At 45.6% G+C, this 144,179-nt stretch overlaps 1 protein-coding gene across 1 annotated transcript; it reads right to left on the bottom strand.

Moving 5' to 3' along the window:
* Positions 1-47,204: 47,204 nt before the first annotated feature.
* Positions 47,205-127,952, bottom strand: PPP1R14C (protein phosphatase 1 regulatory inhibitor subunit 14C). Its single transcript, XM_090041301.1, has 4 exons — positions 127,587-127,952; positions 65,240-65,323; positions 63,054-63,086; positions 47,205-48,868 (listed from the first exon to the last, which is right to left on the bottom strand). The coding sequence occupies exons 1-4, from the start codon at positions 127,845-127,847 to the stop codon at positions 48,794-48,796; spliced, it is 453 nt and encodes a 150-aa protein (XP_089897427.1). The 5' UTR covers positions 127,848-127,952; the 3' UTR covers positions 47,205-48,793.
* Positions 127,953-144,179: the final 16,227 nt, after the last annotated feature.

The raw sequence follows: 144,179 nt of genomic DNA, 5'->3' as shown, positions 1-144,179 counted from the left end.
AATTTAAATTAATGAATAATAAATGTGGAGGGGAAATGGCTAGATTTATATGGTAAATTTAAAATGGCATCAGTGAGAGAAAAGAAACAGAGGGAGGGAGATTGTTCAGAGGGAGATTGCATTATGTTTAATTGATGGTGTTTACAGGGCAAGATTTTTTTTCTATTTCTGAGATGTAAAGAAACTGCCAAATCATACAGGAAAAGTACTGTGCAGGTAATCCAAGAAAAATATATCAGACTATATATCAGCACCCCTGAGTTGTGACAATTTCAGCTTGCCACATCTGACTGCCACACTGTCCTTCCCACAAATGTGGACTGTCCGTAGAACAAACTCACTGGATAGCATGGGTCAGAAAAAATAGATTCTTTTTTTTAAATAAAAAAATGTTTAGTCATCATAGAATGAATACTTGCATGTGTTCAGTCTGGTGGAAATCAAAAACATCTTGAGGGGGCTTTTACCTTTTGTGACATTTTTTTCATTCAGTCAAGAACCCCAGTTTTCCACCCAAATTTTGTTCAGAAGTTTTTCAACCATTCCTTTTGCAGAATACTTGTTCAGACCTAATTCTATAATACTGAGTTTTTATACTACAAAATTATACTACAGATCACTGAAAACCTCACAGAAACAACTGTGGTATCTCCTTCCTTATACAAGCTTTTATATATGCCATCCAATAATTTTCCATTTCCATTCCATTTTTCCTGTACAGCCTAGAATTCCACAGTAATTACTATTTGCCAACAGTTATGATGCATCAGTATCTGAAATGCTTCAGGTTGCAGTTTTCTATATACTCAGAGATCGGGGTGTTGTAGAAACTTTTGAGTGGCCAGCTCTGACTAACTGCTAGACACAGCCTGATGCATCCATTTAGTCTATGGTGGTTTAGCTAAATTCTGTCCAGTTGTGTAAGGCAAAATCAATCCCCCACCCCCATCTATTAATTGTAGTGTTGTTATGTCCTAAAAAATAGACACCCATCCACATCATTTCTTTGTAGATGTACAGAGGAGGCTTTGCTCTGATGTGCAATCATAGTGTTCTCAGACACCTCCATGTTTTTAAGGTTGCTGCCTTCCATCTGTTGCCTTCAAAGTTCACATTTCACACCAGAGCAGAGCTGAATAGCCCAAATCACTGCTACTTGCCTGATTCATGTGCCTATTCCTTTCTTTTCTAAAGATTCTTCATTTTCATCAACAACAATTTGGAAATTGACAGCTTCTCCTGATCCCCACAGTATGCTGTGCACTGTAGGAATCAGGTGCTAAAGACAAGAGAACTTCATTTGTTCGGTTTCTTAATGCCCAATGTATTAGTTCCCTTTTAGATTTATAGAAGTAGGGTTGGAAGGAACCTTGTAGATCTTCAAGTCTGACCCCCTGCCCTGTAGGAGAGAAAACCGGGCTCAAATGACTCCAGCCAGGTAGACGTCAAGCCTCCTCTTCAAGACCCCCAGGGTAGGAGCCATCACCACTTCCCTTGGAAGTTGGTTCCAGATCCTAGCCACCCTGACTGTGAAGTAGTGCCTTCAGATGTCTGGTCTAAACCTACTCTCTAACAACTTGTGGCCATTGTTCCTTGTTACCCTGGGGGGCGCTCAGGGGAACAAGGTCTCTCCCAAACCCTGCTGGTCCCCCCCTAGTAAGTTTATAGACGGCCACCAGGTCCCCCCTCAGCCTTCTCTTGCAAAGGCTGAAGAGGTTCAGTTCCCATAGCCTCTCTTCATACGGTCTGCCTTGCTGTCCCCTGATCATGCGTGTGGCCCTCCTCTGGACCCTCTCAATGCTGTCCACATTCCTCCTGAAGTGCGGCGCCCAGAACTGGACACAGTACTCCAGCTGAGGCCTGACCTCATAGAGGGGGAGGATCACCTCCTTGGCCCTGCTTGTGATGCATCTGTGGATGCAGGACAAGGTACGGTTAGCCCTACTGACCATGACCTCACATTGTCGGCCCATGTTCATCTTGGAGTCAGGAATGACTTCAAAATCCCTTTCTGCCACCGTGCTCTCAAGAAGGGAGTTTCCCAGCTTATAAGTGTGCTGCTGGTTCCTACTGCCCAAGTGCAGCACCCTGCACTTGTCAGTATTGAAACCCATCCTATTTTCGTTAGCCCACCCCTGTAACCTGTCCAGGTCCTGCTGTAATCTGTCTTTCCCTACTAGCATGCTCACCTCACCCCAAATCTTGGTATCATCAGAAAATTAAACAGGCTGCTTTTCACTCCTTCCTCCAAGTCCCTAATAAAGAAATTGAACAGTGCAGGCCCAAGGACTGAGCCCTGGGGGACTCCACTGCCCACTTCCCTCCGGGTCAAAAAACACCCGCCCACCACTGCCGTCTGAGTACGACCCTTCAGCCAATATACAATCCATCTGACTGTGTAGGCATCAATCACCAGGGAGGATTATACTCACCAGAGAGGATTATACTGTGGTTGCTCAGGGATGCAGAGGGGCAGTCAGGAAGGCCAAGGCAGAGATGGAACTGGGACTAGCTACCCAGATTGAGGACAACAAGAAGTCCTTTTTTAAATACATAGTGGGCAAAAAGAAGGTACCGGATAACATGGGTCCCCTGCAAGACACACTAGGAAATGTGGTTGTCACACCAGACAACAAAGCTAACCTATTTAATGACTTCTTTGCCTCCGTTTTCCTGAGCAGGGACCAAATCAGCCCCCCCACCGGGGGAGGCAAATGGGTCAGGGAGGATCTAGTCAGGAAACTTCTGGAGGCACTGGATGTATTTAAATCAGCTGGTCCGGACAATCTCAACCTCAGAGTGCTGAGGTAATTAGCTGAGATCATTGCAGGACCCCTGGCACAGCTGTACAAGCACTCATGGTGCTCTGGTGTGGTGCCAGAGGACTGGAAGAGGGCCAATGTGGTTCCCATCTTCAAAAAAGGGAGGAAGGAGGACCCGGGGAACTATAGGGCAGTTAGTCTTACCTTGATCCTGGATAAGCTTTTTGAGAGAATTATTCTGGCACATGTCCACAAGGGACCAGCAGGGGAGATTATGCTTAGGGGCAACCAACATGGGTTCATTAGAGGCAGTTTCTGTCAGACCAACCTGGTGGCCTTCTATGACCAGGTCACTAAATCCTTAGATGCAGGGGTAGTAGTGGACGTAGTCTTTCTGGACTTTAGGAAGGCCTTCGACACTGTCTCTCACCCTGTTCTCATTAAATAACTGGGGGACTGTGGTGTCAACACCTACACAGTCAAATGGGTCACCAACTGGCTGGAGGGCTGCACCCAGAGAGTGGTAGTGGATGGGTCATTTTCGACCTGGAAGGACGTGGGCAGTGGGGTTCCACAGGGCTCGGTCCTTGGGCCCGCACTGTTCAACATCTTCATCAGTGACTTGGACAAGGGGGTAAAAAGCACCTTGTTCAATTTGCTGATGACACTAAGATGTGGGGGGATGTGGGCATGCTAGAAGGGAGGAATAGGCTGCACTCGGACCTAGGCAGGTTACAGGGGTGAGCGGACGAGAATAGGATGGGATTCAACACAGACAAGTGCAAGGTGCTGCACCTGGGGAGGAAGAACCAGCACCATACCTACAGGCTAGGTAGGTATAGGCTTCTCGTCAGTACAGAGGCAGAAAAGGATCTTGGAGTCATAACTGACTCTAAGATGAACATGGGCCAGCAGTGTGGGGATGCAGTCAGGAAGGCCAACCACACCTTGTCATGCATCCACAGATGCATCTCAAGCAGGTCCAAGGAGGTGATCCTCCCCCTCTATGCGGCACTGCTCAGGCCACAGCTGGAGTACTGCGTCCAGTTCTAGGCGCCGCACTTCAGGAGGGATGTGGACAGCATGGAGAGGGTCCAGAGGAGGGCCACTTGCATGATCGGGGGCAGCAGGGCAGGCCCTACAAGGAGAGGCTACAGGACCTGAACCTGTTCAGCCTCCACAAGAGAAGGCTGAGGGGGGATCTCATGGCCTGTTACAAACTAGTCAGAGGGGACCAGTAGGCTCTGGGGGAGTCCCTGTTCCCCCAAGCACTGCCAGGAGTGACTAGAAATAATGGTCACAAGCTCGCAGAGGGTAAATTCAGACTAGACATCAGGAGGTGCTACTTCACTGTCAGGGCGGCTAGGATCTGGAACCAACTTCCAAGTGAAGTTGTGCTGGCTCCTACCCTGGGGGTCTTTAAGAGGAGGCAAGATGAACACCTTGCTGGGGTCGTTTGACTCCAGTACTCTTTCTTGCCATGGCAGGGGGTCAGACTTGAAGATCTGCTCAGGTCCCTTCTGACCCTACCGACTATGAAACTATGAATGCCACAGTCACCTAGTTTTTTAATGAGGATGGGGTGGGAGACGGTGTCAAAGGCCTTGCTAAAGTCCAGAAAGACTACATCCATCACGCCACCTATGTCCAATGCTTTTGTGACCTGATCGTAGAAGGCAATCAGGTTGGTCTGACATGACCTGCCCGTAATGAAACCGTGCTGGTTGCCCTTGAGCATTATCCCTGCTGCCAACCCATTGCAGATTTGCTCCATGATAATCTTCTCAAAGAGTTTCCCTAGAATTGAAGTAAGACTAATGGGCCTACAGTTGCCTGGGTCCTCCATCTTCCCTTTTTTAAAGATGGGGACCACATTGGCTTTCTTCCAGTCATCTGGCACCTGGCCAGAGCACTATGAGTGCTTGCAAAGCTGTGCCAGAGGCCCTGCAATAACCCCTGCCAATAATATGGTACATTTAGATCTGCAATTGTTAAGGAAACCAAAGGCCGCATACCCTCAAGCTTTATCACCTCCACCTAAGACTGCAGCATCTGGTGTGCCAGTTTGAACTCCCTGCTGCAAAGGAATGCACATTGCACATTACCACTGCAGCATGAAGCCTGAACAGATGCAACAACATATCCATATCTGAGTCCTTCCTTGAGGCAAAGCCTTTTTTATAGCCTTTTTTTTATACACCTTTTTAAAGGAAGATGGTAGAAATGAAAGCACTCTTGATTAGATGCTTCAAAAGAAACAACTGACATGGGAAACTAAATGACAAAGTGTCTGCCACATCCATAAAATAGGATTTTGTTTGGTAACCAGATGATGCATAAGATTACTTACATGTCACCTCTGAATTATAGATTTCACGCCAATCCAGGTTGAGTGGCTGGGCAGGTATAAGTTTATCGGGTTTTGGTTGCCAGGCTAAAGATGGTGAGCTCAGATCAGCTTTTCCTGTAATTCTGTATCAGAATCATAACTCTTCTTGCAAGATAAAATGATGGACTAGATCCTGGCCTTTTCAGATCTCATGAACAGGGTGTGTTCAGATGTCCTGTTCAATTAAGCAGTTGGAAATTTTTCCTAGGAAGCACTTCCCCCCTGTTTACAGAAGAATGACAAGTCTTGAATTATCTGTTTTGCCTACACCTGATAGAAAAGCCAGTTACACATTCTGATTGGCTTCCGCACGGATAACCTTGCTGGGTTTGGAGAATGGAGACTTTCAACAGAAAGTACCTAGGGCTGCCCAGAAAAGAAAATGAAGTAGGATCATCATGAATGTATATAATGCTTTAGTTAAATTTAAAGCTCTTCAATAGGAACTGTTGTTCTCCTCCAAGTTTAATATATATCTTATTATACTGTTTCCTGGTCATTAGCAAAATCTATTATGATCCAAGCAATTTCCCAAGATTTGTATCCATAGGATCATAGAAAAGTAGGGCTAGAAGGGAACCTCACAAGGTCATTTAGTCCAGGCCCCTCCTCAAGGCAAGATCAGCCCTGACTGAACCATCCCAGTCTAGTGTGTCCAATTTGCTCTTGAAAACGTTCAAGGATGAAGATTTCACAGTTTCTCTAAGTAGATTGTTCCAATGTTTGGCCACCTTCACAGCCAGAAAGTTCCTCCTAATTCCCAACCTAAATTTCCCCTGCTGCAGCTTGAGGCCATTGCTCCTAGTCCTGTCCCCTATGACCACAGAAAAAACCCCATCTCCATCCTCTCTATAATTACCTTTCAGACTGTTATCAAATCCCCACTCAATCTTCTCTTGGCTGAAATGGCTGAAACTGCTTTAAGAGAAACCTGGTTGAATTTAGTATCAGATTTAACTGATTTGGGTCAATCCAGTTTATATAACTTCTGTCCCAGACCCTTTCCTGGTTTAAGTTAAATCAGAGTCCCCCAGCATCCCAGAATGCTTTTCAGCCCTGGGCTGTGCTCTCTGCTTCAGCAAAGCAGGGCTGCCCCACCCCCAGCTACCAGCAGGGGCTTTTTCATTCCCAGCAGCCAGGAACAGAGCAGATTCTCCTGCCTTACCTCCTCCTTTGGGAATTGGCCCAGCTGCCAACTGGGGCAGGAGAGTAAAGCTCCCACTGCTAGCTTTCCTCCTCAGCTGCTCCACAGGACTTGCTGGGCTGCAGGCTGCAATCTCCAGGGAGCCCCATGCTGCAGGACAGTCTGGGGAGGGGAGCTGCAGCCTGGCATGCCAGCCCCCTCCCTCCTCCAGTGTGATTCCCGCTGCAGCCCTGGTGGGCGGAGCAGGCTGGGAGCAGGCTGAGAGTTGCAGCCTTGCCAGGCAAGGCTGGTGGGCTGGCCCCAGCCATGCAGGGTGGGAAGACTCACCCAACACCCACAGGGAGCTCAGGGTGGGCCCAGCTCCCCAGCAGTGGTAGGGATGAGGCACTGTTTCAGCTCTGCCCAGGATGTACCAGGCAGCCCTGATGCCCTAAGCCCCCTAGGCCAGCTCCAGGGAAGCAGTGGCACCAGCAGTCATGCTTGCTCTGCCACCACTCCTGGGATGCAGCAGGGGTTTGCAATGGGGGTGCGAGAGGAAGGTGGAGAAGGCTGCCATTTTTACTCCCCGCTCCCTTCTCAGCCAGCCTGCTGGCCAGGGAGAACATGTCACAGGGTGATTCACGTAGCTCCCAGCTGCACAGAAGCCCACAGTCCCCGCCTGAGCCAGGTGAGATCACCCACCCATGCCCCTGCTTGGCCAGCAGTCCAGCTGAGAACAGAATGAGGCAGATAACTGCCCCCGCTGTGGGATTCTCACCCCCTGTGTTGGGCACAGCCTGGCTGGGGTCTAAAGCTGGGGGGGAGGCATTCCCCCCCCCCTCAACTGGCCCACCAGCCGGGGATGGGGTGTGTGGCCAGGTGATCGGCCTGGCTCCTGGCTCAGGCCAGGGAGTAAAACCCCCACTGCAGGCTTCCCTGAAGCTGGGAGCCAGGGTGACCACTCAGCCACACTCCCTGCTCAGCCGGCAGGTCAGCTGAGGGAGTGCGGGGAGGAAACAGTCCTCTACCTGGGTTTGGACCCCCAATCAGGCTACGCTTGGCAGGCAAAGGGGTAGGAAGCCCTCAGTGGGGGCTGTTTTCCCCCACACTCCCTCCTCAGCCAAGGGGGCTGCGCTGTGGGTGGGAGCAGGGCAGGGCAGTCAGAACTGCTGCAAACTGCAGGGCAAGCAGCAGCACCAGGGCTCAGAGGGGTGGCTGTGGCTCCCCAAGGCCTCCCAAGCATGCTGCCACTGCTCACCACACACAGTCTGCTCTGCCTACCCTTCTGCCACCCACAACACAGCCCCTACCAGGAAGAGGCTTTCTCTCCTTGGGAAACCATGAGTGGAGTTGTCAGGGTCCCTGCCCCCTTACTGCTGCAGCAGTAGGGGAGGGGATGCAGCTACAGGCCAGCCAGCATGGCCCCCTTAGGTGAGAGGGCAGGAAGCAGGGTTATTTCCCTTCTCCCTCTGGTGTCTGGTACAGAGGCCAGGAAAGGAGCTTATTCTGCTATTTGCCCCATGCAGGGGGTGATCAGGGGTAGCTGTGGTTAGGGCTGGCAGACCCTGGCTGCAGTCTCCTGGGGGCAGAATGAGGAACCTCTTCCCTGCCCCCTTTGCCTCAGGGGGCTATGCCAGCCAGCACCTGCCCCTGCTCCTGCCCCTGCTGCAGTGAGGGGGGAGCACCAGTCAGACCCTGGCTCAAGTATGTGTTGGTGGGACAGGGAGGGGGGAATTAAACCCCCTCCCTGTCCAGTTTGCTGGCTATGCCCCGCCTCCCCCCAGCACAGCTTCCCTGCAGCTGAGGGCTGCTCTAGAACCCCCCGGTTTCTGGCCTGAGCCACTGCAGGCATGTACCTGCATTTCCTGAATGTCTGTTCACCCGCAAATTGGTTCAACCTGGACAGGTTAGGCCAGGGGTAGGCAAAATGCAGCCTGCAGGCTGGATGTGGCCCACCAAGCCATTCTATACAGCCTGCAGGGCCCCTAAAAAATTTTAAAAATTAATATTAATCTGTCATGTGGCCCTCAATGGCTTGCCAAAACTCAGTAAGCGGCCCTCTGCCCAAAATAATTGCCTGCCCCTGGGTTAGACTAACCTGCAAAGATTGAATCAATTCAGGCTCCAGCTTTTTGAATGTCTGTCCCTAATCTAGAAGTGCGGGACCCAAAACTGGACACAGTACTCCAGCTGAGGTCTCACCAGTGCTGAATGAACAGAGTGGAAGAATCATTTCCTTTGGTTTGCAAGGGAATATTAATACAACCCAATATGTTGTTGGCTTTTTTTGCAACAAGAGCACACTGTTGGCTCATATTCAGCTTATGGTTTACTGTAAACCCTAAGTCTTTTACTGCAGTACTGCAGCCTAGCCAGTCATTCTCCAGCCTGTATTTATGCCTGCAATTATTTCATCCCAGGTGCAGGACTTTGCACTTGTCCTATTGAATCTCATCTGATTGACTGTGGATCATTTCTTTAGACTATACAGGTCATTCTGGATCCTAGCCCTACGCTCTGAAGTATCTGTAATTTCACTTAGCTTAGTATCATCCACAAATCTGCTAATCATGCACTGGATCGTGTCTTGCTCCAGGCAAAGAACAAAAAGAGAAAAAGAGAGAAAGAGAAGCATATTAATGATACTATACAAAAAGGATCAAACAGAAGAGATAATGTATAAAAGAAGCAAGCAAACAGGTTTTGACACTGAGAGGCAGGTCAAAAGAGACTACAAAGTTGAAAATTTCAAATGACAGTATTTGATAAAAATAGCATACTGGAAGCACCATTTTTGTTTCAGTAAGACAATATTAATTGTGATTAGTTCTGGCATGCAATAAATTTGAATCTTCTGTGAAAATAAAGGCTGACACAAATTATCTGAGGCCCTCATCAGAATAAGAATATCTGAATATATATCTACATCATGGGTGACTGGTGCCTCCAGAGTCTGGGGGGCACCAGTGGCCAATAGCCAGCTGGGGAGAAGGGGGAGGTCTCTCAGTGCCTCTGGTGCTTCTCAGTGCCGGCTGGCACCAATCTTGGGGGGGCACTGGCTGGCATTTCACTCAGCACCCCACTTCCCGGCTGGCAAGGGCCAATCTCGGGGGGGGAGGGGCATGTGCCCCCCCATACCTCCCCATGTGTCACCTATGTCTACATGGCCTTTAAATATACATTTCTCAAAACAGCAATGGAAAAAAAGCAGCCTCAGTCACTAGGTTTGAGCCACTGGCAATCCATAACTCCAGGGACAAGCTCCAGTTAGAAAATAAACAACAGGATGTGTTTCTGATTAGAGAAAACTAACCAACTGAGCACAGGCAAATCCTGAAATCTTCTGGCTTCTGACAGCAATGTTTTGGTGAAGTTTCTACTTAAATTCCAAATTAAAGGATATCACTCTCTATTTTGCTTTTTGCCTTGTTAACCCTGGACTTCTGTGCCTTTAGGCTAGGGGCAGACATTATACATAAACCGGTTTAAGTGATCAGAAACTGGTTTAACCTTGTAACAGAACAGACATTCAGTGCACATAAACCAGTTTCAAAATAGCCAGAACTTGTTTAAGACAAACCTGGTTTAATGTAGTATCAGACTTAACTGATTTGGCTCAAACCGGTTTATGGAATGTCTGTCCCAAACCCCTTGTTGGTTTAAGATAAACCAGACACCCCCAGCATCTCAGCATGCTCTCTGGGCTGGGCAGGGCTCTGTGCTCCAGCTCCTGGGCTGACCCATCTGTAGCCCGAGCAGGGACCAGCCCTAGCAAAGACACTGGTTGGCACGGCCCCGTTAAAGCAAAGTGGGCAGGGAGGGGTGTCACAGGCCAGCTGGGAACTGTGAATGTATCAATTCAGTTGCAGGCTGACTGGGTGCTGCAACTGTATCACCTAACTGAGCTGTTTAGTTCGGGATCAAGGAGGCAGAGTTGGGAGCAAAGCAAAGGCAAATTTATTATAGCTTACACACACAACAGTTGACAGGAAGATAAATGTGATAAGCAGATAATGCAGTATTAAAGAGCTAATAGTAAATAATAACAACAGATAGATGAATCAATTCTGTCACAGGCCAACTGGGCACTGCAAACGTATCAGCCACTGGGCTGTTCAAAACAACAGATAAACAGACATGGGTTGGCAACTTATTGATAGTCCCTCAATGCCAGGTGCACACCAAGTGATTCCAACGAAGTCAGGTGTCCCCAGTCGACGCTGTCGGAGGGATTACCAGGGAAGGTACCTTGATCAGGATCCAATCCTCACTCACACTGGGAGTCCGGAGTCCAGGCTTAGAATAGCAATGACCGTTCTGTTCCCTCCATCCTGCTGGTCACCTGACAAACATACTTTTTATACCTAGTCTTATGGTATTCTGTTGGCTTTAGAGCCACTCACAATTTTGCCCTATAGCTGTTACCCTATGGAATTAAAAGGGTAATTAAAAATTATCATAAAAGATTACCACCCAGGCTCAGGTTTATCCAATAAGCAAATTACAATGCAGCATTTTTAGGTTTGAAATTAACATTACTAAACCCAACCCTTTTACGTTTTTATTAATATGCTTTCTTGAGATGTGCTTTCCTGGAATGTGTTGGGTGTGCCAGGCGGTTGGATCCAGTTTTTATCATCAAGGATGAACCCTGAGCAAAAACCGTTAGGTCAGCTAGTCTTGCAGCTACAGCTTTGCCTTTGGGGCCCAGTCAGTTCCACAAACAGTTAAGTTTAACCAAAATGATAAATCTATGACAGACAAGTTACATTTACGGGATACAAACTTACAAGCTAATATTGCTTATTAGGCAAAATACTAAATGCCTCCAAGAAGTACATATTGATTGCTTATTAATTCCTCTGGTTCTGGCCATCAAAGAAGGGGTTAATTCTTCCCTTCTTCCCCTACTGCAGCCGGGGTCAGCCTGTCTGCCTAGGAGCAGAGGGGAGGGGGCTGCAGCAGTGGCCCCTGGAGCTGGCAGACCCCCACTGAAGGGAAGGGACAGAGGGAGGGATTAACCTTTCTTCCTGCCCCCTTCACCTTAACGGGGCCATGCTGGGTTGGTTGTTCCACAGGGTGGCTCTGTTCAGTGCTGGGGAGCACTCTTCCCCCTCCTCTTCCTCTCAGGGTGGGAAGGGGGACTCTGTGAGGCACTGGATAGGGACTGTTCCTCCTCCTCCCCTCCCCCCCGCCCTGAGGGGCTGGGAATGGGGGGTTCCATGCAATGCTGCCTGGCCCCAGAGCAGGGGCAGGGGGCAGGAAGAGGCTTTGTTCCATCCTGGGGGGAACTCTTCCCCCTCTTCTTCCTCCCCCTGGAGGGGCAGCAGGAGCGCAGAGCTCAGCTGGGCACGGTGTGGGTGTGTGGGGTGTGTGGGAGGGTGGGGGGTATAGGGACAGCTATACACTCCCCCAAGGCATGTAGCCCTCACTGCCTGGCGGCAGCCGGTAAAAAGCTCAGGGTGCTCATGCCCAGCACAGGCACAGCTTCGGCCAGTGTTGCGTGGGGCAAGGTCCCACCACTGTGCCAAGAGTGAAGAGAGCCCAGACCCCTGCTTCCCCACAGAGTCCAGCGCAGGGTTTCCCCTCTGCAAGTGCAGAGCTGCAAGGGTGGCATGGAGCTGCAGGGATAGAAGCAGCCAGGCAGGCTGTGTGGAGCTGCGCTTCTCGCCCCCAGCGCAGTGCTGGCTGCCTGTATTGCGGCTTCACCTGCACCAGCCACAGGCACCCTGACCTCCCCTCCTGCTGCTGGGCAGTGGGGGCTGAACGCTATGGGGAGGAGTCCCTAAACCCCGGCTTCCTCCCACACACTCACACCCTGCCCAGCTGAGCTCTGCATTCCTGCTACCCCTCTGGGAGGGAGGAAGAGAAGGGGAAAGAGCTCCCCCCAGCAAGGAACAGAGCCTCCCCTGCCCCGGTGGGGGGGGTGGGGGGAAGAGTCCCCCACTCGGGCTGGCCAGCATCCCATAGAGCCTCCCCCTCCCCGCCCCACAAAGATGGGGGAGAAACAGTGGGAAGAGTCCCCCTCTGGGGTCAGGCAGCCTCACAGAGCCTCCTTCCCCACCCCACTGCAGGGGCAAAGGAGGTGGGAGAAGAGCCCCCCCAGCACCAAAAAGGGTCCCCCTCCCAGCAGTTGGGGAGAGGGAGGAGGGGGAAGAGCTCCCCTCTGGGGCCGGGCAACTGTGTGCTGGGATTGCTCCTCCTCCTCAGCTCAGCTTCCCTCTTGGAAGGTCAGACTAACCTACAAAGGCTGAATCAGTTCAGGCTCAGGCTTTCTGAATGTCTGTCCCTAGCCTTAGTGTTACTGTCCTATTTATATTGTCTACGCGGGTGGATCTAAGGTTTTGAAATGGAGGGTGCAGATGGTGTGGTGTGCATCATCGCATATAACATGACACACATTTTTCTCTAGTTAAAAAGGAACTAGAACCTTCATTAATAAGTTAGGGCCCTAGAGCTATATTATTTAAGATTGAAACAAAAAAACCTTTACAGGAATGTACATTCATTTGCTATATTATATGTGAGCTGTATATCATTGTGTGTTATATATAAAACACAATAAGCTGGGCAAAAATAATCAAAAGATGTTGTTTCATTAGCCATAATAAAATGTACATCTCTTCAAATTCATTAAACAAAATCTAGCTTTCTAGAGCATCTTGACAGTGCATCCAATGCTTTATTGAAAGTTATTTCCACATATCTGAGCTAATGATCACCTGAGTTAATGTTTTTAACAGAGTTAGACAGAATAGTCTGCAGAGCTGTGAAATAGGAGCTACATTACCAGGAGCACCTAACACACAGCAAATTGCAGAAGTAAGGACAGCTTGAGAAACCATTAGAGACCATTTCAAAGGAAAGAGGGTCATTAACACCTGTAAAAATAAGAGTTTAGAAGGAATCAAACAAATTATAATGAGCCATGAAGTTACAGAATCATAGAAAATGAGGGTTGGAAGGGACTTCAGGAGATCATCTAGGGCAACCTCCTGCTCAAAGCAGTACCAGCCCCAACTAGATCATCACAGCCAAGGCTTTGTCTGGCCAGGTTTTGAAAACCCCCAGGGACAAAGAACAAAGCTTTCACCACATCTCTGGATAACCTGCTCCAGTGTTTGACTACCCTCCTCAAGAGAAAGTTCTTCCTAATATCTAACTTCAACTCTCCTTGCTGCAACTTGAAACCATTGCTCCTCACTCCGGCATCTGCAGCCACTGAAAACAGTCTAGCACCACCTTTTTTGGAACACCCTTCAGGTAGTTGAAAGTCAATTGTCCCCTTCACTGCTGCCTAAATAGAAGTACTGCTGCCACTGCCAGGCAGTTGGTTTTAAACTTTATATAGACCAGGAATCAAAGAGGAGTACAACTGCACCACTCCCCCTGGATCTGCCCCTGCCTGCCTATCATTTTAACTCTAGGAGCAAACACCTTTAACATAACATCAGAGTTAACTATTAGTTAGCTTCCTAACGTTATACTGAAGTGTCCTTTTAAGTCCTTGCTCACCATACACAAAGATTGAGGGCCTTCCAGAACAACTTTGTGCTCTCAGAAGCATTTCGATTCTACACAGTAGCTTCAAAGGACTTTAATTTTCCTAGAAAATACATAATCTAATCCCCTTAACTTTATCATACAGCTACAATATCAGCACATTACTACCAAATATAATTTCAATTGGAAAACATGTTGTTTTTCCATACAAAAACTCTTCCGCATAGCCAAGGACATTTTCTTATGCCAAAGCACATTGTGCCAAAATCTCCTATGCTTTGTTAATCTTCCATTAAGCTGGTGTGTGCACTTCCTTTTGAATGTCTTGCCCAACTACGGGGTGCAATGGGAACTGTAGAAAATTTTGCTGAGAGGCTTCACTTTCTTTTCATTTTTTTTTTTTAAGTTCATGAAATATTAATTTTTAATGCCAGTGTTTCATGAAATAGGTCACCTACAAGTCTACTTTGTGGGTGCCCCTAGAAAGAATATTGAACTGAAAAAGCATCACCACAGGCTAGAAATATTACAAAGTAGAGGGTATCTGAAATAAAAGTATTCATGAATACAATACAATATCATGAAGTTCCTAGGGATAGTTTCATAGTTTCATAGTAGCTAGAGTCGGAAGGGACCTAGGTAGATCATCTAGTCCGACCCCCTGCCTTGGCAGGAAAGAGCACCGGGGTCAGATGACCCCGGCAAGGTGCTCATCTAACTTCCTTTTAAAAATCCCCAGGCTAGGAGCCTGCACCACTTCCCCTGGAAGCCGGTTCCAGGCCCTAGCTGCCCTGACTGTGAAGTAGCGCCTCCTAATATCTAATCTAAACTTACCCTCCGCCAGCTTGTGACCGTTATTCCTGGTCACTCCTGGCAGCGCACGGGGGAACAGGGACTCCCCCAATACCTGCTGATCCCCCCTGACCAGTTTGTAGCAGGCCACAAGGTCCCCCCTTAACCTTCTCTTGTGGAGGCTAAACAGGCTCAGGTCCCGTAGCCTCTCCTCATAAGGCCTGCCCTGCTGACCCCTGATCATACGAGTGGCCCTCCTCTGAACTCTTTCCATATCGTCCACGTCCCTCTTGAAGTGTGGCGCCCAGAACTGGATGCAGTACTCCAGCTGCGGCCTGACCAGTGCCGCATAGAGGGGGAGGATCACCTCCCTGGACCTGCTCGACATGCATCTGTGGATGCATGACAGGGTACGGTTGGCCTTCTTGACTGCCTCCCCACACTGCCGGCCCATGTTCATCGTAGAGTCAATGACGACTCCAAGATCCTTTTCCGTCTCCGTGCTGGCAAGAGGGGAGTTCCCCAACCTGTAAGTGTGGTGCCGGTTCTTCCTCCCCATGTGCAACACCTTGCACTTATCAGTGTTAAACCCCATCCTATTCTCATCCGCCCACCGTTGAGATATGGGATTCAACCATCTTACTCTGCAAATAAAGGAGTGCTACCACAGGGCATCTATACACATGCTCCAGGAGTTGTGGGGGTCACTTTAATTAGAGCAGATCTTAGAGGCAGGCCCGGAGCCCAACAGCCACCTGCTGTAGGGGCTCACTGCAGGCACACGAGCCCCTGTGGAGCCTCCGAGCTGGCCCAGGTAGCCCACTGTCCAGCCAGCCACTGCCTGTGCACACCAGGCAGGCTGCTGTCAGTGGCAGGGCTCAGCTTCTGAGTCACTGAGCTGTAGCCGCTGGGGCCTGGACCACCCCCGCCATGCAGCTGACTTGGCTGGGGCTAAGGGGGGCTGGCCCTGGCTGTGGGGGTGGGGCCCTTTCCAGTGGATGCAGCTCAGTGACAGCCACTCCCTGCACCCAGGCTGGGCCAGGCCAGGAAGCACAACAGTGGCGGGGGGTGGGGGATAGAGGAGGGGAGAGAGTCCCCCTCTAGGACTGTATGCCAGGAGCAATCAGGGAGATGCTACAGTGGGCAGGGCTCTCCCCCTCCTCCTCATTGCTGCCATGGGGGTCTGACCATGACCCTGCCTGGCCATGCTCCCTCTTTCCCCACCCTCCAAACCCAGCAGGCCAAGGTCGGGGCTTAGACCCCTTCTCAGTCATATGAAGGCCTGCCAGGGCCTGGCCATGCCCCCTCCCTGCCCCCCACCACCAGCTCAGCTTCCCCATGGAAGGGAAGGGAGGGCTGCTTTAGCACCCCTGGGCTTCTGGCTTCTGGCCTGAGCCACTGCAGGCATGTGCCTGCATTTCGGGAATGAAAAGTGAATGTCTGTCCTCTTGTAAACCCGTTCAATCTCTGCAGGTTAGACTAACCTGCAAAGATTGAAACAATTCGGGCTCAGGATTTTTTAATGTCTGTCCCTCGCCATATCATGTTTTGAAGTTAAAACTAGGCCCTTTTTTGGAAGGGAAAAAAGTCCTGTTTCCAAGTTTAAAAAAAAGCACTTTCAAGCCAGATGGAATTTTCTACCAACAATGAAAATAAATGGATTTTTGCAAATCTATGCAAAAATTAGCTGCATTGTAGAAACCACAGTAATAGTGAGATTTAGGTACTGTAACATCCTGCAAAATGGTGAAAGTGTGCATGTAAGACTAAATTTCAGCCTGTGCTGATTGGGATGAAAGCAAAGGTTGTCATTTTAGACTTTTTAATGCTCTTACCATGGAAATAGTTGTCATGTCACCTACCAGGATTATAGCTGGACGAGCAAATAAGAGAAGCAGATGATACATGAAAGCAGTATAGATGGAAGCATTTTTCAGAATTAGACAGCAATGACAAGAGAAATGAAAATGGCATGCGAGGCCTAATTGGAATTCCGTTAGTCATTTGGAAGGAGTATTAAAAAGCCCCTTTCAAAAGCAGACTTATCAACAGTTTCTTCAGGAATTAGAGTATGGTATAATTTAGTCAAAGAATAGGCATATTAATTTTTCAATCTGATAGCAGGTGGCAGAAAGATGGAAAACATTAATGCCAGTGAGCACATTCTTGTTTGAGTCACAACAGAGAACAAAGACAGGGAGCAGAGATCTCCTCTGACTTAGAAAGCAGTGGCACATGTATCGCTGTGTGCTGCTTCATTGGAAGCACTTCCTTCCTGGGCATGATTGACCTGGAGACTTCTGTGATGATCACATCTGCGGAAGCACAGATTTGCCCACACTCACAATTGTGTCAAAAGTCCCATGATATTTGGAGTTTTAATTAGATCCCAGCTGCTGAAAACAGGTTATTAACTAAGAATCTCTAATTTCAAGTTTAAAAAAAAAATAGTTCCTGTCCCTCTGCATGTGGAAAAAAGCTTCAGGATATGACTTAAATTTTCAAGCTCTCTAATACAAGGTACCCCAAACTTCCTATTTTTTCAATTCCATTGTTTTTGATTTTGGATCCTTGGAGTTGGTAGCAGAGAGGATGGAGCAGACAGTAAACTCAGTCTGAAGCCTGAATAACAATAAGATAGACCTCATGAATGGAGACTAAAAGACAACTAGGAATCCAAACCGTGGATCCCAGGATCTGGTGGTGGAGACAGGTACAAGATGGTTGAGTCTTTGGCTTGAGCCTCCTCATCTGCTTCAGCAAGAAGGTTAAATCAGCCAAGAGAAAGCTGTAAGTTTAAAGTGATTACTTCCATTTTTTAATGTATCTCTGATCATTCACAGTGCTATCCCACTTTCAACGCATTCCAGCTGCTCCTTGGCAGACCTGCCCTCAGGGAATGTGACCATTTATACAGTCGTGCAGATTAACAAACTATGAGAAGCAAAACGCTTGCCTCTGAATGCAATTAAGAGATTTTGCCTCTTCCCATCCACCAACCTACTAACTTCTGGGGACCAGGTGGACTTGTAATGGACTAGAGAGACTTTGTTATGACATAATTAGTTTGAATCCAGTCACTGGATGAAGTCAGCTCCATCTAATTGTTATCCAGACCTCACAGTTGAAAAAGGCAGCTTAGTTTCTGAACCAAGCTCCTCAGGATCAGGCTTGTACAACTTTAATGTCCTACCACCAGGGGGAAATGCAAAACACTGCACACTCAAGCATCCACAACCTGCTGTTCATAATACACAGCTGTCCTTAGTTCTCATGCCTCAAGCGGATAATGCCATCAGTTCATTATTCCCATGTCTGGAGGACCTGAACAAACAAACAACAGTCAAAGGAGCCAGTAAGGAAAAGATGCAAGTCAGTAAGAAGAAACACATCAAAAAATTCATGACCTTCCACTTCTTCAGAGATGAGGATCCAGGAAGAGCAGTTTGCACCTTCATTATATTAAAGCCAAACAACTTGATCTGTACCTAAGGCTGGCAGCAGAAACCACGCAGAAGCACAGCACGTCCAGACAGCAGCAACCTGATTAGGACATGTGAATGAGGATATAGTCCACCATTCCTCTGTACATCCCACTAGCTATCCATTCAGTACATGCCTGTGGCCATTTCTCCATCCCACCAGAAGGTCACCTCTTCTGTGTTGACTTTACCCGAACAAAAAAGAATACTGGAGCTAATGATGTCCAGGATGAAATACACACCAGCGGGGGGCAAGAAATTATTACTGAAGGGCTTTCGGATTCTACTGCAGTATATAAGAGGGACTGTTTTCCAAGGTGTGATTTTAAGGGAGTTATCAGCATTTAGACCTGGTCACAATTTGCCAAAATATGGATTTAAAAAAAAAAGTACTATTTTTTGAACAATTCAAGTCAATAGCCAGCCCAGCTAGAAGACTACACAGAGGACCAATATCAAAAGGCACAGGCACTACATTGCCCTCCTTTCTCCCCTGAATGGGTTTCTGCAAGATGAGGCTGAGGACTAAGACAACGGCATGATGAACTTCTCCACTCTGTCACACCCAGACTATCCTCTGGATTTTTCTTTGGCCTATTGAACTGTCTTTATTTCAGATCCTGTACTGAAGTACATTTTCTCAAGTGGAGGTTAGAGTGCAGACTATGTCATACCTGCTGCCTGTTTGCCTATGGCCAGGCCTCAAGTATCAGCTGGTTTTTAACTAAAAGCAGAGTCATAAACACACAAGTTGTTATTCTACAGATGTAAGTCTAAAATAGACTGAGAGGATCCTGCAGCTGATCCAGAGAGAGGTCTTCTTTTCGACCCTGTTTTGGGAGCTGTCTGTGTCTACTACTATGTGCTGTAGCACGGTCACTGAAAAAACAGATACCACTATGCCCACTGGTTCTCATTATAATACACATTTTTTCCAAGTTATTTTTTTCCATGTGACCCCGGCATTGTTCAGTGCACAGGATGGACAGTTCCTACTGAATGAGCAGCCATTCGATCTTTTATTTTCACTTCATTGCTCAGTGGCCCCAAGCTATATTTACTGCACAGTACCCAAGCCTTCCTCTGAAGAAAAAATTATGGATTCCCTTATGAGGTTTTCTAAGCAGCCACTCTATTGCATCTGAGTGATTCAAAAATGTCCATGACTATTTTCTCTGTATCCTTATGAGATGAGTAGTATTGGCCTCAAAGATACAAAGAAAATCAATTGTGCCTGATTTGTGAGGACCTGATTTTTTTTTGTGGGGGGTGGTGTACAGAATAATTAGCCTAATATAGCACTTCTGGTATCCACACAAGGACTACCATGGATTTCAGTTGCAGCTGTGAGGTCTTGGTCCTTCTGCAAGTCAGACCCCCGGTAGCTCAAGTTAGGCCCCAAGCATGAGAATAGCACAATTTGTGATCATCTGTGAAAAGTGCCGTTTAAGTGACTTGCTCAGTGTCATTCAGGACCTCTATGGCAATCATGGATCCAATCCTCCAGGGAAGCATCAAGTGTCAGCATCATGATACTATCCTTCCTCCTCCCGCAATTCCCTCCATTGTTGGCTATATATCTTCCACCTTCCGTGACAAATGAGAAAGACATGTTACCAACCATAGTCTGGATCTGGCCCTGCATCACCTCAGCCCATCCACATGCCAGAATCCATCCCTCTGCCATCTCAGCCCCCACTCACCCGATCTAGCGCACAGGGCCACGCTATCCAGCCCACGAAGCTCCCCAGGGCCTGGAAATTTGGCAGCAGGGGAACAACAATTAATGCTGCCACCAGGGCAACCCAGCAAGTCAGAGGACACAGTTCTGCAGGCTGGATCTGGCATACAGACCAGGGGTTGAGCATCCCTCTCTATATACACCTACAGTATTAAATGGAGATGGGACATACTGTCAGAATGGCTCACAGATAGATACTGTCTGAAGGCAGATGAACAGTGAGACTCAGGAATCATAAGTACCATGCCAGACTCTGCTAGGGAATACGCTTTACTGGACAAAGACTCTTCTGCTCATTCCCCACAGCATGACTGCTCTTGTCACATCTCCTTCAATCTGTCCCTCAGTCCTGTCTCTTTCCCCCACTGTAGCTCCTTCATCCTTGTCATATTTCCCTTACCTAATCAGTCCTAATCTCCACTCATCAGGCTTCAGATCCAGCTGCTTTGCCCAGACAGTCTTAATCTCCACCCCTCCAGTCTTCATCCCAGTTTCATCCTCCACTGGCTTCAATTTCCAGTCCCCTTTCCTACCCCTTCCACATTTGATGTCTGCCCCAACCCCACTTCTATGTCCTCAAGCTTTATCCAACTCAGCCCAGTCTCCTCCCCTGAACCCAATCACAGTTTCCCACACTTTCCTTAACAACTGCCAGTCCCAGCACCCTCCCCACTTTTCCTTCTCCCCCAACAGGTCTGGCTCTTGCGCCCCCAAACACCAGGCCAAAGGTATACCCTCCATGGACAGAAAACACCACAGAGCTTAGCCGTGAGGCACTAGTAAGTCTCAGAGTATGTGCAAACTGACATTTTTTGAAAGCAAGTATGTTTGAACAAATTTAGACAATTTTCACAAGATAACAGAAGTCACGTGCTTGAAAGAAAGGGAACAGTCCTACCACATTTCAAATCCCAGCTCCTAAGTGTGGGAGCTCTACAGCTCTTCAAGACTCTCTTTAACACAGTCAAAACATTTATTTCTCTTCTGTCCTTGGAAGTGGCAGAACTGTTTTGCTGAGACTTTTCAAAACAATTTCAGCCTAAGGCAAGCACTTAGCATGGAACATTTCAGCCCAAATTGTTAAATTTTGTCAATTTAAGCAAGTGGAAGCAGGGACACATCACAGGCAACATCAGGATGCTCTATCAAGTAAACTCATGGTCAGGCATTAGGACAGTGAATCCCAAAAGGTGTGCTGGGGCACACAAGTGTGTCATGAGAGAGATGGATGAATGCTGCAACATCCCCCTGCTCTTTGCTCCCACCCAGGACCCAGCACCTGCCCCAGCCACCGCAGCAGCACCTTTGGCTACTCCTCTGGGGACTGCCATCACTGCTGCTGCCTTTCCCTGCCCCCAGGGAGCCCCTGTGCTGCCCCACCTACTCCAGTACACTCCCAGGAGTGTGCTCTGTTGTGAGTGTACAGGTGGACTCACATATGAAATGGTGATTTGCAGCCCAGCTTGTCCCTTCCACTCCTCCTATGCTCCCAAGGCCAACAAGAGCAATGGGTGGTCGTCCGTGAGCAAGACCCTGCAGGAGCAACCTGAGCAGCAGAAGCTGCCCTTGCTGCCCTGAGATAAAGACTAGGGGTGGGAGGGTCAGGCAGTGGAAAGAGCAGAGCAGAGCACAGCAGGATGAGGTACTGTCCCTGCCACCCATAGATCACCTGCTAGATCAGTGGTTCTCAATTTTTTCAGCACCCACCCCACCCTGTAGGGGAAGCTTTGAAGCTAAAAAGGTTGAGAACCACTGGTATAGAGACTAATCCTTTGCTTAAAGAAAAACATATCTGGTGTCATTTTTTAACAGTACATCTCAGCACAGGTATGATTTCTTCTGGCAGGGGAATGAAATATGTTATATATTTTGAAAAAAATATATACACACCTTTTCAGATGTAAGAGCTGCCAATTTTAATCTAGAAAGATTTTCCCAAGTATCAAAAGTTTGGGAAACTGCATTAGGTACAGTGTCCATTATCCTCTGACCAGGCCACATTCTGCAATACTTCTTAGCATACCACAAGACAAAGTGGTCTACATGAGAATGTCTCACCAACCAACATGGATATGTGTTTATTCCTTGCCCTTGTGTTACCTTCCATTGCTTATGCAGACACAACTGCTGTCATTTTATTTTTCTTTTTTAAATCTCCCTGACCTTATTTTCTGCTCTCTTTATATCTTGCTTCCACCTAGATTTTCCATTTGTATTGTTTTATCATATGTTTTAGATACAATTTGCTTCTGATCTCTGTTCTGCTTTTTCTCACTTTGATCTCGAGCTCTTCTTTGTCCCTGTCTCTCTTGCTCCCCCTCCTTCACAGCCCCCACCCAACTTGCCTCTCACATGTTCATTCATCCTCTTCATCTCTCTCTCTCTAACACAACACTCAGAGCCTGAGTCTGCTCTGCCAGGCATTTTCTACCAGCACCACCCAGTCAGAACTACATGGAAAATGCTCATTTCCACTGGTGTAAAAGAGCAGTCAGCTACATTTCTCATTCTTTTCAGCGACCCATTTTTTTACTTTCCCCATCAACCAGTATGTCATTGTCAGTCTGGCAACTGGCTGTCCAACCTTATACACAGCCACATAACCTTCTAGGTCCTCCAACAAGATCTGCGCCTGCTTCTGGGTTTCAGTTGAAGGACAGAGATCCCCTAGGCTTGGGATGATTTAATTGCCACATGTCCCCAGAAACCCAGAAGGCCATCCTGCAGAATGTATCCTATTGTCTCCTCCTGGTTGCTGGACATCAGAGGGAAACTCTGTAAGCCAGGGATACTCAGCCCCCAGGCCATGACCAGATCTGGCCTGCAGGCCAGTTCCAGCCCACAATATGGTGTCAGCCAGCCCGCGGGGCTCCCCATGGGTCTGGATATTTGGCGATGGGGGAGGAGTGGCATCACTCCCCTGCTGCCAAATTTCTAGACTCATGGAGATCTCCAGGCCCTGCATGCTAGATGGGGCACCCAATCCAAGCACATAGGCCCGGGTGGGGGTGGCTCTGGGCTCCAGGGCCCAATCCCAGTGTGTGGGTTAGGAGTGGGTGGTGCCAGGCCTCCAAGACCCAATCCAGCTCATGGACTGATGCCACATTACTCATCTGGCCCGTGGTCCCAAAAGATTGAGCACCAGTGCTGTAAGCAGGTACGGGGAAGAAAAGGGCATTCAAGGTGAGTTCGTGGGAAGGGACCAGAAAAAAAAGAAATCGGGCTTTTCCTCTCTGGGAAGCAGTCACCTGGGCTGAGGGAGACTTAAGGCCAATTCAATGCCCTCCCACAGGTTTCCTGCATGACCTTGGACAAGACACAGCTTCTTTGTGCCTCAATTTTCCCATCTATAAAATGGATATATTGCTACTTTCACAGCTTCACTCATTGATTTATTCTCACAGCTGGCTTGTGAGGGCTCTATAACTAATATGAAGGGCCATAAGCATCGATGATAGATAGGGTTCAGTGAGGGTGAGAGTGAGAGAGAGGGTTCAGAAAGGCTGCCAGTGGGTGTATTCTAGTTCTTTGCCTCAAGGGGAGTTCACAGTGTCTAGCAGAGGGGCAATTCCCACTCACACTGAAAGGAAAGTCAAGACAAGCAGATTGAAAGGGAGAGCCCTAACTCTCTTTGAAAGCATGTGTCACGGCAGAGCTTGCTCACAGCATTTGCACATCCAGAGGAGAAAAGCCAAATTCATGTTAGGCAGGTAACTAAGGAGACAAAATTTTCTAGCCCCACAACAGGTGACCCCACAGAACCTCCCCTAAAAAAGGCCCTCTTTAATAAACTGATTACTCAATCCAGTGCCACAATCCAGATCAACCAGATGGTCGGCTCCTATGGTGCACTTTGTTCTATTACCACCAAGTTGGCCTTTGTGCTCTCGGCTTTTGAAGTGTTCCCTAATTTGTTTTTAACTGTTTAAAGATTCACTATAGCCTCAAACCTTTTGTTTCCCTTGTTTGCTTGCTTGATTCTGTTTGTAAAGAGTAAATATTTAAAACCACCTTATTAAAGCATTGCCCGGGTGTTCTGTTCTTCATTATGCGGCACTTGAATCATTTACAGTGCCAAGGAATAAAAGCAAAATGTACTGCAGGTAATTGACATTAAACTTTGTTTACTTACCGGTAATAACAACACACAGTTAAGTAACACAATGCACCCGTAGTCTGCCCTTGCATAAACGTATATAGATCCTATTGATACCAGTCAGGCTCTGAACAGGTGACCCAGCTCAAGCAGGTACAGCTGCCTGCTATTCTCCATTTGGGCCACTGCTCTGGAAAGTCTGCTCATCACTCCATCTGGCATGACATTGAATTGGCCGTGGTTTTGCCCCACAGTAAATGATAGGTTTCTCATGAGGTCACAGTGTTAATGCCACTGAAGAAATGAAAACTAATGCAGATGTGCTGTATCTTCTGCTAGTGGCAGATGGTGAAAGCAGTCAAAACACAACTGCCTTAACCATGTCCACTGCCAGTCAATATGCCTTTGCAATTAAATGGAAGTTTTCATGAAAATTTTCAGATTTCAACACTTTTACCCCTCTTCAACACTTTTATCCCTTCCTCCCAAATTCAGAGATGAAACAGGTTTATTTTTGTTGAACTTGAATGGGAGGGGCATAGAAGGAAAAAACATTTCCCCCAACAGCTCACCTTTTCAATGCAATAGCTTTACTGAAGAGAAACAACATACATTTAGCAGCAAAAGCTGCTAAGTCAGGAGTCAGCAGTGTGTTTGGGCAGTGTCAAAATACCCACAACCTCGACTTGTAAGATGTCGGCGTGCCAGGGGCAAACAGTGGGGGAGCCACAAGGGGCATGATCCTTGTTGTAGCAATGCAACCCTGGCCCGCTGTCCATCCTGAGACACACATGCCAAGCAAAATGCCTTTGCACGCCATGCTGTGGCACACATGCTGGGGGTTGCCTACTCTTGTTCTACATACAAGTAACGCAAAACTTGTAAAACAAACACTACCTCAGAGCTTTATGCCTATGCTATTAACAACGCATGCTCACTGGCATTTGCAAACAGACTAGGAAGACATCAAGCTTTCAGGCTGGAATCCATTTTGTATGCACACAATTCTTGTGACCTATTCAGAGGCAAGGTCTTGGATCCTTTGAAAGTTCAACCCTTCATATTTGAGGCAGAATGGGCAAAAAGAGCTTAAAGCACATCCAAGATGCACTTCACAGATGAGAGTTTTAAAACAAGAACATGAAAGATTCTGGGAAGAGAAGGGTGTGATGTAGGTAAAAGGCAAGCAAGCTGATGTGAAAGCCAGAATGCTGCACTCAAAGCAAGTTAACCCAGAAAAACCCACAAAGTCAGCACCAGTTTGCTATAGATTACTTTTTTGGATTGTCATGACTGCATTATAATTACATCTGGGAAAAAACAGGTTTTCAAATGGAACCCCACTATGACCTCAGATATGCTGGCACTAGTAGGCACTATGGGAATAACATGCATGCGGCACCTTAAAAATAGTAATGTGGGAATTCGTTTTTTTTTCTGGTCCAGCTCAGTAACCTGATAGAGCTCTATAACTGGCAAGCATCATGCATGGCATGTAACTGTAGTTAGTATTAACCTTACAAGTACAGCACTTCCCCAGCTACTAAAAATAACCCTGATTAATTATTTATATAAGGGAGAAATTTGGTTTGTTTCTATTTTGCACTTGAAACAACCATTACAACCTATTTCTGATGTGATCAGGGGAAGAGAGCTTACTGAATGAAGCCATTCAACGGAAACTGGTTTTAAAAGCTGTGGGGTGTATATTCTGTTTGCTACTTGCAAGCTATTTAAGGCAGCTTTATGACTCCCATTGCTGTAGTAGCTTAGCATCTCACACTCTTTAATGTACTTATCCTCAAAAGCCCTTCACGAAGGAGGGAAATACTATTTCCCATATTTTACAGATGGGGAACTTATGTTAAGTAAGGTCACATGTGAAATTTATAGCAGGGCTGCATCCTAGGATAGTGCAGTAGAAGGGGGAAGAAGGATACACCAATAGCTATTAATTCATTCAGCTAAGCTAGCTGAGAGGCTTACTTCTAAATAAGGGGGAGCCTGAAAATAACATGAAAGCAATAGCAGTAGTGACAATGTGAAGGACCACAGGGTCTATAACTGCTATAACTTGGCTTTAAGCTGCCCAATAACATATACCAGAGACTAAATCATCTGTATAGACAACTGGGGGAGCTATGGATAATCCTTTACAAGGTTCAGAGTACGATATCAGTTTAAAGAGCATTTAAACACATGAGCTATTCCCAAATGGGGTACAAAAGCAGAAGCTACAGGGCAAATATATGAACTTTGAGAAACCCCAAAATATCCATTTTTGGCCTTTGGATGGAAACATGGGGTTCAAGGTTCTTATTTTATTCAAATTCATTATAGCCATTTCTGGGTCAATATATATTTGAACCAGAGATAACATGTCATAGTTCTCCTCTTCCATTTGTCAGTGACTACTGCTTGAAGCAGACTTTCAGTCAGGCCTTATCCCAAGAGAAATCAGGATACTGACTTGCCCAGAGCCCTGTTAAAAGTTGCTAAGAAACTATAAAACCTGCTTCAGTGGTAAAAAGCATTCTATGGTCCAGTTTTTTATTCTTGGTTAGTAGCTAATACATGGCTTTGCTGATTTCACTGATTCTCTTTTCCAGCCTGCAACCTTGTTCTTTCCACAGGCGAGCTTTATTAAGGAAGCCACCCTTTGTAGCAAGTCATCATGATGGACATTGAAATGAACATCAAAATACCTCTCCCCTGGTTAAAATAACAGTATTAGCCATGTATTTATTCAAGGACAATAGAAGGGAATGGCTTAAACAAACAACCTCAAGGAAAAATACTTCATTTTTAGCTTCTTCATTATATAAAAGCTTATATCATTCAGAAGCTGTTGGGGAGGGGATGCCTACTTGCAGGTTTCTCTTTGGGTAATTTAATATTTAATAAGCAAAAAGGATTGCCTTCTCTGCAGTCCCCAAATGGTATCATAGTCCTTTCAGAAAGCAGCAATTTATTTTTTGCTGAATAAGTGAATTGCACTTTCAGCTATGATGTTAAGCAGTCAGAACACTGCTTTATAGATTAACCACCATTGCTCCTGTGCAGATACATTCAAAAGCTTTTCAGCAATGACCAGCAAGTTTGGGAGCTTTGGTTTTCTCATGTTGGAGACTTAGCATCTTGAATGGACCTGTTTTTGAGAAAGTACCAAAGACTCCTTTTTTGGCAGGGGAAAGACAGGGTGGGAGTCAGACACCTTTAAGAAGTTTTAAGTCAGGCATCCAGAACTTGAGACACTCTGAAATCAGTAGTCACTTGTAAAAGATTTAGTTGTAAGCTATAATAAGTTTGCAGCAGAATTTGATGTGTATGCTGCAAGGGATATAAAAAAAGTATAGTCAGTACTAATCATAATTTTAGCTGTATGGCCTCCGAATTGCCCTGTTTGAACTGCAGCAATAACATTTACCCACAGAAAAATGTCTTGGTATTTTATTTTTAAATTAAGTTAGCCTTTCTGCTAAACAGCCTTAGAGAATTGGGTCTTTTTATTATTATGGAGGCAGGGAAGTTGCTCTTTTTTAATTAATAATGAATGCCTTGAGCCTTTGAAATATATTAAAGCAACATCAACTGCCCCCCAGCAGGCTTTCCAGATTTTACCTCTGGCACAGCTATTTTTCATAGGTGGCCCTAATAATACGTAGTCCCCATCAATTATTCTGGCACAAGTATGTTCTCAAATGCAAGTTAAACTATCTCATCACTTATGTCTACTGCTGGTGATCAACTGGGGTGTGATGGGTGGGTTCAGCCAGTGACAGTGCTTTATTTTTGTATAGGGATTGGACTTTTAAAACAGCCAGGAGGATTAATTCCAAGAATTTATCAAACATAACTGTGCTGCCTCTGATACTGATGAGTTTACCTTGGAAAAGCACTTTGTTCCCAGGAGAAAGGCCCCATCCAGCTTGGTAGAAGCAGACAGCTCTGGTAGGGAAAGACATTAAAAAGCAGCTAATCAGCCAAGAGACTCCCTGAGGTTTTGCTTCATTTTTCCAAGACCCTACTAACTCATTAGCCTCCTCCTGGATGCTTTTGACATGTCATCTGCTAAAATAAGCTATTTCCTCTCCTTCGGGTAAAGTAGACAATAAGGGATGGGTGATGAGAGGTGCTACTGCACCATTTAGCTACAAGAACTATTCTATTTAGGAAAACTGATGCGTCTGATGAGTTCTTTTTCAAAACGGAGAAGGGCACTGGGATACGAGATGAAGATTTTTTTTCCCCTTAAAAGAGGTTTGGCTCACGCAAAATTACCTTCTGCTCCTGCTACCACGCCTACTGTTAAACAGAGAATAATTTGGTTGAATGCTTTTCTAAGGGAACAGAGTATATGACACAAAGCCTCCCAAGGTATTTACCGGTAGAGACCAATAAACAGAAGATGCATTTGTTCTCTCACCCCTCCATTTTTGCCCTCAGTTCTGGTGTTGAGTAAAGCCCAGGACCAGTGGTGAGCTAGTAAGCCTTATACCGCTAAGCCTTATACATTTTTAACCCCTAGGGGCATGTCCACACATGTAGGCACGTGTGCCTGCAGCAGCTCAAATGGCAGCAGCACAAATTTGTGCCAGAGATTTGTGCCTCAGCACACATGCCTGAACATGTACTTTAGTGTGGGGCAAATTGTGCCACTTGGGGCAAACTGACCCTGCCCAGCTCCTACCAGATCTTCGGCCAGGGGGAGCTAGAGGCTGAGGGTGGCACCTGTGCTGGTCCCAGCAGTATAAAAAGGTGCCCTGGCAAGCAGCTCAGGGCTACTTGTCCTCAGGAGTTTCTGAGGCCTGGCTAACTGGTATCTGGAATGCTAGCCCCTCGCACCAGCTGGACTGCTGAAGCAGCCCAAACCTAGAGTTTCACCTGCATCCTCTACCCACTGCAGCAGTCTGGCAGTGGGGGCTGCTGCCTGGCTGTGACCTGCTGTTACCTGTGACAGCTCAGCCTTGGAGCTGCATGCACCTGCCAGACCCAGATGGGAACCTCACACCTGCCTGGGCTGTGGTATGGGCACTGTAGCAGAGCTGCCTGCTAGTGGGCTGTGGGTGCACAGTTGACCTTCAGGTAGCCTCTGCTTCTGATGTTTTTGGAAGCCTTCTGTCTTCTGGTGCTTCTGCTCTGCCATCTGGGCATCTATCACCCAGAAGATGTGCTCATTGCAGTGGCCCACTTTGAACTGCTTCTCCACTCTCATCTCTCTCTCTCATACACACACACACACCTGCTACCACCTCCTTCCCTCCCTTCCCCCAGCCCATCATACACCTAAGTGGGTCCTGGAACCAGGAGCCCCCACCCCCAAGCCTGGGGTTGCATGTCCCAGCACTGGTATGGACATGGGGAAGGGCTGTGGTTTCACAGTTGCCCATGCAGCCATGGCTTCTGCCAGCAAGTCCCATCTCATCTAGCAGCTGGATGCACAGGGTAAGAGATTGGTAGGTGTGGGGAAGGAGGTGGGAGGGGAGGTGTGGCCTTTGTGTGGGGTTTGTGGGCATTGTGGGTGGGTGCGGGGTTTGTGAGGGTGAGGTTTGTAGACGGTATGGGGTTTGTGCAGGGGTGTAGGGGAATATGGGGTTTGTGGCTGAGTATGTAATGCAGGGTTTGTAGGATGGTTTCGGGGTGTGGGGTGTGTGTGGGTGGATGGGGGGGTTGTAGGTGGGGGAGATTGTGAGTGTGGGTGGGACTGCTTAGGAGGGATGGGTGCCCTACCCACTCCCCAGCACAGCACACAGCCCCCTGCAGCAGTGGCCATCATGGCACTCCAGGCCCGCTACTGGCAGAGCCCCCACATGGTGCAGTGCAGGCCCAGCCACCTGGGACCCAGCACCACCTGTGACACATGGTGGAGGTCCAGCCCGCTCCAGCCTGGGGGCGTGTGGCTTTGGGCAGGACTGGGTCGCTCTTGTTGTCACCTGGGGTCCTGGCACTGCACACAGGATCTGCACACCCTCAGGCCAGGCTGGGTCCTGCCTCCATGGAGCTGGCCTGGCCTGACAGCGTGTGGGGCATGTGGAGGCAGGACCCAGCTTAGCCTGAGGGCACATGGCTCCTGCATAAGGTGCTGGGACCCTGAGTGACACCAAAAGTGGCCTGGTCCTGCCCAAAGACATACACCCCCGGGTTGGGCTGGGCCCGTACCATATGGCACTGGTAGCACCAGATCCCAAGTGGTCACGGCCATGCTGTGCCATGGGGGGCTCTACCATTACTAAGTGGCCTGACTGCTGCTGCTGGGAGGTGGTGGGGGAGAGGGGGGCTGTGCATCTTGTGAGGGGCCAGCAGTACCTCTGGTTCCTCCCCCTCCACAGCTCCCTGCCACCCACGCACACAATCCCCCCATCCCTACTTAGGGGAGACAGCCCCTGGGTCTGGGTCACTGCTGCAGGCTTGCCGGGCTCCTATTTGGGAAGGGAGCAGGCACAGATGCTCTGGCCAGGTGCAGCAGACTCTAAGGAGGACCCAGCCTCTGGTTGCTGCAGGGTATGCTCCAGGAGTGGCCCTGCACTGGTTTTTTTACTGCATTTTTTTTAATACCAGGATTTCCCAGTATCAAAATTAGAGTCCGCTGCATTTTTTCATTCCCAGAATGTCTCTTGCAGTGTCTCAAACTGCTTTCATGAGGGTTTCATTCAGGCGCTGTTATGTTCATGAAGAACACAAGTGAAAAGCGTGTAGAAAAACTAAATACTACAAGCAAGCAATTATTCTTTCAGCATTTATTACATTATATGACTGCTTGACAATCTTTAACACTAGTCACCCCAGGACCAAATCTATTTTCCATTACATCTGATTTGCTGATTCCCCATTACATCTGATTTACTACAGGTTTAAGACTGTATAAACTAAGTATAGTATAGTATGGACTAAGTTTACATGGTATGATGCCATCTGGATTCAAATAAGGATCCTTAAGAAAAGAAATACCAATGTTTTGTCCATCTGAAGTGACAGGGAATGGCAGTGACCAGAATGGTATATACAGAAGTTCAGTTCTTTCCCAGGGTCCTGATACTACCAGATTCTAAGGCAGTGGTCTCCAACCTTTTCCAGTAGGAGATCATTTTTGTAATTTAAAAACAAACCAAGATCTACCAAGATTGACCGGTTGGTGACCACTTTTCTAAGGTAACAGCTCTCTTGAATTAAGTTCCTGGTTTCTCCCCATGGATGAGTGAAAAAAATTCTTAACTCCTTACCCTGATTTCCGTAAAGACTGCTGTAGGACATACTTTCTGGGTGCCTAAAGGTTTGGTTGTGGGCGTCAGTGGGAAAGGATAGCCATCTATGGATTTTTAGGCACTTTCAAGACTAGGTAGGACTAGGTGTTCAGAGGATCTACTGGGTTGGGTATGAGTACCTAGAGGGGCAGTTCATTAGGTCCTAAGCACTTAAATCCTTTTGTAGCTCTAGTACAAATTAGCAGAGAGGTAGCTAGCCGTGTTAGTCTGAAGTCTAATTCCCTGCATAGTACAGAAAAAGATACCAAAACACTGAAGAATGATAGGGTTTAACAGGCCCCTTCCTCCCCCCACCCACTAGCATTTCTTATTAGATAACATTTCTTCCTCTTCCCAGTATGGTCCTCAATCTATGTGCATCAGTTCCTCCTATGAGGAACATCTCTACTTCATAGGGGAGTTGTGAGTGAGAAGCTACATTAGGGACTGTGAAGAGCTCAGATGTAGCATTAATAGACTGCAGAGAGAAAGAAAGCCACTGTTCAAGTGCTGTTTTTGACTGAATACCATCCCCCAGGCAGAAAAATGTATGGAAGGGGCTAGGTTAGCCTAGTTGAATAGAAAACCACGTGAAATGGTAACTCCAAAACTTCGGGCCCAAATACAGGGCACATTTACATAATTGTAATTGAAATTAGTTCTGTACACAGAAACAAGTGATGGCAGCTGGAGCAAACATACATGCAGCTGTTTTAGAGGAGCTACTTTGGGTAGGCGCTATGTTAAGATCTCATCACTAGATGGTGGGGGAGCAGGTAATTGCCCATCACAAGGGTGTCAAAGATATGGCCCCACAGGCCAGACAAGTGAATGGAACTTCTGGAGCAGTGGTTCCCAACCTTTTTTGTACTGCGAACCAGCATGGGTGCAGGACGGGGCACACAACCAGCTGCCTCGCTGCCCAGCTTTAACCCTGCATGTGACTGCCAATGGTGGAAGCTGCTTTCCCAGACAGACAGATGGGGGTCCAAGCAGAGGGCTTGTGCCATGATCCGGCAGCCAACCCTCTATGGCCTGGTACTGGGCCACGGCCCGGTGGTTAGGAACCTCTGTCTTGGGGAGACCAGGAATTTAGGAGCAAGGCAAGCAGGGGTGGAGCCCAGCACTGAATATCAGAGTATGGAGCTCCACTGGGGCACATTTCTACAGCAATAGGGCAAGCAATCGCTGTGTTAATCCCTGTGGCTCCTTGAGCTGACAGCAGCTCAGTTACCTGCAATACTTAATGCTAGTGCCATTCCCCCATTGCCAGAGATAGGTCTAGATCCAGTTCAGGGGGCTGGGTGAATTTGATACCCCAGCCTATAACAAACATTGACCATGGGGCAGCTGAGGACACATGGGACTTAAGGGTACTACGATCCCCTGCCTGTGTCTAATCCAACTACAGAGTCACTCCAACAAAAAGATACTACCCACAACAATTCTTGCCTTTCACATGTCTCCTGTATCATCACAGCAACACCACCTCGACACTACTTACCACTATTGTAGCTTATACCCACTTAGTTTTACTCTTGATTTTTCCCAAGCTAATTCTACACTGGATTCAAGTCAATTTCATTGCTGTAAGGCTTAACAACATCTCTCTGCTCCTTGCTTACACCACTTCATCAGGCTGCACATCCAACACTTTGAGCTCTGGAACAGTGGGGTCTCATCCTGAATACTATTGTATGTTTGTGAAACCAGATGCTTACACTTCAAGATTCAACTAATAGGAGTTCATTAGAACTGCTTACAACCAGTAAACAACCCTTTCAACAATGATCAGGATTCAAAGCTTTTCATAATCTCCAGATAGTCTGGCATTTGTTAATCTGCATCTCAGCTCCATAGCCCAAGGGGCAAAATTTGGAAGTGTAATTGGTTTTTGAATGTTAACAGACTCCACTGAAATATACTTTCAGCCTAAGCAATTTTTAACCCAGCTTATTTGCCTGTGACTACCATTATTTCTATGAAGGACTGAGAGCAATTTCCTCACAGCATGCAACCATATGTTTTATTCCAACTAGCCCAAGAAAACACAAAGGTATCAATTAAAATTGCATTAACCCCATCATAGTGTAAGCATAGTTCATTTAATAAGATACCCAGTCCCTGGCTTTAAGCAAATGGATGTAAAAATTGTGATGGGTTCAGATTCAGACTTCAGGTTTAAGTTTTAGGTCATTAACTGTAGTTGTATGCATAGCAGATATGTACCTAGAGAGAAAACTGAGGCTATTAGACAGAAATTAAATTTGTAGTACTACACTAGTTGAGCAGACAAATGTATGTGCTCCCAGTAGGGCTACAATAATGGTGGAGGCACTTACAGAAGTGTTGCTGGGTGAAATATTCATGGACTTCATAGACACTAGGGCTGGAAGGGACCTCAGGAGATCATCAAGTCCAGCCCCCTGCCCCAAGGGCAGGAAGCTAGGGTCAAAGGATCCCAGCAAGATACGCGTCCAAATGCTTATAAACTTCTTTGTAGCAGCGTTTTGTAGTGCCACAGATGAATGTCAGAACATGAGAAGTACCATATGGGTCAGACCAATAGTCCATCTAGCCCAGTATCCTATCTCCGATAATGCAGTAGTGAATTATAGCTAAAGTGCTCAGTTCCCTATTCATTACCTCCCCTGGGATCCATATATGCTTTGGTCTCTCAGCCCCTAGCATCCCACAGTGCTCTGTAGAGGCACATCCCCACATGCAGGAGCGTGTTTGCCACAGCACAAATAGCAGCAGCACAAATTTGTACCACTGCTTTTTGCTGCTGCATAATCCCCTATATGTGGGGTTTGCTGTGGGGCAAAATGACCTGCTTCAGAGAAACTGCTGTTTCCCCACTCCTCCTGGCTCCAAATGTGTTGGAGGAGCAGGGGGACACTTAAAGCAGTGGAGACACTTTAACCAGCAGCTAAAGTGTCTCCCTGTAGGACCCAGCCTACGGTTGCTCCAGCTCACACTTCTGGAACATGTGCTGCACTGCTTTATTTCTGCAAGTTTTTTGGTTTTTTTTAAATACCAGGAGTTCCTGGGATCACATTTGCATGTGGCAAATGGTTGTACATGCACCATGTGTGGTTTGTAGCACCTCAAAGAGTTTTGAGGTGCTGCAAGCCACATGTGCACTCTCATCCGAATATGTCCTTGGAGAGCAGGATGAACAGCCACCAAGCACTCCGGCCTCCTAGCTCCCATGGTGGGGCAGGGGTGCCAGCAGCATCCTCAGGGGACCCATGCTGCCACCTGATTACTGCCAGCCTTCCAGCCATGAAGGGCAGAGGAGCAGAGCCACAGGGATGAACAAACAACCCTTTATTGTGCCCTTTGGCTGGAGAGTATGCTGCTACATGCATTCACCATGGCTTTGTAGAATCCCAACTTGGGGACATCTCATCTGGTTTCACCTGAAGTGCTAGAAAAATGTAGTGCTACAAAGTGCAGAGGCCCTTGCAGCACTACATATATAGCTATAAATGCAAGTGTTGCAGCCATGGTGGCCCAAGGCATGTGAAATGCAAGCTTTTTGTGGCAGTACCTTTTATTGGACTGACTGTATAGTTGGGAAAGATGTTAGACAAGCTTTGGAGCACTATGCACCCTTCTCTAGGTCAGACCAGGAAGGGACTAGATAAGCCTGGCCATAATTGAATAGAAAACTACATGAAGTTGTCACTCCAGAACTTAGGGCCCAAATACAGGACACATTTACATGCATTTTGTATACTGGTGCAAGTTATTACTGCAACTAATAGACTGTTTTATGCCCACGAGAGCACTTAATGCCCAAGAGTTGTCAATTACAGGTCCCACATTTTTGTCTTAAAACTCCAGTACCTAGATTCACATGGCTACATGAGAATTTCAGCTTCCATTTAAAATTCTTTTTCAAGTCCCTGTCATTAGAGAACAGCTTGCAAGTGTCACCAGCAGAGGACTTCAAAAAGCAGATGGAAAAAAAACAACTCAAAATATATTTAATGTGCTCTCATTATTTTAGGATGGGATCATGCTTCCTGATCTTTGAATTTTTGGGGTTGCCTATCTGGTGTTTACAAAATTCAGAGATCCAGTCTTTAAACACCCTGAAGTTTAGGTGTTCTCTGATCCTTTTGATTTGAAACTGTCTCTAGTTCTGTTGCATGTCACTGGTGACAGCTACTAGATTTCCAGTTAATGGCAGTTGAAAGGTAGGGTATAAATAAAGCATCCCCAAGCTCAAATGTGTATTTGCATTAAAAAAAATGGAAGTTGGGCTGAAAATCTTATGAGATCAAGCTCATGTATAAGGCATCTGGTATTTCTTATTCCTTGTCAGAAGTATCAAGATTAATCTCCTCTCTTTCTCAGGGGAGCTTGGTTCTAGGAAAGAGAAGAGATATGAAAATGTAACTTTGTCCTTGTATCAAGGATAAAAATACCGGCCTCAAAGTGATTAAGGACTAAATGCAGATTCATAGGCGAAGTAAGAACCAATACAATACACCAACCCACAGTTCACACCCAAATGCTCCAGGGACTCATGAGGCAGGTAGGTTTAACATTCCACAGGTTTATCACAAAATACTCATGGCATACTGGGTGCATTTACACAAGATGCCCACTGTCCAGTTGTTACTGCGCAGTCATTTAGTACTTGCGTAATTAAGTACTAAGTAACTGTGCAGTAATCAGCATTACTGCGCAGTAGTGTCCCGGACGGGTAGCCTAGTGATGCTTACTGTGCAGTAGCTCATTACTACCGCGCAGTAGTGTCACAGATTGGCAACACGTAGGGGGTGCACGCAGGTGCATGTGCACCCCCTGAGGTTGGCAGTGCACCCCGAGAGAAGCACTGCTGACAGCATCTGCGGGTGGTCACCGCTTGCCACTCCCCCCTTGCCGCCGACACCGCCAGCAGCGTCTGTGGGCAGTCGCCGATCACCACTGCAGATGGTTGCCGACAACTGGCCAGCGCTCACCACCCCTGTCTGCCTACTGCCAACACCACCATAGCTGCCTGCGGAAGCTCCCCACTTGCTGCCACCATGCCCCCGCTGCTGTCCCCGCTGCCTGCAGGTGGTCGCCATGCTCCCCCAACCTCTGAGGGCACGCATCGTCACTGGCGTAGCATCACGGTTTGTGCCCATCGACACTATTATGCAGTAGTAACAAGCTATTGTGCAGTAAGAGTCTCACGTAGATGTGACCACTGTTTGGTAAACTGTTGGTATGGCAACTGGGGCAGCATCTTTGCAAATGCACTGCCATGAATCTTACAAACTAGTTATAATTTATATTGCTATTTTTCCAAGTCTAGTGCTTCCTTACGTAAGCAGTAAATATTAACCAGTAATGTATATATTCCCCAAGAGGGTCTTCTAAAAAGTTTAAGATAACCTGAAGGACCTGAATTATGGATGATCTGGTCCCCCAAGGCCCAAGTTAAACAGGAAGGAGCACTGAACAATGATTTTTTTCTCTCAGGGAAATAATTCAGGAAGCTGTTCATTTGTGATACTGCATCTACAGTTATATCTAATAACCATGAGACCTTTTAAGGGACAAGCAAACACGGGACAAGCAGAACATAAATATTTCAAGATCAGATTATCAAGAAAACAATTTCTCCCCATCACAAAGGAGCATAGGCAGCATCACCACCCCTCAGACCATAGTGGGTGGGGGCAAGGGTTACCTAGAGCACATGGGCAGAACCAGGCAAGGGTCAAGCACTTGAAGGGTCAGGGAGAGGGAGGACCCATGTCACCCGCAGCTGTCCCTGGCTGATGTGGGGTGGTCATGGATGAAGCCCCAGAGTCACTGCTCTCAGGGCTGCAAGAAGTGGCTGGGCAGGGAGCCAAGCTCCACTGGGGTCAGCAGCAGAGTGGCAGGGGGTGGGTTCCTACTTCCAGCATCTGCTTCCTACCTGCCAAGCCCCCAGACATCCACCGCTAGCAGGAGGCAGGCACTGGAAGGAGGAACTCGCTCCCAGCCTCTGCTGTTCCTAGCTGACATAGGCACTGGGGGACTCCAGACCTCTCCCCTGCCTGCCCCAGATGCCAGCTGTAGGGGTGCTGAGCTCAGCCAGGGGCAGCAGCAGCACACAGGTTCCTTCTTGTAATGCCTGCTCCCTGCCCAGAGGACCCGTCACCCCCAGGTGTCCCCTGCTGGTCACAGAAGCTGGGGCTTGAAGGAAGAACTTGTATGCCACTGCCACAGGCTGAGCCTGGCACCCCGTGTAGCAGATGCTTCCTGTAGCCCACAGTTGAAGCATGATCGGGGTGGGGAGAGGAGTGGGGTCTGAGGCTGCTCCCATGCCTGTGTCAACCAGGGACAGTGGCAGCTGCAGGGGGAAGAGAGAGTTAGCATTCTGCTTCCACCACTGGGTCTCAGCCAGCAGGGCTCCCAGCGGGGGAGTAGCACATGCAGGGAAAGGAAACCCTCCCATTGTCCTTCTGCCCCCAGGCAGACCCTCTCAGAGGTCAAGAGAGGCCCAGGCCACTTCCATTTTTTGAAGCTCCGAGTATATTAAAAAAATGAAGAAATGCTAAAACAGGATTACAAAAATTGTGGTATATTTTAAATGTTTACATTTAACAAATTAATGCTTTTAACACAAAAAAATACAATGCAATAATTTGTAATAAATGTTCCTTTAAGTCTAACTTTGAGGCCTTCCGTGAATTTGAGGCCCGGGCCAAATGGCCCTCCTCCCGGGTGATAGGCCCTGCCCCCAGGGCATCCCACGCAGCTCCACTGGAGCAGGACAGGAGCAGCTCTGGACCAACCGCTGCATCTGGGTCAGCTGGAAGCAGGGTGAGGGAAGAAGGAACATGCATCTGCACCTCACCATCGAAAGTGAGCATGGGTGGCAACTATCTTCACACTATCTTTCCCAGAAGGATGAGGAGGACTTGTGCTTGGCATGCAACCCTTGGAAGGGCGAGTTTAGGCTAATGTTTATTTTGCATTTTAACTATTTATGGAAGAGCTGCATTTCCCAAGCCAGTCCTATTTGAACAGTTCCCAAATATTTTTCCAAAAAGGAAAAAAATCTTTTTTTCTTTCCCAGCCTATAAAAAAAAAAAAAGAAACAGTTTAGTTACATTACAGGTGTTGGGCTTGTGCATACATTGGTGAAGATACAGAGGGGAAATGAAGCCAATGGAAAAGAGAGGATGTCCCAATGCCTGATCAGAATTCTGAAACAATTCATATTGCAGCCTCCTTCCGAGGCCATTCAGACTTGGAGGTTAGGTGTCCAAGTCTCCTCAGCAGAGAGAGCAATAGATGACATCTTCCCCTGCCACTGATTTGTAACCAGATTCTCAGGAAAACTAATCAAGGTAGACCTGAAAGCAAGGAAAATATTGTATTTTTCTCACATGTAACCGGTGCCTGGGTCAGTCTGCAGGCCCCATCTGGTGCATGGGGCTGACAACAGGCTCAGGAGCACACTTGGCTCCATTGCTGCTGCTATTCAGTTACCACACAGGAAGTTTTTTTCCCCCTTCAGGTTGCCCTTCAAAAACAAGGTGCATATTAAATACAGCAGGAGTGCTATATGCATGCCATTAACACAAGCTGTGGAAAAATATAGTGTGACAAAGCTTGAAGCAATGGATTCTAAAACTGATTTGGTAAACTGCTGCCCTGATAGGCTTGACATTAAGAGTAGAAGGGCAAAAGGAACAATACAACTCAGTGAAGATCATTTGTTACTCAGACAAGGTACAAAACTGCTTGAGAACCCATTTTAAGAGTTTGGGGCCAAATTTCTCCTTGGTGCAACTATTAATTATGGAAGCAACTATTAGTGCAACTATTAATTGGTGCAACTATTAATTGTGGAAGATTTAAAGTCCCATTTCCCTACACTATTGTAGCTCGAGAGCATTTAGATCTCCATTACAGATCTCTACCTGCCTGCACCGCATTTCAGGCAACATTTTAAAGCCAAGCCCAGAGAACAGAAATTGGCTCCATACAGGTCCAGACATTTGCACATGGAGCCAGCTGCAGGATGAGCCATAGCTGGCAATTGGCAAAGTCTGTGCCTCCCAACATCTACTCACAGTCACCCTTGAGGGGTGTATGTGCTACTCTTCCTCCATATCACCTTTACCACACACTGCAAGGTTTCCAGGAGACGCACAAAGGTGAGAACATCCCTTCCTCATTATATTTTCCCCTTCTCTGCCTAGTGCCTAATATTTGTTCCATAATCTTTTGTTCTACTAGAGAATCTAGGTTCAATTCCCACAAACTTCACCTATAACATGGGGAACTGAGGCACAGAGAGGCTTTCTCAGTCTATAATACAGACAAAACAACACTTCAAAAGGGCATCAAGAAGATAAATACATTTCAGATGACAAGGCACTGAAATATGCAGTCCCATGAACAGAGTAAGCACCTCAACACATGCATTTGTAATTCTACAAATCAGCAGTGGAACTGCACTATCAGATATTTCTTTTATCAACCTGTACCTTTTCTTAACAAAAGGGACATTCCCACACAAAATGGGAAAATGCCCAAGATGCTGATGCAGTAGGATATAGTCTGCTTGTTTGCTTTGTTATATGTATGTTTTGTAAACAGTAGAGGCTTCTCATATGAATCTCTTTTACATTAATTTCTTACCCCAGGCCCAATATTAAGTAAGTATGCAATAAAAATTTAACCTCTGCCAAGGGCTATTCAAGAGCTTTTGAAATGGTTCTAGAAGGCAAAGATGATTTAAATAGATTTAATATATCAAGGTACTAGGATGAAAGGTCTGAGTTCATTGCATAATAAAAATCTATGACCCCAAACCTGCAGTCCTTAAATACATGTTTATAAATGAGTGTCCAAATATAGGCTTATCATTCAACTGGCCTTTATTCTTTGTTAATAACAAATCCTCTAAACTAAAGTTACAAAGACTAAAAGCTAAGAGGGCTTGGAAATTCCTTCCAAGAACGAGAACTAGAAACAAGAGATAAAACCCTACTGTTCTAGATTAGCTTAAACAGCAGTTTCAGGGCAATTTCAGAATTATTCTGTGCTGCTGACACACATTCCTATCATTTGATGACCTGATACAAAAAATCTTGCAGCATGGGTCACACTCCAAACTCGTTCTCTTCAGTGCTTCAACTTTTGTACAGATTTTCATTAGGGCTGTGCAAAGTTTCAGGTGGTGATTCGAATCAGAGGAGATTCGGCCCAATTTGGTGGCTGAATCTCTGAATCCGGATCAAATCAGGGGAGGACCAATTTAAAGGTCTGAATCGATTCAAAGTTCTCCGAACCTTTGGAAAAGATTTGGAGAGTTTCAATGATTCCGGCAGTCCCTGGTGGCTGCAGCAGGAAGCTGCAGACGACTCCGAACTGGTAAGTACTAGGGGTGGGTGAGGGGAGGCTGGGGGAGGGCGGACCCTTGCCAGTCCCCCCATTCCCCCAGTCCCTCCCAACCCCCCCACGGCTACCCCCACCCGCCCTAGCTTGTTACTTTAAAGAAAAGCCCCGATGCTCACCAAATGCTGCCAGGCAGGGAGCGATCCCTTCTGCCCCCCGCTGCCCTGTGCTGCATGGGGGGCTCTGCCATGAGGCCCCTAATGCTTCCCCCACTCTCTCACCCCCTCACGGGTGCCCTGCCTGGGCCAGCTCTGGCCCTTTAAGGGAAAAAAAAAACCAGCTGAGAAAAGCCCTGAGACTCACCGCTCCTGCGGTGGCCTTGGGGGCTCGTGCAGAGCCCCCTTTGTGGCATGGGGCAATGGGGGGGGGGTATCGGGGATGCCCCCTGCCCCTCCTGCTGAGTCTGGAGGGGTTTTCAGTTTTTTGGGTTTTTTTCCTTAAAGAGCCGGAGCTGGCCCAGGCGGGGCACCCATGGGAGGGCTGAGGAGTAAGGGGGAGGGGATTAGAGGGCTCATACAGAACCCCCCATGCAGCAAGGGGCAGCGAAGATTGCCCCCCACCAGGCACCACCTGCTGAGTTGGGGCTTCTTTCTTCCTTTTTTTTTTTTAAGTGCCGGGAGCTGGGCTAGGCCAGGCTGAGAGAGCGGGCGGGGCATGGGGCCCGTGTGATTCAGAGATTCAGCAGCAGCCGAATCGCCGAATCAGGTTCAGCCGAATCAAATCGGGACAGTGATTCAAATCACCAAATCGAATCAATGTCCCCCAGATTGGCCAAATCTGAATCCAAAACAAATACTAGCTGCTTCACACAGGCCTAATTTTCATGCCAGTAATGTTACCTTCACAGTAGATCACCCGGCCAGTATTTTTAAGAGGTGCTAAGGGAGGAAATGGTGTGGAGATGAAATCAAAAACTGAAAGCTGCAAATAATGTGTCATTGGTACTGATAGCTTTCTATCTGAATCACATGTTTATGCCATTTACTTCATTAGGGGACAAGTAAAACTTGTAGTTGTCCTTTAATGAAGTAAAAGGCATAAAAATGTGATTCAGATAGTTCCATACCTGTTTCCTTAGGTTTTACCACACTACATAAGAATCTATTCCAGAGCTCCTTGGGTCATCAAGCCAGAAAAAAAATGCCCCCCTATACATTATGGGCCATTATATTTAACCTGGTTTTATTTGTACTGGCTAGGGTGTGGTGGTCGAGTTGTTAAAAGCACCTTGCTACTGCTCCAGTCCTCCTCTGGGTATAACAGAGTTCTAAATCTCTTTAAGATATTTTTTCCAGCCATCAATAGACAATATTCAAACCTCAACTGCTACATTGATTGCCTCAGAGAAAGAATGAACAGTGAAATATTTGACAACAGACAACACTATAACAACATCTTCCTCTCAGAGAGAAGAATCTCTAAGATCCAACCACCAAATAGTAATAAAACCAGCACATTAAGCAGCAGCTATAGTTATCCTCAACCATGAAGACTACATAAAAGCAGCCAACAGAAAACTCTCTGATAACACCTACTATAAAAACTAGAGAAAGATCCAACTGCCCTTTTCACCTCAAAACCACCTTTACATCATTTCCTGAACTACAGGAAAAACTTAAGATCCTGATCCCGCCACTACCCAATCCAGGGACTTTTTACATGCTCCCTAAAATCCACAAACAAGGGAACCCCAGCAGACCTATCATTTCGAACCACAGAACTTCAAAGAAAGAAATATCAGATTTCATCGAATCCGTCCTAAAACCACTTGTCACCCAAAGACTGAGTTTTATCCAAGATACAACAGACTTCCTGTGAAAACTAAAAAACCACCGTCCCAGTAATACCCTCCTAGCCACCATGGATATCACTAGTTTATATACCAACATCCCACACCAGGATGGCATCCAGGCCTGCCTCACATATCTACAAGAGCAAGATTACAACTCAGAGTACAGACTTGATCTTCCTAATTTCCAGCTATTTACTTTTTCGCAGACTGCCTCTTCTCTACCTTGGAAAATTACTACAGCAGAGTCTCTTACTTACCTTTGGCTTTCCCCCCACCACGTTTCTCCCCCTCCCTTCCCTTCTCTACCTTTTGTTTTCCTACTTTCTACCTATTTACATTCTCACTGACATCCTGTCACACTTTTAGCTTCTTTCATTCCTTGGAGATCTCAGAACGGCAGAGACTTCCTAAGCCTGAAACAGTGTTTGTGCCCAAAAGCTTGCTAAGAACTTTTTTCCAACTACTCAGTTGGTCTAATAAATCTTTATCACAAATAATATGATAAAGTTATCATATCCACCCAAAGAACCTGGCCTTCCAGCCATCAAGTCATTCGTGTCTCTACTGCACTTCAGGTTTTTTTTTTTTAAGATGTTGATAACAGTACTAAGTGCAGCATTCCAGGATACATTTTACTTCCCAATATGGCATTGGTGAAAGTTCAGCCCTGTGCCTACCCTCCTATTTATTTTAAAATAATCATACTATTCCTTTTTGCCCTGGCATCACAAATTCCCTCCTCTCATGTTTGTCATCTTTACAATTTACTTCTGCAGGCAAAAAAGTGAAAGTTTATGAAAAGTTGTCAGTGAAAGAAGGCTTAGGGAATAACCAGTTGCCTAGCTTCCTTCTCTTGCACAGGAATTGACTTACTTGCTCCTGTGGCCTCAAAAAAATAATGGAAATAAGTTTGGCTGGAAGCAAAAGCCTTACATTTTCTTACTATGACAAAGGCATTCTGAGGACGGGGTATAGAAGATTCCACACTGCTTCGGTGCTAAATAGTTCAGTAAAGAAGGCAAACATTAAATGTAGAATAATGCAAGCAGCATATCCTTGAAAACCAATGATCCTTTTGCTGGCAGCTTTCCCTTTTTAGTGGAGATGCACAGTAATAGCTAAACAAAAACTCTGCTACAGTGTCCATTCGTTATGGAACCTATTCCATTCAGTTCATTAGCCATTTTAAAGGCAAAGGAAGTTTGTTTTGCAGCCAAAACTGGCCCTTTTTATAGCAAGCTGTTCAGCTAAGGCACAAAAGAGCTTGGCTTGCAAGACCTGATTTCTAGTTGTTTCAGTAACAGCATACTATTGGAATGCCTCTTGAGCACAGTTGAAAGCCAAGAGCACTCAAACAGTACAGGTAGGTAAACACAAAGATACGGTAAGTTAACGGGTGGATTCTTCAGTATTGCCAACTCCACCGTGTTAAAAATCAAGAGATAAACTCTTAAAAATCAAGAGATTTGTTTGGTAAATTATGAGGTGCCATTTTTGAAGTATAAGCCAATATAGATATAGCGACCGTTGGTTTATAAATCCCATTGGTAACTTATTTAACTTCTAATAGGCCAGAGATTTACATAAAAACTATATTACTACAACTGACAACGCTTAAGAAAAATATTAAAAATTCCTACTTGTTGTTACGATTAGGACGACATCTGCCGGACTCTTGTGTGATTGGTAGGGCTGTGCAAAACAGCACTGTTCCGTTCTGACTTCAGTTTTGAGGTCTGGACAGAACAGAGTTTTGTATCGAATATAATTTCAAGTCAAAACAGCCTCACTGTTTCGCTTCGTCAAAACAGCGAGGCTGTTTTGACTCTGTTTCAACCATTTTGCCAGTCCATGGGGCTGGGGAAAGGAACTCAGCCCCACCAGCCGGGGGCAGGAAGTCAGCCCAGTTGGGCTGACTGTCCAGACCACGCCCAGAGCAGGGAGGCAGCCCAGCAGGGATGCCTCGCCACCCCCCACACTAGATTGCACTAGGCTGCCTTCCCGCCCCCTGCCAGATCTTGCACCAGGGATGGGAAGTCAGCCCAGCTGAAAGTTGAAATGTTTCAACTTTCAAAACTCATTTTGTTTTGAGGATATTTTGACGGCCTTTGTTTGATTTCGATTTTGCTGTTTCAACCTTGAAATGAGTTGAAACAGTTTAAAAAAAAAAATGGCTGTTGAACACAGCCCTAGTGTTTAGCACTTTCCAGACACAGTGCCCAGCAGGTGAGTCTGTGGAGGAGAAATGGGGGGGATGGGAGGGAGCAGTTTGAAGCCCCCATAGTGAAGAAGGGAGTGGGGCCGGGGTGGGTTGTATGACAGAGCCATGGGTGGCTCACCCAGAGATGCGAGGGGGCACAGAGGTGTGTGGCTCCCTGTCCCTGTGTGCACCCCTGGGGGAGGCATGTGCCCCCTGGATTTGTGTGTAGGGCAGAGGCAGGCTGTCCACTGCAGTCTGGGTCTCTGCACCCTGCTGCCTTTGCCTCGGGAGTTGCACGCTGGCCACACCACACATCCCCTGCTCACCCAGCAGCAGGACGCACATCATGGGTTCGTAGGACTCCCAGGGCAAAGGCAGCAGGGCACAAAGCCCCGGCTCGCAGTGGGCAATCTGTGTCTGCCCCATGCATGAATCTGAGGGGCACATGCCCCCATGCCTTCCCCAGGGATGCGCACAGAGGTGGGGAACTACTCCCCCCCCAGCGCCTCTGGACAAGCTGCCTGTGGCTCTGTTGCATGACCTGCCCCGGCCCCCATTCACCTCTGTCCCCCACCACTTCCCCTCCACAGACTTACCTGCTGGGTACTGCTCTACACATGCCAGAAGAAAAATCCCGAGACTTGAGAGTTCTGTTGTGAGATCATGAGTCAGACTTCATTTTATTTAGAAATCACAACTTGCAATATTTTGCAAGAGTTGGTATTTTTTATTCTTTCCCACCTTACACCAGAGAGCCAAGAATAACTGTATTAAAGAGAAAGAAAGGAGAATCAGACTCTAGAATTCCCCAGGCTAGTTATACAAGCTGCAAAGAAAGGCTTTTTAAAATTCATTTTTGCTTACCACCACTTTGAGAGAGAAGCATTTTCAGCACTGACTCTCCTGTGTTCACACACTGGGCAAAATAGCAAGTTATTACTCTTGATTTTAGAAATGCAAGGGTTATCTCTTACAGACTGTTTCTAAAGAGATGATAGCATTGTTTCCAGCAACACCTGCAGTGTGCAGTTCAAGAAAGCACAAAGGATGCAATTAAGGCTGAAAAGAGCAATTACCCCTTTCTGGCCAATTAACATTTAGTGACCTTGTACATAATTTTTACTTATATTTTCAAGTAGTGCCACACACTGCTTGCGGAAAATAAAAGACAGTCATTATGTTACCTATATGTTTGTAATTTGGTATATTTTCAGTCCTGCTATACTTTATCACAGTACTGGAAAGTTTATCATACTTAAAAAAAATCTTTATAGACCCAAGTGAACTTGAAATAGCAGATCACACAGGGCATTCAGCTCTGGGGTGTGATTCTAGATACAATGCATAGCATATATGGATACTCTGAATTATGCAAACTCTCTATACAACCCATCTATAGAGCAAATCTATAGTTTCAGAATTGTGCAAATCTATACAGCCCATCTGTTATTAGCATGTGGATAAATAAAGTCTGGAGCTTATAGGGAGTTGCATTTGTGCAAGAGGACTTTGTTTTGAAAAAAATCCATGCCAGAGGTTGAGAATCTGAACACCACTCAAGTCACCAGCACTGGAGAGTTTCTTACTGTCAACAGTTCACCAAAATCTATTCATTGGGTATTGACAGACATGGCATTTCTGTTTCCTGTAAAAAATGTTGAAGACAAGGGAAGGACTTCCACAGGACTTCTTTTTCAGCATTGAGTAAATGAGTAATGAATTTCAGCACAAAACAAAATGACTGGATTTTTAACTGCAAAGATTAGTGAAGTCTAACACACAAAAAGGCCTTACAAGTATTGGTAGTAAGTTAAAGGTTTGCATCTGAGTTTGTCTTCTCTAAAAATAATAGAGAAGAACAACAATCTACAGGTGATCAGCATAGTCGGAATGCATTCTAAGGAGTCACCTCTTGTCAAGTGACTTTAGCTGTGCTGCTGATCCTCTTGAAGGCTAACATAGTACTTCTTTGAGACCTGAAAGATTTTCACTGACATGGCTAATGTCGCAAATAGTAGAAGGTCAAGGGCAAAATCTTAAACTAAATTCACCATCTTCTTCACTGGGTGCAGGATTTCACCTCAAGTTTCAACTTCTGTCTTTGCTGTAAAACTCCTTGGAAAACTAAAGAACTAGATCATGACACCAAAAGGGGCAAGACCTAAATTTGGAGATGCTGTAAAAGTTTACCATGGACTAAAATTGCTGTTCTTCTTAACATTTACCAAAATTCCTTATACATGCCTGGGAGGTAAAAAAAAAAAAAAAAAAAAGGCCCATAAAAAAAAAAATCAGTACTGGCATTCCTTCAGTTACTATAAGATTTCTCTACTCCAATGCTTAGATTATCTTAGAGCACAACAGGAAAAATAAGCTTTATGTTCCTAATATTTTTAAGGAGAAAGCACCAGAAAGCTTTCCTGAAAGAAACATTCAAACTTTAAAAGGAAGGATGAGGAATAGTTTGTCCTTCTTTGCACTGGAAAAAGCTCTCATGGTAACAAGAGAACTGTTCACAATTGTCTTTGTAATGCCATCTTTTTGAAAGCTAGTGCATTATGGCTAGTTTATGCTGGATTGATGGATATTCACCAATCCATTCATTTGCTGTTTATGCATCCACATCACTTGTCAGTATATTCAGTAACACTAGTTTTGTAAAATGTAATACCAACAAGTCACAAGTTGTTCCATTTATTTGGGTAAATATCTGGTAAATAAAATTGTTGATAAACATTACAAAATTAAATACATTTAAAAAAAGCTTGCCAGTATACATAAAATTCACAAACATGTACTTCTTTTAAAAATAAAATATGTTCAGAGCACCCTTGATAAAAAAAATGCCTGACTACTGTCATCTACCGGCATATGGTAGCTTATGGAGTTATCTTAGTTAAAGACATTTTCCAGAAGAGAGACACAATGATCTCTTGAAATAATTTTCTTCTTGCTTTCACAAATAACGAGGACTCAAAGCTAACAAGACCCCCCACCCCACCCACATACCAACAACAGAGCTATAAAACAAATGTTCTTTACCTACTTCACTAAAAGAGGAATCTGTTTGGTTAAATCACATAACTGAATGCAAGATAGCTGCTTTTAGTTTGTTTAGGTAGCACTTGCTTCCCCCCTGCTTCCCCATTATGAAGCATGTTTCAAAGGGTGATGTACATTTCTCTAAATGTCACATCAGGCCCTTAGAAAGCAGGACAGGAGTCAGCAATGTTTTCCAGAAGGGGCCCGAATGACCCAGTTCGGGTCCGAGTTGGGCAGGCACGGGGACCCAGTCACCTCCACCACTTCTTCCCACTGCCTGGCTGTAGGTGCAGGGAGAGCTCCCCTCTGATGGAGCCCCTGCAGACCAAATGCAGCACAGCAAAGCAAGAGCTCCTCCAAGCCCTGGGTGCCCAGCTGCAGCACAGGCAGAGGCCCCCCATCCCCTCTCACTACCACCACTGCAGACTGCCAAAGCCACAGCTCTGCAGGCCAGATCCAAAAGCTCCGTAGGCCATAAGTTGCTGACCCCTGGAGCAGGTTAATACAATTCTAAAAACACCACAAGGTGGAGAGGAAATGATCTGGCAAAGCATCAGTCAATAAAATTACTCAAAGTCTACAAATTAAGCCCTTAAAAAATTCCCCATTTCTCACGTCAGTTTCCGACTAAGAAGATATGCCAAAGTTTTTCACTTTGCTTTTTTAAAATGTATTTAGAAGATGGTAGCACTCATTTCAGTAATCTATACCGTTGTTTTTTTCATAACAAATTTGCAATAACCACAATTAATAGTTTACTGTCACAAACGTTCCTCCCAGTCATGTGAAACAGTATTCACAACCCAACAGTATATGTACATACAAGCATGAGAAAACTTGACATCCATGAGTTAAATGTACAACCAACTTTAAAAATAAGTGTTACCAACTAGCTGCAAGGAAAAAAAAGTCTCCTAGCTCTGTAAGTTTATAAGTTCTTCTGACTGCGGCACCTCTTTGCCATGAAGCGGTCACTAATTCCTGGATTCTTCCTGCTTTGATAATCCTCATGTGATATTCGACCACCATCCAAAATGTTGGAATCTTTGATAAAAAAAAAAGAGACCTAAAAAAAAAATCTTAATACACGAGAACTCCTTTGAATAAGAGTCAAAACTGAATGAAACAAAAATTGTTGCAGAGAAAGACAACTATTTTAATAAGGGTCTTGTAGTTGAAGTCCCATTTCCCTTGCTGTCTGTTGTGGAGTGCTAATGGCAAGTAGTTATATAGTTTTCTTTTGAGGGGGGCTGAGCTTCCTCATTCCTCTTATCCGAGTTAGCAGCTCTTTGATAAATTCCTGGAAGAAAGATTAGATATAATCAATATTTTGTCATCTTCCCCTAACAACATGGGTTTATTATTTATTTAAGGAAGAGTAAAGCCTAAATGTAATATTTGAATGTTCAGCTGGAATTTTCCATCCCATTTCCAGAAATCTCAGTGCACACATGACATGCACACTCTCGTCACATGTTTGAAATGGAAGAAGTTTGCCCTCCAAGTGCATACAGGCTTAACTGCTACACATCATCTACTCTCTTGCTGCATTTACTCGTGACAACCATACACTAGGGCAGCACTGTTTTGGCAGGCACACCACAAATTAGCCCCACACCTTCCCCAAGTGCTACTCCAATCCTTTCCCTCTTCCCAATGTGCTGCTCTGCTTTCTGCTACAGGCCCTGTGCTCCCTGCCTGATCTGTTACTGTACTTTGCTGCTTGTCCTATTTGCTGCTGTGCCGCCTTTCCCTTCCCTTATCTGCCACATGCCACCCACAGACTGCCCATGCCACTTGTATCATGTGCTGCAGGTTGCCAACCCCTGAACAAGGGCACCATCCTTCAAGAACTAGAAGAGGCTCCCCATGTCAAGTGGCACATTCTAAACAGCAGGTTTTTGATGTACTTTAAGAGGATGAGTTTTTGTTATTGTTGACATTGTCTTAAGTACAACAAGATATTTTCTTCTTCACTTCCCTCAAATTTTGCTCTCTGTCCAAAACAAACAAGCAAAAAGAAATTTATCCTTCAGGCAAAGCTCCAGATCAGACACCAACCCCAAAGAAAAGTATGCAAAGGGTACAAGCACAAAAAGTATGAAGTTACATTGCAAGCCTTTTGTATAGTGGCTACTACTGACAAATTTCTGACAACTGCGCCATGTCTCCAAACAAGAAATTTATCCAAAAAAAATCCTTCCCCCTTCACCAAAAGTAGCTCCACTTGGGTCAAAACAAGGAACATGTTCCTCTAACTACCAGATCAGTCTCAAATCTAAGCCATTCTTAACACATTCAGCCAGATGACGGGAAGTCTCAAACCTTTGTCATAATAATTGATTTGAGGTATCCTTCCCCACATGAACTCCCACTTGTTCCTCTACAGCTTTTGCAAAAGCAAGATTACCACTGGTTGGATTTTACTCAGTACTGACAAGGGTCAATCAAAACCTATAGCTAGTTAGATGCAATGTGACTGACTATAGATAATCTAATCAACAGGACCAAACCAGTACAAAGGTATTCATATATTTACTCCTTAATCATATGGAGTAGGCTCATGGATTTGTTTTTCCAAATAGATTTTCTTGTTTATATAAAAGCTCTTTCTCTAGGATCAGAGCAGTATCTGAAGGGTTTTTTAACACAGTTTTATCTGGAATTATTTGTTTATGCTGTGTTAAAAGTTATAATAATAATATCCCGTTACAGTACTACAATTAGCATATGGTAAATTCAGAATTATCCAATAATACAAAATGTATTTTTCACAATAAACAAAAGTTAGATTTGAAAAAAAAGGCAAACCTTGGTTTCTACTAACCTGAAAACTTATTGCCACTTGAGACATGGAGATAGTTGTGTTTACTGATAGCACCACATGCGGTGTTATAAAAACCGGCAGTTGCTGTAAAGGACTAGCACATTTGAGAGTCAGTTTTTCTATAACTCTTTTAAAATACTGGAACAGAATTTAGCAGTAAATTATGGATAAACTAGCCAGGACAAAATAACTGGAGAGAATTCCAAAGGTGCATCTGAAAGCCCACAGTGGATCCAAGCCCATATTCTCCTCATTTTGTACCACCAACATTAAATAAATCTTTTGCTCAGCCTGTAACAAAAATATTTGCACTTCCTAGTTTAATTCCAGGAGGCTTGGAAATGCCAACAACCTAGCCCAGCATCCAAATGCCACAACAAGAGTTTAAACGGACATGCTGAAATGCTCCTAAACAAAATGCCATATAAACATATTTGTTATAAAAGTTCTGCAGTATGTGTACAAGTAGTCACTAGGGGAGAATCAATTTCACCTAGTGGACAACCAAAGAGAAGCTTAAAACTAGTTCTGTGTTACCCACTTGAAGTGCAGGAGCAACTCAATCACCCTCTCTGGGTGTGCAAGGGCCACCATTAGAGGAACAGGGGAACATCTGCAAGTCTCCAGTGAGAAAACCTAGTCCTATAAGGGTGGCGGGATGGTACATGATCTCCCAGAATGGGTAACAGAACCACTCCTGCACTTCAGTTGGGTGATGCAGCATTAGCTAGGTCTCAAGCTGCAGTTTGGTTATCCATTAAGGGAGGGATGTTCAACCTGCAACACAGTATCATCTGACCCTGGGGCTTTCCCACACATTCAAACATTTGATGGCGAGGAAACAGTGGTGCTGCTCCCCTATTGTTAAATTTCTGGAGCCACAGGGAGCCCCCAATCCTGTGTGCTAGATCAGTGCCTCATCTTGGTATGCAGGGCTGACAACATGCAGAGCCAAGCAGGGGAGGTGGAGGCCACCAGGACCCACTCCTGGCATGCTGGGCCCCATCCCACCACATGGGGCCAGGCAGGGTGGCACAGGCCCCAGGGCTATCCAGCTGTTCAGTCATCTCCATGTCACTCGTTTGGCTTGCTGGGCCAAAAGCTTGAGGACCACTTCAGTGGGGTGAAACAGAATTCTGCACTAAATGCATACATTTTAACTCAAGAGACAGGGGCAGTGTTTCTGGATGGAGAACATGATGATGCACGCAATATGCTTTCTCCCATCAAAGTATGGCATGCCCACATTGAACTGGAGGTGCAATTGCAACGTGGTAAGGAATACCTACACTAACTAAACAGCAGGAGGTAAGATGGCGTTTGCACATATTTCAATACAGGTTATGCCTGACTACTAGGGAACCTGGGTATATAATTTGGTTGCTAGACTTGAGTGAAATCTGTGCTGCTGTGCCTGCATTGCTACTGAGTAATCTATATCAAAAGTTAGTGTGTAAGTAGGCATACATGTGTTCCATAACACCTCCCATCTGGACTGCAGACAAGCCCTTGGAAGAGGGTTGAAGGGGAACCAGACTTCATAAGACCTGGAATCTACTTCTTCCTCAGCATAAGTACGTTTCCATGGTTACAAGCATCTGCAACACCATCTACTTCACATCTGTAAAGATGAAGTACACTACTTACAATCATACTGAGGACACAGTGGAGAAGAAAAATTCACATCTAAAAACTCATTCTATTCAGGGCATTGTACGCTGCATCTCTATGATCCTTTCATCATTATAAAAGCTTGCTAAAAAAGGATGATGATAATGGGCTAAATAGTGTTTGAAGGACAGAAATGTTCCCTTTGGGATGTTTGCTTTCAATACTCTTATAAACATCTGTGTAAAATATAATGATTATAGAATTAAAGTGAACTGAGACGCTTTTAAAAAAAGAAAGTAGGCTACACAATCTGCAGAGTAGCCCAACAGCTGGCCCAGTCAAATATTATATATTATATATAAAACCTGTAAATACAAGCTACTTTGGGCCAGTAGAGGAACAATGGGGGTAACTTACACCCACTATTAAAAGCAACCAATTTTCAGGAAGCAAAATCCTGAAGACAGTCCCGGCCAAACTATGGGCTGCTGGAACCAGCTGTAAGCAATACCACTTCTAGTTCTGGTTTTAGTGTGGCACTAGAGTAGGGTAAACAGCCTGTGTGCAGTGCCCAGGGCTTCTCCCATTGTTCTTTTAGTAATATCACATCCCATTTGTAGTGTGCAAAACCAGCCATTTATTTGCCTTTTATGCTAGAATTTTCACTTGGAATTCTCTTGAAACTTCATGAAGGACTATAAAAAATGGTTGGTTTAAACAACAGCAAAGGCAGATTTAGATTAAGTATCAAGGAAAGTGGGGTGGGAAGGTGGGGAAAAAAAACCCAGCTTCCTAATTGTGGCAATTGCCAATCCCCCTGGATCATGGTGTATGCATGAGGGCCACCCAGACCTTCAATGCATATGCCTGAGCAGGAATTTTTGGAGGAGCGAAGGCTGCCCAGACCTTCCATCCTCTCTTTAGGCCACTGAGACAGAATCCAAAGACTAGACTGAGTCCAGATGTTTGGTGCCTCCACAGCTATAGTTATGTAAGTGCCTGGAAATCAAACCCAGGACTCCTGTGTGGTAGACAAGGATTCTATCACTGAACCACAGAGGACTCCTTTCCTAATTGTAACAGCATGACAATGGGAAAAGCTTCCTTAAGAAATTGTGGAATTCTCCTTCACTGAAGGTTTACAAGAAGAGGCTGGGCTGCCTGAGAGGATTTAGAAACAGCACTCAGCATAGGCAGAACAGAACAAAAGAGGCAGGCTTCATTTCAGGAGTGCCTAGCTCAAAATTTAATGGCATATTGCCATTTAAAGATGGGCTTGTGTTTATAATTCTTGATTAATGTATAAAGGTAGGCTTAATAGATGGGAGTGTTATTTGTTCTCTCCAGTTCTCTCTGGTCTCCCTCACATGCACTTTTCCCCTATCAGTGACACAGGATTAATAGTACTAGTAAAGAATGAGAAAACTAGTAGCCAACTAGTGACAAATAAAAGGAGATTGTGTTGAAGAACCAAAACCAGAGTCCCTTTCCTTCTCAGCTGTGTTTTCATTAACACCTGCTTGATATAAACACCTAAGAAACACTTAAGAAAAAACAGTTGTTAAAAATTCAAAGGACCAAGAAAATTAAAAACTGCTTCAAAAACATAAAATAAAACACCTATATTTGTTTTTCCCTATGAAGAGATACAGGTACACCAAGATACACTCATTAAGTCTCTTATTCACCCAAACAGCAACTTGACACAAACCCAGCTGAATTCTTTTTTGCAGAAAGCCCTTTAAACACCTTTAAATATTGAGTGTTACAAGCTTGAAGACTCCTGTTAATTTATAGCACAAGACCATTGTTTCTTGCAGTCATGCCTTTCTAATTCTAAAGAGCAAATCTGCATGCGTGAGAGAGACACAGACAGACTAAATCTATAGTTCATTTGAATTAATTTATATTCAGCCTTAGGCATTCCCCTCCCCCCTCTGTAATGCTCTTCCTACAATCAAAGGCATGCAACTCAAATAATGCAGAATCTAAAAGCAAATGAAGTAATAATTCAGAAAGGAAGGGGGAGGACCATTTCACCTCTCTCATTTGGGGGTGCAACACGCTGTTTAGCTGAGATCATTGCGCTAAACTTTGTGTTTAAATTCCTCCAGTGAATTCTGGATACCAGTTGGATGCTGCCCCTTCAGATACTTCTCCTTAGAAACCGGATACATGGTATAAGAGCTTTTCTTAATCTCAGGAATACTTGGAATTCTACATTTTCAATCTCTTCTCTAAACCAGAGGTGGTAAATTCATCTGGCCCTGCTGGCCAGATGAGTGGCCTGGGACCAGTTAATGGGCCAGATGAACAGCAGGCAGCCAACCCCAAGGGCCAGAAGAAGACCTGGAAACTCCCAACCCAGCAGATCCAGAGCCCAGATATGGCATAGCGGTGACCCATGGATGCCCCACATGCCCACTGCAGCACCCACTCTGTCCAGTCTTGGAGTACACTGCATGTGGTACCTGCCCCAAACCAGCTGCAACAGGTGCTGCACATAGTTTTCATCCTGGACCGGTTAGAGCGGGTGCCATGTGAAGCACAGTCCCAAACAGGCCCGAGCTGGCACTGCAGGTGCTGGATCTGGTTCGTAAGAAGTGGAGTTGGGTGGTCCCAGACTGGCGCCCTGCAGGCCCAGCAGCAATGGCAGGATGATGTGGCTTCATGGATTGAATTCAGTCTATGGGCTGTATCTTCAACACCTCTACAGACCAAAAAAGGAGCAGTACCGTTAGACTCATGTCAAAGTACTGCTCAGATTGCCAGGTCTCTCCCTCCCCTATATGGAAAATATTCCAAAGTTTCAGTTAACCATCTCCACATTCGAGAGAAGGCAGGATTGTTTCTACCACGTGCCCCTGAGGGGCGACAAGTGCCTCAAAGGAAAGCAGGAAGAGCCATGGCACCCTCCATTCCACATAGGCTCAGGCTGTGGGCAAGACCAGACTAGGGAAATAGTTAACAGTAGCATCCTCTTGCAAATTGAACTCTCCCAAGAGTGTTGTACCTTACAAAAGTCATTGGCTATAAACTACATTTTAGCCACAGTGAGGTGCCCACCTATTCCCAAACCCCTTACTTCCCCTAACACTTTTTTTCCCCCCTGATGTTAACTTAAGAGTAGTTTTGCTGCTTTTTATCTGCAACATAAGGCCAGGGTGAGTGAGAATTGTAACCCTTCTTCAGTGTAGACCATATGTAGGAACACCTTGAGAGGCTGAACACCTTCAAGTTAGCTGGCACAGACAGTTTACACCCCAGGGTACTTAAGGAGCTAGCAAGCATCATAGCTCAGCCACTGGCATGGATATTCGAGAACTCGTGGTGCTCAGGCAAAGTGTCCAAAGGTTGGAAGAAGGCCAATGTGGCACCTATCTTCAAGAAAGAGAGGGAAGCAGATCCAGGGAACTACAGGCCCATCAGCCTGACCTCTATCCCCAGGAAAATCTGGAAAAAAATCAAAGAGACCACTCTTGACAAACTGGCTGATGGCAACATCCTGAGGGATAGCCAGCACGGGTTTGTTGTGGGTAGGTCTTACCTGACCAATCTCATCTCCTTCTACTACCAGGTGACCTATTACCTTGACAAGGCTCAAAGAGACTGACGTCATATATCCTGATTTTCAAAAAGCCTTTGATGTGGTATCCCACGATCATTTCATAGAAAAACTGGCCAACTGCAGCCTCAGCTACATCACAGTCCGTTGGCTAGGGAACTGGCTCTGAGGTCGGACTCAGTGGTGTTCCCCAAGGCTCTGTCCTTGGGCCCATACTCTTTAACATCTTCATTAATGATGTGGACATTGGTATCAGAAGCGGACTGGCCAAGTTCGCCAATGACATCAAACTTTGGGGTAAAGCAGCCACACCTGAGGACAGGATGGTGATCCAGCCTGACCTTGACAGGCTCAGAAAATGGGCAGACAAAAACCTGCTCATAGGCTCAGCAGTGCTATGCTTGCTAGCACCACGGCCGAAAGGGACTTGGGGATCACGACTGACCACAAGATGAATATGAGCCACCAGTGTGATGTTGCAGCTGGTAGAGCGAGCAAACTCTGGCTTGCATCCACAGATGCTTCTCAAGCAAATGCCAGGGTGTCATCCTCCCACTGTACTCGGCCCTGGTGAGGCCGCAGCTGGAGTACTGCATCCAATTCTGGGCTCCACGATTTTAAAAGAATGTGGTGAAGCAGAGAAGAGCCACGTGCATGATCAGAGGGCAGGAAAACAGGCCTTATGAGGAGAGGCTAAGAGCTATGGGACTCTTCACCCTGGAAAAGCGCAGGCTCAGGGGGACCTGGTAGCTGCCTCTAAGTATATAAGGGGTGTACATCAGGATCTGGGGGAACATCTGATCACCAGAGCGCCCCAAGGGATGATGAGGTCAAACAGTTACAAACTCTTCCAAGACCGTTTCAGGCTGGACATAAGGAAGGACGTCTTTACTGTCCAAGCCCCCAAGGCCTGCAACAGACTGCCACCGGAGGTGGTGGAAGCATCTATCCTGGACTCCTTTAAGAAACATTTGGATGTTTATCTTGCTGGGATCCTTTGACCCCACCTGACATCCTGCCCCTAGGGAGGACTCAATGATCTTCCGAGGTCCCTTCCAGCCCTAATGTCTATGAACTCTATGAAACATACCACTGCTACAATAAGCATCAATGGAAAACATGTTTCTGGTTCCTTGCTTGTGTTGCTCTAAAATAATTTATAATGCTCTCCCCTACATTGTATTGTAGAAGAGAAATTTTCAAAATGCATCCACCTTAGGAAGGTCAATGAGACCCTCTTAAAAAACCTCTATTCTACCAAACAGGGTGCAGTGTGAACAGGGGCAGTCTGGCAGACTAAAATGGACTGTCCTACTGAAAACACTGAGTAATCACAGCTGTGTGAACTCTTGGCTCCTGCTTGTAGAGAAGGAAATGGTGCCCAGTGTCCCAGGAACTGAAGCAGGTTGTGGGGAAATCTGCATAACTTTTCTCTCAGCCAGAGAAGTGTGCATCCTACCCTGAACACCTGCCTAGGAGAAGTAACACAAGTATGCTGGATGCATGCAGAGGCTTCAGAGAGTATGGATTAAATCTGCTGCTAAAGGACTGAGAACACAAGGGATGGTGAAGCTGGTTAGCAGCTTATTCCATACCAAAGACCAATAATATAACATATACTTTAATTTTTAGTGGTTTTTCTTCATAAGATTTTCAAGTGGTAATCAACTGTTGTGTTTGTTGTTGTAGTAAAAAATAAATTTAGATTTTTTTTGTCTATTATTATTCACGTAGAAGGATTTGATGTCACGTGTCCCACAATGGGTGCAGCTATTTGTGTGTGTGTAAAGTGAACTCAGAGGGGTTGCGCATATGGCACTGAATAGCCCTTTCACATACAAGTCTCGTGCTCTCTACTGTTGCCAGATAATATTGGTAAAAATTTAGCTAGCATGCTAACAGTCATAAGCTTCACTTAAATCAGAGGTGTTAAAGATACAGTCTGCCGGCCAGATCCAGCCCTGCACAGTGGATTCAGGGCCAGTCTAAGATCAGGCCCACAGACATAATCATAGAAAATGAGGGTTGGGAAGGGACCTCAGGAGGTCAACTAATCCAACCCCCTGCTCAAATCAGGACCAGTCCCAACTATGCCATCCATTCAAAATTTATTTAGCCAGTCCTTAAAAACCCACAAGGATGGAGAGTCCACCACCTCTCTGGGTAGTCTGTTCCAGTGCTTTTTACCCTCCTAGGGAGAACGTTTTTCTTTATATCTAACCAAAACTTCCGTTGCTTCCCAGATACAGCATATAGGCCTGGTCTTGTGCAGGCACCACATGCAGCACACACCCTAGACCAGCCCCAGGTAACACATTCTGTGCCAGTCTGGAGCACATGCTGCATGTGGCACCTGTGCCAGACTGTCCCTGAGTGCTGAATCCAGAGCCAGTCCAGACTGGGCCCACAGACCAGCCCCACATGCAGCATGAGCCCCAGACCAGGGCTGCATGCCATGTATAGGGCTGGGATGGGTGCATGCTACATGCAGTGTGCAGTGCTGGAGCTGGCATGCACACACTGCAAGTAGCTTATGCAGCTGGTCCACGGTGCGCACTGCATGAAGTGCTTGCACTCTAGATTAACCCTTGAGGTGGATCTGGTACTTGGGGTCAGTCTCTGGGCCCAATCTGGCCTGCACACCAGCCCGGTGCCCCTCATCTGGCCTGCAGGGCCAGGTGAGTTTGATACCTCCCTAAGGTAAACGCTGGCAAAACAACGTGTGTCAGGCAATGTTCTCACTTCATACTATTAACAAACTCTTCCTGTATATTTGAGTACATCACTGCATGTTTAAGTCATATATTCTACTAATTAAGATTAAGTAGAAAACTAAGGAAATAAATTCACAATCTTATGAATATAGTGGACAGATGAAATAATTGGAAGACTATTCTGATTATTACTGGTGGTTAAGATTCCAGAGTCCCAACTAATATATGAACCTTCAAGAGTTTACAGGCTCAGTCAGTTTAAAATTAAGCTTCCTAGCCACATCTTTATAGAGATACTCTGTGAAGATATTTAAACCAACCATGTGGCTACATGGTCTAAAAACTGTATTACAAGGCTATAATTGCATTTAGTTAGTTACTGAGCATGGAAAAGATTTTTTTTAAACAGAAATATCTGCACACAGCTCTACTCAAAATAGCACAATACACCACCCATTGAGAAACCCAAAAGCTAAGGTACCCAAAATCCTGCCAAAATGCTGCAGTGCAAATTCACAGTAACTTTTATCATAAAAGTATTTATCATAAGGGTATTTGTAAACTTGGTTAAAACATCCATTGATTTTCAAAATCTCAGAGTGGGGTAGGTATTGAATTACCAAAATGTGGTTTAGTTTTCCAAGACAAATGGAAATAAAAAGGTAACAAGACCATTTACTTATAAGTAATGCCACCTCAGAGCAGCGAGACCAACTAAGGGGCTTCTGTAGGTCCCTTTCAGCCTTACATTTCAAAAAGGAAAAGAACGAGAAGAGGACACCCCCCCAATTCTTGTTGTTGTCAAAATTCAAAACTTTTGCAAATCTTTTTTAGCTCTTCTTTACATTTATTAACCACATCCTTTAGAAGGCAGGGAAGATTTGTATCTTGTAGAGTAACTAAATCAGATATATATAGCATAAGCACAACTTTCAGAGCCAGCAGACATGTTACTTGAATTTTTAGCTAAGCTGGCCTTGTCTACCACAGCAGTTTACGACATATCTACCATTACTGAAAATAGCTGCAGTAGCTCTAGTGCTAGCAGCAGTGGAAGTACTAATACAGAGCCGATCCCACAGGCATAAATGATATAGTTTGCTACTGGGCAAGCCACTGCTGCAAGAGTTAACCTGGAATTGATAATTCTGTGACAATTTAAAAGCTGAAAAATAGTAGCATGAATGGAGACAAGAAGGTTAACAGTCTCTGACGCCTCCCACCACAGCCGCAGCTTCCCCCTAACAGTGAACCTCTGAGAGGCTGGTGTTCTGCTCCCTCCATTCATCTCACACTTGGCTGCTGGGTCTAGTGCAGGGTGAGGAGAAGTGAGGCCCCCAATCCTGGGGCCTGTGCCCTGTTTGCTCATCTATAGTTATGCTACTGGCCCATCCTAAAGTCTCACCTTTTTTTTTTTTGGTCCACATCAGTTAGTTAGGAATTACTCTGCAGTTTTCAGCAGAACAGTAAAGCATTACTATCCTTCTTGTTAGGGGACTCTGCTTAGACTTTATTTATCACCACAACAGGGCTCTTATGACACTGTGACATAAGTCAGCACCCCCATTTTACAGAGGAAGAACTATTAGGTTTTGGCTGTTCATTCCCAGCTAGTGCTGAAGGCCATAGTTCATCTACAAGCTATTCTGGGAAAAACAAATCATTCTGTAACACTTGCAAACACAGCAACTTTGGAGTTTCTGCAAAGTATGTTTGTGCTAAAAGTTAACTGGAACATGAAACCTGTCATGCGGATTCTTGCATACTGAAAGAAATGCATCCTTTGCTTCTCTGTGACAGTTATATTTCAGGAAAATGTAAACACAAGCCCTCATAGTTTCTCTAGCTATCTAAAAACGTGGCAGTGCTTATATTTTCTGTGGTTTGCTATTGCAATTAAAATATCAGGGCTAAGTTTAAGAAATTAAGAATGCATGTCAAACTTGAGGTTTTCTCCCTTTCCTTTAAGCTTGTATTCTCTTCTTAAGCCTCTCTGAGGGCTGTTTGAAATTATCTTCAGCAAGCATAAGCTAACCATGATGAGGAAGAACTCTGTATTTATACTGTTACTACTTATGCTCACTTCTAAACATGCTTTTTCTGAAACACAGACAATTTGCATCACATGCCCAGAAACTATTCTGGGCTGCTGGCAAGACGCTACTAAGGATAAAGATGTCGTTTTTCAGTTTTATTTTGTTAATTAGGAGATAACTCAGTTAAATTACATTTCTATTCATTAAGTTACACTGACTATAAAGAAGACTTTTGGATCTTTTAATTGTATGTGAAAGCCACACTTTAACACATAGTTGTATACGATTTCCAAATCAAATAATTTTAGGATACTCCATAACTGATATATATTTACTTAAATAATAACATTAATAAGGAACTGACATTTTACTGCAATGCCAGTCTTAAATCTTATTGAGTTAAATGAAAGAACAGCGGCAGCAACTGTGGTATTATAAAACCTAGATTTTCAGGATCACTGGGGCATGTTTAAAAGTCTAGATATCTTACTCTGAAGGAAGACCAGCTTTATGACCGTGCTCAAATTAATGCCTATTGCTATTTTTAGACAATTTATTACAGAGGCTGAGAACAGATATTCTTAATACCTGCCACCTACCAAGTGACCTGGATAATTCTGATTTTTTTCTGGTGGGAAAAGCCATAATGCACAAAGACAACTTTTCAGTCTCTTTAACCTTCAGTCTCTTTGAGTTGGGGAAACTATGTAAAACGGACTTAAAATGCCCCATCTCCAAAAATCCTCTCTATATAGCATAGTTTTAAGTTGCTGAACTTCCTGCCTATATTGATTTCCCTTTTATATGCTGTCAAACTGCATATTTATTACTACTACCTGCCCCAGTAGAACCCCAGATCACAAGCATTTTTTAGATTGTAGGTCTTCTGAGACTAAAATCTTGGCAAAAATAGAAGTTGTCATATTTAAATTACAGCTACCTTAGAAGGAATGTCACATGCCATGTATACAAGTCATTCTCATGACTTAACGTGAACAACTGCTAACTAAACATACAGATTGTATCATGCAGACCATCACAGGTAAATAGTATTTTTCCTTCCTCTTCCTCAGGCCCAAAATTCTCTCAACTCCAAACTGGACAGAGGAAGAAAGGACTCTGGAGTCAGAGATCTGTCAGTTTAATCTCAAGGCCGGTTGGAAAAGTCACCAAAGGAGAAATGGGAGACTCATACTCTTTAGTGTAAGGTTACTGCTTTTCCTCTACTGGCACAAGAGTCAATGACCAGGTTAAAATTCAAATTTTAAAATCTGATTTCCTGTGCAATGTGCCTGGAGACCTTTGCATTCAGTTTCACCATCTGCACAGACACAAATCTATTAGGCAATTCCATTTAAACCATCATTCTAAAAGTGATCGCCTCTCAATGGAGTATACCTTGTGTATATTTCCTTTCTGAAGTTAACATCAGGCTGGTGTTAAGTGTTATATATGGAATCATAGTCATTAGCAATTGCTTCACATTCATTAGCAATGAATATTCATGGTATTCATTCTTTTTAAGGTGGCATTAATTTTAAAAGAAATGTTAATGCCAAATTAATTTTAGCAAGATTTTTAAAACACCTGTTTCCAGTCTTGACTTTTATTGCTTTACCCTCTTACTACAATTAGAATACCTAAAGAAAACATCAGTAGCCATTCTCAAATACCCATCTAAACTATTAGCATCCTGATCTGCCTTCTCCCACCATTCCTTCCCTCTTTCCCCCCTCCCCCCCCCCAGCTCTACTTTATTCAGTTCTGGATACCCCATCAATTATCTAGACCAATGGTATGAAAAAACAATTGAAGTTCAATGGCCTTTGCTGGAGAATGTTGAATGGGTCATTGATAATATAGCATTACTATTGACACACACACACACACACACACACCAGAAAAACCTGGCCTTTTAGCCTGGAATCTCCCTAGGAATCCCAACAATATGTCGTATCTACTCTATGCAAAACCATTTCTCCCACAGCAAAGAATAAACCATTGAGGCCTTTCTGAGCTATATTCCAACACTGCTAAAGATCTGAGTGGCTGCAGCAATTGGTCTCAACCACCTCTCCAGTACTACATGATATAATAAAAAAATGTAAAGGTACCAAACTAGAGGTCTGATTGACACCACTATCCTTTCAACCCCAATGTTGTGCCTGACAGTCTGTCTTTAAGCCACGGTGCTTTGTGTTACAGAAAGCAGTTCAGACTGCAGCCATTTCAGTGCTGCTCCCCCAGAAGGAAAACCATGCTAAACACAACCTTAAGGAAAGAAAAAGAAGCATGTTTCCTTGGTCAAGCACAACTCACCCAAAGCAGTTACCAAACAGTGGAATCCAAGATACTATACATCCATTGCATAATACAGTATCTTAGATACTATTTGTGCAATTCCTGAGTTTGTAATGCCCACTACATGAGTGAAAAAAATATATCCAAATAAGTCTTTACTATGCATTTTAGTATTTCAACTACTGCACTCAGCTTTTTTGCATGAAGTTAAAATATTTGTTAAGCTGCAAGGCTCATGCTTCCTACTAAACTTGTTCAAACTTGTTCATACAGTACATTAAAAAGTGGTGTAAGTCATTACATGTATTGTGTACATTAAACTTTATCCAGAATATCCATTTAAGTGAAGCCCGTTCGCCTAATGAATACAATAGTGGAACAGGGGCCCTTTATAAAAGCAGAAAAATGGTGTTTAAGAAAAGTGATTTTACCTCTGTCGGTTTGTAGCAATCTACAAGAGTTTCCTAGAAGTAAAACACAGAAGTGTCAGTTTCAACAAAAGCAGTTAACAGAAAAACAAGTCTGCATAAGAATGTAATGGCACTGTGTTTTCCTCACCTATCAAACAAGGACCACTGTGTCTCATGTACCCTACAGAAGGGAGATGTATAATTTTCGTATTTTGTATAGAAGCAACTCCAAAGTACTGGAGCACTGCTGGAGCACAGTGTCTGCAAAAAGGGCAGCTACTTCTAAATTTACAATCCTGACCTATGCACCTTGAAGGAGCTAGTGGAGAGAAGTGAATCTCATTTCAATCACACAGAGCAGCTTTCATTATGATACCAGGGGTACATCAACATCATATTGAAAGGTGGGACTGCAACATTTGCCAACATGCCAAAACTTCTTTTGAACTCATAATTTTAGGTTGTGATAACCACATCATCGCAGCAGCCCAACATTCAGAACAGCCTGTGATGCTCTCCTGGGATAGTCAGTGTTCTCAGTACTTGAACTGGTTAGTTTAAAAAACTAGCATGGGTGAGTCCACATGAACTGTACTTACTCTTCTCAACTGCAGCAGAGTGAACATACCCTAGGACAGTGATTCTCAACCAGGACTGCTCTGATCAGGGTCAATGTGCTGTGGAGGAGTTGGCTGGGGCATAAGAGTGCTTCAATGTAAGACTAGCTGCCAGTCAGCCTCTGCACTGAAGCACCCCTGTGCCCCAGCCAGCCAGCTCGGCATCTACGAGTGTATTGCTGCACACAAAAAAAACCTTACTTTTATAAGTCCTACCTTGCTGCAGAGCTTATTAGTTTTGTACACCCTAACAGGGTGATGTTTACTGTACAGTTAATTACCATATTTTATAGTGTACAAGTTGACATGGTGTATAAGTCAGCCCCAGAGTTCCACTCAAGAAAGTTAAGATTTTCGTAGATCCAGTGTGTATGTCAACCCTGTCTTGCCAGAGGGGAGTGTGGCAAGAGGGTTGCTGGGTGCACTGGCGGTGGAAGGCGGCAGTGGGGATGGTACACGAGGTGCTGGAAGCCTGAGTGGGCTCATGCACCTCCAAGCTGAGGCAGCACCTGGCTCGCTAGTATCCTGTCTTGCTGGGCCTAGGGGGCACCACTGCCATGGAGGGAAGAAGCCGGCCCCCCCTGCAGCTCAGGGACTGCCCAGCCCAGCGGTAGCTCATGGGGATCCCTAGCTGCGGGGGAGATAGCAGTGAGCAGGCTCTGCCAAAAGCAGGATCAGACTCCTGGTCACTTCTGCCTTTAGCAGGCTCCTGCAGCCCTCAAGATGGCTGGTGCTGCCTGGGAAGGGGCTGCCTCACCCCATGGGCAGCACAAGAGTGGGGGGCAGAAGGGTGGCTAGGTGCACTGGCAGTGAGAGAAGGCAGCAAGGACAGTCTCCGTGGCACTGGAAGCCCAGGTGGGATCACGAGAAAACTGGATTGGGTCCTCCCGAGCTGGGGCAGCACCCAGCCTCCTGGCAGCCTGCCCAGCTGGAACCAGGGGTTGTCACCACCATGGAAGGAAGAACCGGACACCCAACCCAGGGGCTGCCCAGCCTGCCATCAGCTTGACCATCAACCATGGGAGAGACAGGTCAGACTCAACAGGTGTGGGGTTTAGGCACCCAGACTGGCTCTGAGTGTTGGGGGGGGTGGGGAGCTGGCTGGCCCTCAGTCAGCATCGAGGAAGCCCCTAGATGCCAGGATGCCACCTCCCATACAGCAGGGCACTGGCGTGGGGTCTGGCTGGAGTATTCATATAGTGTATAAGTCAAGGTGGATATTTAAGGGTAAACTTTCTGGGTTCAAACCTTGACTTATACACCGTGAAATATGGTAGGTAACTGCGCAGTAAATGTAGTTGTCCGTTTCTTTGATCCTACCCCCATATTTTTAGTTAGAGCTTTATACCAGATGGTTAGTACTTACTGAATTTGGATATTTTCTGCCTTAAAAAATGGGTTGCTAACAGTTGCATACAATAACAAGCTGAAATTTGCTTTATTCCTAGGGGTACATTCAGGCAATAGTCCTACAGATTATGCTGAACTTCCTATTTCTCAAAAGGCAGGAAATACGCAGGAATCAGTCAGAATCAAGACCTAGGTGTGTTAATCCAGATGTGTCCAATTTTAAATTTGGAAATATTTTACCTGTAATTTAAGAGCTCTTTCCTCTTCATTAGCTGCATCAAGAAGGTCATCAATGTCAATTTCTACATCTGGCATCTCTTCTTCCTGCAAAGAGAGAAGTCCAGTTTAGTGCATTAAGTTGTTCTTTAACAAGGCTGAAAAGCTGAGCTGGCAAACTAGTAACAACACATGCATTACCATCTGGTGGGGTGAGAGTGTATCGGAGGAGAAGGAGATCAATTAGACACACCAGCTTGGTTGTTGGGGCCTAGGTAAAGAGAGGTGTATACCTAGTATCTGGTGCAGGGAGCAAGATTTCTCTTTAGCAATCTTTCTCGCAAAATCAGTAGCAGTGCTAACAGTCTACAACCAGCTACTTCATCTGCCTTCCTCAGATCGGAGTCAATTAAGCATTTTGTAGAGTAAGGGTGAGGGAATGGATTATTGAAAAAAGAAAACAGAAAAGAAAAGCAGAGTGAAAAAGATGCTTGAAAGTTATGCTCTGGGTTGTGCTGCCTTGCTTTTTCCATTAGTGTCATACGGCAGTGTCAATTCACCACTGATTGACAGGGATAATATAGCTCCCCTCAGAAAAATTCAGATTTTCGGTGCCAACAGTAGAATGAGAAATGTAATACACAAAGTATTCTCCCTGAATATCCTTATTCATTTGCATCACCACTATATCACATTTTTAAATAAAAAACTTGTCCTTTTTCCAGTTGTTTTTAAATATTATCAGCAGCAGTATATACATTTTTAAGAATCATTTTAGATCCTTCGTTAAACATGGAGAAAAAAGAAGTCATTCTTATAACAATGCAAAAAATATCTTGTTAGCCATTTTTAATCTAACAAAAAATTCAGTTAATATCAGGTTTTTTCCTCTGTTCTTAACCATCCAGGCTTTAGTAACCAAGATGAATTTTATCTTGCCACAAAGTTACTATCCAGACCACAGATGCCTATTTAACAGAACTGCCAGCTAGCACAAAGACTGGGCAGAAACACTGTGTAAAACTGCACCCTATCAGATGTGATCGACATGGACATGGAACGCCAAGCTTGCATGGCCAGCAATCCCACTCTTCTGGAGCAAACACCTCAGGCAATACTGCAGGATGGATTTTTACTGAGTTCATAAAGATATTTGCTACACAAGGATATTCTGGTAGTTACTAGCTAACTGTCCATCAAGAATGGGGAGCAGGAGGGACAGAGACCCATGTCCCATCCCCCCTCACATTTCGGGTCTGGCCCTGCTCCCCCCTGAGTCCAGAATCATAAAGAAGGAAAAAAACAAAGAAGAGAAAGAATGAGCTTTCAGAGTTTTCTGTGAACCAAGAAACCTGTTCTACATGAAGTCAGAATCTAAAGACTTACAAAACATTTATTAGGTTTACATGTGTGTTTTTAACCTGCCTTTATAATAGCATGCATTAAATTACTTATAAAGCCAGAAATCCAATAGAGACCATAAACATTTTATGAATTCATTTTGTTCTGAACACCATTAACTCCAAACAATTATCCAATGTTAGTCCATAAACGTAAACATTCATCTAAATACACCTCCACAGAAGTATGTAAACACTTTATATGCGCAGGCCATAAACAACTGTGTACCTGCCATTAAGCAACAAAAGCAGTCTTCATTAACCTTTTATCTCATGCATAACTTTCCAACTAATCCATGTGTTTGAGGTCTACCAGTGTCATCTCAACTTTTGGGTAAGTTTTGTGCTAGCTACTTAAAGTAAGAAGGGGAGAATTAAGAAAACGTTTCCTAGAATAAACATAAAGCCTTCTAGTGAACCTGAAAAGTCTCCCCCCCCCCCACTTATCAGTGCCTCTTGCATACCAAAAAATCACCTCCTTCTGCCTCACTCACTTTTTCCACATCAAGCTTTCCCACTTCTCTGCTTCAGTGTAGTTCCTGAGCCTGGGATGGACACAAGTTTCTACAAGTTTCAATCATAACCTGAGCCCACTATTTTGTGGCCTAGTAGTTACAGACAGGACAGCAAACACTTCTTCCAAATCTCTCTGCTTTCTGAACATTACTCAGAAAACTTCAACCTGCCACACTACAAATACATTTGTCCTGTCCCTAATTTTAATCAGGGTGTAGTCCCAGAGCAGACTTTAATTTGCCAGTTCCAGTAAAAAGCTGTTACCACCCAAGTTGCTCAGTGAGAAACGTACACCACACACTTTTTTCAACTATAAGCTCCATATGTGCAATGGACTAGTTTTTTTTAAATAAATGGCTAGTTTTAGACACCTAATACCTCAGCATATAAATATTTGTATTTACACTTAAACGACTTTTAGAAAGTCTCAGCAACATGTATGTCTTAACAATTTTTTACTGTGTTAAGGTGTGAAATACGAATTATTTTCTAACAGTTCAGAAAGAGCCAAAATTGCAGCCATCACTATAATTGTAGAATCTAGCAAGGTTTTCATTTTCAAATTTGTTATGCTCAAACCTTTTATCTGACCTTTCTCTTCAGACAAACAGCACTCAGATCGGGCTAACCAACTTTCCCTGGGGCAACTCTTCACATGCTAGCTCACAGCTAGATTCACCACGTACTCCCTGCTCTACACAAGCCTTAACAGGCTCTTTTGGCCTATCCAGAATTTGATGCTTCATGGTATACTGGAGTAGAGGCAGCACCTGATCATGAAACTCTTGTCTGACTCTCTCTAGCCCCCTACACATTGCTGCTTTCTTCTGTCATATCTCTTTCCTTATCCTTCTCATTCTTCTTCTCAACCCATTTTTCTTTTTATTCCTTCCTGCATCTTTTACCATATCCCTTTTCCTTTGTCTTTTCCCTCGTTCTCTTTCCAAGGCCCAAATTTCTCTTATTAGGCTTCCCTACAGATCAGCAGGCTCTTTCCTTCTCAATCATTCCCTCAACATTACCCCCACTCCACTTTTATTAGGTTCTTTACTATGATTCCAGTGACACAATCCAACTACTCTTGAATATACAGTGGATTTTGAGCAATTAGCAAAACTAGCTCAGCATGTTGGCAGGGAAAAAAAAACAACGGGATTGTCTGTACTGCTTTGAGGAGCGAGGTTGAAGAAACAACTGAAAAAAATACCACAAGTTCTTCCTAGGTCTGGCCTGCACTGAGAAAAGTGAGATCACTGTCTATCAATGGAAAAATCATGCCACTGATAATGATAGTAGTGTAAGCGCTGGTGTGGCTGGCACCTGCACCACGGATGCCATTCCAAGACACCTATGATCTTTGCAGTACCTCTCCTGCTCTGTGCCAAGGGCTGGTTTCCTGAACCCCTTTATTGTAACCTCTGCTTACCAAAACCTGTGGACAATGCCAAAGATAACAGCTAATTTAGTGGCAAGGGTAAGCAGAGCCATCTGGGCATACATGAGACCAACCCTCAGCACAGGGCAAAAACAGGGCTGGGGTGGCTTAACACAGCCCCTTCACAAGGCTGGTACACAGGCTGCTGCCTGCATATTGCCACATCAGGCCTATGGGCTATAGGTTACCAACGCCTGCTTTAGTACATTTACTGTAATGAGAATCTTAAATTAGTGACAGTGGTCTCGCATCCATTCCTTCACAGCCGTAAACTGAAGTGAGTGACCTTTTAAACCTTTCCTCTAGAAATAAATTTTCTTCAGGTTTTGTCACTTAAATTCTGTTCCTAAAAATGAATGAATGCATTAAATGAACCAGTTTTAATGTTATTTTATTAAGCTCAAACTAATACAGTGATGCCAAGGTTTTCTGTTTCCCACGGAAAAATGGAAAAAAATGCAGATTTTTTTCCTTTTGCTCAAAAAAGATGTGGATTTTTCATTTTAACAGAGAAACCTGCAGACTCTTTTGCAAAGAGCTCTCTGCTGGCTGGAGTGGGGAACTGAAGCCTCCATAGGGAAGGAGTTGGGCTGTGGCTTGAGAGTGAGGGGACTGGACCTGTATCCTGGTGAGCTAAGAGGGCAGGGGGAGCTCTGATTTTCCATAATAAAAAACCCAAAATCAAATACCAAAATTTACAGGTATTCAGAATTTATTTTATTACAGTGATTGAGACACTGGTAGGCTTCCAAACTGCTTTAAAACTGTAAAGATATCGATACAACATTGTGTTCAATTGATAATATATATTGAGGTGTTTCATTTTAATTGCAGATTTTGGGGGTTTAATCGGAGAATTTGCAATTTTTTTTTTATCAGGGAAAACCAGGATCCCTGCTGGTAACACAAGCCATTACTTTCTTGCTTACATATCATCCAGTCATTTACAGATTTATTGCTAATCCTTCCATTGAAGGCTAATTGTGACAGTATCTGAAAACCTTAGGTCAATTGGCTTGCTTGTGTCAAGATCCTAAAACCAAATATTTGTATAGCTCAGACAACTTTCAGACGCATAGAAGCACTGAATTCCTGCCTTGAATTTGTAGTCAGAAGAGTGCAACCTTCCACATAACAATGTTTGTTTTGCCAAGATTTACGCACATAAACGCATTAATTTATGGCAATTCCCTAGTAGACGGTATGGATAGGTAGAAACATTACCTCTTGGAATCTCCAGAGTAGCAAAGTACCTAGCTGTTTCCACATTATGCTATCTTGGCAAGGATTTTCCACCTGCTGACGTTTCAGCTCCATTAATAGTGAAATCAACTGGAAATGCTAGAAAAGGGAAACCAAAAGATATTTGGGAGGGACCCATGGCTGAGGATACAAAGGTTTTTATTATTGTTTAAATATGTTAGGAAAAAAATTCTAATGGTCACCACCAATATTTTCTAGATAATGGAACCCCAGCCAAAACAGGTTTAAGTGATGGTGGTCTCATACACCTACAGCTACAGAAGTCTTGCTGCCATAGTGCATCCACCGCAGCCACACCACTAGTGAGGCTGCCCAAATGGGAAGGGAACACTGAATGGAAACTACGGTGTCCCCAAAATATGCAAAAGTCCTGTCAGAGGATGAAAGGTTAGCCTAAAAAGAAATTCAAACAGTAGCTCCTTTAAGCTTTGATGTAAAGGCAACAAACCAGACACATTGGCATCTACTTACAGACTTCTTTTCAAGTAAAGGACATTTACAACATACCCCCCACCCCCAGCACACTCTTCCCTTCCCACACCCGACAGATTAGCTCTTCTACAATAGCAAGTTTCCCAACTTACATGATGGTAATGCTCACTTCTGGGCAGACTGGAACTCAGGTATACAGTTTTCTGTCATGTTTTTTAAAGTAGCAAACTTTCAGCACTTTGTTATCTTTGGTCAGTGACCAAAACTTCTTTAAGAGCATCTCTTCCTTTTCCACCGTTATACTGTCCTGATCATTTTAATTTATTAGATTTATAGGTTGCCCTTCCCAGTGAAGGCTTCGTGTGGCATACAAGAGGAAAAATAATTTACAAAAGCAGGTTGAGTACTTAAGACGAGTTATAAAATAAAAACTCCCTAAACAATATCTCACCTTAGCATTGCTTATCATCTGACACCTTCCTTTTTTATTTAAATGAAGGAGTCTTCTGAACACATTAAACTGCTTGTTTAAGACAAGAACTGAAACTTCATTTGCAAAACAGGCAGGTTTAGTATTTTAAGATACAAAAAGCAAATATTTGAAATCACATACACAAGAGGTAATTATAGTGTGTCCAGGTGGAACATCATTGCTCAAGAGAGAGACAGAAAAGACAGTGAGTTTGTTCATCCTATTGAACTGTTGTATAGCAAAGCTTTTGTACAAATGTCTCCATCTTATTGAGATAAAAAGAGTTGTCACAGCGGAAAACAATGGAAGAGCTCCATAAATAAATGGGAGAGCCCCCAGCCAAGCTAAAATAAAAAGCTGTGGAGGTTGCGGGTGAGAACACCTATCATTTCAAAACAACAAAGGAGTTCAGAAACACTTAAATCAAAGCACATAATTATTCAAAGTTTGAAAATATTTTTTAAAAGAAGGAAAACACCCTCATTTCAAAAAGTTATGAAAAAACAGGCTCAAGTTGCAAAAACCCCCTAATTTAAGTTGGATGAATTCTTTGTAAACAGGCAAAGAAATTCAATTTGGCAGTTCACAGAAGCCACATTATAAAAGAAAGTAGATGCACCATGGTTATAATATAAGCTAGCTCCTTATTCTAGAAACAATTTTTAAACTCATGCCCTAGTCCCCTCCTTGTGGGCCACATTCTCATTGGATTTTTAACTTTTGTGAGAGGTTTGCAGAATCACTGCTGCTATTTGGTTAATAAGAGATTTTATCCAAATACCAGTGGCCCTCCTACAACAAGGATCCATTAAAAAAATAAACAACAATAAAAAAGGCGGGGGAGGGAGGAGGGGAGCAGTGAAAGAGATCAGAATGGCACTTTTTTTTCTGAGCACAGGTTTTTGAGAAAGAAGCTCAAAACTTGGCAACCTTAGGGCAACCATCATGCAAATTATCACAGAGTATTTCCCTGACTCCTTTTCTCCACTCTAGAACAAAAATCTGCAGTGTTTTTGGGCAGAGTGCCAAAAACACCTGCAACCCTGACTTGTAAGATGTTGGTATGCCAGGGCCAGATGGTGGAGGAGCTGCAAGGGGCCCAATTTTTGTTGTGGCTGCACAGGCCCCTTCCCTATCTTCTGCCCTGACACACTTGACAAGTAAAATGCCTTCAGGTGCCATGATCTGGCACCTGTGCCAGACCCTGCTCTAGAACTACTGTTGTCAGAAACATTTTCATTATAGGCAAACAATACTTTTCTTAATCTCCTCAAAAATAGCTGAACCTGTTTCAGTTAAAACTCTCCATGAAGTTCAGACTGAGGAAGACACTTAGGGCTACTGTCAATCCTTCCCAATAATGGTCTTAGCCAATATTTATTGTTTGTTCATTAATACAAGATTTCCAAGTTTATTCTGTCTCTTCCTCTTCCCGTACTACAAAATTTTGTTTTAAAACCCTGGAGCCAAATGAGGACATATTGCTCATCAAGAACATGCTGAGGAGGTAATTTAATTTTTCCTGGGTATAGGTCAAGGCTTCAGCCAGCTTCATTTTTTCTTTTCTAATTTAACCTTTTTCTTTTACCAGAAAGAATTCCTAGGTAATTGAACCCGATGCTCACAATACCTTGCAGAACTACTACATGCTTTTCAGAAGAAGATTAAGTCAGGCAAGTTTCTAAACGCACACATACACATGCAATTTCCACGGTCTGTTACAACACTAGACAGGTGAACCAGGTATAAAGACAGGAAAAATAAAGACAAAAAAGAAGCTCCAACAGATTTCTTGTCTCTTTAGGATAGTGATATCAAGTTGCAAGCTTAGAATCTCTCTTTAATTTAGAAGGGAGTAAGTGACAGTTTTAAAGTTTCCTAGGAAAGACATAGAAGTTGATCTTAGGATCCCTAAAGCCCTATTTTCACCATACACCAACTACATAAAACACATGTATAGGCAAGATTTAGAGCACCTTGTTTTAGAGTGGAAAATATCCACTAAATTGGATCATGCTTATGCAACACAGAAACCATTAAAATACATGTTTATTCTTTTTGTGAGGCTCATAAGTATCGTAATTCATAAACACTGTTAAGAGCAAGTGTGCGTGGAATGCGTAAATACTTTTGCTGGTTTTCCCTCAAGTCCCATTCTTCCATCTCACTATCTGAACAAAATAAAATTTTCCTCACCCCAACTTGTAGACAGTTCCTCTTTGCGTTGAATTAGGACATAAAAACTATCATTTACAGGGTCAGACCATAGAACCATCTTGCCCAATACAAGTTTCCCTCGATTCATGCTGTACATGCATTCTTGGAGAAAGGCGCATAAATCAAATTTGCATAAAGTGAACCCACTTTACAATGTAACAAATAGGGATGGGTTCCCATGGCAGGGAGAGAGGGAGGGAGGCTGGGACTAGGGAAGTGGCAGGGGAAGGGGCACCACTCCCAGTGCTGCACAAGGCAGAGGGAACAGAGTGGCATTCACCCCAGTCCTGGCTGCAGCGGCCCTGGGAGCGGCCAGCGCCAGCTGCCTGCAGCCACTGATCTACACCGTGCTCCACCTGTCCCCACTCACCTCTGCTCCTAGGCTCTGTGCCCTGGTGCAAGAAGCTGGTGTTGGCTGCTCCCAGGGCCACTGCAGCCAGGGCTGGGGTGAGTGGGACCATGGCTCTTTCCCTCCCCCCCCCCGAGTTACCCATTTGGGCTGGGGGGCATCTATGCTGATCACATAAGAGCAAATCTGCCTCGCATACAACAAATGTATGGGTCTAAATATGCTCATTGCGTAAGAACTAATTCACACATAAAGAACTTGCATAAATCAAAGGAAAACTGTATCCTGTTTCACACAGTGGCAGAGAATGCTGAAAGGGAGAATGAACAGGGTATGTGACCAGGGATATTTCCACTGGTCCTCTCTCATTTTCAACCTCCAGTATTTAAGGTCTAGGACCGGGTTTAGGCAGAGCCAAAAATACCCACAACCTGGACTTGTAAGATGTTGGTAGTTTGGATGGTAGGGGAGCCAAAAAAGGCCCAAATCTTGTTGTGGTAGCACAGCCGCAGCCCCTTCCCTGAAGTCTGCCCCCCAAGGTGCATAGGTCTGCCACAGAGCCCAGGAAGCAGGGAGACTGCAAGCAGCTGCACCAGGGTCCATGGAGCCCCAGCCTGGCTTGTTACCTGTGGTAGGTACATGCATGCCTTGAGGCAGACAGCAGGGAAGGGGCCAAGGCTTCACTGCCACAACAAGGATAGGGCCCCTTGCAGCTCCCCCACCATCCAACATCAAGGCACACATGCCAAGCAAAATGCCTTCACCTCTGGTCCAAGAAGTTCCAGTTCAGAGGCTGTAGCCCCTAACTCCCATGCTCAAAAGCTACTGATGCACACCTTTCCTCCAAAAATTTGTCCTATCCTCTTGGGACAGGGGTGCTCAGTCCCTGACCTGCAGGCCAGATCCGATCCACAAGACTCCCCAAGTTCTGGAAATCTGCTGGCAGAGAAGCAATGCCACTGCTTTCCACTGCCAAATTTCCAAGCCCTGGATCAAGTCCTGGGTGGGCTATTATGCCAAGATAAGTCCCAAGGCGAGCCACTTCCATGGACCGAGATCAGGCTCCAGGACCAACCTGGCACTGTACATCCAGCCTGCAGAGCAAACAGGAGGCTGTTTGCACCACTGTCCTAGGATGTTTGTGCTTGAAGTCTGAAACAGCATTAATGCCACTAGAAGTTCTTTTCTAAAAGTTCACTTCCCTCAAGCACACAGTATACACAAAATAAAATTCTAACAAGCTGGAATTTCATACTATTCTCTAATAGCCCTCCTCACATATCTGGTGATCCAATAACACAGTGGAAAGTGACACTTTCCCTTAAGAGCTCTGCTTTTACTGGAGTATAAATAGGAATAAAGAGGCTTACTGCAATTTTCATGCAAAGCGCATGTTTGGCAAGTCCTTATGGAGGACTTGAAAGCAACTTAATATCCAAAGTCCACAGAACATAGTTTTTTCCTCTATGTCAATGAGCATGTTCCCACTGGCAAAATTAGGCTACCTGCACAGACACTGCATATGGGAGCAGCTGCCACTGTTTTAGATGCCAGTACAGTTTTTCCCATAGTTAGAAAAGGTAGAGCACACTCCCAACCTCAGCCCCCTCCCCACTGCAGGCTCAGCATCAAGGCTATGTGCTATCCAAATGCAAAAAGTAAATCAGATACTCAAGTTTTACAATAATACTGAATACAGTCAGTAAATATACCCTTTTGCACTGGTTAATGGGTGAGGAACTGAAGGAAGAACAGTTATCTTAGAAACTATAAAGTCATCTGGAAGGGGAAGAAAGGGAAATGCAACCACAGAATACAAATGCACGGATGCAAACATATAGCTATCTGATTCAGTAAGGTGAAGAGAAGTTATTTGTGAAAAGAAAGGTGAAACAGATTTTAGAGAATGTCTTGTGCTGGAGTTATAGTTACAGTTAAGGATTCTTAGAACTTGGGGAGTCAAATATGGAGTCTTCTTCCTTGTATCTAGTTAAGTTAAAACTGTACTTGTAACACACATACGGCTGAGCCCACATAAGTTTTGGGGGCAGTACAGTACCGCTTAACATTCCACAAAAAGACAAGTATTCAGCAGGCATAAGAAATCTTTTGTTGACATATTTAAAAAATAGTTGAGAGTAAATTTTAGGAATGTGACAAATAAGTATGCAAACAAGTTGCCCACCCGTAGTCATTAAAAGACCAAGGTAAATTCCCAATCTGACCCATTTTCACAACGCCACTCTGTCTTCTTCACATAAGAAAACTGTAGTACCATCAACCTCAATCATGCAAAGGTGTTTCATCAACGCCTCCTGGAATCACAAGAGTTGTTTTTAAAATCCAATGTTTAAAGCCAAATGTGGCATATTTATCTTCAGAGTTCAGGGTTCATATTTTCAAGCTCTTCTCCACAATGATAGAAAACAGGATCTTCCCGTGCTACTTCACGGACTGTTACAAGATTTGCAGAAGATTGGGAATATAGGAAACACTAGAGAAGAGGGAAGTATTTGTGCTTAACAGCTTGAATTTTTACACTGATGCAATATCTGCCCGAGAGATTTCACAGAAATACTAAAGAGCCAAAGAGCACTTGTGCTTGCCCTTATATCCTAAAGCCTTATCTGCAAAGTGGAAACCACAGACCTCTGCTTTCCACTATTTTGTTCAGTAGCTGCTATCCACTATCCCAAGAGACGTTATTTTAACACCCTTGTAATGTATCATTTTCAACTACACTAATTGGTGCCCTGTTGCATACCCAGCAGCAAAAACTTGTTGCCAACCTGCGGTCATTAAAGATGCAGCAGAGTTTGCCCAGGCAGTGCAGCGTAGGTGCCACCTCCCCTCTGTGGCAGAAAGCCACCTTGGTTTCTCCCCAAAATCTCTGCCCTGTGACAGTGTGATAAAATCTCTGTGCTGTGACCATTTGAGTAGGGTGGGCTCAGCAGAGGAGACCACACCCTTACCTTGTCTCTTTAGGTAACCTGAGCTGGCTGCATTCCTGAGGGAGGGGGGAAACCTGCTCCCTCTGCCTAGTTACTGGCATCAGTTACCTGGGTGAGGGGTATCTACCTGGTGGGCTGGAATCTGCCCGGTAACAGGTGATGTATTTCAAATTGGTTGGCTGATAGCCAACCGGAGCTGGCCTCTACTGGACCAGGTGAATGAGGTCACGGGGGCTATATAAGTTAGGACGGGCAAGGAGGCGGTCTCTTCGGCCATGAGGTGAGGCTGGAGCCATGAGGGGGGGACTCAGAGGAGCATAAACATCTGAAAGGGCCCTCTCCCCCAAAAACTCATGAACCAGGAACAGCCGGATGCTAGAAAGGATCTCACCAGCCTCTGGATGAAGTGTGTGAGTAAGCTACTCGAGATCTGACAGATATCTAGCTGGCAGGAACAGATCAAAAGGCTACCACAGCCAGAGTGTTTGCTCTTTAGGATTTCTAGGATATTGTTCAATCTTGTACCCTATTTTCACCCTACCCCTGTAACCAATAAAGTCTTCCTTTGTGACTGGTGTGGGAGACTTATTGAGGGGTGGGTCTAAATTATGCCTTAGAGACCCCTTAGGTCTGTGGACTAAGGGAGACTGTACTTTTTGCCCCCGGACTTGGGGAAGTGCCCCAAGTGCCTGTACTGGGTCGAGTACCCCTAGGATACCAGAGGCATGACACGGATGGGCACGCGCTGCACCCCTCAGGCTCTACGGCCCCTCCACTGGGCACCTCAGAGACGGCCACCCAGATGGAGCCCATGGTTCCGGGCTCCACGCAGAAGGGCTCTTGGCTGCAGGGGCTGCCTGTCCCTTTTTCAGGCTCTGGGGCCCAGGAGCATGCCCCCCTCCCCTTGCAGGGTCTGCTCCCTACTGGGGTCTCTGGCGCACCAGCTGGAGGAGCTCCAGGCCACAGTCCAGAGACTGCGTGCCATCAGGGACTGTAAGCAGGAGATAGACTCCTACTGCCAGGCCCTTCTCCACCGGGAGCCGCAGGGGAGAGCTCCGTCTCCCTCCGCGACTAAGGAGGACTCTGGGACCTCCCGCTCTGCCCAGTCAGGGGCATGGACCAAGGTGGTCAAGGGCCTCAAGGCCCGCCGCACCAAGGCCCCTGCCCCGCCGGAGCTTAGCAACAGGTTCGCACCTCTTGCAGCCCCAGCAGAGCCCACGCAGTTGCCAGTTCCCACAGGCAACCCAGGCTCGACCGCAGCTACTGGCCCCGCTCTCCCCAAGACAAAGCGTAAGGTGTTTGTTGTGGGAGACTCCATCCTGCGGGGCACTGAGGGGGCAATCTGCCACCCCGATCCCTTAGCCCGGGAAGTCTGCTGCTTCCTGGGGGCCCGCATCCGAGACACTGCGGAGAGGATCCCGCAGCTCCTCCGGCCCACAGACCACTACCACATGCTCCTTATTCATGTGGGCACCAATGACACAGCTCGGAGCACCCCCAGCCAGGTCATGAGGCGCTACAGGGAGTTGGGAGCGGGGCTTAGGGGTCTGGGAGCTCAGGTGGTGTTTTCTTCGATCCTCCCGGTCTCGGGCTATGGGCTGAGGAGGGAGAGGAGGATCCACGCGGTGAACCAAAGACTGCGGCGCTGGTGTTATAGGGAAGGCTTTGGCTTCCATGACCACAGCCCGCTCTCTGGAGAGAAAGGCAGCGAGCTGCTGGGAAGAGATGGCCTCCACCTCTCTCCCCTGGGGAGGAGGCTCTTCTCAGCCAGGCTGGCTGACCTGCTTCACCGGGCTTTAAACTAAGCCCGCTGGGGGATGGGGGGACTACTGCCCCTGCTGGCCTGCTGAACGGCCCTTGCAAACCCAGCGGACCAAGGCACTTAAGGGGGCACTTAAGGGAGTTCACCCCTGCCCCAGCCCTGGCACAATCTGTGGGCAAGGCAAGAGCCCCCAAGGGCACACTTGCCTGCCTGTACACTAATGCCAGGAGCCTGGGCAACAAGCAGGATGAGCTCGTCCTCCTGCTCAGTGCAAAGAAATATGATGTCATTGGGATAACGGAGACCTGGTGGGACTCCACCCATGACTGGACCACGGGTATATAGGGCTATACCCTATACAGGAGGGATCGTGTTGACAAAAGGGGCGGGGGTGTAGCTCTCTATGTGAAGGAAAGCTACATGTCCCTGCAAGCTGATGTTGGCGACTGGCATGGACAGCTAGAGACCCTCTGGGTAAAAATTCGTGGGGAATTCGGCACAGGGGACACAACGGTGGGAGTCTACTACAGACCTCCCACTCAAAGTCCCGAGCTTGACCAGGAGTTCGCCCAGGAACTGACTGAGGCCGCTTGCTCCAGGACCTTGGTTGTCATGGGTGACTTCAATTACCCGGACATCTCGTGGGAAGATCACTCAGCTAAATCTGAGCCGGCGCAAAGCTTTCTCTCGTGCGTGGATGACCTCTACCTGACTCAAGAAGTCTATGGGCTAACGAGAGGCAAAGTGCTGCTTGACCTGGTACTGGCTACGGGGGACAACCTAATCGGCGACCTAGTGCTTGATGGGAAGTTGGGTGACAGTGACCACGAGCTGATCACCTTCACCATCCGCCGTAAAGCTGGCAAGTCAGTCAGCAACACAGAAGTCCTTGACTTCAGAAAAGCCAACTTTGACAAGCTCAAGAGGCTAGTCGGTCAGGCCCTCAGGGACCATGACCCCAGGGAGATGGGAGTTCAAGAAGAGTGGTTGCTTCTCAAGGAAGCGATCCTCAGTGCACAAGCTAAATCTATTCCAACACGGAGGAAAGGCAGCAAGAAGGCACAGCAGCCCTCCTGGCTCTCCAGAGACCTAGCGGACCTACTGTGGCTAAAAAGGAAAGCCTACAAAGGATGGAGGACAGGATTCACCTCCAAGGAGGATTACTCCGCGCTGGTCCGGTCCTGCAGGGAGAAAACCAGGAAAGCCAAGGCTGCAACTGAACTCCAACTAGCTTCAGGCATCAAGGACAACAAAAAGTCCTTTTTCAGATATGTGGGGAGCCGGAGGAAAAGCAAGGGCAATGCTGGACCCCTGCTAAACCAGATGGGGCAACTGACAACTGACGCCCAGAAAAAAGCCAACCTATTAAATAGGTACTTTGCATCAGTCTTTCATCAGTAACACAGGATGCCCATGCCTGCTATGGGACAGGGAAATCTGGGTGAGGGGAATCCCCTACCCTCCATCAATGCTGACCTCATGAAGGAACACCTTGAGAAGCTGGATACCTTCAAGTCAGCCGGCCCTGACAATCTGCACCCCAGGGTACTCAAGGAGCTGGCAAGCGTCATAGCCCAGCCCCTGGCACGGGTCTTTGAAAACTCCTGGCGCTCTGGTGTAGTGCCCGAAGACTGGAAGAAGGCCAATGTGGTGCCAATCTTCAAGAAAGGGAGGAGAGTGGATCCGGCTAACTACAGGCCTATTAGCCTGACTTCTATCCTGGGGAAGATCTTAGAAAAGTTTATTAAGGAGGCCATGCTTGATGGACTGGCCCAGGCTAACATTCTAAGGGATAGCCAGCACGGGTTTGTTGCGGGTAGGTATTGTTTGGCCAATCTCATTTCCTTCTATGACCAGGTGACCTATCACCTGGACAAGGGAGAAGAGATTGATGTCATATATCTTGACTTCAAAAAAGCTTTTGATCTGGTATCCCATGATCACCTCTTGGCCAAACTGGCCGGTTGTGGCCTTGGCTCCACCACTATCCGCTGGCTGGGAAACTGGCTTCGTGGTCAGACCCAGAGGGTTGTGATTGATGGCAGTCACTCATCATGGTGCCCTGTAACCAGTGGAGTCCCTCAAGGCTCTGTCCTGGGACCCATACTGTTCAACATCTTCATTAACGATGTGGACATTGGAGTTAGGAGTGGACTGGCCAAGTTCGCCGATGACACCAAACTTTGGGGCAAAGCATCCACGCCAGAAGAGAGGCGGGTGATCCAGGCTGACCTGGACAAGCTCACCAAATGGGCAGACAAGAACCTCATGGTGTTTAACACCGAAAAATGCAAGGTTCTCCACCTTGGGAGGAAAACCCTGCAGCATCCTTATAGGCTCGGCAGTGCTACGTCGGTTAGCACTACAGAAGAAAAAGACTTGGGGGTCATCATTGACCACAAGATGAACATGAGCCTTCAGTGTGATGCTGCGGCTAGTAAAGCGACCAAAATGCTGGCGTGCATCCATAGATGCTTCTCGAGCAAATCCCAGGACGTCATTCTCCCCTTGTACTCGGCCTTGGTGAGGCCGCAGCTGGAGTACTGCATCCAGTTTTGGGCTCCACAATTCAAAAAGCATGCGGAGAAGCTTGAGAGAGTCCAGAGGAGAGCCACGCGCATGATCAGAGGTCAGGAAAACAGATCTTACGATGACAGGCTGAGAGCCATGGAACTCTTTAGCCTGGAAAAGCGCAGGCTCAGGGGTGATCTGATGGCCACCTATAAGTTTATCAGGGGTGACCACCAGGATCTGGGGGAACGTCTGTTCACCAGAGCGCCCCAAGGGATGACGAGGTCGAACGGTCACAAACTCCTGCAAGACCGTTTCAGGCTGGACATAAGGAAGAATTTCTTTACTGTCCAAGCCCCCAAGGTCTGGAACAGCCTGCCATCGGAGGTGGTTCAAGCACCTACATTGAACACCTTCAAGAGTAAATTGGATGCTTATCCTATGACCCCAGCTGACTTCCTGCCCAGGGGGCTGGACTCGACGATCTCCCGAGGTCCCTTCCAGCCCTAATGTCTATGAAATCTATGACATTAGGCCTGTGTTTCCCCAAGGACATAGGGCTGGGAGTGAGTCCATTCTTGGGGTGGTGGCAGCGATGTTACCCCCAGGCTAGCGTATGTGCTCCAGGAAGGGGTTGGTCCAGACATAAGGCGCCCCTAGGGAGGCATTCGGAGCCTGGCAGGTGGTCGGGCGCAGGGAGGTGGGTGGCTCAACGCAGGAGCGCCCCCTACTGGCCTGCCACACCCTCTTCCCCCCCAACACCATCCGAGCCACGGCTGCCCCAACAATGCTCCACGTGGGACTGAACCCTGCCCGCTCCTGTCCCGTACTCCTTCCTATACCTGCTCCATTCCCACCAATGGCACCACCCCAGCTGTGGCCAGGGGACCAGCATGCACAGCTTCCTAGTAGGGCTGCTACTGCAGCTGCTGCAGCCACCAGGGTACTACTCGACTCTCCCTGCCTCCAGTGGCTCCTCCTCCTCCTGCTTTGCTGCTCTGGGCAGCAGGTAGCATGGGGAAGCAGAGGCAGCCATGGGGAGGCGGGGGAGGAGTTGGGGGTTGAGTCTTTGTTGCTGAATTTAAATTACTTTGCAGCAGTCAACTAGGGGTTTTTTTCAGCTTCTGCTAAAGGGAATATTTTAATATATGAATATTGCAATATATTTTTAAACAGCTCTTAATAAAAATCTCACTACATTTTCCTATAGATTATGCAGGGCCATACACTTGATAGCTTTTGACTTAAAGAGAGTGATAGTGAATCAAGGCTTGCAACTAAACTTTAGTTGTCCTCATGCTGAAATGGTCACTGGGCCAAGGGGGGAAAACAGTGGGTTTCTACTTCCACTGACAAAGCTTTGGCTATTTCAGGGTAATAGTTATGGACTGAGTGAAACCCTTGTGGTCCTACAATCAGTCTAATAGATTTGTTTAGGGAACAAGGAAGCAGAAAAGTTCAAGCACAAGGCAGGATATTTGCTGTTTTCGCTTAGTCTGAATGTACACAATGAATTAGTGGGTTTGAAATGTCCAGCCTGCTTACAGCTTTGCATTTCAAACTCTAAAGAGCCCATAATCCCTTGTGACATGTTATCTGGCCAGAAGCAAAGAAGTGGCAGACTGTTTCACATTGGATAATAAAAAACTTTGCACTTGTAGTGAACTATGTGGTCATGATTTTGAGCTGGTGAGTCCAAGAAACAGACTTCAACAGAGACTGTTGAGCATAAGGACAACTTTATCCTGGATACCTGGAGAGCTGATACTGACAATATTCTCCATATAACCCTAAGACTCCCAAGCAAGTCTGTACATAGGTAGGTTTTGTTGCACAATTGCAGCCCACAATATGCATAGTCAAAGAAAGTAGGCTTAAAGACAGGGCAGCAACAGCAAACCATCATAAATCACAGGACCCATGATAACGCCTCATGGAAAGAGTCCATGCCTCACGGAAAAAGCTGGACTGGAGATATGGAAAATATTTATATGAAGTCAGTTTGAGGTAAGATGCAAAAAAGATGGCCAATTAACCTGTTTTTTCATCATTCAGTTAGTTGTATATGAACTAGGTTAGAGAGTCCCACATCTACCTGCAGGAGGGCAAGAAGTGATAAATGAAAGATTTGTTTCCTAGAACTAGAAGGGCAAAGGAATCACTAGACCAGTGGTTCTCAACCTTCTTAGATTCAAGGTGTTCCTCATTAGACACAAGGCACTGATGGAAAATGCCACAACTCAGTGTCCACTAATTTTTTTTAAACTACACAAAAATAAGAACAATTCATTAGTTGCAAATATCTCAGATCACCAGAGCCAAGCCTAGGGTGCAGGGCACAGGGCAATTCAGCCTGTGCAGGGCCCCCTTAACACTGCACAGGGCCATGGTCTCCCCGAAAAAGGGGGGGAGGGTCTCCATGCTTCTTCCGTGGCGTGGGGCTGAACTGCCAGCTCCAAGCTGGCCACGCAGAAGGGGCTGTGGCCACTCCACCCAGCTCCGCAGGGCCCCCACAAAGCACAGGGCCTAGGGTGGTCACCCCAATTTGCCATACCCTAGAGACAGCACTGCAGACCATAAGAGGTTTGACTACAACAGAATATTTTTAATACTATGAGGCACCTATACACGTGGCAGACGACTGCTCCGACGTATGCTAATTAGTATGTGTTGGAGCAGACTAAGTTAAATGAGTCTGCTGCCACGTGTTAATTAACACACTCCAACAGCTTCTGTTTCACATCTATTCAGCGCCCCATGCTTCAAAATGGCAATGGGAAAACTTGAACTAAAGCTCAAACAAGCTTTAGTTCAAATACCCAGCTGCCATATTGAAGCACCAGACGCTGAACACGCGATAATGCAGGCACTTTAATTAAAGCAGCCCTCAGAGCCGCTCCAATTAACCATCCCCTCTACCCCAGAGCACATGTATAGATGCCCATGGATTCCTATTTGAAATCCTTAGGTTTATCTTACAAATCATGTTTGCACGACTACCAGTGCTAACAACCATGTACAGAGTTTCACTGTACCCTAGTCGAGAGTCAATGCACTAGGCAGTTCTCGTCCCAAACCCCCACACGAAAAACACTTCCTCAAATCTGCCCCCTTGCCAGTGCTATGGACACTTGACAGAAAGGTGACAGGCCAAATGCTGTCAGATCCAAAAAGCAAGAGCAGTTTTTCTGTTGTAAAGACCTCAGAAAGACCTAACAGTGCTAACATTGTATGGCACCCTGTGGCCCCTTTGAAAAGATGCCAAGGTACCTCAATGCTGTGTAGTATTTTAGGCATTACAACAAGGACACTGAAGCTTTACTGCTTCCTCCAAAAGTATACATGCACACTCATGTGCATGCACATATGCATACACACACTCCAATTTGTCAGTGGGATCCTGGCCCTGTCAGTAATAATTACACACACACACACACACACACACACACACACACACACACACACACACACACAAGTGGTCTCCCCCTTGCATTTATGCCATTCTCCCTCCCCACTGTGTGGGCCCTCCCCCAGGAAGCTGACCCACCACCTGCCCTGGGCTGGTACACAAACCTAAGACAAGGCTTCTCCCCATCCCCAAGTTTACTGACTTTAAGTAAATAGCGCATTTAGAGGTGATCACAGAGGCTGTCAAATAAATAAAGACATACAGTTTTACTATCTAGTGAGTGACCATGTTGTTAACACAGGCCAAGCATTTAAATCTGTACCATTAATTCTTCTAAAGGTTTTATTAGACTGATTTTCAATAGCAGAGCATATTATTTAATTTGTAATGAAAGGTATTTGGCAAAGTCTGAAGCACACTATTTACTTGCATAAAGAGAGTTGCAGAATTTATAAGTAGCTGACGCAACTGAGGGTATGACTACTGAACACTGCATTATGCAGTGTGGGCACACTCTAACTGTGCGTATAGTTGGGGCGTAGCAAAAAATACTACTAGATGTGGTAAAGCAGAGCATGTTATAATGGTGACAGGTGTCCCATACTAAGTCTAACAGGATTCAATTCCTAGCTGCTGAGATACTGCCTACAGGGTATACATCTGATGAAGACAAAGTCACTAGATGTTGCCAACACACTTGCATGTCCATTTCAAACTATGTGCTGTGCCTGCCACTACAGCAGTTATGAGAAAGTAAGTTTATTGAATGTCACAAATTGGCTCTGCACCTGCCTAGACTGCAACTCTAACCCCCTTCCCATGCCCAATCTGCTGCTCTCTGCTCTCTTTCTGCTCCCTCCCCATCTGCCGCTCCACTTACCCCCTCCTTAGTCTGTTGTATGCCACACACACAGGCTGCTCGTGCCACTTGTGACAGGCTGGCCACTCTTGTACTAAATCCTAAGTATACTTCTTTGAGCAAAATTATTAAAACCAATAGGAAAAAACTGGTCATTACCCTTCCTTATGCCTATGTATCTCTACACAGAAGCCCCATTTCCTAAACAGGACTCCAAGCTCCTAGGCTCTTTCCCGAGTAAGGCATCCATGTTTTTCTGCAGCATGTTTTCCTGTCTGCTTTGTCAGAGCCTCTATGTTCACCATGGACAAGAACACACCAGCTATAGCCTCTGACTCCTGCTTCCCATTCCCTCTAAATATTTTTCCCTTAAAAATCAGAAGGAGAAATTAAAAACCCATTTGCTGCTACAATTTTGAGAGAGGCAAAGAGCTGCAGTTAGGAAGCAATAGTAAGGGAGGAACCCCCAGTTAAAGAACGGACAACGGAGGACACAGAAAGAAGAAAATAGGACCTCCAATATGGATTAGGAGAATGCCTTCCCTACCCACCTATGCCATGCTCATCAGCTTAGTATCAAAGCATCTGGACTTAATACCACTATGATGTTCAAAAGCAAGTTGTTGCACAAGAGCACGGATCAGTATTTGGCTTAGTAGTACCCTGCCATGTGGCAAATGAGACAAAGCAGATGGTCAATAAGCGCTTTAAACTGTCACAGCCAGCTATTTAAAAAGCCACACACTCCACCAGGTCTAATTTTTAAGTTTTGAAATCTTACCAAGCTCATTTTAAATCTACCGTTCTGGAAATACCATCATAAAAAAAAAAAAGATGAAAATGAGTACATTCTTGAGACTCTAGCCCTAAGGTTGACTGAACCATCTCACTATCCATCCAAACAGGTATTCAAACACATTTACAGTCACTAGAATTGGAGAACATACCATGTAATCTGCAGTACACCAAGGACCAGCTGACTTCTGAAGTCAGTTTTTATTTTTAAAACCAGGAATGCAATAAGGCATACAATTTGGCAGGGGGGAAGTTGTTTGAAAGTAGACTTACGGTCAAATAAAATTAGTCAAACTTTTCATTCCAAAAAGGTGGGGGCAAGATTAAGCAGGGCATGAATCGTCCATCACAAAAGCAAAGATTCTAGAGGGAAAAAATGTTTGTTTTTTTTTGCTCCCTGCATCAGAAAAAAAAAGTAAACCCAGAAACTATAATATCACACCGTCTAGACAGTCCTTTGATCTCACAACCTAATCTAAAGCAAGACAGGAACCTAAGCTTCTTCAGGCTATTTTAAAAGCCTAGTTGAGCCTGAATGAACAGTACATACATCTCCAAACTACTGAAAAAATTATTAAAAACACTGCTACACCTAGTTCTATTTGGTTCAGCCAGCATCCATCTGCTCCAGCCAAAGTACCCTGTTCTGCACAGGAATCTAAGAGGCACTGTCACACTGTGAGGAGCACTTCTCCCTCTTGGAAGAGATCTTCTTTCTCTCCAAAACAGGGGTAGCATCATGTTGACAATCATTCCTCCCAATCCCCTGCCACTTTCAGAGACAGCAGGTTTCCCTTTACAGACCTTCCAGTGCTAGTTTTCTACTTATTTTCTCTGAGGTAAAACATCCTGCATCTTTGAGCAGGTTTTGAGCAGAGTACTGCTATGACAGCCTTAATCCCAACTATGATTAAAATGCAACCAGCAAGACATGACATACATGCAAGCCCCAGGGCTCTGCAGAGCTGCTCTAAAACCATACATCAAGGGAGGAGACTGGTATTTTTAGTGCTTAGACAGGAATCTCAGCAATTTTTATTTGAAAGTAGATAGTCTCTTTCATTTGTGGAGAACTGTCCAATCAGTGGAACATATCTGTAAACCATGCGTTCTGTCCCAGGTCTTTTACGAAATTCTTTTTAATACTTCTTTGCCTTTCAGAAGAAGGGTTCACACATCCCCACTCAGAGGTATTATTCTTCATTTTGCAGGTAAGATGATTGAGGACTGGCCACAAGGTCATGTGAAAGAGCACATTAGGAACAACATAAAAAACTCTCAAGTATAAATGGACTGTCATCTCACCTACCAGGCTACGTAGCCTTTCTGATAGAGCTAGTGATGTGCTGGCATAATGTATAGCAACCATGCCTCTAAGGCCATATTGAACCTCCAATCTGAAACTGCCTCAAAATGAGAGGCTTACGTTTCTACGTTGTATTCCAGGGGTTGTCAACCAGGGGTACGCATACCCCTGGGGGAACTTGAGAAGGACGTACGGGTATGCGCAGGCAGGCGGGGACAGAGCACTGCCATGCACCATCCTACACAGGCACCGCCCGCCCAGCCGGATGCAGAGGAAGCTTGCACGCAGTGGCTGCTGCCGCTCAGCATCTGGCCATGTGCTGCCGTCCCCCGCCCGCTTGGTATCCAGCCGCGCGTGCTGTCCCTGCTCCTCCCCCCCCCCCCCCCCCCACACACACACACACTCAGCACCGGGGCATACACTGCCCTGCGTCTGGCTGCCAGGGGGCACAATGATCCAAAAACAATTAGTTCCTGAAAACCGTGTTTTAAGTTGAAACATTGTCACCTTAAAGAAGTCCTTCCAAATAAATATGATTGCTATTTACAATATAAATACATTATTGTAGCTATATTACTCATCTATAATTAATTGAATACAAAATGCTGGGGTATTTTTGGTGAAAATAGGGTATTGGGCCTTGGTTCAGGAATCAATCCCCCTTTTATAATATTGTTTCCTATAGGAAAATCAGTTCCAAGTTACAATGTTTCAACTTAAAACATAGTTTTCAGGAACTAATTGTCGTAAGTCTGAGGACTGCCTATATTCAGAGCCTTCAAGAGGCTTCTCAGCCTCTTGAAGACTCAGATCAAGTGTTCTCTACTTCAGCTACAGATGAGACGAAACTGGCATGAAAAAGGTGATCTTGGGATCTAAAGGATGTGGTTTCAATCCCTGATGACAACCTATGGTGGGTCAGGGTTAGTACAGGGAGGGGAAATACATTTAGAAATTCATAAAGTACCCTGGAGCGACTGAAATGTTTGTTAAACTAATGTGTCAATATTTATCACTGCTTTTTCAATGTTTGCTTTTTGGTTAAAGGGAACTATCCCTTTACAATAGGGGTGGGCAAAATGCAACCTGCAGGCCGGATGTGGCCTGCCAGGTCATTCTATCCGGCCTGCAGGACCCCTAAAAAATGTAGAAAATGAATATTTAGCTGCCCCGGGCTGCCTGTCATGTGGCCCTCGATGGCTTGCCAAAACTCAGTAAGCGGCCCTCCGCCTGAAATAATTGCCCGCCCCTGCTTTACAAGCAATGTAGATACTGTTGAAAGGTGCCTCTGAGACAGAGTTTTCTAGACCTCCCCTATGGAAGGTCCAGAAAAGGTCATATTTTGCTTTAGCTATCTAGAAAAAAAACTCTCATTCCTACAGGTGAAACATCAGCATTTAAATGGGACTAAACGTTTAACTCACCTGCAATGCATGATAGTCTTTTACCTATATGAGATTCGTTTTCATAGATTTCATAGATATTAGGGCTGGAAGGGACTTTGAAATATCATCGAGTCCAGCCCCCTGCCCCAGAGGCAGGAAGTCAGCAGGGTCATAGGATCCCAGCAAGATAAACGTCCAGATTTCCCTTGAAGGCATTCAAAGTAGGTGCTTGAACCACCTCCGATGGCAGGCTATTCCAGACCTTGGGGGCTCTGACAGTCAAGAAGTTCTTCCTTATGTCCAGCCTGAAATGGTCTTGGAAGAGTTTATAACCATTCGACCTTATCATCCCTTGGGGTGCTCTGGTGAACAAACATTCCCTCAGATCTTGGTGAACACTCCTTATGAACTTATAGGTGGCCATCAGGTTGCTCCTGAGCCTGTGCTTTTCCAGGCTGAAGAGTCCCATAGCTTTCAGCCTCTCATCATAAGGTCTGTTTTCCTGACCTCTGATCATGCACGTGGCTCTTCTCTACACTCTCTCAAGCTTCTCCACATGCTTTTTGAATTGTGGAGCCCAAAATTGGACGCAGTACTCCAGCTGCGGCCTCACCAAGGCCGTGTACAAGGGGAGAATGACGTCCTGGGACTTGCTTGAGAAGCATCTATGGATGCAAGCCAGTGTTTCGCTCCCTTTATTAGCAGCCACATCACACTGAAGGCTCATGTTCATCTTGTGGTCAAGCATGACCCCCAAGTACCTTTCTTCCATAGTGCCAGCCAGCGTAGCACTGCCAAGCTTGTAAGTATGCTGCAGGTTTTTCCTCCCAAGGTGGAGGACCTTGCATTTTTCAGCGTTAAACACCATCAGGTTCTCATCCACCCATTTCCTGAGCCTGTTAAGGTCAGCCTGGATCACTCTCCTGTCCTCAGGTGTGGATGCTTTGACCAAAGTTTGGTATCATCGGTGAATTTGGCCAGTCTGCTTCTGATACTAATGTCTACATTGTTAATGAAGATGTTGAACAATATAGGTCCAAGGACAGAGCCTTAAGGGACCCCACTGGTCACAGGGCACCACGACGACTGACTTCCGTCAGCCACAACCCTCTGGGTCCGACCACGGAGCCAATTCCCCAGCCAGCAGATTGTCGTGAACCCAAGGCCACAGTTAGCCAGTTTTGCCAAGAGGTCAAAGGCTTTTTTAAAGTCAAGATATACAACATCAAACTCTTCCCCCTTGTCCAAGTGATAGGCCACCTGGTCGTAAAAGGAAATAAGATTGGTCAAGCAAGACCTACCCGCAACAAACCTGTACTGGCTATTCCTCAGAATGTTACCATCAGCCAGTCTGTTAAGAATGGCCTCTTTGATAATCTCTTCTAAAACCTTCCCCGGGATAGAGGTCAGGCTGATGGGCCTGTAGTTTGCTGGATCCACTTTCCTCCCTTTCTTGAAGATAGGCAGCACTTTGGCCTTCTTCCAATCTTCAGGGACTTCACCAGAGCGCCAGGAGTTCTCAAAGATCTGTGCCAGGGGCTGAGCTATGATGCTAGCCAGCTCCTTGAGCACCCTGGGGTGTAGACTACCAGGCCTGGATGACCTGAAGGTGTCCAGCCTCTCAAGGTGTTCCTTCACAAGGTCAGCATTGATGGAGGGCAAGGAATCTCCCTCACCCTGGTTTTAATCCAGCCATCTCAGCAGAGAAATAAATTGAAATTTCTTGTCTAATGAATGCATGGTAGCCTCTGTAGGGAGCCAGTATGGTTAGTTATCAAATCTACCACCATGCTTTAAATCAAACTGTGAGCTCCCCAGGCAGAACTGCCATTCTCATGTACTGGAATTCCTACTGAGGGAGTAGGGAATTCCTACTGAGACCCTAATCTCAACTAGTTACTCAGGCAAGAGTTCCTGAAACAGCAGCCAAAGTTATTTTATTCATGATATCTTTGCAAGGAGTTAGCATCATTAATTGCACAGCACACATTGGGGCTGGTAGAAGCTAAACACACACACACAAAGACTGACCAAGAACACTGTTTATTTTTTAAAGTACTGGGATCAGGGAAAGAGACTCCTGAATTTTAGGTTCTGAGGTTGCCAAAACTTGTATGTTGATAGCAAGAAGCCAGACCAGCCTAAACATCCTTGAAGACCAAGCTGGGAAGTACATTCCCTATCTGGTCAGAATGGAAAAGGTACCAATTTTTAGCAACTGGCAGGATTCCAAAAATAGGTCAGAAAAATCACAACATAGATGCCTTTTTTTCAACCACCTAAACTTTTAAATGTAACTCCACCTATTGTACTTCCTTTTAAATGTACCTCCTCCTATTATCCTCTTTTCCTACCATACCAATGCCCCCAATCATCCTGGAGGCTCCTCTTTCCTTTTCTTCCTTTTGTAGATCTTGTGCCTCCTTTTGGAGATCACAATTTAAGAGGCCATTCCACTTGGGATATGGCCAAGATATACTTGAGTTTCCAGCAAAGGAGTTTTACCTAATCAGACAAACTGTTTTGAATCTGGCAACATGCTAAAGGCTGAGTATGTACATGACAAATACAGTCTTCTTCTTAGCTCTGGGGTATTGAAAGAGTACTCTACTGTATGCAATAGCTAGAAAATAATTAAATTTGTAGATTAATTCCATTTATAACAAAATAACAACTTGGCCAAAAAAGTGTTTGCCAATATTTTCAAGATTGGCAGAAAACTACGGCCAGATTTGAAAATTCCTGAATATTCAAAAACAATCATTGGATTTCACCATTTTTTATTATTTTAAATTAAAAAATCAGCCCAGATAAGGTGCCTACCTTTTGCCACAATTTTCTAAGTTGTGTCTAATATACTCAGTATAGCAATATGGTACTTAGTTGTACAAAATTTTACAATTCCATGCACCAAGGGAAGCACTATCACATAGGCACCATTCATGCTGTAATCTCTCGGGTAAAAGTTTCTCAACCCTTTAAAGTTGGTGATCCCCTACCCAACAATACTTTTGCAGCTCACCCCCTCTTATAACTGACAAAACAGTTGACCCTTTGGACAAAAGTGTTTAAGGAGCAGGAGAGCAAGAGTGTTTTAGATTATGGATGCTTAGCCCACAGGGCTCCCAATGGTCTTGAAATCTGCAGGAAGCAGTGGCAATTAACACTGCCAAACTTCCAAGCCCCACAAGTCAGATGACATGGTCCTGCACATGGGATTCTTCTGGTACACAGGCCCTTAGGGATGGATCTGGCACATGAAGGGCTAGAGCTGGGGAGGCCCAATTAGGTGAATGACAATATGTGGGACCGGGGTCCAACCCAACACACACCAGATCAGGCCCACGGAATCGAGCCCACGGACGCAGACCACATCACTCTTTCAGCCCACAGGGCCAAAAGAATAAGCACCACTATTTTAGATTTGTACGAGTTTGATAGATTTAAACCCTTTTGCTCCTCTCCCCCCAGCCTCACCCCACCGCTGTCCATTACCTGAGAAACAACGCCCTAGCACAGTAAATTAAATAAGCATACTAAGACTGTAAGACACCTGCTGTAATGAAACAAGTGTGGAAACAACTGAGAAGATTAGCCTACAATTAATGCGACTGAATATACTCTGGCAATTGAGTTGGAGTAAATTAATCTCATCACTATCGACATATGCATTTCAGTGCATAATTTACTGCAGTGTAGGATAGTAACCGAGTTTGACAGGACTATCCTATGCCAGAATAAATTAATCTACTGACCACTAATTGCGGTGCCCTTGTAGACAATGATGCTTTACTGCACATTAAATTAGTCCAATGCACAGTAAAGTGCACATGTAGACATACCCAATGAGATACCCACTGTGCCTTGTTTACACAGCTAACCCTTGGCCACTCTGCCACCATCAAACAACCTCAATTTACCTGGACCCACATAACATGGGCTGCCAATGTGGGGACACGGTCAGCAAGGCTAACCGCACCTTGCCATGGATCCACAGATGCATCACAAGCAGGTCCAAGGAGGTGATCCTCCCCTCTGTGTGCCACTGGTCAGGCCACAGCTGGAGTACTGTGTCCAGTTCTGGGCGCCGCACTTCAGGAGGGATGTGGACAGCATCGATAGGGTCCAGAGGAGGGCCATTCGCGTGATGAGGGGTCAGCAAGGCAGGCCCTACGAGGAGAGGCTACAGGACCTGAACCTGTTCAGCCTCCACAAGAGAAGGCTGAGAGGGGATCTGGTGGCCGTCTACAAACTGGCCAAGGTGGACCAGCAAGCTATGGGAGAGCCCCTGTTCCCCCGAGCACTACCAGGAATAACAAGGAATAACGGCCATAAGTCGACTGACAGATTCAGGCTAGATATCAGGAGGCACTACTTCACAGTCAGGGTGGCTAGGATCTGGAACCAACTTCCAAGGGAAGTGGTGCTGGCTCATACCTTGGGAGTCTTCAAAAGGAGGCTAGATAATCACGTCGCCAGGGTCGTTTGACCCCATTATTCTTTCCTGCCCATGGCGGAGGTTCGGACTTGATGATCTGCTCAGGTCCCTTCTGACCCTACCTACTATAAAACTATAAAACACACAAGTGTAAATAACCAAGTCTTTGGGTTCATTTTCATATCATGGAAATGAGAATGTGAGAGAATATGGCTAGTAACTATACAGTTGCTTTCTGTTGGCATTGGGAAGGAACAGAAGTAAGCTCCACAAACTTTATAGTCATATAGAAATACAGTTAAAAAGAGACTAATAGCTTCAAAGTGTAGCCCAAAGCTAAGGAACAGATTGCCATAAGCATTAGGCTACTTCTAACAAGAACACAGTCTTAAAAAAGAACTTTGGCTGTTTATTAGCTGTGCAATGCTATATGTTATACTTTAAATTCAATCTTTTTTAAAACTGTTTTACTTTGCTCATAGAACAACTCATGCAGAGCTGATCCTTAGGAAACTGCAGCCTAGGGACGAACACATCCCTAAGGAGCATAACCCATGGGACTGCCCTTCCCAGGCCTATGGTAACATCCACCACAGTCCCTTGAATGGGAGGTATTTCCTGGAGAAGCCTCAGAGAACAATCAGGACTTTGAGATATATATAATGAGGTTGCAGGCACTTAGGAACCAAAGCAGAAGCATGTTCCAAGTCTGTTCAGTCTCCTATTCCTGTTGCTTAATGTTTTAGAAAGCTTTAATGTTTTTTTTTTTACACTTAGATGCCTCTAACACAGCCTGGAGCAGTTGAGTTTTAACAGATTCTTTGAATAGATTGGATAGGAATGTGCACTTGTCTCCCAGGACACTGTCGTCACCACGCCAGCGTGTAAGTAATAGGTGGTTATAGCAATAGCTGATATAAAATTCACTCCGCAAATAAAGTGGTATCTATTGACAAAAACCAAGTTACAGAGTGGACAAATACAGTCTGAAAAACTATCTCCCAACATAAAGGAAAAAGTAAATACTCTTTAAGAAAATCATGTATTTAAGCCAAAAAGGAAATTCTACAACTAGGGAACAGTTGCCAAAGTGTCAGCTCTATCTCAGGTCTGATAGAGACCAAAGTATGAACATCTCAAAAGAGAGCTTTTTACCATGTTTGGAACTATATCGTTTGTACTCATTTATCTGCTGGAATAAAAATCTAAATTTCTTCCTTTATAGGCATGGGTTTGAGCATCCAACAATTATAGAAGGAGGTGTATGAAACTGAGATCTGCTATAAGGCAGAAATCAAGTTACTTCCTACCTACCCTCATACAAATCTAGCTTGCCCTCTCCCACTGCCCTTTGAATGTTTCCTGAGCATGTTACTTTTCTGCCTAGATATTCTTGTTGACTCTTACCTCCTCAACTTTTAAACCCCAAGATACTCTTGTTGACTCTACCTCTTTACTTTGATGGTTAAAACCAAGTCAGTGCCCCAAAACACCTCGAACCCATTCTGAAAGCAATCTAAACTGGTGCCAGCCAAACCACAAGTGTTCAGGTCTCACATTTTAAGTTGCTTCATCAAAAATCTTCCAAAATGTTGATAGAGAAAAAGAAATAAGTATCTTCCTGTTCCCAGAAATTCAAGTCTTTTTTGCTTGGGCTTTAAGGATTGTTTAAACACAAGAGAAGATTTTTCACAATTGTGATGGTTCTACTGCAGTTTACTGGTTTTCTTCCCAAGAATATGCTATAAGCATTGTTGACGTTGAAACCTGGTAAAAGTGTTATATCAGACTGTATAAGCAACTTTTTATATTGATAGTCCCATAATTCATTAATGCCCTTAATCCAACACACCAACATGAACCAAAATGGATAGAAAATACTTAACCAAAATCTGTAAAAATGTGGCCCACCTTACAATATCATCAAAGGATAACATCTATGAGCAATAGGTTAACATATGTCAAGTGGCTGATAGAATAACAACTTAAAATCAATTACCACAGACCTGAAGTGACCTTTAAAGCCAAAGTTTGACCATGTCAAACCACAAACACAAATGCTAAATAAAGCATTAATTCTTTTCCAACAGCTGGCAAGGTGACAGTAGCTGCGTCTATAAATGCATTAATGAGCTTTTCCTAATGCACACGAAATTTAGTATGTCCAATGTGAAGTACTAAATAAATGTACTTTAGGTTGCCCTAATGTGCAGTAGCAAAAACACACACTTTTTTAGTGATGCTTAATGCACAGTAGCCTATTTGCACATTAATGTATTTACATGGTTTTTTACGCACCATTTTAATGCGCAGTATAATAGGATACCACACATTAAAGCACACGTGTAGCTGCACCCAATAATGCCTAGTTTAAGAGCAGAGCAAGCAGCTTTTCCTACAGAGCATCTAGCAGCCTGGATACAAGCTAAACACTTCTCTACTCTTCACAAAGGGGCAGGGCTCCGCATTTATGCAGTCTCTGAACATGAACAGGACTCAATGGTAAGCAAGAGAACTCTTTAACTTGCTCATCAGAACTTCCAGTGCTGTTGGCAACACATGCATGACATTGTAAGGTAGCATAATATGTTCCTTTCCTTTGACTGGTTAGTCATTTGTCTATTATCAGTTTCATTTGATACTAACCATCTTATCATAAACTAACTAGAGAAAATAAAGTTTTAAGATTTACCCATGCAAATGATATGAAGTTTCCAGAATTATATGCAACAGATTTCTAACAGGCTCTGTGCAACAGAGTAAGTTTAAATTAGGTAAACTATTGATGCAAAGGCATTTCCAAAGTTTCCTAGAAGTTTGAAAGATTGAATGAACTACCACGGTCACCTTGGAATGACACCATCTCCCCACAAAATATTGAAGCAAGGCTTAGTGTACTCAACATATACTAGACTAAGGTCTATAAACCACAGTAAAACATGCTTATGCTGCCACCATCCATAACCCTCATGCTGCACAGTTTGCAAGCCATCATTTCTTCCTTTTAATACGTTCAATATTCTATATTGACTTTTAAAAAGGTCTCTCCATTGCTTCCTCACATTCACCCTCACCAGTTCCCCCTGCCTTTTTTCTAGAAGGGCATAGAACAACTTTTTCCTACCTCATCTGTTTACTTTTTCCTTCTCTCACCCTCTCTTTTTCATTCCTCTGCTGCTTTTCCTAAGTATTGCATCTCTCCTCTCAATTCCCTCCAGAATTACACTAATAAGATTTGTGTTATATTTCACTTTGAGAACAAGTCTCATAATTTCCTATCTTCATACTGCCAGCAGACTGGAACATTTTATTAGACATCCCTATTTAGTCTGGCTCTTACTTGTCCAAGAACAAATATTAAAGACTGAGGAGCTAATTTTCCCACCCTCGCCTTTCAGGTATCTCAACACCCTGCCTCTTCCTATCAAGTTGTCATCTCTAATCCCAACTGTGGCAAAAAAAGGCCTCCATTTTTCATGGAAGTCTCCCGCTATCAGATGTCTAAACTAGAAGTTACCTCAAAACCTTTGCTAAGTCTACCAAGGAGATAAATGCATAGCAGTAGGGAGGCACATGTACATACAAGGGGTTCTCTACCTCTGCCATTCCCCCAACCCTCTTCATTAGGCCATCCATCCATCTATTCCCAGCCTCATTCCTAGGGACACCTAGACACATGACAGACCCCTGCTCTAATGTGTGCTAATTAGCACACATTGGAACAAACTCGATTAATCACGTATTCAGCATTCCCCATTTCAAAGTGGAGACGGAAGCACTTTAACTAAAGCTTGTTGAACAAGCTTTAGTTAGTGCTCCTGCCGCCATTCTGAAGCACGGGATGCTGAATACACGCAATGTGGAGGCTGCTGGAGCATGCTAATTATCACACTCCAGCAGACTTGAGTCCACTCCAATGCGTGCTAATTAGCACACGTCAGACCAGAGGTCCATCACGTGTCTAGGTGCCCCTAGAAATGAGGCTGGGAATAGATGGATGGATGGCCTAATGAATAATGAAGAGGGTTGAGAGAACTGCCGAGGTAGAGAACACTTTGTATAACATGTGCTCCACCCCCAACCCAGAGCACGTGTATAGATGCTCTAGGTTCCTCACTCCAGTGAACAGCTCCATTACTGCTCAAGCAGCAGAATAAACATAGCAAATCGAAGTTTTCACTCTGCTTCAGCATAACAGATCTGAGGTGCCAGCAGATTTTGAGAGACAACAGTGGCTTAATCTATACAAGTATCAAGAGTAAGTGGCCCTTTTTTACAAAAGCATGAGAGAGACACTCAAGTTCTGCAAAAATGGTGGCACTCAGGAAAGAAAAACAACCTACTCATCACTGACAAATGTATCAAGCTGTGTCCAGCAATTAGCATCTGTGCCAGCCTCCTAAAATTCCGCCCCCTTTTTTTTTTTTTAAGAGAACAAACATAAATTCTATGTTGCAAGTATCTATGCATGCAGCTTTGTCAATCAGAAAAAAATCTGAATCTATACCCTCATTACTGGTTTAACACAAAGGTCCTTTAACTGCCTAACTGGGTAGCAACACAATGCTAACTCCTCATTTCTACCAGCTAATGTTACATTTAAGCACAGCTAAAAAGGTTAAACATACCTAGTATTCCTTTACAGAATACTCATGGGAATATTAAGAAACTGGCAAATTTGAAGGGAGATGTGCCACAAGACACCAGTAAAGGATGCTTTACCCAGAGAAGGGATTAGGAGGACCACTGACTGTTTTGGGGGACATTTTATATAAGAGAAAAATAGGCATTTTATCATCAATTTCCAACAGTAAGAGATTAACGATCATATGTATTTCATTAGGAAAAGTTTTGTCGTTGGACTCATTTATTTCTACAAGAATCAATAAGTCATTTCCTTACAGCAGTTAGAGAAGGAGATAAGAATAGCTGCACATTTAAAAACAACCTAAATAATAGTTGAGCTGTTATCTAATCATATCCTCATGCAGTTATTCTTAAGTTTTTACCACTAATTACCTGTTAAATTATGGAAGTTATAGTATGTGTATGTCCTATATGAATATTTATCTCCTAAAATACATTACAGATGCAGTCAACAGGGTGAACCAGTTAAAAGTGCACCTGAAAATGCATAATGAAGTAGAAAAATTAAAACTAGTATTGAGACAGTGCCAAGACAAAGAGCTTCCTATATGCAGCTCGAGGGCTGGTACGTGTTAGATACAATTTTAGTATAAGAACATAGCTCAGGTGTTGTTGTGCTGTTTCATTTGTTGAGCTAGATTACTATCTCAGAACAATCTCCCAAAGTTCTTCCTCTACCCTACAAGCCATAATTAATTTTCTTGCATGACAGTTCTTTAATAATAGGCACTGCAGATCAATTTAAGGCGTAGTTGCCAACACCTTTCAGGACTCATCCTCACTGCAGTCAACTGTGGCTTTTGTGCTTGTGTGTGTGTGTGTGTGTGTGTGTGTGTGCGCGCGTGTGTGTGTGTGCGCGCACGCACATGCGTGTGCATACAAGATACTGTGGAAGGCAAGAGGGCAGTCACAGTGCAAGGGAAGCAACTGTGAGGCATATGGCCCCTGTCGGTGTAAGCCATTTCTATAGTTTCCCCATGATTTACTTGTACTGGTCTACCAAAATGGTCTTGATATTTAGACCACATTACAAAAAAGGAAGAGAACCATTTCAGGAAAGTATGCTTTATGAAAGTTAAGAGGAAGGATGGTCTCGAGTTAAAACTAGAACAATGGGCCTAGGAATCTGGTAGCCAACCCTTGTGACAAAACACTTCAACGTGACTTTGTTTCTCTGTGTACGACAAAAGTAGGGCTGTACCAATGAAGACTGTTCTGGCCAATACCAATGGCCGATTATTAATCAGCCATATCAGTTGATACTAATCCGATAGCCAATATGCAGCCCAGCAACTTGGAGAGCAGTGTCTGGCCAGTAAGTCTGTGGGCAGGAAGGGTGTGTGGGTGTGTGTCAGATCGAGCACTCCATGGTGAGGGAGGGAGTGGGGCTGGGGCACGCACTGCTCAACCAGGGTGGGTCAGGGAGTGGAACAGAGCCATGGGCATGCAGGGGGTGGCTCCCCACCATACGCACACCCCCAGACAAGGCATTGGGACATGTGCCCCCCAGATTTGTGCACAGGGCACGGGCAGGCTACCAGCTGCGGGCTCAAGGCAGCACTCAGACACTACAGGGAATTTTGGGGTGACTGTAGCACCCCGCTCCCAATGCTGCCACCACCTGCCCTGCCCCTGCGCACCTCAAGCACAGCCCCGGCCCTGGCCCCCTGTTGGGAAGAGGTCAGCACAGCCCCCAGCCCTGAGCCTGCTGCAGGCAGCCCACCCTTGACCCAGGCAGAAATCTGGAGGGCACATGCCCCTCATGCCTCCCCTGGGGGTGCACACAATAGCAACGACCTGCCCCTCCTCCCTGCACCCTTCCGGACAAGCCATCCATGGCTCCACCCCACAGCTGCCCAGCAGCGGTGTGCAAAACGGGCCCTATTTGATTCAGATTCAGCCTGAATCAGAAACAGTGATTCATTCCATTGATTCACTGACCCTGATTTGATTTGGCGAATCCAAATCTGAAGATTCGATGCCGATTCATTGAATCAGAGATTCGGAAACTGGCACAGCTTTAAAAGTTTTTTCTACATACCTTTAGGTACCAGCATGGCTCATGTTCACTGCAGTGCTCAAGCGGATGGAGTGTCCCACAGGAGCACAGGGGGGCTCTTTAGCATGCTCGGCAGCCAACCCAGAAGTGAACAGGAGGTACTTCTGGTCCACTTCTGGGTCTTCGGGGGAGCACACTGCCCCCCCCCCAGCTTGGTGATCAGCCGGGGGACCCTGGGTGCCCCCCCAGACCCAGGAGGCACCAGTCGCCAAGCCAGGGGTGTGCCCCTGCCCCACCCATGTGCTCCCAGGTGAACCAGGAAGTGGATCAGAAGCCCCCGTGCTTCTGTGGGACAATGCATCTGCCCCAGCACCTCAGCATTCAGAGCCCCTGCTACCTAGAGATATGTAGAAAAAAACATGTAAAGTTGTATCTACATCCAAATTACCAAATCTGTCCGAATCTTTCCGAATCGATTCAGAGAGATTAAAGGGTCCTCAATTTGATTCCAATTCAGAGATTTGGCCACCAAACAGGGCTGAATTTTTCGCCGAATTGGGTGTAGCTGTCAACCAATCTCTGCCATTCAACTGATATTGCGTTGCATGGCTACCCCGCCACATCTTCAACTAAAGGCACAATGGAAACCAACCACAAAAATGTTACCAAAGCTTCACACAGCCCTACTGTCCAGCCCTGTCCTGGCTGGACACCATCTGTCCCTGACCCCGCCCCACTTCCTCCCTCACTGCAGGGCCTCGATCTACCTCTGCATGCCCCGTCCCACCAGACGTATCAGCCAGATGCTGCTCTGCACACTGCTGGGGTGCATTCCTGGCCATGTGTATGCTGCGGCTGCATGCATGCACATGGCATTTATCAGTGACATTATCGGCTACACTGGCCAAAAAAAGCTGATGGCCAATAATGTGAATTTTCCTTTCATCAGTGCTGATTTGAAATGAACCAATATGTCGGTGTACCTCTACAAAAAAGTGGAGACAATACGTGGGTACCTCATTAGAATGTTGAGAGACTGTTCAGTAACATTTCCTAGCACTCTGAGATCTTCAAACTGACTGTGCTTTAGAATGAGAAATATACATATTTACCCAAGAAATAGGAAAACTGAACGCTGAGTACGGAAGAGTGGAGTTAAAACAAACACAGACTTTAGAACCTTCTTTTTCTATTTCTTGATTTTTCTCAGCTGCATAGTTTTGCTAGTGAATTAACAGGCATTTTTTTGTTTAAATCAGAAGTGTATTTTTTTCTTAAGACACATTCTGTGTTTAATAGTGGTATTTACATGGATCATTAGGATTGAAGAGTCTCATTGCATTGAGGTGAACAACGCGGTAGGGAGAAATTTCTATTTTTAAAGCTGCTATTTGACTACAGATCGTTTTCTTCACAGTGATATGAAAAATTATAGTAGCACTATTTTAAGAATACAGCTTTCCAATTCACAGGCTTCCCTCATATGAAACCTCAGGATTTTCTTATTTACAATGGAGACAGATGTGTAGATACATCCTTAAGTTGCAAAATTAGGTAGCTTTTGTTTTTGTTAAAGACACACTGTATTCAGTGATAGATACTGCAGTGTAATTATATGGCTGGGTAATGGGCTCGGTAGGTAAAAACAGAAACTGTAGTTCAAGGTCTTAATACCTACTCCATCACACCTCAAAAACCCATCCAAGTAATTTCTGCACCCACTGAAGGAAGGGGAAGGAAGACAGCAGAAAAGGGATGCAGCTACAAGCATCAAATGCCATCAGTCATTTCTAAGACCTCTCCAGTTGCCAAGTAAGTCATGTCACGGTACCTAGCCAACAAAATCCATAGCCACACTCCTGAAGACTTTCATAACACAATCCTTAGTTATCAGTACAAATCTAGTAAATCTGCTGAAAATCTGAACATGCAAGTATACTGAAACAAATCCAAGAAGTATTTAATCACAAATTTCTGCTTATTTTGAAGCTGCAGCAGGATTTCCTTTTGTCTTTCCATAACTTCACATAATTCCACTTAACGGATTCAAGTTCAAGTATTCTGAGAAAAAAATAGCCACAACAAATAGAAAGTGATAACATAAGATTCAGAGAACTGATCAGTAAGCTGTCACCAACGAAGTTTATGCCTCCGAACCAGCTGGTTTCCACACCCCCTGGCAGATGTTAGACTTAAGACATAATTAACCTGTTAATCATGCCATGTATAGTAACCCCACAGTATGTTCACGCAACTAAAGGCACAACAACGTGGGAAACCAACCACAAAAATATTGCACAAAATGTAACATTTTTGTGGTCGGTTTCCATCGCACCTTAAGTTGAAGGTGTGGCAGGATAGCCATGCAACCTGATGTCAGTTGAATGGCAGAGACTGGTTGACAGCTACACCCATGTAAGCAGGCCAACAGCCCCATGTTGCAGGGTCCTGCTGTCTTCAGGGTGTCAAAAGAAGAGGAACACAACAGCTGGGCCAGGGTACCAGGGCACTGAAAGCCACAGAGGTCACCAGAACATGGTCCTCAGCACCTATAGGAGTTGTGAGGCAAGGCAAGCACCATGCCAGGTCATGGGGAGCCACAGGGCTCACTATGACTCAACAAGTTGACTACCTTGATTCACTGCTCCCAGGGACCTGACACATTCCAGCCATGGGAGCCCCAAGTTCCCTGATCTGAGGTTCCTGGCTAGATACATGGTTTTCTGACATCCCCATGAGCAGGTCTCGCAGAGCTCTCAGGTGCCCTGCGACTGAGAACAGAAACGGCTTGGGAGAGACTCCTAGGGGTGGGAAGGGGGAAGCACAGCTGCCAGTCACCAGGACTGCGCAGGTGCTGGTTGCCCTAGCAACCAGGGAAACCTAGAGACAGGAAAGGGTGGAGCTTAGCCCTCCTTAAGCCCAGGCAGAAGGCCAGGAGGGCAGTTCCCCTCCGGCAGCCGATCATGATCCACTGGCAAGCAGTAATGGCACAATTGGGATCTAAGGTGCAACCCTGCCCTGCCTTCTGCTTGACTTCAGACTAATAAGCTAACTACCTCTCAGAACTCACGCAAGCACTTATAGTTATAAGACACAGTATGTCTGGCTCCAGAAACCTACAGAATAAATCTGCTTTTGAGAATCTGAAAGCACAGACTGGCACCAGCTCTTTATTAATAACTCTGTTAGGAAGCAAGTGGCAGACACTTTACAGCTAACCTCAGGATGTTCCCTATAGTACCAGTCACACATTTCTTTTGGTAACTCCCAGCTTATCTGCCTGGGAATGCATTACTGCCATTACACCGGCGAGGTAAGGGACTTAAGCACCAGACATCAGCATCAGAGCTATTACTGTGCACTACTGAGCATTTCAGGATCTGAATAGATGCATTTTGCCTTCTGAATTTAGCAAGAAACTATCAACCCTCTCCTCCCCACTTCCCCATCCTGCCACTTCTGTGTCCCTCTTTTGATTTTCAAATTGTAATGCTAGTGGCAGAATGGGCATGCCTTTTCCAAACCTAATCTCCTTCATAGACATAAGACATTGCTCACTTTATCATTTTTCCCCTGCAGTAAGGAGATTTCTTGATTAACAAGTTAAAAAAAAATCTAATTTCCACAGCAGAAGCATTTACATTAGAACCATTATAAGAAGGATTGTTCCTCATGCAGCTCCTACCACAGGAAGGAAGAAAGTGAGTATCAGGCTGTTTATTTTCTTTTGTATATGACATTTCCTATGGCGAGAGATTCCAAAAGTAAAGATTTCATTTCATTCTTCTTCGGGTCAATTATCTGATGATTAAGGTGGGTCGAAGTAAGAAGGGCACAATAAAAACTGATTTAACCTTCCTTTCTACCCAGTCTCTTATCTGGAGACAGCTGAAATGAAGTATAGAAGCAATAAAAATGAAACCCTTAAATTGCACAGCATGTACTAAATCTAAAGACTTTGCTCCTACAAGAGGTCATGAGTCAGATACTGCGGCTGGATCCATTTAAACCTAATATTGTAGTTATGAAAAACAAATGATAAAAACAACCAAGTCCTAGACTTCAGGTGGCAAGTTTCCCCACAGGTTTAAGAGGACACAGTTCCGCCTTCTATCATGAACAGTGCCTACTCCCGGAGGCTGGCGGGGCACGGCAGCAGCAGAAGCACGGTGGCCGTAATTGGGGGAGCTCCCTCCCGCAGCCGTCACCAGCATTGTCGGGGGCAGGGGTGGTGGCGAGCGCCAACCAAGGGTCGGCAACCACCCGCAGCCACTACCGGCACTGGCAGTAGTGGCCAGAGGGACCTGCGGACTGCCCGCAGACACCACCAGCACTGTTGGAGGCAGGGTAGCAAGTGGCCACCACCCGCAGACACTGCCAACAGTGTCGATGGCACCTTTTTTGCAGGGGGTGCACCACCAAGCTCAGGGGGTATGCGTGCACCCATGCGCCCCCCGTACGCATCACCCTTGGCTTCTATACAATATAGGTTTCCCTTATATTATTCACACTACAACATATTATGCTGTACATGTGTTCCTGGAAAACGGAGCATAACTCAAATTTGCATAAAAGGAACCCGCTTTACAATGTAGCAAATAGCGATACATTCCAAGACCTCAACTGTACTGACCCCCAGCCCTATCTCTACCACCTTTACAAGACAATTTTGGTACTCACCAACAGCAGACAGTACACACAAGCACTATCATAATGGGGATGGCAACTACAGAAAAACATGTTGCAGACAAATGAGGAGCAGAGATCCACACAGGAGACTATATTTTGGTGCGCCACCCACACATCGCACTGCACAGAACAGCTGACTGCGGGCTTCCACCACACCGATCACATAAGAGTGAATTTACCTTGCGTATAACGAATTTTTGGTATAAAAAGGGTCATCGCATAAGAGCGAATTTGCACATACAGAGCCCACATAAAGTGAGGGAAGCCTGTACAGGATGCTTATGTGCATCACTTTGTTTCTTTTTGTCTTCCTTGAAGCACACGCCAAGCTGTAACCAAGTGATGGACTAAGAGCAGGGCTAAGCCATACTAACAGAATCTGCTATAACTGACTGATTGCTAATATTTTCCCCAAATCTGTCTGAGGTCAAAATATCACCATATTGAACCACTGCATTATGGAACATGTCAAAGTACTGAATTTCAAGTTCGGTTTAATCTGGTGACTGGAAATTTGCTTCTACTAAAATTTTTCCTGCAGCATCCTAGAGAGCAAAGGTATCAGAAGTCATCTGCTAATTCAGGTGTGGACAACCTGCCATACAAGCATCCTGTATATGTGGCAGGTATCAGATGGGGGAGGAGGCAAGCAGCATACTGGCAGATTACAAAGGAAGCAGGCAGAGGAAGTGGCACTTGGGGAGCCAAGGGTGCAGAGCTCATTTGTGACACACCTGCCAGAAAGGCTAGCCTGCACTAGACGAGCTTGCAATGTAATAATATTTCACAGTTCAGATATCCAGAGTTAGCAGATACTGCTCCATTCAAATCTTTACAGCCAGCCACTACTTCTCTTTATAACTTTCATTCCAGAGAACTTTTAACACAAGCCATATACAAAGCTTATTTCATTCAATGTGATGCAGCCAGATGGGGTGAGACATCAGGTGTTCAAGAGCACCTTACAACTCTACACTGTCATCTCTGGCCAAGATACAGGACCTCCACTTAACCCAGGAGGTGCACAGTCCCACCAGAGGAAATGCCCTGTTGGACCTGGTCCTGGCCACAGGTGACAACATGGTAAGGGGCCTCCAGGTCCTTGACCACCTGGGTGATAGCGATCATCGCTTCCTAGAATTCACCATCCAGCGCAGGGTGTCAAGGGCCTGCAGCAAGGTGATAGCCCTAGACTTCAAGAGGGCCATCTTCAACGAGTTGAGATTAGTGGGAGAGGCGCTGGTTCTCAAGGGCAGGGGAACTCAGTGCCCAAGATGAGTGGTCATTCCTTAAGAAGACTATACTCAGGGCCCAAGGGGTGACCATTCCAACAAGAAGCAAGGGGGGCAAGAGTGCCCAAAAGCCCCCCTGGCTCACAAAGGGCGCCCAGGAATGCCTGATTGCCAAAAAGGTGGTGTACACCCGGCGGAAGGGGGTTGCTATCTCCAAAGAGGAGTATACCCCCTCTGCTCAGGCCTGTAGGGGGGCTGTCAGGAAAGCTAAGGCGGACATAGAGCTAGGACTAGCATCCAAGATCAAAGATAATAAAAAGTCCTTTTTCAAATATATAGGGAGGATGAAGAAGGCACCAGGAAACGCGGGGCTCCTGCAAGATACGCTGGGCAATCTGGTGGTTGCGCCAGAGGAGAAAGCAGACCTCTTTAACCAATTCTTCACCTCCGTTTTCTTGTGCAGGGACCGGGACTTCCCCGCCGTGATGCAAGACGGACTCAAGGGGAACGCCTCCAGACCTCAGGTTGGGGAGGACCGGGTTAGAGAGCTTCTGGAGGGGCTGGACGTGTTCAAAACAGCAGGTCCAGATGCTCTCCACCCTAGGGTGTTGAGGGAGCTAGCTGGGGTTATTGCAGGGCTCTTGGCATGGCTTTACGAGTGCGCGCGGTGCTCGGGTCAGGTGCCAGATGATTGGAAGACAGCCAACGTGGTCCCCATCTTTGAAAAAGGGAGGAGGGAGTACCCGGGCAACTATAGGCCCGTCAGTCTTACCTCAATCCTAGGGAAACTCTTTGAGAAGATCATCAAGGAGCACATCTGCAATGGGCCAGCTTCAGGGATGATGCTCAAGGGCAACCAGCACGGTTTCATTAGGGGCAGGTCATGTCAGACCAACCTGATTGCCTTTTATGATCAGGTCACAAAAGCAGTAGATGCAGGTGTCGCCGTGCACGTAGTCTTTCTGGACTTCAGCAAGGCCTTTGACACCATGTCCCACCCCATCCTCATTAAAAAACTAGACCAGAGTTTACCATTATAAGGAGTCTGTAGGAAAGCCAACAAAACTCACTCCACGGTCACCAGAGAGCTACCATAGTTACCCATCCTAAGACAACTTTAAATTTAAAGAAAGTCCCCAATAATTAAATTCTATACAATGAAAAGTTAAAAATTTGTTATACTTTTCCATGTATAGAATCTAATTATTAGGGGGCTATCTTAAATTTGCCCCCACCACCAGCAAAACAGGAAAAGCAGCAGCAGGGGAGAAAGTGTTGAGGAGTCAGGCAGCAGATGACAATGAGGACAGAGGCAGCATGGAGTAGAGGTAGCAAGGGGGCAGGTGGAGGGCAGAACCATGGCTGTAGCTCCAACTCTGAGGACAGGTCACAGCCACGGTCAGGGCCAGAGCCAGAACTGCCACCTGGCTCTCTGCCAGCTTATATGCAAATCCCAGATGAAGGGCTCTCTCCACTCCCACCCCTCAACCTCCCAATGCTAAATAAGGAGAAAAAAAATCTTGTCTTGGATTCGAGTAAATATGCTAAGACCAGCCTAACTAGTATTATTATCTTTCCCCATACATTAATGGGAAAAAAATACAGGCATTAAGAGGCAGAAACATTTTTTTTAATTCTTTGCAGCTACAATGATGTGATACAAAAATATTGCATTTTACTACTTGTCTATTTTTAAATATATATATATATATATATATGCAGTAACTATGCAAAAACATGTAGTTCTTCACAGTAAAAGCGTAGGCTTATTGGTAAGCATAGGAAATGAACTGTCAGTCAGTTAGAGAGGTTTTCGCTTCAATTAGTCTACTTTAGTATCTGCAGTGCCTAGTATTTTATTGTTTTCATGACTGAAGTGTCAAAACAACTTCACTATAATCAAGAATATCAGTAACACAAATGCTAGTTAAGAAATTGTTGTCTAACTTGTGTATTTGTACTGTTGTCTGCAGGAACCACTGGTGTGTGAAATTGCTAAATGAGGAGAGGAGATGTTGATCATAAAACACATTGAGCAAAGAAAGAAGGAAAAATTCAGAACTTCCTAACTATGCCCATGACACAAATCCAATCTCAGCTGACATTTGTCACATTCAAAATTGTGTCTCCTAAGCAAATGCCTTGTGCTCTGGTATAAAAATAGGACATGCTAACTCAATGCAAACTGTCACTTCTGTTAAGCAAAACACTCCAGTGCAGATAGAGAGAGGACATGTCATGTTTTCTGTCCTTATCCACCTTCACACAAGACAAATATTTCAACATAAGCATGAACATACTGTACTCTAATTCACTGTTACATATTCTTAGTAGGGAGGCATAATATAATTTTAAACTAATCGCAAGCTTTACAGAAGAAGGCCTCAAGACAGAAGCAGTAATACATGATCTCAGATTTGACTTGTGAAATCTGGCTCTGGTCAAATAGCTGACCTTACATATTCTGCAGAGAACACCACTCTCTCCTGTGTATCAACCTGACCCCAGGCTTGCCTGCACACTAAGGGGTCTGTTGGCTAGATCCAACTGGTTGAAGATCTTCAGGCGTTCCCATAGTCCTCAGCATACTACACGTCCTTCAAGAGGTACTCAGGAAAGACAGTCTTCCATGTACCAATAACTATGATGCAGCTCTTCATAACTGATACTCCTGTCAGTTTCAGTGCCGAGAAAACTTGGAGCAGTAATTAGGCTGATTGTAGAAGTAAATTTTGAACCTGGTCCACTTGCATCATAAAAAAACACCTACGTTCTAGAACACCTCAGTCAGATGTCCTGTAGGTCTGAAGACTTTACTTAGCTTCTCAGAAAAATTGCCAGAAGTGGGTCCCTTAATGAATGAGAGAGGCAACCTTCTGACAGAGGATACAGAAAACACTGAAGTGCTCAATGCCTATTTTGCTTCAGCCTTCACAGGCAAGGTCAGCTCCCAGACTACTACACCGAGCAGCACAGTTTGGGGAGGAGGTGAGCAGCCAACAGTGGCGGAAAAAATAAGTTAGGGACTATTTAGAACAGCTGGACATATACAAGTCCATGGGGGCAGATGGGATGCACCCAAGGATGCTAAGGGAGTTGGCTGATGAGACTGCAGTGCCACTGGCCATCATCTTTGGAAACACACGGCAATCAGGAAAGGTCCCAGGTGATTGGAAAAAGGCAAACAGTGCTCATAATTAAGAAAGGGAAAAAGAAGGATTCAAGGAACTATAAACCACTCAGCCTCACCTCAGTCCCTGGAAAAGTCATGGAACAGATCCACAAGGAATCCATTACTTAGCACTTGGAGGAGAAGAAGGTGATTAAGAACAATTGGCATGGATTCACCAGGGGCAAATCATGCCTAACCAACCTGATTGCCTTCTATGATGAGGAGACTGGCTCTGTGGATGCAGGGAGAGCAATGGATGAGGAATACCTTGATTTTAGCAAGGCTTTTGAAATGATCTCCCACAACGTTCTCATGGGCAAACTAAGGAAGTATGAGCTAGATGAATGGACTGTAAGGTGGGTAGAAAACTGGCTGGAGCGTTGGGCTCAGAGGGTAGTAATCAATGGCTCAATGTCTAGTTGGTAGCAGGTATCAAGTCAAGTGCCCCAGGGCTGGTCCTGGTCTCGGTTTTGTTCAATGTCTTCATCAACGACCTGGAAGATGGCATAGAGTGCACCCTCAGCAAGTCTGCAGAAGACACCAAGCTGGGAAGTAAGGCTAGGATTCAGAGTTGCCTAGACAAATTGGAAGATTGGGCCAAAAGAAATCTCAATGTTCAACAAGGACAACTGGAAAGTCCTGCACTTAGGATGGAACAATCCCATGCACAAGTACAGGCTGGGGGCTGACTGGCTGGGCAGCAGCTCTGCAGGAAAGGACCTGGGGGTTACTAGACCAGGGGTGGGCAAAATGCAGCCTGGGGGTCAGATGCAGCCCACTAGGCCATTCTATCTGGCCCGCAGGGCCCCTAAAACATTAGGAAAATTGATATTTATCTGCCCCTGGCTGCCTATCATGTGGCCCTCGATGGCTTGCCAAAACTCAGTAAGCAGCCCTCCGCCTAAAATAATTGTCTGCCCCTGCAGTAGATAATAAGCTGAATATGAGCCACAAGCGCACCTTTGCTGCAAGGAAGGCTAACAGCATACTGGACTGTATTGGTAGGTGTGTCGCCAGCAGGTCAAAGGAAGTGATTATTATTCCCCTCTCTTCAGCACTGGTGAGGCCACATCTGGAGTACTGTGTCCAGTTTTGAAGGCCCCACTACAGAAAGGATGTGGACAAATTGGAGAGAGTCCACAAGAGGCAACAAAAATGGTGAGGGGACTGGGGCACATGACTTATGAGACGAGAGGCTGAGGGAACTGGGCTTATTTAGTCTGCAGAAGAGAAGACTGAGGGGGGATTTGATAGCAGCCTTCAACTACCTTAAGGGGAGCTCAAAAGAGGATGGAGCTAAACTGTTCTCAGTGGTGGCACATGACAAAACAAGGAGCAACTATCTCAACTTACAGTAAGAGAAGTTAAGGTTAGATATTAGAAAGAATTTTCTCACTAGAAGGGCAGTAAAACACTGGAACAGGTTACACAGAGAGGTGGTGGAATCTCCATCCTTGGAGGTTTTCAAGACCCAGATAGAGACATTCTTGGCTGGGACAATCTAGTTGGGGATGGCCCTACTTTGAGCAGGGGGTTGGACTGGATGATTTCCTGAGATCCCTTTCAACCCTAATATTAAAAAAGGGAGGAAAGTGGATCCGGCTAACTACAGGCCCATTAGCCTGACTTCTATCCTGGGGAAGATCTTAGAAAAGTTTATTAAGGAGGCCATCCTTGATGGACTGGCCCAGGCTAACATCCTAAGGGATAGCCAGCACGGGTTTGTTGCAGGTAGGTCTTGTTTGACCAATCTCATTTCCTTCTATGACCAGGTGACCTATCACCTGGACAAGGGAGAAGAGATTGATGTCATATATCTTGACTTCAAAAAAGCTTTTGATCTGGTATCCCATGATCACCTCTTGGCCAAACTGCCCAGTTGTGGCCTTGGCTCCACCACAATCTGCTGGCTGGGAAATTGGCTCCGTGGTCAGACCCAGAGGGTTGTGATTGATGGCAGTCACTCATCGTGGTGCCCTGTGACCAGTGGGGTCCCTCAAGGCTCTGTCCTGGGACCCATACTGTTCAACATCTTCATTAACGATGTGGACATTGGAATCAGGAGTGGACTGGCCAAGTTCGCCGATGACACCAAACTTTGGGGCAAAGCATCCATGCCAGAAGATACGCAGGTGATCCAGGCTGACCTGGACAAGCTCAGCAAATGGGCAGACGAGAACCTGATGGTGTTTAACACCGAAAAATGCAAGGTTCTCCACCTTGGGAGGAAAAACCTGCAGCATCCTTACAGGCTCGGCAGTGCTACGTTGGTTAGCACTACAGAAGAAAGAGACTTGGGGGTCATCATTGACCACAAGATGAACATGAGCCTTCAGTGTGATGCTGCGGCTAGTAAAACGACCAAAACGCTGGCTTGCATCCATAGATGCTTCTCGAGCAAATCCCGGGACGTCATTCTCCCCTTGTACTCGGCCTTAGTGAGGCCGCAGCTGGAGTACTGCGTCCAGTTTTGGGCTCCACAATTCAAAAAGGATGTGGAGAAGCTTGAGAGAGTCCAGAGGAGAGCCACGCGCATGATCAGAGGTCAGGAAAACAGATCTTACGATGACAGGCTGAGAGCCATGGGACTCTTTAGCCTGGAAAAGCGCAGGCTCAGGGGTGATCTGATGGCCACCTATAAGTTTATCAAGGGTGACCACCAGGATCTGGTGGAACGTTTGTTCACCAGAGCGCCCCAAGGGATGATGAGGTCGAATGGTCACAAACTCCTGCAAGACCGTTTCAGGCTGGACATAAGGAAGAATTTCTTTACTGTCCGAGCCCCCAAGGTCTGGAACAGTCTGCCAGCGGAGGTGGTTCAAGCACCTACATTGAACACCTTCAAGAGTAAATTGGATGCTTATCTTGCTGGGATCCTATGACCCCAGCTGACTTCCTGCCCTTTGGGCAGGGGGCTGGACTCGATGATCTCCCGAGGTCCCTTCCAGCCCTAATGTCTATGAAATCTATGAAATCTATTATATGATTCTGTGATTTTATAAATTTGGAATATTCTATTTGGAAAACCACTTACCATGATTTGCTTATGATACTTCAGGTCTAGTAGGTGGGCTAAATTGGTTGAGACTGCCCTGTTGGAGACAGAGAAAGTCCTAGAAGAAAGAAAAGGTTCCATAAAATCTTTAGCCCCAGTCTGACTCAGATCTTTGGTTGCATCAAGCCCAAATTCCTCCAGCTGTACTCCAGAGAAGCAAAACAGTCTTCTCTCTTTTTCTACACCCTGCCATTGCCAAGATCTGTCAAATTATTAACCCAGAGAAGGAGCCTCAGTTCTCCATCAAATGCATATCAATACATAATGGTTAAGTTGCATATCAAGAACCTGCATGGACAACATTACAAGAAACAAGAAATTTTTAGCACACAACTAAAACATATCGAAGAAAAAGAATATAAAGGGGAAAGTCTGCATAGGTCTGGTTTTTTTTAATAGAAGTGATGCTATTCTCCCCTGCAGGAAGAGAATTGTGTCTGCCAGGAACAAAAGCCCTGGGTAATTCAGTCAGAATATTCATCTTGATAATGTATATGAATACATTCCTCACTTGCCTCAGTTATATACACAACTGGCTACCACATTTTCCAGTATGGGCCTGGCTACTCTATAAACAGGAGATGCAGACTGCATTGGTGAATAGCAGCCAAAATTGCTTCATTCAAATTCAGGATCCAACAATTGCTTTAAAATCTTTGGCTAAACAGGCCCAACAAACAGCGCTACATCAGGATAGTCAAAATAAGACGTGGAAATAAGAGCCCACAAGTGTCACTGGTTCGCATGCCTATTTCCCAAGCATGGGACTTCATGCAATCCTTCCATGGTTTTCTCCAACACTAAGAGACAGGAGCTCTGCCATAATTCAAATTTAAGAAGCTTCACTCATTTTCCAAAAGAAGAAATGTATGAAAAAATCTGTTTCAGTGCCCCATTGGGGGCAGAAACAGGAATGGATAATACAACACAACACTAAACGTAAGATAATTTACTTCAGAGGATGAACTCTACCACTCCCCTCTACCCCACTACCCAATTGATCAGTCACTATCTGACCTTACATTTATTTTTAAAATATCATCTGAAGAAAATTAAGTCATACAAGATCAAGATATTGTCTATAGGTACAACAGACATTTTCTCTCCCATACACTATAGGCAACATGACACATAAATGCTAAAAGTCACACTCTTCACCAAAAAATCTAAATTATCAGCTAAGTCTCAAAACAGTAGGTTAAAATTTTGATTAGCTATTGCCCTCTTCATTTTCCAAGTGTTGCGCAAGTACTTCAATGAGGCCTAAAGATGAGCAAACTTTTTGGAAAATAATCTATAACAATGTAGTCATCTACTACAGCAGCTTATCAAATCTCAACAACATTTGCGCCCTGTTGTCACAACCCACGTGTTCGCAGTAAGGCTATTAAGATGTCAGTGACAGAAAGATTTGAGCGTGTGTGTACCCAGAACAAAATCCCATTTACTCTAGCGGGACTATACACCAGTATAAGGGTCAAAACAAGAAGAGCTTTTGGCAAGATCACTTCTGTACCATTATACAATTCCAAGTAAGAAAATGCTGTTAAAAGAGTGGTTTAAAAAATGCAAGTATAAACTCAGAACGCACTGTGGAAGGAAACATCAGGCTAAAGTTGATTATTGTTATTATACAACTACATTGCCCTGTTAGGACATAAAACAAATGCAGTGTAAAGGAGTGGACTAAGAGGTCCTTTTCAGTTTTGTGTTCCCATATATTTAAAAAGATTCTAACTGACAGTTCAATAAAAGGATTTTCAGTGTAAGACACTGATTGTACCATCATATGCATTTATGAAGTCCTGCATAAAAGACAAATTTCCAATTATATTGCAAATGTGAGAACTGTAATTGCAAAATACCTTTAAGCCTTAAACCTAAAAACCTCCACTATAATAGACTAATAAAAATCACCTATAAATCAGGAACTTTTTTGATAAAGGTAACAGATAAAACAATGTTAATTTAGAAAGACATAATAGTAAATATCAAGTGTGCTAGTTTGTGCTGAGCCAGAAACAGTTTTTCATTAGATGAATTAAGCTATGTTCTAATAATTGAAGTCCACACAAGTCACTACTGCTTCCATCATGGTTTAAGTACACTATCTTCAGTGCCAGCAACTACCATATGGAAAAAAAGGAACAGATGATGGACCCAGAAGGCATTTTGTCTATTCGCTGCAAATAGCGTAAGATACGGTGCTGAATTGGATCCTAGAACAACATGGCGCTTTGAATTTTTTTCCCCCCCAAAATGTACTCCATTACCAAAATGTAATAGTTATAATTTAATACCTGCATTCACCGCAAGGAAGATTAGATTTGTTTCAGTGTTACCTTGACTCAGCTACTTCTTTGTTCCAAAAATGTCATTACCTTTAATAGCAGTAAATTTACTCTACCTTAACAACGATTGCCAATCAGCACATACACAAATATGGCTTTAAGCTCTAACTCCCCTTCTCATATGCTGCTAACCTCTAGAATCCCTCACTTATGTAATTCCTTTCAACGTGTCAGATTGGGATATAGTAAATGAAACTGCCAACATTTTAAGACAAGCAAGTAGCAGTTGCACTGACACAGATGGAGAGCCATTGCTAACATACTCAATTTGTGTTGTCAAACTGAAGTTTCTGGATTCTGGCAGAGGGGAGGGAAAGAAAAAAAGAAGGGGGAAAATGAGAAAGAAGCCATATCTCTTGCTTTTTAACAAACATAAAAGGCTACAGGAAGAATGGATTTATATTTCTACTGCTTTATCACCTTAGGTGATAGGAGATGAAGCAACTAATATTATTCAGACTGATTCAGACATGCAGTCTAGTATATTTTTAACCCATGTGCAAAAGCAATTCTTTACAAACATGGGAAACAAAGATTATCCTTAGTGCACCGAAATTCTTAAGAGGTTTGTTTACTGGGCTGGGGCCAGGGACAGTTCCTTTTCAAGTGGCTGGCCAGTTCCTCACAGTATCTACAAGCCATCACTTAGTATACAATCAAATTATTCCCAAGGCAACCCTGATCCAAAATGCTTTCACCATTTGGAAAGCAAGGGTTTATTTCTATTAGAACTTTGTACTCAGATATTGATTCTATTTAGTAACATTTCACTATCCCTCAAGGCTACAGGTTGCCATACAATAAATATTTTCTTCGTTTAAACACTTTTTTCAGATACCCATTTCAGCAGTGGAATTTAGGTGAGTTAATGCAAAGGTATGAGAATACTAGGCCAGATCCTGGGAAATGAGATATAAATCTGCACAAAATGCAATATGCTACACAATTTGCCAAAAAAGGTTTAACCTGGGCTGTATGCAGATTGTTTTAAGTGACTAATCCTTTTCTTTACCTTTACCAAAAAGCAGCCACTACACATCATACCTAAAGAGACCAGGGCCACAAACAGTCATTTATTTCTAGCAGTGAAAATTTTCCACCACTAGATATGTTTTCAGGAGAGGGAACATTACAACTGTTCAGCCTGCCCTTTCTCCCCTCCTCCTCACATCTTTCCAAGACAGAGTGCCCCCCCAGTTTGGGAAAAGCACTGGGGAGTAGCAGCTGCTCCAGTCCTATTCTTAGGGGGACTGAAGTAGTGGGGAAGGTTCCTCAGACTGGGAGTCCCAGTCTTAAGGAGCAGATGGGGAGGAGTGGCTGCCTGTTGGGAGAACCTGTCCTCTGCGGCTTCTCCAGACTGGGGTGATCAGGGCTAAGGAAGGCATAGAGAGCCCTTCCCCACCACTTTACTCCTTCCCAAGACTAAGAGGAGAAGCACAGCAGCTGCTCCCTATGCCCTCCCTAGACACGGGTGACCCTGGCCTGTAAAAGGCATGAGCAATATTTCCCCACCATTCAACTGCTGGTCCCTGGGGGATAGGATGGGGAACACAAAAGCAGGGAAGTGTACAAGCATTCATTCTCTTGGGAGAAACTCTCCCACAAGCAACCTGTACAGGGCAGAAAATGGGTTTTACTTTTCCCAAAACCACCACTTTTGATCTAGGAGAAAGTGTGTGACTGCTTGTAGTTTCTACCCGGAGAGCTGCAAGTCTCCCAGTGAAAACATAATGCCTTGTATGGGGCCCAGGTCCTTTAGATTGAAAAATGGAGATGTAGACTTGTTATTAAGTTAACTAGCAAATTGCCCGTCAAGAATGACGGGGGGGGGGGGCAGAGCACCACCACCTACCGCCACCTCCCAGGAGCAAGGGGGGTGGGAAGTTTGCCCCACTGTCCCCTCCATCAGCACCATGCACTGCTGCCACCTCCACCTTGCCACCCCACCCCAGCCCTGCTCCTCGGAGGTGGCAGAGCACCACCATGATTGCGGGGATGAAGCAGTGGGGCAAGGCCAGCACCACTGGCCTCGCCCCACCTCTCTGTCCCCTCTGTCCCCACTATCATGGCAGCACTCCGCACTCTGTTTGGGTGTTTCACTAATCAATCAGAGTGCTCCAAGAGTGTTACGGACAGACAGACAGACAAACCCTTTATTATATAAGAATTATTACATATGAATAGTTTTTCTCTGACCACATGCAAACAGTTGGAAGGGACTTTATTTGGTAAATGAACAGGTAAAGTCTGGCTTTAAAAGTTTCCAAAACAAAAACCAAAGCAATGGATGGTATTTAGAAGGGAAAATGACAATGACCCAAGACCATTGTTGAATGGGCAACAAGATTACACAACCTGAAAAACAGTTGTCCTGTTACCTGAAAGGCAATATCAATTACCCTAAAGATTTTTTTTAAATAAATAAATAAATGGAGGAATACAACTGTGTTCCAGGATAATTAAAACCTGTATTCTTTAAAACCTTGAATAAGAGTATAAGTAGCTTAAGTATTTATATACACAAGACACAGAGGACCCATTCCTGCAAGGGGCTGAACATCTTTCACAACAGTTGGAATTGACCATCTCACTGTCTAAAAGCAGCAACATGCATTTAGCTAGGAAATGAAACTTTCTCAGCCCATTTTCAGGTATTCATTGATTGGACCAATCATAAAATGTGCCTCTGACTGCAAGAAAATCTACTGAATGCTTCCCATATTGACTTAAATGAATGTTACCTCAAGTGTTTAACTTTTTTGAAGATATCTAATCATAGGACTCATTTCACTAGCACATATCAGTTCAGTAATGTTCCCATGCTCAAACAGCAGTCAAAAGTGCATGCAGGATACAGCGAAATACAGATGACCAATATTGACAGGTTTCTTAAAGAAATCATTCAGCACTAGAAATTTAGTTCATCCAACCCAAGTAGCATATTTCAATGCAACAGAACTACATTCCTTGAAAGATAATTTGATATCCATGCTATACCAATTTATATCCATTTAAGACATTTTTTCTCTACCTCGCTGAAGTTTTTTACACCTCTCTCCTCCTATACATTTTTGTTCTAGTCAAGAATGACTTCATTCACTAGTTACCACTTGGAGGTGGCTCAGTAGCAATTAAATGGGAGTCTGTTCAGAGTCAGACAACTGTGTTGTAAGTTAGTTTCTACATCCTGACAATGTTAAACATAAGGCTCCTATCTTTACTGAAGGTAATAAAAGCATAGTAAAAAAAGCTCTGCAAGAAAAATGAATAGAATAATAGAAAATTAGAGCTGGAAGGGACCTCAGAAGGTCATCTAGTCCAACCCCTTGCTCAAGCAGAAAACTCCCCAGCTAGATCACCCCAGCCAAGTCTTTGTCTAGCCAGGTCTTAAAAGCCTCCAAGGACGGAGAGTCCACCACCTCCCTGGGTAACCTGTTCCAGTGTTTTACTACCCTCCTAGTGAGAAAATTCTTCCTAATATCTAATCTAAACTTCCCTTCTTTCAACTCGAGACCATTGCTCCTTGTTCTGTCATCTGCCACCACTGAGAACATCCTCTTTCAAACCACCCCCCATCCCTTCAGGTAGTTGAAGGCTGCTATTAAATCCCTTCTCAGTCTTCTCTTCTCTTCCTATAGTTCCAACACTGCTCCAAAACAGAATAAAACCATACCAAATTGCTAATTAGGGTGGCTTGATAAGCCAATGAGGATAGCAAGCAACACTGGTGGCTTCAACAAGGATGGGATGTTTACAAAAAGGGTTTTACCTTAAGTGTTTGCAATATTATTTACTGTTCTTCCAGACTCAGAAGGAGCAGATTGCTACTAACCATGACAACTGGGTCAGATGACCAAGGTCTGCCTGGCACACACAAACAGGGCCAGGGGATGGTATGAGCCAAAACAGAAGGTTCATACCAATGTGGCAAACTAGTGGCTAATAGGAACATAACCCCAAACCTCAGAGAGAAGCCCTGTTATACTTGGGGCACATCGTAAGTATACAAGAAATTTACTTGCAGGAGAATGTATACAGCAGTAGTTCTCAACCTTTAAAATTCAAGGCACCACTCAAGAAGTGCCAGATCCTACTTTTCACTCCTGTTTATGAGTGCAGAAAAACAACAAAGCAATTGTTTGATGTGAAGAACTCAGAAAGTCCACAACGGATCAGATTTTTTTTTAACACTATGAACTCCTGTTGAAATGTCTTGGTTTATCGCATAAATCATGTTTACGCACTGTAACAGAAAGCCTGGGGGCTCCCTGTTCCTTTAAGAGAACCAGCCTATCCAGGGAGCCCTGCAGGCTAGGCAGGGTTCAGCAGCTACAGGTCACGAGGCCAATAGGCTAATAAAGCAATTAGCAGGCACCTGCAGGCAGTCAGCTGACCAGAGGTAGCCAAGGCCTATAAGCCTGGGAGCTTATAAACCCAAGGCTGGGGCTGGCTCAGGGAGCCTCTCCCTGGCAGCTGCAGGAGAAGGAGCTCCTGCCTAGGAGAATCACCCAGGGATGCTGGCCTGATTGCTCTGCTGCCTGCAGGAATGCTCAGACTCAGGGAGCTCACAAGGAGCCAGGCTGGGAGGTGTGCTGGCCCAACCCTGAAGGAAGATTTGCCCTCTTAAAGGGGCAGAGGGCTATTTTCACTATGGTGATTTATGTTATAGCCCAGGGGCTTGTGTTTATATTGTGTCTATACCAGAGGTTTGGGATGGGGTTGTAAGGGGCAGTTAAGGAGGTCCCATTAGTGCCTAAGAGACATGCAACAGCCTTGAGCCCTACCAGGGACAGGCTCAAGCAGTTACTGAGCCTGGAGTGGGCAGAGTACAAGGCAGCAGTGAGACAGGGGCCAGAGGCAGCCTATTTATCACTATCCCTTCAGGGTGTGGCAGACAAGACAGGAAGGCACCATAGGGGTGGAGCAGGGCACAGTCACAGAGCCTGCAGGGGCGTCACAGCCATCCCTGGGATCCCAACATGCTACACACACCTACCAGTGCTAACACTGCATGGCACCCCATGGCACACTTGAAAGAATCTCAAGGCACCCTGGGGTGCTGCAGCACCCCAGTTGAGAATCATGAGTATACAGAAGCTCGTGTTATGCATCATAACGTACAGGACACAGTATACCAAAAACAATACCTGATAATGCCCATCTCTCCTGGAATGGTGTTGTCTCTTAATTACACAGGTCTTGAAATACAATGAATAACATTTCATTGAAGTTTTAAGGTATTATTTCAGAAAAAAAATCTACATTTTGATCCCCTCTAATAATTATGTTAATTTTTAGCCATTTCCATCTATCTGATGGACAAGAAAACTATATTGGAGAAATAATACTCTACATGGCCCACATGACAACACATATACTTGGCAGAACAATCTCATTAACAAACAGGAAGTAATAGCAAGGACTTTCGGTGTCCAAAGAGATCTCCTCTTCCCAGGAAGCACGGAGCCTTTCCTGATATGGGTCTGCTGCAGTCACATTTTGAATACCCAAGAGAGGAATTCAAAGCTACTTTCAACAGCCTGAAGTGTCTCCTTGTGGATACTGTCTTTGAAACCAAGACACAGTAGAGGTTGGAGGAATTGACCAAGATGAACTTCTACAGTTTAAGTTCAATAAGGGCCACCCACTTCAACATTACATCCTGCAATAAAAGCTACTAGAGCCAAAACACTGCATTTGCAGTGTAGCAAAGGTACATTAGATTAATATTTAGAGTAATAAGATTTGTACTGCAAAGGCCAATTCCTTATTCTGGTCAAGGTTTCATACAATCCCTTTTCACCAGGGATCCAGGTTTTCCCCTTTAAAGGAGAAAAGCACAGATTTCCATTTGGAGGCTGGATCTCTGCCAGCCTGCAAACAAGATGCTTGGGGCTGGAGGGGGAGCAGGCAGAGGGCAATTGAAGGTAGAGGGCCTGGGAGATAAAGGGAAAAAAAAATCCAGGGCAATGGGGCAGGGTGTGCCATGCACATATGCACACATGCAGGCAGCAATACAGCCAGGCAGGGTGGTGGGAGCAGGTCCAGCACCTGCATGCTGGTAAGTCTGCGGGATGCAGAGGGGGCAAAGGTTAGAGGATCAGGGCTTAGGGACTGTCACTGTGTCACTAGGGCCAGGGGCCAAGCTCTGACAAGCCCAAACCAGCTCTGCACCATCAGGGTCCCCCGATGGCACAGGGGTGGTCCAGGCGCACCAGAACTTGGCGTATAGCCCTGATGGCACAGGGCCGGTCCAGGCCATCAGGAGCCAAGCTCTGGTGAATCTGAACCAGCTTGCACCATCAGAGTGGGTGCCAAGCTCTGGAAAGCCCCACACAACCCCAGCCCCCTTGGTGATGTGCCAGGGAGGCATGGAGGGCATGTCCCCCCCCAAGATTTCTGCACCAATAACAGGGTGCGAGACATGAGGCTACAGCCTGGACAGACTGGCACCAGGCAGGAGCTGCCTCCACAGCCTAGCAGGTGGAACCCAGCGCAGAAGCCAGAGCAGGGTGGGGAGACTCGGTGTTGCCACCACCGCCACCAGAAGCCCCATGCCGCCACACTCCCATGGTGAGGTTGCCCTTGCCTTTCCAGCACCAGTGGGAATGGCAGCATGGAGTTGTGCCCCACCCCCCCACTGCAGCGGTGGTACAGAGTTATATCCTTCAGTGTCAGCATTTATGTGTTTCCTGTGCCCTGCCCCACACATGCACGTGCAGATTATACCAGCAGAGCTAGCAGTGGCTGGGAAGAGAGGCATGAGTCATGCTGACAGGGGTGGAGGGGTGCTATGGCAGGGCACTGGCATGTCAGGGCTGCTTAGTGCCACAAAGGTGCTCGGGGAGGAGCACCCAGAGTTGGACCCCATCATTGTGTGGGGAGGAAGAAGGGGGGAGCTGTTGCTGGGAGGAAGTGAGTAGGGGGTAGGCAGGAGCTGGGGGTCAGGAGCGAGGGGCACCAGCAGGGCTGGGGGGGCTGTGGCTTGGGAGTGAGGGGCACTGGCATATCAGGGCTGCTCAGTGTCACAAAGCTAGGGGACTGGCGGTGGGTGGGGGTGGGGGTGGGGAGGGTTTCAGCTAGACCTGTGTCCTGGAGAACAAACCAGGCACAGGCAGCTCTGTGGCAGGGGGAACTCTGATTTTCCATGATTAAATTTTTGTTGTTCATTTAACACCAAAATACATAGATATTTAGAATTTAATTTTATGATAACAATTGAGGCACCAGTAGGCTTCCAATTGCTTTAAAATTGAAAATATATCAATAAAACCATGTGTGTGTGCCTGTGTGTCTATAAAATCAGTTGAACACAGTATATGTATTAGTGGCGCTTCATTTTAAACATGGAAAATGTGGATTTGGGGGTTTTTAATCAGAGAATAATTTTGGATTTTTTTTAGATCAAAAATCCCTGCTTATCATCACTGTATCTGCACATCTTCCAGAAAACTGCAAAAAAACCAAAGTACTATTAAATATGGTCCTCTCTCACTTTCACTTCAAGGGAAGTACTGTGAGGTTTTTATGGCAAGGGGAATTACTCCTGTTTTATTTATTGGTAGTTTTGTTACCCTGGACTTTGCAGGTATATTATGGGAGGCAAAATGAAAAAGCGCATGCTGCACTTGGAAGGAGAAGTTGAAAGGTCTGTGATGGTTCTTTAGTTGTTTCATTCTCAAGGCCACCATCTTCACCTGATCCTCCACAACAAATCTCCATCTATTAGAGAGACTTATCTGTACAGTAGGCACCATCCATTCTATACATATATAAGGGGTTTAGTCCGTGTGTCTGTCTGTCCATAACATTCATGGGGAAGGAGGGGAAGTGACACACAGCTGGATGCAGAGTGGTGACAAAGCAGGGCAATGCGTGACGGTGGCAGCCACCGCATACAAGCTTCCCTCCCCTGCTACTCCTGGGAAGCAGCAGCAGTGTGGGGTGGTGGGTGGCAGCGCTCTGTCCCCACCCACCGTTCTTGACAGGCAATTTGCTAGTGCATGCGCGCGCACACACACACGCGCGCGCAGCTGTCCCGGGGAGAGGGGTGAATCAAAGCGACCGCCCTAGCAGGGTGCAGGGCAGAAAGGCCACGGCCCCTTCTGCAGGGCCCACCTAGTGCTGGTGACTCTGCACCGCCGCCACCGACTTCACGTCATGCTGCTCACTACCCACACCCACACACACACACACACGGAGCTGAGTTAGACATCAACAGTCTTCATCACAGAGTTTTAAATATTCTTTTACACATCTTGAGCCCCGGTTATAACGCACTGATAAGGTAAAGACTTGCATCTTCAGTTTGACCACATCCTATGGGAAGTCAGTGCAGAGCATGGAAAACAGCCATATTCATGATAGTATTCCCAACAAGAAAAGAAGTTGCATTCTTTACCAGGAGGAGTCCTCAATCACCCTTCCAAAGGCCAACTATTTCATATCTAGGTATATTATCCTGCTGTAACCCAACCAGATAATGACATATTACAAAGGCCAGGTTAAGGTTTGCTAGACTGGGATGCACACTTAGCCAATCAGGCAACCCTTTCTGAGACCTTGTTAAATGCATGTCTTCTTTTTACCCATTTCCAGAACAAACCCAAAATTACTGCTGCTCTTACTTTAAGACTGTACTACTTATTTAAATAAAAAAAAAGCAAAACTTGATGTTTTGTGGCAGTTGAATGCATGCCAGTCCACCAGAATGAATCAGGCTTCATCATCCCTTTCTCACCAAGAAACAAGCTCATTTCCTGTTGAGGCTTGTTCTCTTAAGATATAGAGCTTCCTATTGTTCTAAACTCTATGGCCCATCCATTTAAATTAACCAAGTAGACCAGTAAATTAAAAAAAAAGCGTCAACACAGCTTGTGCTGTTGCCATTCATATTGGTTTTTGTACTCAGCAACCAAAGAAGCTGTGGTTGGCTAATGTCCTCAACTCTTAAAGTTCAAGAATTGTCCAATTATAAACCTAATAACCCTTTTCTTGGATATACTAATGTGCAAACATAATAGCTCTAGCACAATCCATAGTATAGCTCCTGTCTTTTGTTTCCTGTAAGTTTTTCATGACCTATATTCCCTCCATGTATACTTCCACAATTCTGTTCATTACAGACTTAAAAAATTATTGTTGGGAGAATGTACCTTTCAGCACAGTAAGTTTATGTATAAAGCTTAATCAATAGCTCCTACCGCAAATTCAGAGGTACTGTTTAATGTTGTACAAGTTTGGTAGGTGGTCAGAAGATGCACTGAAAGAGAATTTCAATTGGGATCATTTCTGTGCTGAGGATGCGGGTGTGGAATGCACCGATTTCAATTCCTTTATGCATATGTGGGTTGTTTGATGCCAGAAATCCTTACCCACAAACAGTGAACTTGAGCCAAAATTCTGGAAGTGCCAGTGTTGTAAAAAAAAGTTCTCTTACAGGAGTTTTTTTTAAAACTAACATACTGCAGCTATTATAGAAACTGATCAGAATGACCTACAATACAAGTTTGGTACCCTGTTTCCACCTCACAATTTGCAAAAAAAAAAGCTAGAATGGCTAAGACACTATTTAAAAGTATGTAAATGTGGCATAATCTAGAGTAACTTGTTGAAGTGGCCCCACATCATACAAACAGGAGTTTAAGCTAGATTCATATTTGTGCACTGAAATCTAGCTGCCCAGAGCACAACCAAATCAGTGTTAAGTTGAATTACCTTGCATTTCATTCAACATTCTTTGAAAGTATCTTTACATGAAGTGATCTCTCAGCTAACTAGAAGCTTAGGACATATCCCCTTCTATTCCAGATTCCCTAGTTCTGCAGGGTGTCCTTTTGACCTTGACAACCCCTCACAACTAAAGCTAGGCCAATCCCCAAATCTGATTTTTATATAGGATTAGCCTTCCTGCAGACATTACATGTTTTCAAGTGTTTTATGTTGTATCTAGAGTTAGTAGCAAAAAAAGTTTTGCAAATAATGAATAATAGATGCACTCAAGAGCGTTCTCATCTGGTTTGATATCGGATTTTAGGGGGTTTTCTTTCTACTAGCAGTAGTTCAACCCAAGGAAGGAAGGAAGGAAGATCACGTGCAGGCAGGATTTGTCCCTGTGTACCAGGAAGCCAGAAAAAAATACTACCTATCTAGTTTAAAATACAGAAATGTAGATTTTATATTTAAAATATAAATATTGGAACTGTTGATTTATCAGTAAAACCTCTCACTGCAATTCATTAGGAGATGCTTTATAAATCGAGACTGATGGGCAAGCACCTTTATTCAGTTACAGTTTCAGAGTCCAAGATTGATTGATTTATTTGCACACGTTCATTGCGCCAAGCTACAAAACACCCCTCAGTCATACTTTTTCTGCTTTCCTTCCTCAGGACCGTAGGGTTATTACTTGTTATTACCATCAATGAAAGCTGCAACAGCCAAGTCACTGAACAGATGAGACAGGGAACACTAACTCTAATGTGCTATTCCAAGATTACATATGTTACAGATAGTGTGAAATATGAAGGATTTTGAAATTATTTCAGAATCCAAGCAATGCTATATTATGAGGACTAATTCATCTCAGCCAGCCTTCTGGTCACAGTTATTACCAGTTTGTTCAGCTGATTAAGTTTCAACATGGGAGCTACATCCCAGCCTAAAAATAAATCATAAGGGAGTTTATTTAAAGTTCAAGAGCTGTGCAGTTAACTTTAACCTAATACTCTCAATTGAGCTCCCTTCTCTCACCCATTATTACTTCTGATATGCAGCCTGCTTGCTAATTAGTTGTAAAGAAAAAAAAACCTGGAGGGAAATTGCATCATAAAGAGTCTGAGAATCTCGGTATGAAAATGAGCCATAGTCAAATCTCCATTTTGACCTCAAGTGTAGTGTTCTCAAAACCAATGGGATTAATAAACCACTTTGCAAAAAGAGACAGACACACAGAAAGAAACACATGTAAGAGCTTAAGTCAAGACTTTAAACACTTTTACCCTTTCCTTTTCTTTTCTTTTTTATTAGAAAAGATTGTGTAACATCAAGTCATTAGAAAGAATTATTCCCCATGGAGGAAAATAAGTTTTTGATTCACTGTTTGCATAAGAGTGGAACTCAGGGATTCCAAAGGTCCTTCCCTGTCACCAAATTCTTCATTTACATTCTACCTCCTGCTGTGTAGTCACATTGCAACCACAGTAAGGAGACATGGAATTGAATGCAAAAGCCTTCGCGTAATCAGGGCTTGTGGTAGAAGTGATACCTTTTATTAGACCAACAAGATTTTTGCAAAAAAAAAATTGTTAACTGTAAGCTTTCAGGCACAAACACCCTTCATCAGGCACTGGAGAAAAGACTGTAAAAGTTTTCCTGGGTAGAAATGAAAGTTGGTATTTCACAGAATTTCACAGAGGAGTCAATAGATGGAAACCTCCTCTGGGCAGGCAGTTCTTAGCTGGTAAGGAGTCTCCCAGCTCACCTGTGAGGCTTTAAAATGATGCAAAACCTTTAAGTAATTAAAGAAATGTTTTTGCAAAAATCTTGTTGGTCTAATAAAAGATATCATCTCTATTACAAGTTCTGAAAACTTTTAAGTATGCATTTAGCAACTTATTTTTGTAATGCATTTGACCAGCAGGAAACCTAGAAAACATACTAAATTGTTTTCCATCCTCCCTATAAGTAATTCCTGTATGAACCCTCAACCCTGAAGTGTGGAGGGTGCATGGTGTTCAAAGTCTGGCTATTCAGATCTTCACACCTACTTGATGCATTAAACACCTCAAGATGTGTCAGGCATTTCCTGCCTTGTTGACACACCCTGGGAACCTGTGGTGAAATTTCAGCTCTATTCAAATCAGCAGGAAACTTCACATTTGGCCTAAACAGGGCCAAGGTGTCATACCAGAAAAGATGGTTTAAAAAACAAAAACAAAAAAAATCTCTACACAGAAACTGACCAGGGTGACAGGAAAGGCCAGAAGGGAACTTCTGCTGAAATCTAACTACCTACTTGTGAGACCTTTTAAAAGCTGAACCATAAGGATGCATTTTATAGCCATGTTGGCCTGAGACAAAGGGGAATACAAAAGTCTAAAACTCTTGGTTTAGGGGTAATATCTTTTATTAGACCAAGTAAACCAAGAGTTTTAAAACCATTCCCTCTCTTCCCCCCCCAAGGTGCCAGCAAATCTGCATTTTTATCTCATCTTGGACAAAAACATGCATAGCTTAAAACAAGATTGATAGATTGACAGATAGATGTCAAAGGAATAATAGGTATGGACTCAATGTGCCATCATCCTACATAATCTTTGATGAAAAACTTATTTTCAGCTGCTCCTTACACCTAGCACATTATTAACCCATAGTACAGAATGACCCCCAGGAGCTCTTTAGAAGACAGTTATGCCCTTGGGGGCAGGGGCTTCTCAACTGGGCACAGCCTTTTTTCTTTCAACATGTGGTCAGAAAAGCATTTGGACAGGAGGGCAAGGTGCTGAATTTGAGGTTTGTTTGCAGAACATGTGACGTGCACCTAAACTTGGTCTTCGTGCAGCCCTCGTTCTGTACTATGGGTTAATAATGCACTTGGTGCAAGGAGTAGGTGAACATGAGAGTTTTTACTGGAGACTGTGTAGGACAATGGCAGAGTCCAGATTTCTGATTTTAAGGGGGGGGGGAGTGGGGGAAGGTCCATGTACAATTTTTTTTCTTTCTTTTTTTAAGCCATGTACATTTTGCCCAAGATGAGCAGAAACTACAGACTGTTGGCTGGTATCTCAGAGAAAAAAAAAAAAGAAATCCTTACAGTTCTGCTTCTGGGGTAGGGACTTTTAATTCAAAGACACTATCCAGAACTGTGCCTGAAGGCCACCTTCAGAAAGAGGGTCCTGTAGCTATCCTATTTTAATAACTTAATGATCTTCACAGAGCCTGGGACCCATGGACTGCCTTCCTGCCCTCTCTTCCAACCGCGAAGGGGTGGGGGGAGAAACAAGTTGAAGAAGGAGCTTAAAAATGGGGGGGCAGCTTTGTTCTGTACAGCAGGGATCTCTCCAGTTGTTGGGAAGATGGGGCAGGGCAAGGAGAGGCCAGCTGGTGCCTGAGGAACCTTCACTTTTGTTCCCAGCTCGAGGGAGCCAGGCCCACAGCAGCTGAAAAGGGAAGCAAGGGGACACCCTGCGGACAGAGAGGGTGACCTGCTGGCCTGTCTTGTTGCTGGGTCCCCCTGCACGCAGCCCTGCTACAGCCCAGGCTTGCGGGGCGTGCTGCGCCCTGCTCTCCTGTGAGGCAGGGAGGAGAAGCATGATGGGGGGGGACTCAGCGACCGCCGCCAGGAATGTCATTTGGAGGTGGTTTCCAAGCTGGCGCCCCCCGCCCCGCACGCACACACGCGGACACGGTGTAAATCTAGCCACGGGCACACTGGAGAGGCAAAGAGACCAATTGCCCCAGGAGGTGAGCGCGAGGAGCAGGGCTGGAGCGTTAGAGGCACCCACCGCTGGCGTGCACACGCGTGTGGACACACACACAGGCGCACGAGGGTGCACACACGGGAGGGGGCCGAAGCGCACACACGCACGCACACCCAGGAATGCACATCCAGGCGTGCGCGCGCACACATACACACACACATACACGCACCCGCCCCCGAGGGGTCAGCGCACACACAGGCACGCGGGCGCACAGGCGTGTGCACACACGCACACCCGGGCAGCACCTGGCAGCCGTAGAGCTGGCCGAGCTGCTCCACGATCCACTCCTCCAGCACCAGGCGCTTCCGCAGCTCCTTGCGGTCGTATTTCACCGTCACTTTGCCCTGCTGCTGCCGCCGCTGCTGCTGCTGCACCGGCGCCGCCTCCTCCCGCGCCGCCGGGCCCGCGCCCCCCGCGCCGCCGGGCCGGGGGCTCTGGAAGAAGACGCGGCCGCCGCCGCCTCCCCCGGCGGCGCCCGGCTCGCTGCCCCCCGTGGCCACCGACATGCTCCGCTCCGCGCCCGAGGCAGCGACGTGGAGCTGCTCCCGCTCCCGCTCCCGCCGCCGCCGCTACCCCCCGGCCGCCGCCGCCCGCGCCCGCCAGCGCCCGCCCGGCACCTGCGGCGGAGCCGCGCTCATCCCGCCGCGGCGCCGCCCGGCCCTGCTCGGGGGCGGGAACAGCGCCGGCCCCGCCCGCCGGGGCTCGGGCCGCGCACAGCCCTCGCTGCGCTGCAGCTTGTCGCCGCCGCGGCGGAGGGACCTGCCGCTCGCGCGCTGTGCACGCGTCTGTATATGTATGCATGTGTGTGTGGCTCTGCATACAGATGGGAGTGTGTGTGTGTGTGTGTGTGTGTGTGTCCATGCACGCGCGCATGCCTCCACACGTATATATGCACGCATACAGAAAAACACACACACTGTATGCATACGTATATACGCGTACAGATATAGACACCTGTGTGCATATGTGTATACGTATGTACACATATAAATACACATAGATAGATACACGTATATTGGTATACATATGCGTATACATGTATACACCCAAACACGCATATGTACATCTACAAACACACACACCTATAGGTATACACACCCACAAATATCTATACAAAATACAAACCCTATATACATACGTACACCTATACACACATATATAATGCACAAATATGCATTTGTGTGTGTGTATATATATTATACACACACATACAGAAATACACATGAACGTATCCGCATACACACAAAAAATATACACATATGCACACACATATATACACTAGGGCTGTGTGAAACGGCACTGTTCCATTTCGGCTTCAGTCTCGAGGTTTGGACGGAACAGTGTTTTGTTTCAAATTTCATTTCGAGTCGAAACAGCCTCACTGTTACCATGAAGCGAAACAGTGAGGCTGTTTCAGCGTTTCACCTGACCATTGTGCTGGGGAAAGGAACTCAGTCCAGCTGAGGCTCAGCAATTGGGCTCAGTTCCTTCCCTCAGCCACATTGCAGTGCTTGGGAAGGGAACTGAGCCTTGGCTTTGATCAGCTTCCCGCAGCCCAGTGGCAGGAGACAGGAAGAGCCAGAGCTGCGCTCCCAGCTCCTGCTGGGAGCGCAGCCCTGATTTTTCCCTGTTTCTCACCACCTCACCACTGGCTGCTTTAAAACATTTCAATTAGCCTCATTTTGTTTCAAGGCTGTTTCAAAGCCCATTGTTTTGATTCGATTTCGCTGTTTTGAGCTCGAAATGAGTCCAAACAGGGTAAAATCAAAACAGCCGGTGAAATTTCACACAGCCCTAATATACATGCTTGTATATATAAATACACAGATATATAAAACACACATCTATACATACATTTACACATACACACACATAATATACGCACAAATACACATGTATACACAAACACATACACATAAATAAACACATATATATAAACAGACATATACAAACAAATACATACACTCATATACACACATAGATACACACACATACATATACACATGCACACACATATATACCCAAACAAAACTAGACACACACACAGATATATTTATACTCACACATATATACACACAAGCATATACACACTAGGGGTGCACTGACAGAGATTTTGGGGGCCAGTACTGACAGTCAGTTTTTAAGGAGGCATATTGGCCGATACTGATTTGATTTCCAATACAGCATGGAGAGCTGCATGCAGCTGGTAAGTCTGTTGTAGTGGAAGGGGAGGGGGGAAGGAAGAGGTGAGGAGCAGATTGAGGCCCCTGCGGTGAGGGAAAGAGTGGGGCAGGGGCTGGGGTAGGCGCTGCCCAGAAGGGGTGGGGTGGGGTGCAGGATGGAGCCGCGGCTTGTCCAGGGGGGCACAAGGGAGGGGGCAGCTTGTGTGCCCCTGGATCAAGGCGGGACAAGCTGCAGCTGTGGGCTGGGAAGGGGCTGTGCTGGGCTGTTCCCGATGGGGGCTGGGCCATGGGCAGCAGCGCTGGGAGGGGGCTATGGGAGGGTGGGGCTGCAGCCAACCCAGAATTCACCATAGCCCCCCCACAACCCCCTCTCGCAGCACCACTGCTACCTGCCCCAAGTGCAGCCTCGGCCCAACCCCCACCCTCACACACAAGGAAGATCCTGGTGCAGCCCCACCCCTCCCCCCTGGAGATCTAGGGGCATACACCCCCCATGCCCTCCCAGAGTGCACACAGTAGCAGGACCACCCCCCCAGCTGGGCAGCACCAGCCCCTGCCTCAACCCCAGCCCTGTTCCTCCTTCACTGCAGGGACCTTGATCTGCCCCTCCCCAGCCCCTTCCCTCCCTCCTCCCCTTCCACCACAACAGACTTACCAGCTGCATGCAGCTCTCCATGCTGTTGGGCTAAACTCCTTGCCACCTACATGCTGTGTGGTGGCTGTGCGCATGCACAGACATTTATCGGTCAAATTATCACCCATATCAGGCCGATTTCTGACACGCACAATTTCTTTATGTCGGTGCCAATCCAATATCAGACCAAAGTATCAGTACACCTCTAATACACACACATGTCTACAAATGTATATATTTACATATATATACACAAATTATACATACATACATGTGAACATATATACACACAAAAATCCATATAGGCATTCATACATACAGAGAAGCGCACACATATAAAAATATATGCAAATAGAAACACACACATACACACACATAAATGATCACATGATATGTATCTACATACACATATATATACACACAAACACAATCATCCATACACACCCCTACATACATATACACAAAGACAAACAGACACCCCCCCCCACACACACACACACACATACACAGAGGCATAGATTTATATATACACACACTAGACTGGAGACACCCCTCCATAACTTTTAGAAATTGAGCAGCACCCAGTTTCAAAAACTAATTCATATATTATAGGGCTCACCTCCTTGCCAAGAGCTTCGCAGTGGGGGTGGGGAATCAGCCAGGCAGGGGCAAGCTGGAGCCTGTGCTTATCTACTTAATTTATCTGCTTATCTTCTCACAACATGCTTATCTCCTCACACTGCAGCACAGCACCCTTCAAAAAATCTGGCATCACACCAAGGTGTCCCAACACCCTGGTTGAGAATCACTGGTTTATAAGGTGCAAATCTACCCTGCCTTCTGCTTGACCTCAGACTGACAGGGCTAACTAGTCTCCTAAAAGAGCAGCTGTGTCAGCCCCTCATCATAGGATCATAAAATAGAACTGAAAGGGACTTCCCAATGTCATCCCCCTGGGAGTCATGGGGCAAGAAGGCAAGGTGCCACCATAGGCAGGGGGTCTCAGGTTAGCCCACAATGAGTGCATCTGCACGTGCACAGTTGCTGCACAGTACAGGCATGCATCTACATGTGCATGCACATATTGTGAGGTAAGTATGGTGACATATGCCAACTTGCTACATGCATGATGCGGGTAGCAAATTTACACCTGCTTAGTTACTGCACAGTAAGGCATGTGTAGATGCCTTACTGCACAGTAACACTGTGTATCTGGACTGATCTGGGAGTAACTTTATTCCTAAGTTGGTCCACACAGAGCATTACTGCACTGTGACATGTACACATGTAGGCTCCAGGCTAAAAACTGCTTACTGCACAGTAACTTACTGCACAATAAATGCACATGTAGACATCCCCGGTGTGTTTTTTCCCTTCAGGATGCTGCCATCTCTCTTCTTTTAACAAGCACTTTGTGGTTTTGCTTGGGTGCAACTCCTCTTGCAGCCCAAGACAGCTTAGCCTCAGGGAGGACTGCAGAGTGTGGCCTTTTTGGTCAGTGCCGGTCTTGGGAGCAGAGAAGTGGGGAAGGGACATTTTGTCTTCATGCTCTTGGGCTAGCAGACGTGGCCCCAACTCACCCAAAGTCAGACTGGTCTGCCTCCAGCATAAGAAGGAAAAGAGATATAGGGTTATTTTGGGAGTTTGTTGTTACTTGCGCCCCGCTCTGTTAGCTATAGCATTTGCAAAGGCAAAATGTCCCTTCAAGTCCAAAGGTTTCTTTCTACAGCCTTCCTAAAATTGCCTTGAATAATGAAGTATGGCAAGGGTGTAGGCTGTAGCGGTGTTGGTCTAAAATAGGCATACAAGGTTCTTTGGGTAAATCCAATATCTTTTATTAGACAAATTCAAATACTTGGAAAAATTCTTTGTAGCAAGCTTTCAGGCACAAACACCCTTCGTTAGGCTGAGGGTGTTTGTGCCCAATGCTTTCTTAGCCTGATGAAGGGTGTTTGTGCCCAAAAGTTTGCTAAGAAGAATTTTTCCAACTATTTGAGTTGGTATAATGAAAGATATTGGATTTACCCAAAGAACCTTGTGGAAGTATGGCAAGCACTTTCTCAGGAACACCTTCATGCATGTTTTCAGGGCAATTGCCAAATTACTTTAGATGATCAGAATAGATGTCTAACAAACCTTTACAGCAGTGGCAGTTAAGCAAATGTTCCTTCTCCTGGCTCACACAATTATGCATGATATCGAAAATTTGCCAAAAGACTGCAAGTTAGTGTACATGGCACTTCTGCAATCCAGATAATCTTTTCTCTAAAATTCTAATGCTTTTTCCACCCACAGTAGGCTCCTCTGACAATCTATTATGTAGCTTTCCAATTGTATCCGTCAAGTGTGAAGTCAGCAATCTATTATCTATGCACATTTAAAAAAATAATTCTTCTGCACCACACAAACTCTAGATACTGGAAAACTAAAATGGTGATTAAGCTAATTTTCTTTTCTAGAGGTGGGCAGAATGTTTCCATTGCAGTGAACTCAAATAGTTCAATTTAATTGAATTTTTATCATAATTAGCAAATCAAAATATTTCTCTCTAAAATATACCATTTAGGCTTAGTGGCTTCATTTTTTATATTAGATTATTATACCTAAGAAGGCTTTATTTGAAGAATTTACTGGAGGAGGTTAATTTGCTGTAGGTTTAAAAACCAGGTTAACAACCTCATATCATATAACTGCTTATGACTAGCCAGCATAATTCACTGTCTAATAGGGTCTGCCAGGTCACCGTTAGCAAAGATACTAGTAACAGAGGTTTAGTTTATGAATATTTCAGGATCAATCCAATATTCTGCTTCATGGAAGTACTGGCATTTCTCCAGTGGTTCCATCAGTTTCTTGTCTACTCTGGAATCTCAGCCACAAATGTAATTTCAGCAAGTGAACTGCTCTGATATAACACACTAACAAAGATATAGTTTACACCTGTGCCATGCAATTTACCCCAATGCCACCTGCATAATACTAGAAGTATTCTGGGGGGGGGGGGTTGTTTGTTTGGGTTTTTGTTTTTCAAGGGTTGACCACAGCAGGAGCCAGGGTGCTGAAAAGAGTGAACCAGTGCTTATCAGACTTGCTTTTAGATGCCTAGCTGATGCATCTTGCTTACCTGCGGTACCGTAGCAGGGGGGAGCGGGATGACCGCCCCGGGTGCCGAAGCAAAGGGGTGCCAACAGGCACTGCCCAGCCAGAGCGAGACACAGGACGGAGTAACAAGTGGCTCATTTGTGCGGGGGCGAGGGTTGGGGGAAGGCGGCTCCTGCTGCTGCATGCACTCCTGGGCAAGCATGGAGGGGCATGTACCCCCTGGATCTGTGTGCAAGGCAAGGGCAGGCTGCCCCTGCAGGCTTCTCCCAGACACCAAACTTCCTTGGTATGGTACTGCTTACCTGCTCAGTGTAAAGCTGATCAGCACACGTAGGGTCTGAGAACAGTTTTCCCTCAGGTTAGACTGGCACAGAAACTGAAGAGTGTTCCTTGGCTGTGTAGCCTGAAGCATGGTTGTCATCTGAGACCTTTCACCTAATCAATTTCCTACATTTGCACAGGCCTTGAGCGCTCTGGTGATACCTTGATTTCTCTTCTTCTGTGCCCATAACGCACAGTTTATTGTTCTGCTGAGTGAAACATTTTAATCTAACTGAAGTCTCTAAGCTTAAAAGGATCTGGGTGAAATGTAATGGTTACGATATACAGGAGATAAAATGATATGATCTAAACCAGGGGTGTCCAACCATTTTGAATGTGGGGCTGGATCATGAACTTTATCACTCAGTGGGCCGGCAGGAGTGGGCGCTCACATGGCCTGTCCAGTCCAGCCGTGGCCTGGGGGGGGCAGGGGTCAAGGGGCACCGCCTGACCCCGCCATGTCCTCCCTACCACCTGGGCGGCCTCAAGGATGCTTCTACACCTGCATGCCTGGGCTCAGCAGCCAGGGGGACATGCAGGGACCCTACAGGGGGGTGCAGGACATGCAGGGATACCCCCCTGCTCCCTCTCCCCCAGGGCAGCTTGAGCCCGACCGGCAGGGATCCCTCCCTCCCCAGGGCCGTGACTCACCACCCCCAGCACAATGTCTGCGGGCGCGGGAGGATGCGGGGAGGCGGGAGTGGTGCCAGCTTCCCACTCCAACAACTACAGCCACAACAGCAGCAGCGGCAGCAGCAGCGTCTCCCGCAGGCCCATCCGCAGCATCCCTCCACGCCGGCATCCGCACCCCTGCACCCACCACCCGCTGCACTGCAACCTGCTCTGGCCCCTGCAGCCGGCAGAGACCGGCGCAGGGCGGGGTCAGCATACAAATGAGGAAGGGAGGGGCGGGGCTAGGAAGGGACACCAGGAAATGAAGGGGAGGGGAGGGGAGGGGAGGAGCTGCACTGTGTCGGCAACATCAAGCTGATGTGGTGCATGTGGGAACCTTGTCCCTTCCCCAGCCCTTCAGCAGCCATTAGGAAGCTGCTGAGGGGCTGGGGAAGGGACAAGGGGTGGGAACAAAAGTAAACAGTCTTTACTTTCGTTTCCTGTCGCAGCACCTTGGGCCTCAGAAAACAGGCTGGCGGGTCGCATGGCAGCCCACGGGCCATATGTTGGACAAGTCTGATCTAAACAGTCCCTAAGCCCTAAGCTTTTCAGTCAGGAAAAAATAAATGAACGTCGGGTTTTCAGATCTGGTTGCATAAGAGTTAACCTCCAAAACCCATTTTCCAACTATTTAGCTGGTTTAATAAAAGATATCACCACCTACCCAAAGAATCTTGTCTGCCAACTTCCAAAATCCATACTTAGGCACATAGCCACCTGCAACTCACATTGACATCAATGGAGCCTGGGTCACAGGCGGAGCTTGAAAGATGCCTGGCACCTATGTTTTCCCCCTTTCTCTCATACAGAGTTGCTTGCTGATAAGAATTTAAAGATGAACTTTGTTAAATCTTCCATGATCGATCCTTTTAAAGGAAACTTACAATTAGTCTGAGCTTGTGAGGATCTGAAAAGAGAATTACCATTTCCACTCTGGGCTGCAGCTGTATAATTCTTCTTAGCTTTTATAAATATGGACATGGATAAATAAAATAAGAAAGATTTATTGTCCGTAACTGCTTCTTATGGTTATAGAAACCAAAAAGATGATGAGGTTTTAAAGGAGAGGAGTGGCTGTCTTTTAAACTTTTATGTTTTGAGAGACCTATAATTTGCATCTTAAGTTTTGTTATGCTGAAAGTCTGATCTAGAGTTCCTTATCCATATAGTTTACAACTTGACTTCACAGCTAAGAAAGGTTGTTTTTCTTTTCTTATGTTTTCTTCAGGCGGGGTGGGCGGTTTTCTCATTTTTGTGGGGGGTGTTTTTTGCTCTCTATCAAACCCTGATAGACAGATTTCAGTCACAGCTATTAGCATTTGGTACAGTACAACAGATGTCTCCCCAGGAGGCTGACTACATTAAAAATAGCCTGAGGATTTAAACTGGTCTTATAGCCCTCCTCCCTTAAGGGGAGTAAAGCAGGAAAAAAATCCCCAAATTAAAATGACACAACAGGATTTTTTTTTTTTAAAGGCAATAGAGTACCTTCCATGTATCTCAGCTGTGGGCAGAAGCCTGAGCATTTTGTTCCCCACTGTAGCAAATATCAGGTAGGTGAGCAGCTTAAGTACTCTTATCTTCACTGAGTGTGATGCTCCCAAGATGTCACTTCAGTACTTTTTCAGTATTGAGTTAACAAGACACTATAATCAGTACAGGCATAAAAAAGTGGCACTTGCCATTCAGAAAAATACTTAAAAAAATTCTAAAAGTAGAAAATGAGGTACTGGAGAATATTCAACTCATTTCCTCAGAATCATCCTTCAGGAGTTGCATTTTTTAAATACTGTACAGTGGTTGGTGAATGTGTGCAAATGAGGAACTTGTAGAGCCAAGAGGAAAATGCTGCCAAGAATCTTGATAACAATTCTCCTTCAGCTGAAAGGAAGATCTAGTTGCTTGAAAGTCAAAACTTCAGCAGAAACTTTTAGATACGCGTATAACCTGGAAATGAGCAACACTGCCATGTGGATTCGATTTACACCATTTGCTCCTGAACTTCTTGTGTCGGATATGAGAGATGGCAATCTGTTAGAGAAAAAGTAAAACTACACACATTTTCTCAAGGACAATTTTCAAGGTCACCAATCAGAAACTTGGTGTGGGAGTGTGGCAGGGCACTGCAGGTGCCTGCCACTTTAAGGGCCTGGAGCCGGCAGCTGCCAGGTGCCTGATGAGAGCAGCCATTTTGAGCCTAGGGCTGCCCATATAAACAGGGCAGTTTTGCTGCTGGATGCCAGGCAACAACATTGCTGGGCTGCAGGTATCATCTGGAGGTAAAGGAGGAGCTGTAGGGGGTGGTCAGGAGGCTCCTGGTCCTGGGCATGACCTAAAACTGCACCCTGCTGGGAGTGGGTGGCCTGGTGGGGCTCAGTGGTGCAGGAGCCTGCAGGAAGTGCCAGGCCAGTTACCACCCTGGTGAAAGGCAGGTTGGGGTGCCATAACCCCTAGCCCCCACAACCAGGTGGGTTACCCCTTGTTCAAAGGGCCTGGAGGGTGGACCCCTGGAGAGAGAAAAAGCCATAGGCTCACACCTGCCTGAACTGGTCCATGCTGGGGAAGGACCAGAAGAGTCAAAAGGGCCAGGGGCCACCGTGAGGAACGCCCAAGAGCTGCGTGCCTGGAGTTCCAGCTGGCCTGGAGGTGGGCCAGGGCTAGTGAGCCAGAGGTCCCAGGGTGACCACACCCGTGAGGGGGAAGCAGTTCGGGGAGCCATGTTTGCTGAGGATGAAGGCAGATTAGGCCGCTGGAATGGAAGGATCATAGAGGGGTTCAACACTAGGAATGTGAGGCCCAGCATGGGGCCAGTGATTGTGAGAACATCTGGATGCCAATTGCGAGGCTTGGGCTGCGGTGTAGGGGAGGAACAGAGCCACAGATAACAAGGCGTGGCAGGTGAGAAGGCGGGCGATTAGCCCAGAAACAGGTGGGTGGGCCACTGGGAAGTCAGCCCTGAGAGGCCCCCTTGTTACAGGGAGTGAAGGGAAAAAAAGTCTTCCCCTGTACCTCCAACTCCTGTTCCACTTTCAAGCTTGATGAGAAGAACACATTTAAGATGCGACAGAAGCATGGCTTCATAGATGGGGATCTTCCAGTAGCTACGTTATCCCACCAAAATTATGTTTCATCTATCATTGATCAAATAGCTCCCAAACCCCCTAAAATCCTTCATTCCCTCTGCCTGCAGGTTGCCAGGCTCAGAACCAGCAGTGGATGTAGGAGTAAATCATGGGAAGAGGATTCAGTTCTTAAAAAGGCAGCTTAAGTGGTTAGAACCAATTCTGGGCACCAGTGAGATCTACCAGTTCCCTATTGGGCAATTCAGGTGAAGCTATAGAAAGAAAAATAAAATGAAGAAGAAATGCCAATGAAAGGGATTGAATTTTCTGAAGATAGTGAATTCTAATTGTAGGCAGGAGACAATGGATGTAGAGAAATGTCTGCTTGCCTCAGAAATTTTTTGAAACGCATATGCAGCCTTCTTACTCCATTAACTTGTGTCAGTCCCTAGAATCAGGAAGAAGACACACAATGAAGTGATAGGTAGAATAATGAGAAGGAAGAGGGAAGCAGAGGAAACTATGAACTGCAAGTGCATTTCCACTTCACAGTGTTGCTTTTTCCTCTGCTAACCTCCTGCCTTTCTCTCCTCATTTTATGTGAGTGTTCATTCCTTTTTTATCCTATCCCAGCTGTTCTATACTCTGCTCCACTCTTTCTTTTCCCTCGCTTCCTCTACAGCCTGTTCTGCATCACCACTGCCCTAGAATCATAGGGCCCTTACACTATTTTTCTGAGCAAGCAGGCCCCTGAAAATGCTTTATAGTCATGACATAATACACACGCATGGCTGCAGATGGCTTTTAAAATGGCTGTGTAAGGAAAAATTAACCCTCCTCAAATCAGGTAATAACTTAAGGCGCTCTAAAGCAGAGTGCCTTATGGAAACTGCATTCCCTCAAAGGTTATTTTTACCACTTTGCAGGGCCGGGCCAGACTGGGCTGGTGCTCCTGCCAACAAATTGGTATTTGTTGGGCTGTCAGCAAGGAGAGGAGGGGATAGGTACGGAAGCTAGCAGCACAGAGCTACTATCTGGCCTTTGCCTGGCCAGAGCTAGAGTAGTGGGAGAGGAGGTGGAATAGAGCCCCCTTTCCTCATGGGCCTCGACGGCTTCCCCCAATACCCTAACAGGGGGAGCTGGGATAGGGGGAGGAGGAGGGTTATGAAGTGAAGCGGCCCCATTACACTCCAGGACCCCCCCAGCTCTGGTGAGGCAAAACCTAGCTGGCAACTCCATGCTGCTCCTTCCCTCTCTCCCTCCCACCCCTGATGACAGCTCCAGAGCTGGGGAGGCTGGGCTGGGAAGAGGGGCAATATGACAGCCTCTTCAGAGGCTGCTTGAGTGGCCCTGTCTGCTGGCCAGGGCCAATGCAGGCAGGCTCCAACCCCCACAACACAACAGGTAAATGTCTCTTGGGTGGTGGGGGAGGGGCTCTAGCTCATGGCACTTTATACAAAGTTACAACATGGCCTGTAAGGTCTGTATTAGGGGTGAGCAAAATACAGCCCACGGGGCCCCTAAAAAATTTTAAAAGTATGTATCTGCTCCTGGCTGCCTGTCAAAGATGGCAGGAGTCAGAGGCAGTAGGACCCAGGGGGAGCTTCAGCAGGAACACAACAGCCCAGCCCAGCCCAGCCCCACCCCAGCTATTTCCCTGCCTTTCTGCTCCCAACTGTTGCAGCACCGTGTGGTTTCCGGCTGCATTGCCAGATTAGGGAGATGGGACCACAGTGGTTTTGTGTGTGTGTGTGTGTGTGTGTGGGCTGAGTCCCACACACACACCCCACCATACACATGCACCCACACACCCCTTCACAGTGCCATACCCACACCTCCTCACACACCCCAGCCACCATCATCCCACACACACATGCCCCCAAAACCTATACCCCACATATCCACACACATACCCCATGCTCCCTGAACCTGCACCCACACCCCCCCACATCTATCCACCCCCTACAGGCACACCCACAGCCCCCCACAAACCTATATCCCCCCACTATATACAAGAGTAAGACTTCACTTCAAGTTATTATATACAATCACCTCTACATACACTACACAAACACATGCAAGTCAGGACAAAAATATTTTTTGAAATCAAATTAATGAATGTTTTAGATGTTTGCTTTTTAGAATATAATTTGGTATTTCTCTGGTTCTGAGATGGCAAAAACCCCTTGCTGAAAGGAGTACTTCTGGGGGCAAGGGGAGGGACTTCTGGTGGCAAAGGTCAGGGGTTGGGGCAGGACTTCCAGTGACAAGATAGTGACCAGCAGGTGGGGTACCTGCCGAGAGGCAGGGCTACCCAGGTGGCCAAAACTCAGTAAGAGGCCCTCCGCCCAAAATAGTTGCCTACCCCTGGTCTATAAACTTTCAGGATGCCCACAAGTCTCCTTAGAAACCCCTTGAGCTCCTTGAGCTTCTGTATTAATTCAGAATGGATGAAGATCAAATAGAAGATCTGCAGTCTTTTTTGTAGTAGCCCTAGTTTTTAGTCAAAGCCAGGGGATCTATGCTCCATGTGACAAATAGGCCAGTTTTATAGTGAAAAAGAAAATAAGCTATCAGAGGTCTAAACTTTGTTGCTCCATCCCCTAGCCTTTTGCACACACCTGGGCTCTGAGAGGGGCGGTCTCCAAAGGAAAATGACTAAATGTCCATGGCTATTTTTATTTTTGGCTTTTGTCCTGCAACAGTTCGATTTGTGGCCCCAGCATACATTAACATTCAAGGTACTATTAATGTGCATTGATGCCAAAAATGGGCTGTCAAGGGAGTTGGTTGCAAGGGGAAGCTGAAGGGCTCCCCCTGAAGGAACAAGGCAACTTCTGTGTCCTGCAGCCTTTCTTGCCTTACCCTTTCAAGGCACTTCAAAATGCCAACTCCCTGTTACCTGGCATACTAAAGTGCCTTGCTCCATAGCTTCTGTTGGAGATGCAGAGGCTTGTTGATCCTGGGGTCACAGTGTGGAAACCTGTGGGTTTGTAGCTTCCAGGTGTAGGGAAGAGTCTGTTGACTCCCCCAGCTGACACTTTATGAACCCATGCCCAGGGCTTCTTGCTGCAGGTTGTCCAACTAGGAGCTGATCCCCAAACCCAACAATTGCGTGTTGCATGGCAGGAGGTGCAATTGTTGAGATCAGGGGTCAGGTCCTGTTGTGCCATTAAACCTTTCCACCCTGTTTTGAAAGGAATTGGTTGCTTGTAACATGAGACTGAACTTGGTGATGGACTGAACGGCTCCCTACATTGCTAACAAAGGTGCTAAATGTGGTGATGTCCTTCTGTAATAGCAACCATGCTCTGCTGAGAATTGTGCAGTTATCATGTTAACATGTAATGCATTCTGTTGCTCACAGAAATTAGGTGGACACTTCCCTAGTGATGTACATGTGCATCTAGCCACATTATGGCAGATGCTTTGAGGTGTGTGGCCAGAGCCTGGAACAGGCTTCCCAGAGAGGTGGTGCTCTCACCTTCCCTGGAAATCTTCAAGAGGAGACTGGATAGGCACCTGACTGGGGTCTTATGACCCTCCCACCCCTAGTGCTCCTTCCTGCCCATGGCAGGGTGTCAGACTAGATGATCTGTCTAGGTCCCTTCCGACTCATTAATTCTATGATTCTAATGACATTCAGTCCTAAATGGCTCAGGGGCTGCAAAAGCAGGCAGTATTAACCAAGAGGACAACAAAATACATCCCAAGGTGAATCACGGCAAACTCATTTAAAGAAAAAATATAGTACCTCTTGGATTCACAAGAAGAAAGGGCTGTATGTGTTGAACTCTTTGTGGTTGCAGAAAAGGTATACACCGAGGCTGCTCAACCTCTGGCCCGCAGGCCAAATGTGGTGGATCTATTGCACTTGGCCTGCAGGATGCCCTACAGATCCAAAAATGGTGGCAGCAGGGGAGTGGCCACCTTCTTCCTTGCCATGTTCTGTCTCCTCCTGTGCCTTAGGATCCAAGTTTTTAGCCCTGGTGCATGCTGTTGTCAAGGGTCAGCAGGATGAGTTCTGATATCGTCTTGCATGCCCAACTTTGGGTTGAGAAGAATTAACATTCCACCTAATATCACTGTGGAACCTGCAGCCTACTTATAGGCTCGGCAGTGCTGTGCTTGCTAGTGCCATTGCTGAAATACTTGGGGTTCATGATTGCCTACGAGGTGAGTGTGGGCCACCAGTGCAGTGTCGCGGCTGGTGGAGCGGACAAAACCCTGGCTTGCACGTATAGATGCTTCTCAAGTAGACCTCAGGATGTCATCCTCCCGCTGTCCTTGGCCTTGGCCCTGGAGTACTGCATCCAATTCTGGGCTCTGCAGTTCAGGGACGTCAAGAAGCTCGAGAGTCCAGGGGAGACCCACGCATGATCGGAGGGCAGGAGAATGGGCCTTATGAAGAGAGGCTGAGAGCCATGGGACTCTTCAGTCTGGAGGGGCACGGGCTCGTGGGGGACCTGGTGGCTGCCTGTAAGTGCGCAGGGGGTGTACATCAGGATCTGGGAGAGCATCTGTTCACCAGAGCGTCCCAGGGAAAAACAAGGACCAACAGTCATGACCTCCTGCGGGACTGTTTTGGGAGGGACATAGGAAGGAGCGTCTTGGCTGTCCGAGCCCCCAGGACCTGGAATAGACTCCGTCCGGATGTGGTGCAGGCAGGTACTCTGGACTTATTCAAGAAATGCTTGGATGCTTGTCTTGCTGGGGTCCTTTGACCCTAGTGAACTTCCTGCCCCTGAGGCAGAGGGCTGGACTTGATGATCTTCGAGGTCCCTTCCAGCCCAAGTGGCTATGAAATCTATGAAACACCCATAAAATAATAGAAAATGAGGGTCAGAAGGGACCTCAGGAAGTCATCTGGTTCAACGAGAGGAAGGGACCTCAGGAAGTCACCTGGTTCAACGAGAGGAAGGGACCTCAGGAAGTCTATGGGCCAATGAGAGGCAAAGCGCTGCTCGACCTGGTACTGGCTACAGGGGACGACCTAATCGGCGACCTAGTGATTGATGGGAAGCTGACTGACAGCGACCACGAGCTGATCACCTTCCCCATCCGCCGTAAAGCTGGCAAGTCAGTCAGCAACACAGAAGTCCTTGACTTCAGAAAAGCCGACTTTGACAAGCTCAAGAGGCTTGTCGGTCAGGCCTTTAGGGACCATGACCCCAGGGAGATGGGAGTTCAAGAAGAGTGTTTGCTTCTCAAGGAAGCGATCCTCAATACTCAAGCTAAATTTATTCCAACACGGAGGAAAGGCAGCAAGAAGGCACAGCAGCCCTCCTGGCTCTCCAGGCACCTAGCGGACCTCCTGCGGCTAAAAGGGAAAGCCTACGAAGGATGGAGGATGGGATTCACCTCCAAGGAGAATTATTCTGCACTGGTCCGGTCCTGCAGGGAGCAAATCAGGAAACCCAAGGCTGCAACTGAACTCCAACTAGCTTCAAGCATCAAGGACAACAAAAAGTCCTTTTTCAGATATGTAGGGAGCCGGAGGAAAAGCAAGGGCAACGTTGGACCCCTGCTAAACCAGATGGGGCAACTGACAACTGACGCCCAGGAAAAAGCCAACCTATTAAATAGGTACTTTGCATCAGTCTTTCATCAGTCCCATGGGACGCCCATGCCTGCTATGGAACAGGGAGATGCAGGTGATGGGGATCCCCTACCCTCCATAAATACTGACCTCATGAAGGAACATCTTGAGAAGCTGGATACCTTCAAGGCAGCCGGCCCTGCACCCCAGGGTACTCAAGGAGCTGGCGAGCGTCATAGCCCAGCCCCTGGCACGGATCTTTGAAAACTCCTGGCGCTCTGGTGTAGTGCCCGAAGACTGCAAGAAGGCCAATGTGGTGCCGATCTTCAGGAACGGGAGGAGAGTGGATCCGGTTAACTACAGGCCCATTAGCCTGACTTCTATCCTGGGGAAGATCTTAGAAAAGTTTATTAAGGAAGCCATCCTTGATGGACTGGCCCAGGCTAACATCCTAAGGGATAGCCAGCACAGGTTTGTTGCGGGTAGGTCTTGTCTGACCAATCTCATTTCCTTCTATGACCAGGTGACCTATCACCTGGACAGGGGAGAAGAGATTGATGTCATATATCTTGACTTCAAAAAAGCTTTTGATCTGGTATCCCATGATCACCTCTTGGCCAAACTGCCCAGTTGTGGCTTTGGCTCCACCACGATCCACTGGCTGGGAAATTGGCTCCGTGGTCAGACCCAGAGGGTTGTGATTGATGGCAGTCACTCATCGTGGTGCCCTGTGACCAGTGGGGTCCCTCAAGGCTCTGTCCTGGGACCCATATTGTTCAACATCTTCATTAATGATGTGGACATTGGAGTCAGGAGTGGACTGGCCAAGTTTGCCCATGACACCAAACTTTGGGGCAAAGCATCCACGCCAGAAGATAGGCGGGTGATCCAGGCTGACCTGGACAGGCTCAAATGGGCAGACGAGAACCTGATGGTGTTTAACACCAAAAAATGCAAGGTTCTCCATCTTGGGAGGAAAAACCTGCAGCATCCTTATAGGCTCAGCAGTGCTACGTTGGATAGCACTACAGAAGAAAGAGACTTGGGGGTCATCATTGACCACAAGATGAACATGAGCCTGCAATGCGATGCTGCAGCTAGTAAAGCGACCAAAACGCTGGCTTGCATCCATAGAATGTTCTTGAGCAAATCCTGGGACATCATTCTCCCCTTGTACTCGGCCTTGGTGAGGCCACAGCTGGAGTACTGCGTCCAGTTTTGGGCTCCACAATTCAAAAAGGATGTGGAGAAGCTTGAGAGAGTCCAGAGGAGAGCCATGCGCATGAACAGAGGTCAGGAAAACAGACCTTACGATGACAGGCTGA

The sequence above is a fragment of the Crocodylus siamensis genome, chromosome 1 (genome assembly GCF_052110815.1).
Source record: "Crocodylus siamensis isolate JL-2025a chromosome 1, ASM5211081v1, whole genome shotgun sequence".
In the NCBI taxonomy this organism is placed as follows: domain Eukaryota; kingdom Metazoa; phylum Chordata; order Crocodylia; family Crocodylidae; genus Crocodylus; species Crocodylus siamensis.
The sequence above is the reverse complement of the archived record's forward strand: the minus strand, read 5'-3'. Positions and strand labels throughout refer to the sequence as shown.

Coding starts and splice junctions, on each gene's coding strand:
- PPP1R14C (XM_090041301.1), bottom strand. CDS start 127,847: ATGTCGGTGGCCACGGGGGGCAGCGAGCCGGGCGCCGCCGGGGGAGGC. Junction 63,087..65,239: donor AAAGAGCTCTTAAATTACAG/GTAAAATATTTC, acceptor TTTTACTTCTAG/GAAACTCTTGTAGATTGCTA. Junction 48,869..63,053: donor ATTGCTACAAACCGACAGAG/GTAAAATCACTT, acceptor TCTTTCTTCCAG/GAATTTATCAAAGAGCTGCT.